The 142,127-nt window shown below is 45.4% G+C and overlaps 4 protein-coding genes and 1 long non-coding RNA gene across 5 annotated transcripts; 3 read left to right on the top strand and 2 right to left on the bottom strand.

Moving 5' to 3' along the window:
• EMP1 (epithelial membrane protein 1) lies at nucleotides 40,354-54,980 on the bottom strand. The gene is made up of 5 exons (XM_021377348.1): nucleotides 54,611-54,980; nucleotides 43,899-44,016; nucleotides 43,003-43,105; nucleotides 42,761-42,901; nucleotides 40,354-42,024 (listed from the first exon to the last, which is right to left on the bottom strand). Exons 2-5 carry the CDS (start codon nucleotides 43,974-43,976, stop codon nucleotides 41,849-41,851), a joined length of 498 nt encoding a protein of 165 aa, XP_021233023.1. The 5' UTR covers nucleotides 43,977-44,016; nucleotides 54,611-54,980; the 3' UTR covers nucleotides 40,354-41,848.
• On the top strand, nucleotides 72,470-93,325 carry GSG1 (germ cell associated 1). The gene is made up of 9 exons (XM_021377219.1): nucleotides 72,470-72,685; nucleotides 78,736-78,911; nucleotides 80,203-81,385; nucleotides 81,472-84,363; nucleotides 86,379-86,697; nucleotides 89,269-89,316; nucleotides 91,399-91,551; nucleotides 91,880-91,991; nucleotides 92,734-93,325. The coding sequence occupies exons 5-9, from the start codon at nucleotides 86,379-86,381 to the stop codon at nucleotides 93,047-93,049; spliced, it is 948 nt and encodes a 315-aa protein (XP_021232894.1). The 5' UTR covers nucleotides 72,470-72,685; nucleotides 78,736-78,911; nucleotides 80,203-81,385; nucleotides 81,472-84,363; the 3' UTR covers nucleotides 93,050-93,325.
• FAM234B (family with sequence similarity 234 member B) lies at nucleotides 95,686-115,753 on the bottom strand. The gene is made up of 13 exons (XM_021377083.1): nucleotides 115,665-115,753; nucleotides 108,920-109,312; nucleotides 107,911-108,009; nucleotides 106,051-106,239; nucleotides 104,451-104,581; nucleotides 103,647-103,794; nucleotides 103,145-103,286; nucleotides 102,573-102,716; nucleotides 98,847-98,928; nucleotides 98,460-98,615; nucleotides 97,737-97,854; nucleotides 96,398-96,624; nucleotides 95,686-95,981 (listed from the first exon to the last, which is right to left on the bottom strand). The coding sequence occupies exons 1-13, from the start codon at nucleotides 115,699-115,701 to the stop codon at nucleotides 95,976-95,978; spliced, it is 1,872 nt and encodes a 623-aa protein (XP_021232758.1). The 5' UTR covers nucleotides 115,702-115,753; the 3' UTR covers nucleotides 95,686-95,975.
• On the top strand, nucleotides 120,556-128,337 carry LOC110388102. The gene is made up of 5 exons (XR_002432805.1): nucleotides 120,556-121,031; nucleotides 123,391-123,557; nucleotides 125,693-125,830; nucleotides 126,233-126,362; nucleotides 126,885-128,337. It is a non-coding gene; the product is annotated as an uncharacterized LOC110388102 (long non-coding RNA).
• On the top strand, nucleotides 130,677-137,065 carry HEBP1 (heme binding protein 1). The gene is made up of 4 exons (XM_021376875.1): nucleotides 130,677-130,850; nucleotides 131,428-131,566; nucleotides 133,098-133,278; nucleotides 134,562-137,065. The coding sequence occupies exons 1-4, from the start codon at nucleotides 130,773-130,775 to the stop codon at nucleotides 134,731-134,733; spliced, it is 570 nt and encodes a 189-aa protein (XP_021232550.1). The 5' UTR covers nucleotides 130,677-130,772; the 3' UTR covers nucleotides 134,734-137,065.

Below are 142,127 nucleotides of genomic sequence, written 5' to 3'. Positions count from 1 at the left end.
TTCTTTGCAACAGCAGTTGGCTATCACTATATTCAAGATATTTTACCAGATGGTAATGGTCAAAGACCAGGGGAACAAACCCTGACAATCCGAAGTAGAGTCTGGCATTGCTGAGTGCTGCCCAAATATGGGAGAAACCAGCCTGGAGGCAGATGAGCCTCTTCTGTCCCAATCTCTACCCTCTTTAGATGCCCATATTTGAGCTGTTTAATTTTCAGCTTCAGGCTGAGTGAGAATGCAGTTAGCATAGCAGTCTACACATACATTTGATGAATACAATTATTCCTGGAATCACTGGTGCACTTGGTTTTCATTTTCAGGTTACATCCTGCAACCTTCAAGTGTAAAAGCAGAATTTCTGTTTGGTGTGAATATTGAGGAACCCAAGTAGCTGCAGTTTTCCAGGAAGAGTGTGCCTCCCTTCCAGTGTCTAATCTCTTTGTCCCACCCTGCACAACCCTTTACTGGCCTCTATAGTGTTGCTGTCATCTTAGGAGTTGCAGTAGCAGCTCTGAGGCACCATTTGCAGTGTGATTTCTGGGATGGGTTTCTGTGAACTCCATTAGAGTAGATGTCAAAAAAGTAACAGCTGTGTGCAACCATATGATGTTAAGTAACTGAGGTGGGGATGACTGAAAGCAGCTGCATCTCGGTGCACTATGCTGATTTTTCAAGTGTTTAAAACTGGTCTAGCTGTCTGGATCTCTAGGAAGGTATCTAGATCAGTTTGAGTGCCCAATTTAACTCTGATTTCTAACACTACTTTCACCACATAAGTGTTTGAGTCACACCTAGCAGTAAATTGTGTTGGGATCTTGATAAGTGTGTGTATAACTAAACAGAAAATTTCCTCTCTTCAGAAATCTCCTTTGAAATAGGAGTACCTAAGTATCTGTTGCATGGGCATATCAAATGGGTTTGGAAGGAAATTCAATCTCTGATTGTTTTCATTATGTTTATCTTATATTAGGCTTCTTGTTTAACGTTTCTGCAGTTATCAGGGCTTAAAAAAGCTTTACTCCCTCCTGTCTTCTGGATTTTGTTTCTTTTCCACCTTTCTCTACAGCATTGGAGACAGTTGTGGTTCAGGGCAGGGCCTCAGATGCCTTTGGGGCGTTCTGTTTGCATGCACAGGATGTTTGCTGAATTTTCCTAGGTGCTGGACTCTGGGCCCTTTGTGTCACTTCTCTGGAGAAGCATGAACGGAAAGGAAGGCATGATGGGCTGGTGGAGCAGTGCAGGCTCAGTGCCTCTGAAGTGGCTTCATTTTTATGTGAGCTGTTTCAGCCACCTCCTGTTATTCCTGTAATCACAGGCAAGTTCACTCATTCTCAACTCCCTTAAAATCTTCAAAACCAATTTATGTTCCTGGGTGGCACTGTTTTCTATATATTTTTCCTTGAAAATCCAAGCTCCTTTGTCTATCTGTGTTTCTACTATGTGTCTTCCCAGTTAATAGGTATTTTAAGTAACACCTTTAGAGGTTTCTTAGAGAATTCCACTGCGGTTAAAGTTATAGCCCAGTATTACAAGATTCTTCCAGAACTGAAAAGAATTACTATATTTTGAGGGTGAAATCATACCTTCCAGTTGAAGGAGACACAGGAGGTCACTCAGACCTTGCTCAAACAGGGTCAGTGTTCTGTCTTACCCCACTTTGCTGTCTCACACACACTGCAACCTTAACTCTGACCACAGCTATCAATTGCTGAAGGAAAATTGTCCACATAATTATTCTATCAGGAAACATATCCACAAACACTGACTTTTTTCCCCTCCCACAACATAAGAAAATCTCCTCTCCTAACAGCAAACTGCCAGTTCCCGCCTGACAGCACAATTCCTCAGAAATGTTACATGCAACTGCTGCTGGTTGCAGTCCAGACCTGCTGCTGTATTTGGAGCTGTTAGGGAGTGCTGGAGGCTGAACACTGTGAGCTCAGGGCTCTGGGAGAGGCTGTGTGCACCATGAGGCAGCTTTGGCTGAAACTGTGCAGACATGGTCTGAGACGCTGCTTAAAGGCTTCGGACCTTCGGTTCCACATGCAATGCAAGTAAATCTGGCCCTGGTGTCCTGACATTTTAGGCACCAACTCTAAGGAGTGGAGGAATGGAGTCGCCTTTTCTGAAGTGAGTGGTCTCATCTTTGCTTTGTCATTAGCTGCCCCAGGGGAGATCCTGGAGTGCAGCTCTATCTGTTGGAAGGGGTCTAGAGCAAGGAAGAGCCTCTGGTGATCTCAGACCTGTTCTCAGCTTCCCGTGGAAGTCCCACAGCAACCCTTGGCAGAATATTTCCAGCAGGATATAGGTGCCTGACAGGGGTCCTAGCAGGATCTTTGAAACTCCAGGGCGCTCAAGTACATCAGTAAATCTGCAACTCATTCACTGCCTCCTGGCAGGATCCTGTATTTATCCATAAGGAGATAATCCATGATTGAGGAGATTAGATCAACTGCTGAAAATGATCCTGTAAATTCCAAGAAGTTCACGCTGCAGCTGCAAGATGTGAGGCTGTACCCAGTGCCTGCTTGGCTTTTTTGATGTTGTTTAATCACAGAGGTGGCTGCACAGCAGTTGGTGCTTTTTTAATAAGGCAGCAGGTTTCAAGACGCACGTTTGCACTGAGAGGTGCAGGCAGCCTGGTGCTGGGACTGTGATCTTGTGATGTGTGAGCACGCTTCAATTTCATTGAAGCTGCTGGGTGCACGGTGGGATGGTGCTCTGGGGAACTGGACTCTGCCTGAGCTCTGGAGTGATGAGTGACAAATGGCAGAAATGATGCAGAACTGCGAAACTGAACTCACCAGAACCTTTACTGAGCCTTGTTAGCTGGATGTCTCCCTCTTCCAGGGCTCAACCCACCTTTCCAGCCAGACCATAACCTTCAGTTAAAAAGTAAGCAAGACATCAACTTATCAGACATTATTTTACTTGCCCAAATATGGATTTTTTTCCATCCTAAATACTGTGGCCTATAGTCCAGATTTGACAGCGATCAGCCAAGGGATAAGTTTTCTACACATCTGCTTGTCTCTTGGTGACCAAAATCCTCTTGTCAGACTCTGTATTGGGTTGCTGTGCAGCCAGAACATGCTTGTTGCAGACACAAGAATCACCAAGGAGTGAAACGGCTTTTCTTTAGCTAAATATGCTCTGCATTTTGAATGTCTGTCTTCTGTGATAGGATCTTCCAAGGATAGTGGTGGAAAGTGTGTGGGCTGGGACTGTGCCTTAGCCAGAGATATTGCAGACATCTAAGAGAAACACTGAGAGTGGTATGAATGGGCATGAAAGGTACAAGAGGATGTGGCAGCAGGATAGGAGTGGCAGGTGTTGGTGACAGCTAGGCTAGAAAGTTATCTAGATCACAGCACACCTTACAGCTTCCCAAAACACCCAGACTGGGAAAACAAAGGTCAGCTTCAAGCAAACGACAGACTGAAGCCATTGAGAGATGAAAAGATAAAGGAACAAGCCTGAAGTCATTGAAGACATCCAGGTAAGGAGACTAAAAATGAGTAAATCAGTGATGTTTCCTAATACTTCTGACAGGTAGAACAGGGTGGGGAGACAAAATGCCACATCCGCTGTGAACTCTTAAAGTGATCAAAAGGCAAATCCAAAAACAACTGGCCATGGCCAAAGGGGAACGCAAGAGATATGATGATGACCTTGTGTCCCTCATCCTCCTGTCTTGGCAAGCAGTCCTGGCTTGCACATGGCATGAATGTCTTGGTGCCTGAGAACTTGTGGGTATGAAAGCATGAGTATGGATGAGATCAGTGGTTTAGAATAAAATAATCTCTTCTGATAAGGGTTCTCACTGAACTTTGCTGCATAAGCTGAGATATGTGCAGCAGAGCACTCCTGTTCCTAGCCAAGGAGTCGCAGTGTGATAAACCTTAAAAGAGGATGTTCTGCATGAGGAATGTGGAATATTCACACCCCTGTGAAGGTAGGTGTGTGCTCCAGAGTCTGTGGTTAAATTAATTCTTAAAGCTCCTCAGTTTGACATGTCTTTGCTTTCTATATAGAATGTAACTGGAGGAGGGATGATTTTCTCTCCTCCTCTGCTTCTTTCTCTACCACCTGCTCACACATATGATGTCTTCTGTTACCAGAGACTATCCTGAATGAACCAGCTCTGATGCATGGCTGTGGTCTTCAGGCAAAGGTGTGTGAGGAATATTAAAAAGGCAGGCTGTGAATGAGGGGAGAGACACTCTGCAGACTACGTATATATTCCTCCTTCTTTCTCTATAAACTCTGGCTCGAGCTCATGTGTGAGCTGCAAGACAGCTGTCAGATTGAGCACTGCTTACTAAATACATATAGCAAGGCACTGAGGATTGGGCCAGTGCAATGAGGAGAAGCAAAGCCTTCACCCCAGCTGGCAGATAGGAAAGAGCCTGGGTCCTGGCTGGGCTTGATGCTCATCTCCCCAGGGAGACTGGAAGTGACTGCAACTTCCTCCTCCTCTCTAAGTGCCTGGCTGAACCTGAGGATGCTTTGATAACTCTCGTAGTTCCTATACATACTCCCCCCAATACTGTTTTCACTCAGAGGCTGTGGACACTCACTGCCTGAAGGCAAAATGGCTTATTTACTGCTTCTGCTCAGCCACAACCCTGTTGCCTTCAAGCACAAGGTCACAGCAGTGGTTGAGGCAGGATGAGTTTTGTGTCAGTATAAAGGACTCACTGCTTAGAGAAGTGCCTGACCCTGCCCATAGGTTGTATGCCCCTGGTGTGCATAGGGCTGTGGCTGGGTCAGAGCAGGGGGTGGCTGATGCTTGCTTGGATGGAATGGCTGCAGGTTTTCATGTGTGTAGTAAATCTCTATACAGGCTCCATACAAGCTGGGCTTGTGTGAAATCACACACAAGGTGACATAAAATGCCCGCTGGGACAGAGCAGTGGTTCCCATAGCTCAGTGTCCTGTGGTGTCAGTAGAAGATGTAATTTCAGGCAAGTGAGGAGCTTGGCTCCTGTCTGCAGTGCCTTCCCTGTGTACACAACAGCACCCACAGCCCTGGGCTGAGGGTGGCGGTGGTCTACTCCTGCCACCAACTGAACCTTCTTACCCATGAATGTATCCAGTGCCATATCAATTACAGGAGGCGGCAGTTCAAGGGTGCAACAATGAACTGGCTAATTAGGGAACTGCAGCAACATCTGGGTGGGATGCCTACCTCAGCAGAGTGGTTAGAAGTGTGATAGCCCAGAGAAGAGTGAAGATGGGATCTACTGCTGATACAAACAGCTTGTGGGGATTCTGAGACAGACTCCAGCTACCTGAGATAGGAGGAGTTCCCCACTAGATAACTGCTAAAGCACTCTTGAATAGTGTCTATCTTCTCGTAATATGGTTTCTGGCACAGTTAGTGCAGACTTTTGCCATTTCATTCAACATCTTTCACCAAGAACAGGTGGGAAAATAGGAGAAAGGGGGCTGCCTGTTTCTGCTATTACGTGAATGTGGCTTCTGGAAGCCTTGGGTCCTCATGGCATTGCATGTGCTTCTCAGTTGGTTGAGCACAGCACAGGCACTTTGGGAAGGGCTGTGGCATGGTAGGACCAAGCCTTTCTGTCCTCAGCTTCTGAGCTATGTATGTTGTATAAGAGGCCAGAATATCCCACAGGATGAGGAAATGTCCTGGAAAACATATTTGCACATTTGCATCCTGGTCCTTTTGCTTAACTTAGCTCAGTGGAAATAAGTAACTCGAGCCTTCTGAGTCTTAGTGTCATCGGCTAAAAAATGGGGCTAATATCAAGCCTACCTACCTTCCAGTGAGTTGCAGCTAATTAGAGTTAGCATTAGTTAATGTTTGCACAGCTCTGGGATGTGAAAATGGCAATATCATGCTAAGTATTACTCCTGGTGCCTAGACACCATGATTCTTCATAACCAGAGCAGTCAATTAAATTCTCTGAAAGAAGAGAGACATCCAAACATAATACTGTATGCATGCAGCTGCAGAGGACAGGGAAAACTCTGCTCCTGCTACTTAGGGAGCCACTGAGAGCAGTCTCTGTTTGTGTAGGAGAGCAGGTGTTCCCCAATGGCTTTGTTTTCTCAGTCCACTGAGAGAGGAAGGGAAGGACCAGTTCCTTACAGATTTCTGCGACTGAGGGCTCTGCTGAAATCTCACATGGGCCTTGCTCATGTTGTTTCCAAGGATGCTGATTCTCTGTGATTCCTTTCTGGTTAAAGCCCTTAGGAATGACACTGCCAAGCTGCTTGCTGGAGGTGCAGCAGTTTTTCTTCTAAGCTAAGCAGAAACTGTGTAGCAGGTTGGTTGAGTTACAAGAACAAGCTGAGCAGCACATCCGAGTGCTTACTGCCTCATGTCTGTCTAATGGCACCATCCTCAGCTGGAAACAAGGAAGTCTCTTTGCAGGGCTCCACACTTGGCAGCATTTTTACCAGCTGCTGAGCAGGAGAACTCTTGAGAATAGTGCAGCCCAAGGACGTATGCTGGCTCCACCAGGAGACCTGTGTCACCCAGGGCCTTCACACCATCCGTGGCCAAAGAGCAGACACCCTTGAGTTGCGTAGGAGAAGCAGGTTGAGAATGAAGCTGCCTCTGTTCCCAGCAAGGCACCATTCTGAACAGGAAAGAAAGGCAGTGGGACTTGGTTGAAACTCAATACTGGGATTTACAATTGTGTGATGCCATTTCCCAAAGCTGGATATTATCCAAGGTCGATAGCCTGGTTTTCGGCCGTTGATCCAGAATGATTGCCTGTATTAGAACTTAGGCTTGGGGCCTCTTTCAGGAGCTGTCTCCAGTTGCACAGAGGTCCTTCCTCCTGCACGGCTATGATTCACTAGGGAGGCCGAGGGAAGAGTGCCATGCACTGAATCACCAGAGCTGTTTCTTACAGTTCCTCAGTACTAACCTACGTATTAGCAGAGGAATTGGCCATGGTTCCTGGCTATGTTCCATCCTTTGCAATTGTATTGTTGCCTTGAACCCACCCCTCCCCCACCATCCTCACACACATGCACATGCTTCAGAGAGATACAGAAGCTGTATCTCACTGTGTAAGAAAACAGTGTATGTCACTGTTTTCTGTCCAAAACTCCTGCACAGTGATGGAGCTGGCTCATCCTTCACAGGAACAAGCTCCATTTCAGTGTCACAGGACATGAATTATGTGCCTGGAAAAACTCCTGGGGACCCTTTGGAAGAAAGATGCAATCTTGAGATGTAAAGTGGTATTAAAATGTCACCTGATTTGACTGCTGGCTGATCAGGGCCTATGGCTTTGACAGAGGAGGTGTCCTCATGGTGCTGAAAGGCAAAGATTGCTGACAGTAAGCATATTCCATTTATGAAGTCATAAAAGTGTCTGTACTGGGTAACTGATTTAGGATTTTGTTCTTCCTTCCTCCTCCTCTCCTTGTCCTGTGGTGGTTCTTCAGCTTTCTCCTACCAGATAAGCCAAGTATCTCCTGCCTTCAGCTGACTATTCTCCTCCATATTTCAGTGAATGAATGATTAGTCCCTGTCTAGTCGCCTCCACACTTAAGTGCTGCTTGAAAGGATATTCTTGTAAGTAACCAAGGAGGTTGCTCCCACTGCGGCTGTCAAAGCATGGTACAGCTCTCTACTGGCTTATGCACCAGGAGGTGGGTGTCGTATGTAAATACCCATTCACAGGCAGTACTTGATAGAGGCACCCAATGCCCAAGCTGCTCTGCCTGCAGATGCCCCGGGAGGGATGTGTGTTCATAATGAGTTCCTTTGCATTCATCTGTGGGCTGCTGTCCCAGCCAATGTATGTGTACACAGGGGCACATGCTCAGCCCTCCACTTAGGTTCCCCAGCTCAACCCAGGCTTGTGCACTCCTGATCAAGCATTATGCCTCCAGCTCACCCTTTTTTTTTTTCTGTTCCTGTTCTCATTTCCCTGACTCTTAAACAACAATTTAGTCCTGTCCTGTCTCCTGTAGCCCCTTGATAACTTCTCACAGTGAGGGAAGGTTCTCAGGGGAGGACTGAGATGAAGGGAGAGGTGGTAAGTGGAGAATTGATATTAGACAGCAATAAAGTGTAAATAACACCCCACCCTTTCTATAAATATCCTATCAGCTCCCCTGCTTCCTAGCAGCACTAATGAGGCTCAACACAAGTGATGGAGGGTGACAAAGGAATCACTGATGAACAATCAGAGATGGTGCTCAGCTGCAAATGGAACTAATGAGCTGTTTTGCATAAGTGAGAGGGAAGGAGAGAGGAAGAGAAGAGCTCCTAGAGGGAAGGCCAGCAGCACTGCAAGGAGTGTCCTGCAATGTGGCAGCAGCACTTGCTGCTGCCCTTCCGTCCCTTCCCTGTCAAGAGAAGTGGAATGCAGGAGAACCAGCACTGGGCAGCTCTTCCTGAGTAGCACAGGCACAGCCTGCTGTGAACCAAGACTTACCTCAACATGCTCTGGCCCACATGGCATGTCTTGTGTAATCCCTGTGGGCAGAAAGGTCAATCCAGTCATTTGCTCAGGAAGGTGGGCACATCTTCCATAAATCCAGAGGCCATGACATGGATATGTGGACCTCCAGAGAACAATTTACCCTACTTTTAGAGATACCCTAGTTAGAGATGTCAGACTCAAAGTGCATTTGCTATAGCAGGCTGGACTAATTCTCAACTTGTATATCTTCTGAGCTGGCACCAAGTGTGAGCAGGCAGATAGGAATTTGAAGAGGATCCTGTGACTTATTCCCAGCAGGAACTGGGGGCCTGCTGTAGATGAGAAACTGAAGTTTCACTGAGGGTTGGCACCTGTGATGCAGCTGAGGAAGGAGCATGCAGGAGAAGGAGCAAGAGGAAGAGGCACGTCCTGCGAAGGAGAGTTGCTCATTTGTGCCTCAGTCAAGCAGGCATAGGCAAGGGAAGAGAGTCTAACCCCATCTCACACCACTAAGGCTTGATATTGACTTTGTGACCTAAAAATCAGAGTGGCTTGGTGTACGCTTGTAATGCCTGGCAAATACACAAAGTGGATTCCCCAGCTTGAGAACGTGACATAGACAAACCATATTTGGGTCACTTTTTCTTGGCATGTTACTACTATTTCTGTGCTTGCTAATGATGTGAGACCAGAGTGAACTGTTCTGCCTTCTTTTCCTGGCTGCCTATCCTTCCAGCACTGCTGGCTGAAAGCAGGAATACTGCCTGTGTCACCCTGTCTCAGTCCTTGTCCCCTTTGCTGAGGCCATGGGTAACCAAACAAGCTACGATCTCTATTACAATCTGGACAAGGGTCTGCTAATAGCTGGCCTGTGCCCCATTAATGCATTTCCCTTTCACAGAGGCTCCCCAAACAAACTGAAGATGGTGACAACTGTGCGGCAAGAGCAGCAGGTTAGAAAGGCTGCAGTGTTGCTCTCGTTTGAATTCAGAAGCAGATGCTATAAATTATCTTGCAAATGGAGCTGTAGGAATGATTTTCTGCCTCGCCTCCATAATTTGTTGGCACTTTATCTAGGTACACAGCTGCGGGTGGGGTGTCCTCGCAGGAGGGAGAAGGCAGCGCGCTATCGGCCCACATACTAACTTGTGCTGGGAGAGATGATTATGGGCTGGGTGCAGCTCCACTAGCGGAGAGGAGCAGACAAAAAACACTTTTCCCCTAGGGCAGGGTGTGCGCAAGGCGGTACAAACTCCCACTCCTGATATAGAAATGTTCCCTAAACTGAGGACTAGGATGAGATGAACCAGTTCTGTATTCTAAACCAGTTCTGTATTCAGAGCAGCTTGTGGGCTACATAAAACCTCCCAAAATTCAGACGGACCCTGTGCTTCTTTCCCTTTTCAAGGAAAAGGGGGTATGGAAGGGGATAATTTAGTACTAGACAGATGAAAAATACAGTGCTAAGTTGACTTAAATCTATCTAATTGGGAAAGAGACTCCATGCCTTGGGGTGTTTGCAGGGAAATGGTAGCCTTATTCTTCACAGGTGTTTTGCAGATGCGACTTCTCCCCCTTGCAGTATCCTATATGTTGCACTTCAACGTGTCAACTCCATGAGCTGGACCCAGGAGCATGTGATATCTATACCTAAACGTAGAGATCTGAGGTGAGCTGTGAGGCAGATCATTTACAGAATCCTCACGTTGCTTATGGGATATTCAGTCCTGCGTCATCTGCTAATTCTGTGTCTTGAAGGTCTACAGAAAGTGTCTCTGCAGGATTACCTTCTGGCAGCTTCACTTAGTTGCAATGGAGCCCTACAGAAAATCTTTGCAAGTTTCCTTTGACTCTGTACGGAGAATACTGTAAGAAAAAGAGATAAGAAAAGATGCGGTTAGCTCAAAATCTACTCTCCCTCTCTTCAAATGGCCACCATACTGTTCTGATGCCTTATCAGAGAAAGAAATTTACCTTTTTGGTAATGTGATGTGTATCCTTTATGATGATAGAGAGACAAAGCTTTATCGGGCCAGTTTCCACACATACAGATGTAGATGTGTGGATTTTGTGTGTCTCAAGAGCTCACAAGATAAACCTGCGATAGGGAGTGGGGGCAGAACATGCAAACAGAATAGACAAAATGACACATGAGTTCTGTTGTTGCAATTTGTCACTGTCATTCTGGTGGTAGTGGTGAGATACTGGCACTTGTCTAGGTGGGATAAAAGAGGGACTGGAGCCCTAGCCTGTTGCACTGAGAAGGGAAAGCCTTGTGCCAGTAAACTGCAAAGAGAAATGGGAGGGCATTCTCTATGGCCATCAGTCTCTTCTTGGTCTGCTTTCTGTAATAGCCAGCTTCAGGCTGTGATTGGCACCACTGTCAGCTTCTGCTCCAGAGAAAAGAATGAATCCTGCTGTGTGCATCCTCACACTTCCATACATTTTCCCCTTCAGGATCCAAAGGTGCTAAGATTGTTCAGTTGGAGCACAGTCTTGCAGCATGTTTATGTGCTGATGGTCTTGGCATCGGCACCTGAGAGCACATGTACTTGTTTTCTCTAGCTATTGGCACGCTACAATCCCCACTTGCCTTCTCCCCATGGTTCCTTCCCTAAAGATTAGATATGCAGAGGCAAAAAGAGGTAGAAAGACACCAGACAGATACCTCCAGTAGAAGCTTTTCCCAGCAAGTCCTTTCAGGGTTTGGTCCTTAAAATATGGGAGAGAGAGGCTGTTGCACTTTCCCTACATAACTACACTGCAGCTGATCAGTGTAGAGATATCTTCCTTCCAACCAGTAAATGTCCTTCTGCTTCCTCTATGTAAAATACTCTTATGGCTGAAGGATGATGGTTTTTTGTTGTTGTTTTTGTGTATTTCTGTGTGTGTGTTTTGTTTGTTGATTTTGGTCTGTTTGCTTGTTTTTCTTCAATTATTTTGATTATTTTTTTTTTAATTCTTCTATTTTATTTTCTTGGTAATGTTTCTAGTTTGGGAAAAAAACGTCTTCACTGAAACCACAGTAGGCAGAGGAGTGTCAGTCAGGTTCTCATGGCCATAAAGTTGCTGTGCTGCCTTTATTCGCTTCATCAGTATGATTACGCTGGGTCTCAGCAGCTGAGCTATGTCTACTGCATTCTGCAACTGAACACCTGGAGATACTATTCTGGAGATATTTATATAGCTAAACATTTGGGTGGAGTTCAGGAGCAATACATTCAAACACTTCTATTAAAAGAAACAAGGTGTTTTAACCTCTTGTACCTTGTCCCTGTCTATCAGCTGCAAAATACAGTTATCTAAGTCGTTGTCTCATAATTGGATTGAAGTTCTTTGGACTAAAAGTTTTCTTTCACAACATGCACAGCAATCTTTTTTTGGCCTTTTGATTATCACAATGCTGTAGACAGATAGTTTTGGCTAATATTAAAGGTAATCACTTTTGGTAAGCAATGATCTTATGATGCTCTTTGCAAAAGGATGAAAACTATCCTTGCAGTCCTGTTCTGGTTCCAGTATCGGTATTCTCTGTCCTATTTCATGCTCTTTTTCTTGATTTTTTTTTCATGCTGTGCTACTGGTGCAAGAAAGCTGCCATAGACCACCTCAGACTTGACATACATATATGTGGGAAATTGGGAGTGACAGATAGCAATAAAGTCCTCTTATCTTGGAAGATAATGGCAACTTTGCAAACCAAAATCTGCAGTCAAGAAGGATTTTAACTATTCCGATTCTCTTGAAACCTCAGGCTATATTCAGTCACAGAACAAGAAAAGTGAAAGGACAAAAACACCACTACGTGCCCAAACCTACATAGAAATTTGACCTGTGGTACTCACCTACATTTGTCTAGGAGCTCATTCTCTTTCATCTGTGGAGACATCAAGTTCTGGGCACTATGTTAGATCTGAATGCTTAAATACATCAGATGAAATATTTACCAATGCACCTGGTTGAAGGAGAGGGTCTCTGTAATTATCTTTCATTTCAGTGGCATCTCTGATAGGAAAAGCCCTCTTTCTCTGGTAGATTGCTCAAGCAGAAGCACCATAGGCCCTGTTACTATGGAAACAAAACCTTTTCCTTCTTATATTCCAATAATATATTGAAGGTTTTTAGGGCCTTCCCCCTTTTTACTTTGCTTGGCCTTTCAGCATTTACTGTGCATCATATGCTGAAAGTGCAATGCTCTTATTCTTCCAAACCAAAACAAAAAAAGCAACCCATAAAATTGTTCCTCCATCTCAGATGACTCTCTCTGCCATCCTTCCATCTTATTCCTCGTCTGTCATTTGATGGCTTAGACTTTTTATGGCAGTCTAACTCAGTAGCTGCAATTTGCTTTGTATGATACAAAGCTCCTCTGCCCCTGCCCAAAATCTCTCCCCAGGGGTGATGAAGAAACCCTGCTGCTGTGAAGCTGCTGTGCAGATTAAGTTTTTGCCTGTTATATAATGTAGTTGAATGTCTTCTGGGGTTTTGGGGGTGAGGAGACAGGAGGGGTAAGGATTTCCACTCCTGGGAAGAAAGTGATGAAATGTGCTCTCACAACAATGATTTCCATCTCTTCAGTTTCACAATGCCTTACAGGCTCCACTGCGTTACCTACAACCTGCACCTGCTTGCTCTGCTGCATAGAGCTGGGTGTACCAGCTTATTAGCGTCTTGGTCGTTCAGTTGAATAACACAACAGATGAAATTAAGAAGAAATCTAGGAGCAATTAAGCACTGAGCTTTTGAGATAGTTCTCACTGTGCTATGCAGCTCCTTGCATAGCCTGTTCCTAACAAGCCGTGCAGTTCCCTTTCAACAGTGCAAGTCCCACTGCAGCAGGATCTCCTCCTGGGTGGTGCAGCGGCCACTCCCGGCTCATGAAACATTAGCAAAAAGCCTAGAAAAGGTCTGATACTTGTGGTCACTGTGGTACAGCACCTGAGCAGTCATGGGCTGCACTTTAGATAAGCATTATTATGAGCACATCCACTCATCACTTCTTCCCTCTACTCCTTATGAAGCCCTTCACAAGCATAATTTTAGATGCTTTTGCTCTTACCCACTAAGCTGACTATAAAGAATTCAGTGTATTTGGGTTTTGTTGTTTATAAGTGTATGGGAGTAGCTGTCAGGCCTAGAGGGCAAATAATGTTTTCTAGAAGATTAAAAAAAGAAAACGGCAATTTATTTGAATACAGCAGGGGTCTGACTGGATATCTTTTGCCTGGACAGCACTGAAGGCATTCTCTGACCCTTCAAAAGAATAATCTAGGACATTAAAAAGCACTAGAGACAGCAAATGGTTCATGTGTTTACCTGCCAAGAATAAGAGCATGAGCTATATTTTACTTTCATAGCTGAGATATTGAGATGGGATGACAGGAGAACAGATAAACAACAACCAGACTTGATGGGCTTGAGGCCTGCTGCAAAAAAAAAAAAAAAAAAAAAAAGAGAAAAATAAATGGAGGAAAACTTATGATTCATCTTGCTCCTCCTTAGTAGTACGGGAACACCTCCTAAACCAGTCATCCGTCATCATCACTAATTCCTGGTCATCTACAGCAATTCCTTCTTGGCCTACTCCAGCAGAGGGCTTAGAAGAAAAGTTACTGGGCCCTGAAGTGGGCTCTGCAAGGATTAAGACTGCAATAGCATGGCATACACATGTGATTGCCTCCCAGTGAGATTAGTCTCTGCTGTGCTCTTATCTGTGCTCTCAAACTGAGTCAGGCTGAGCTAAGTCATTACTTGGATAGGAGGGAGACTCGTAATTTAGGCAAGAAAATGGTTTTAATGGATATTCAGCATTGGTGACATTTCCACAGAGTCCGTGGAAAAGGCTGTTCACAAATCTAAGGTGTGCATTTGGCTGTGGGAGGTGCCCTCTTTCAGGGGAGCAGAACCACAACATTGAGCACTTGGAGTCATGAAGGACTTTCCTCCCTTCTTCCAAATGGCACAGGGAGGCAAAAGTGCTACACCCCACTCTGAGTTCACTGCTTAACAACAGGAATGTCTCCTGCCATGGAAAGTGCTTGAGACTACATGATTATGTAATTTCTCTATAATCTCATAATTGCTTATTGTGTTTCCTTCCAAAGATGCAGGGCTGAACAGAGTGTCTCTTATTTTGTAGCAATTTCTGATAACAAATGGTTTAGTTAAAGCTTAGTAAAGATACTTTTGGTCAAAGCCTCTCTTTTCCAGCATGGACCAAAACTTATTTTTGGCCACAGCCCAAGGAGGCAACATTTTAAAGTGTGAGTAAAACTAGCATCACAACCTGGAACCGTGTGAGGACAACTAAGATACACATTTCCTGTAATTCCTTATGTTGTCTGCTGATTTTTCTCATTATTTGGATCATCTCAGTTTGGTTAAACAGCCAAATAAAAAAAGCAAGACTCATCTTTCTGCTGCAGTTTTGCCTAATGCCTTGAAGAAGCAAGGGGACGCTGCTGGGAGCTGAGGTATGGGGCCACACCAGCAGATTAGACTACTGATGCCATGAGTGAGACTGAGCTGGATTGCAAAAAACTGGGGGAGTTCAGTGGGAAATGCAGTCCTCATGCTACTGCCATTTAGTGCAACTGGGGCTTAAATTCCCCTTGTCAGGGTTATCAGAGAGTGATCAGTGCTGGCAGGAAAAGGGGAGCGATTTAAACAGATGGGATATCTCTAATCTTCCTGTAGTTGTGTTTGTGCATTGGTGCCATGAGGGTGAATAATCTGGACATCTAAATCCCTTGTCTACACTTGGAGTGTATCCAAATGGATGTCAAGGTAAACAACCACAAATCCTGGCTTGGACTGTCTCCCCTTGAGGCCTCCAGTGATGTCACCAGGCTGGGTGACTGTCAGTGCCCTGTGGTCCCTGCCAAGTGTACACAAGGCTTAATCTCTCTTAGGGGAGAGCAGCCTTCCCACCATAGCTTTCAGGAGCTAGCTCATGCTCTGGCATCCAAGATAGGTGAAGTCCCACCTTCCTGTGCCAGTCTGTAGTCTTGTCTTGCAGTGGAGAAGGGCTCTGGTGCTGATAACAAACAGGAATTTGGGACAGCTGGCAGTGAGTGGGTGACATCCTCTCCCAGGAGATTTTGTGTGCACATCACTTTTCCTTGCTGAGGGTCTGTGCTCTTTAGACAGCAGCAATATCAAAGCTGTGGATGTCTAGCTGAGCTCCCTGTTACTCCTTTTTCTTCTGATGTGCCTTCAGGCTTTGCACTAGGGCTGCTTGGCTTCAAGGGCGCATGAAACGCAGAGGTGTGTGCCCCTGTGTGAGACGGGTAGGAAACCAGCCTGATTTCTGGAGAAGATGGAGGCTGCCTGTGAGTGCTGTCTGGTTGAGGTCGGAGCTCAGAGTAAATATGTCTCTGCCCACCAAACCAGAGCTCCAGCTAGAGGTGCCCAGGGGTATCCGCCAGCTGTCCACTCACCAACTTGGCACTAGTGGCCAAGAGAAATCAGCTACAATTCCGCTAGTTCCTTTTTTTTTTTTTTTCCTCCAAATGTGCCCCTCTTTTATTTGTTCTTGTCAGTAGCAGTTTCTACTGGTTAGCAGAACTGACTAACAGCTGATCCAGGGAACAACAGACCTAGAGCATTCTGCAAGCATGCAAAAAGACAAAGGAAGCACTTGCCGGAATTCCTCCTCTGTGATCAAAGATCACAGAAACACATGTCTGGGGAAGACTGGACCTACATTAGTAGTCCTGTTGTGGTCGATATCTGGTAGGAATTTGGTGATTTATTATTATTAGTTCTTAACTCTATTATGCATTTGTTTGAAAACTGTGGGGGCTGGGGTGGGCAGGACCAAACTACTTGAGCATTTGGGCAATATTTTTGAGATCTTCAAATTTTGTCACAGTGAGTTTTGGACACAAATATAAATTTGATATGGGTCATTTTGGAATAGGACTCAAAAAAAAAAAAAAAAACAAAACAACTGTCTTTTTCAACCTTGGTGAATCATAGAATCACCGTATTTGAGTGGAGATAGCCCTACTTTTACATGGTCTAAAAAGACAAGGGGCAGGCCCGGCAGAGAAGAATGTACAATCTCTAAAGAAAACAACAGATGGAAAAATAAATGCAGGGTGAAAAGAGCTATCCTGTCAGCAAAAATGAATGCCTTGATAAGTTGTATTTGTTTTATGGTGACATGTATTAATAATGATTTTTAACACTTTTTGGCCTGCTTAAACACAAGTTTTATACAGATTTAACTAAACTGGTTTACAAAAGAATTAAGTCAGGCAATCTCTTACAGTGCAGACACCTGTATCATTTTAAGTGTTTATATTGGCTTAGCTTGTGCCAGTAAATCATCCTTCCTTCGCTGCCCAGCTCCATCCCCCAGCAGCCTGTGTGCTTGCAGTGCAGGTGGCTCTGCCTTCCTCTCTCCCACTGGAACGTGACCCTGTCCTGCTGCAGAAGGAGAGCAGTGAGCTCGGAGAAGGACTGGGGGAAAGCAGACCTGTCTTCCTGGTGGGCTTTTTGCAAAGTTGATGCTGAGAAGCAAAAAAGAGGCAGAGGGGAGGGCTAGCAGCTCTGCAGATGCAATGCCTGCATCAGCTCAGAGATGTAGCCTGCAGCTGACTACAGCAGAGTGCTGGCTCTCCCAACAGCCATTTTAGTTGCAGAAACTGAGCTCCAAGCAGTTCTGAATTTTTTATTTTTTTAAGAAAACAAGCAGTGCACATGAAGACATCACTTCTGCATGTTTTGTCCCTGTGCTAGCTAATTCCTCCTGTCCCAAAATACTTAGTGAGAACACCTTGGTCACAGTGATGCCGTTGCTATTTGGTTGCCTTTGACTCACACTGATGAGGGATTGCTTGGTGGGTTCTGCAGTGTGAGCTCAGCGAGGAGCAAGGACAGCAGTGTGCTCTCCTCGCAGCCGAGAAAGCCAGCTGTATCCTGGGCTGCATGAAAAGGAATGTGGACAGCAGGGTGAGAGATGTGATCTTGCCCCACTGCTCTGCGCTGGTGAGACCTCACCTGGACTACAGTGTCCAGATGTGGAGTCCTCAGTACAGGAGAGACAAGGACCTGTTGGAGCACCACCAGAGGAGGGCAACAGAAATAATCTGAGAGATGGAACACCTCCCCCGTGAGGACAGGCAGAGAGAGCTGGGGCTGTTCAGCCTGGAGAAGGAAAGGCTCTGGGGAGACCTGAGAGCAGCCTTTCAGTATTTAAAGGGAGGCTATAAGAAAAAAGAGGACAGACTCTTGAGCAGGGTCTGTTGTGATAGGACAAGGGGAAATGGTTTCAAACTAAAAGAGGGGAGATTTAGATTGGATATAAGAAAAAAAGTTTTTTACAATCAGAGTGGTGAGGCACTGGAACAGATTGCCCAGAGAGGTGGTAGATGACCTGTCCTGGGAGACATTCAAGGTCAGCTTGGAGAGGCTCTGAGTGACCTAATCTAGTTGTAGGTGTCCCTCTTCACTGCAGGGGAGTTAGACTGGGTGACCTTCAAGGGCCCCTTCTAACGCAAATGATTCTATGATTCTGTGAAATGCCCCTCTCAAACCAAGCGCTGTCATTTCAGGACTGTTTTGTGCATCATGTTTTGCTGTTATCCACGTAGCAGGTGGATACCATCCAGATATGAAGAAAGGCTGGTGTGAATAAAAGCAGAAAGGCAGGTGGCCTTTCAGCCTCAACCTGTTGCTGGTACATAAAGAGGAAAAGATATGGTGGCCAGGGTACATGGTGGTGGAGCCATGTGAGTCCCAGGACCATTTGAGGGGATCAGCTGCCTCTTCTAGGGTGTGTACAGAGAGGGGCAACAAAGCTGGGAAGGGACTGGAGCATAAGTCTGATGGGGATCAGCTGAGAGACGTGGGATTGTTCAGTCTGGAGAAAAGGAGGCTCCGGGGAGACCTTATTGCTCTCTGTACAATGACCTGAAAGGAGGTTGTAGTGAGGTGGAGGTCAGCCTCTTCCAGGTAACATAATAATGAGAGGTTATGGCCTCAGGTTGTGCCAGAGGAGGTTCAAGTTGGATTTGAGGAAAAATCTCTTCTCAGAAAGAGCGATGCTGCACTGGCACAGGCTGCCCAGGGAGGTGGTGCAGTCACCGTCCCTGGAGGTGTTCCAGAACCGTGTGGATGTGGCACTGAGTGTCATGTTAGTGGGCATGGTGGAGATGGGCTGGCGGTTGGACTAGGTGATCTTAGGGTTTTTTCCCAATCTTAATGATTCTGTGATTGTATGATTAGTTGTATGATTTTGGTCCAGGAGGCATCTGCAGGTGGAGAAATGGGGAATGAATTATGAGGACCGGAGCTTTCCTACGGCATGGCAAGAGCAATTGCTATCATTGAAACCGTGCACGTAGCAGATCCTCCATCAAAAAGGAGAGCGCGTTCTGTTCCTAACCAGAGCGTAGGGCCGCCCCCACCGGCTCCCTGGGGCACGACGGGGCAGGCCCGCGGCCCTGGGGCCGGGCTGCGGTGCAGCCGCCGCGGCTGAGTGAAGCGCCGGGCCGGGGCGTCATCAGGGGGCGGCGGGCGCCATCTTGTGGAGAGAGCAGCGGGGTGGCGGGCACAGCTCGGCCGTGCCGCTGCATGGCCTGTCGCAGTCTGGTGATGCCCGCACCGTGGCCACTCCATCACCCGCCGCCACCCCAGAGGCTCGGGCGGGGCGGCTGAGCCCCGCGGCGCCCGGTGCCAGCAGCGAGACCCTCCTCGCGCTCCTTCCTCAGGCACCCTTCTCTTGGCTTGCATCCTTTTATTAATTTCTGCTTCACACTTCCTCTTACCTCGCCTCTCCGCTACAGCCATCCAAGATGTTCGTTCTCACCAGGGCATCTTTCCCAATCTGGTACATATCAAGCTAAATGAGGCATAATTAGGAATAATTATGACATGACATGGTCTGGAATGAGAAGCAGATGGGGCTTCCCCCAGGACGCTCCAGGTTTGATGTCAGGGAGGAGGGGACAGGGACAGAGGGGAGACGTGGCAGTCGGTAATGATTTCCTGCTTTTGTCACCTCCTCTGGCAGAGGGCAGGAAGGCGTTCTCACTCGTCCACTAAGTCATGCCCATCTTGCAGCACTCTCATCTGCTCTGTGTTGCATGACGAGCCGTGCATGAACAGCAATGCTGTCGAGGTGCTGGGCATCACTAGAAGTGGAATATTTGAGGGAAAACTCAGCCTTTGGCTTCTCTGTGAGTTACCCTTTGGAAGTGGGGTGAGGCCCTTGCTTGTGAAGTTTCTGGCCTGTTTGCTTGCTTTTGTGCCTGTACAGAGGCAGGAGGGAACATGGGGTTTGACTAGAGATGTGTGACACAGTGGATCCACACAGCTGTGTGTGGTGGACAAGTGCATGGGGTGGGTAAGAGTGTGAGTTGTCATGTGAGCATTAGTTTCACATTAAGAACCGATGTTATACAGAAGAAAATACAGGACTAATGGGACCTAGAACCACTTTCCTTGCCCGTTACAGTAATATGAGCTGTTAGAAGGTTTTATCTCTGGCATTTTGTCTTCTTACATAGAATCATAGAATGGCTTGGGTTGGAAAGGACCTTGAAGCCCACCCAGTTCCAAACCCTCTGCCATGGGCAGGGTTGCCAGCCACTAAATCAGGCTGCAGAGGGCTCCATCCAGCCTGGCCTTGAATACCTCCAAGGTGTTGCCCACAACTTCTCCAGGCAACCTGTGTAACTGGGTACATCCCCCTTGGGTGAGAGCCAAACTTTACCCCACAAGAGGTGTTGATAGTCTGAGATAGACTTCAGTACCAACCAGAACACTGCATTTGTGCATACCTATCTTCATGTCTGGAGGAACAGACAGGAGGCAAGAAGCTATACTAACCCAGGTCTCATATCATGTTGGTTGGGAGTCAGGATAGATGGCAATACAGGACCACTGTGCTGCTCTCACCTCCAACAGCCCTCTGCCCAGCCGTGTTTCCAAGGAAATATATGACATGCTGAACAACTAGCTTCTTTACAGTCATTGCTCTACAATCTTGGCTGCAGGAGAAGATCCAGAGGGATTAGTTTCTTCTATTTTCCTCATACCAGAATAAACCTTACTGGTTGTGGAGAGTTTAGCGCTTAGATTTTCAAGCTGCTCCTGCCTTCAGTTATATAGATTTGCTGTTCCCAGCAGACAGCCTTTTTACTAAAAAATGTAGGCAAGTGGGTCTTTCTCGAGAATGTTATTGGAGATGGATGGGAGCACATGGGAGTTGTCAGCAGCCACAGGCTAGTTATTCTTGGACACGTGCTCAATCTATACCTGCTTCTCTTCGTCCCACAGAGCACTGAGCAGGTGATGCTGCCCTATTCTTGTTTGTCTTGTGTTCACACTCACTGAGTTGCCTTCTGGATGTTCCTGTTAAACCCAAAGTATTAGTTTTGTCCAGATGCCTGGTTGTTAGGTAGCTAAAATTAAAATGACGATTCTTACCCCACAGGTCTAATTCAAATTTGAAAATGATAATTAGATATTTATGTCATTTGGACATTTTCAAAAAATGTCCTCACTGGTAAACGCAATCATCAGTACCCTTCGTGCCCCTCAAACTTGGCTTCTTCAAGAGATATTGCTCGGCTTCTCGGAGAGATATTGCTCATGAGCATAATGCTGTTGTTTGCTTATACACTGTGACACATGCTGTGTTCACACACACTGATTGTGCCCCCCTTGGGCATCCTAGATAGCGCTTTCCCAGTGATGGCATCTTTCATCATGTCCAGTTTTAAGAACTATTTTCATCAGTAAGACAAACTGGGGAACATTTTTTGCTAGAATCATTCTAAGAATAGAAATCTGCTGGATATCTATGCAAGATGCCTCCTGGGTTTATTGCCTTGTGGGCTTTTGAATCCGTTCTTGGAAGTACAGGTAGACGCTCTCTTTGAGGCAGATCACAGAGACTCCTCTGTGCTGGCTGTTTCATGTATCCCCGCAGGTTACAGACTTCTAGCAGTGCTTGACAGGGTGGGGACAATTCAAGTCAACGGTGGTTATGGAACGCAAATAATCTCACCTCACGTGGCCTGCTGGACACCTAAGGTTCAGCATCAGATACCAAATCAGATTTCAAAAAGATATATCTTCCTGAGTTTGACTTGTCATGAGATCTGTAGAAGCCCCCAGGTAACTTAGGAAACAAAGGATGAGGAGGAGATGACTACCTCTCTTAGAAACTCCTTTTAAATAAATAAATACTTATATCTGTATTTTTAGGTTTCTTGATACTTTTTTTTTTTTCATATGACCTGCTCTCATTTCTATCATTCCCTCTCAGTTTGAAAAACCCAGTTTGGCATAAGCAGGTATCCAGTCCAGTTTCTCTTGATTCTGACTGGGAGCTGCTTCTCATAAATAGAACTGATGGGGCAGCTCTGTCCAGGTGGAAATTCTTGTCTTTACTGTTGTCTCAGCACTGCAGGCTGACCCTGATAAACAACAGATAATGCAATTTACCTCCACTTTCTCTGTGTCTCGTCCAGATTTTTGGCACTTAGCTGATAGAGGGACATAGCTCTGCCTCAGAGAGTTGGGAGAAAGCATAGCATTAATTGTTTACTAATCAGATATTGTAGAGACTCCTGATTACTGATCATTCCCATGGTGTTTTTGTATTGTCTTCATCATCCTTAGTTGTAGCAGTGGGTAGAATGCACCAGTAAGGTTATTTGCTGCTCAGCATATGGCTGAGTTTCACCTTGAGACCTCAGTTCTGTCAGCAGTTTAAAGATTAAATGCCACCTCTCTAAGTGACTGTCAGAATCACCACAAAAATCACTGAGAGGTAAGAGAGATAATCCCTGAGGAGCTTCTCCATTGATCCTCCCATGGTTCCTAAGCAGTGTGTAGCCCTGAACGCATGACTGTCCATTTCTCCAGATTAGTTGATTTAGTTACACATCCCTTGGGCTTGTCGGGGGAAATTTGTATCCCTGAAAAGAAGTAAAAGTCAAATAAGAGGTACTCCAACCCATACTAAACAGCATTACTCACTGCAGAAAAATGCAGATATCTCCTAGAACTGGAAGGCTCTTTCTGTTGGTCCTGCTGACTCCAGCCCCATTTCACTCTCTCCAGTGCATGCTCTGCAGCTTGGTTTATTCCGCTGGCATCCAGCATGGCATCTAAGAGCTGCTGTGCTGGAGAAAGAGAATTCTTTATGTCTTCACCCAGGTTTAGAGACTGTTCTTCCCCTAGACAGCAGGCAAATGGTTGTGTATATGTGCAGCACCCTTGAGAATTGTAAGACATGCCCTAAATGATGCTCTCCCAAGGAAACATTGTTTTCTCTCTCTCTCTTTTTTTTTCCTTCCTCCATCTATTGTTTTCTAAAGTGTCTGCTGTTTTCTGATGTACAGCCTGTGAAGACACAAGGTGGTTTGTACTCCTGCGTGCCAAGGCATGTAGATAGCAGCCTCATTACTGGGACCACGTTCATGGACACTTTCTCCAGACAACCTGCTGGGAAAAATTTTGCCTCTCTTATTTAAATTTTTTATTTTCTTTTTAATTGCACAGGAGGAAATGAAATGAATGAGGAGACTTGATTGGCATTTTGCATACACAGGCATTTTTGTATGAATTAAGGAGTCAACTTCAGCTGATCATTTCTTACACAGGAGCAGAGCCCTCTGGTGGTCGTTGAAGATTTTTAATTTCTTTTTTATTATTATTATTATGCAAACATATAAGGCCTTTTGTAAGACTTAATTTGCATATCTGCTTTTTAAGATGAAAGTTTGCAAAAGTTAATGTAATTTTTTTTCATTATTTTCCCACACATTAAAAATTGTGTCGTTCTTTTGACCAGTAATGTCAACTTGGAAAACTGACATGGCCTGAGTGCCATATTTACTCTGCAGGCAAGGGAAACTGTTGATGTGCAGTTAAAGAAAATTCAGAGAATGTTCTGGAGTTGGAAATCATTTCAAATTAGCATGTACTGAAACTTTGACTTTGCCGTAACTTTTCCTTTTAACCCTCCAGCTCAGAAGCAGATTTTTAACTGCTCTTCGAAGATGGCTGATGTGGTGCTGAGCAGGGAAAGTGATGGAAAAAAGGGAGAGGAGGGACACATGAAAAGTCAATACAGAGTTCTGCTGAGTTTTCTAGGTGCATCCTTCCTTTATCCTTCTCAAGCAGTTCAGCTGAGGTAGCACAATTGTTTGGTTGGTTACTTCAGAATCTTGAAGGCAAGATTGGACATGCTTGTTTTGACCAGAGGACAGTCTCTTCTGGTGTCATGCTGCCAAGAGACGACATGATCAGAAGGTGATTCTCCCAGCTTAGATGTGCATCTTGCACTGTAGGTGTACTGATCTCTGTAGCAGCAAGCTATGGAGTAGCTTGGGATGTCTGTCATAGAGGGTCCTTCATTCCTGTGCCCCTGGGGCATCTCAGCACTGATCAATACGGAACCTTTTGAAGAAACTGCCGTATTCTGAATGAATCAGGCTGTGATCTCTGGGTTGGGCAGTGAAAGGCTATTAATGGGAGAAATGCAGCAGGAAATAATGAAGTATTTCCTCTTTTGCCAGCTGAGGAAAGAGGAAATGGCCCCTTTGGAGGAAGAGGGAAGGAAGGAAGGACAGATAGTCAGAAGGACGGAAGGATGGAAGGACAGCAGGAGGGAAGGAAACGGAAGGGAGGAAGGAAAAGCAAGGAAGGAAAAGGAAGAAGGGACAGAAGGAAGAGAGGGAGGGAGGGAGGAAAGAGGGAAAGAATGGGAGTATTCAACATGTAGTAAACTTATGTGTGTGTGTTCATGTGCATGCAGATGAAGGGGAGATTGAAAACTTATTCCTAGCTGGCTTGGATAAACTTACCCCTTTTACTTTGGAGGCAAGGCAGCTATGTAGTCCTTTTGGGATACTGACAGTCAGCAAAAGCTGTGGCAGCTACATGATGGCTCTGCAGGAAGGAGCAGTAATCGTACAACACCACGGTTCAAATGTGTTGCAAAGGCCCTCCCTACTGAGCTCATTGCTCAGTGGTTGCCGGGCAGAATTATGAATGATGCAATGTGTCCAAGGCCAGCCAAAGAGCAGCTGGAGTGGAGATCTATTGCAAAGCTGTGGCCAATCTGATGCTGTTGCTTCTGCCATCATGCTGAGAACTGTAGCACATTCGTATTGTTTGTTTTCTGAGTAGGCACCACCCCAGTATAATTCCTAAAACACTACTTATGTGCACTTAGTGTATAACAGAACATTTGCTGTCACTTACGAATATTTCTCTAGGTGTCTGAAGAAGTAGGGGTGGTGGAGGGGGGAGGTAGGCAGTTTGTATCAATTTTCTCATGACAGTTTGAGCCATAATTTTGTTGCTGATCTAGGTGAAAGCTGTAGAGGCCAGGAAGTGGCCTGGTAGCTTGGCTTATCTCAGGTCATTGTCCTGATTGTACACTGCATAATCTCAGTCACATTGCATTGAATAGTAATAATAGCCATTACCTGCCCTTACAGGCTGCTAATAAAATTGAATAGTTAATCAATTTGAAAATGTTATGATATTGCAAGTCAAGCACATCTGGACCTGGTCTACTTTTGGTGACAAGATTTGGGTGATATAGTAGATGACATTAGGATCCTGTCTGTGACATAATGCAGAGGTAATAGATTTGATGGCACTTCTGCTGTCCAATCATTTGTATCAGGCAATAGAATCATTGTTCTCTTGCTTGTTAGCATTTTCACAATGATGTAGCTTAGTTTGAACTGGTGACCTTACCTTTCTTTAGTCTTCTAAGCCAGCCTGGCTACATGCTAAAAAAAAAAAGATTATTTTCCAATCTCAGAGAGAATAAAAATCAAATCCCTACAGAACAAAGAGCCTTGAAGCGCTACAGAGCAGTAGGAAACCAAGTCAAGCCATTGGACAGCATGAGAGCTTTGAAAGCCTGTACTAAATTGCAAGCTTACTGAATGACCCTCTTGAAGAGAAGAGATGTCACCTTTCATTCAGAAGTGGAAACTCGTCCTCCTAACTGTGTGTGTGCATGTGTGAGAAAGGCAGGCAAGGAGGTAGAGGAACAAGGCTGGCTTGGTACCAGTCTCCTATCAGGAGCAGAATGCAACAGGTTATGCAATTTTCAGCAGCTGAGCCAGTCTTTGCTGGCATATGAGGTGCAGAAGACATCTGTCCAAGTCCTGTTGTACGTAACTAGCTTACCCAAATGTTCAGTCTCTTTTACATCCTTCCACACAATAGTTGGCTGTCTTTCTCCATTCTGGTTATCTTTTAGATTTCTGAGGTGATCAAGGACAAAGGAGGAAAGATAATTTATACTGCTTCAGAGAAATAATAACAATTGTATTTTTGCTTTTGAACATTGCAGAGAAGGCCATATCTGAACTTCTCAAATAGAAACAATCTTTGGTTCCTCTGTCTGGAATTAGAGGCTTGTGTGGCAGAGTTTTTCAGTTGAAGTCTACAGAAGTACTGTGATTTACATGCTGCAGGAAAACGGCTTTATATTTAGACATTGTAGCCTCATCTCCTGAACAGGAGGGATGTGAAGCTGTTGGAGCAGGTCCAGAGGAGGGCCACAAAGATGCTCAAAGGGCTGGAGCACCTCTCCTATGAAGAGAGGCTGAGGGAGCTGGGCTTGTTCAGCCCAGAGAAGGGATGGCTCCAGGGAGACCTCATTGTGCCCTTCCAGTACTTGAAGGGAGCTTACAAGCAGGAGGGGGACTGACTGTTTACACAGTCTGATAATGACTGGACAAGGGGGAATGTCTTTAAACTAAAAGAGGGCAGATTTCAGTTACATGTTAGGAAGAAATTCTTTTTTCAGAGGGTGATGAAGCGCTGGCACAGGCTGCCCAGAGAGCTGTGGGTGCCCCATCCCTGGAGGTTCAAGGCCGGGTTGGATGGGGCCCTGGGCAGCCTGAGCTGGTGGGTGGCAGCCCTGCCCACGGCACGGGGTGGGACTGGGTGGGCTTTGAGCTTCCCTCCATTCCAACCATTCTACGATTCTATGTTTGATAATTCTATGATGGTACAATTATGCGTTCCTTTTCATGAATCAAAATGTCAGAATCCAGCTAAAAAAAAAAAAAAGAGAGAGAAAAGACAGATGTCTCCATTTCCTCCCTCCCTTCCCCATAGGCAGGCATAGAGCCATTTTCTCATACAGCTGCTAATAAGAGGAGCTGGGCTACTTTTCTCCAAAGTGGCCTCTCTCCTCCTGAACTTTGCTTTCTTCTTCCAGCTGCAGTGGGGCCAAGGACTGCTTGAACCACTCTACTGTTGCCACCTTAGCTCCCACTGAGCAGATTTGGGGCAGACACAGGGGAAGGGCCCTCCTCCATCTGAGCAGTGACAGCATGAGAATTTGGTCTGTGTATCTTTTAGGGCTCTTGGTTTCCTGATTTTTTTTCTGACAAAGCTCTTAATTCCTTCTGTTGATGTAATAATTGATCTCCTGACAGTACAGCCTGAGATGCTGCTAAGCGTTTCCAATGGGCTCAGATTTAATAACATACAATTTCTCTGTTCAGCTGTGAAAACACCTCCCTGAAATTATCCTGCAGGTGAGATCAGGTTCCTCATCAGGCTACCTCTGAATTTTCTGTAGCACTTCAGAGGAAAGGGAAGCATCCCACAGGATGTTGTTTAGGGATAGCCTTCCTGGAGGGATACTTTCTGTTTAATCCTTGCCACTTAGAAGCTGGATTTTATGTAGTGTGGTACAGAAAAAGCATTTTAAAATCTCATCCACTGTAAGATGTATAAATCCTGTTCTACATTTTCCTAAATTCTTAGCCTGAATAACATCTTCCAACAATAAATTCCACACATTATTTAGATGCCATGTGGAAAACATTTCACTGTACCCACCTCCCTTGTAATTTAATGCTCTTCCATTTCCTGCACAAGGCAGTCATTTTGTCTTCTCCATCCTTTGATATTTTTATCTATTGCAGCCCTCACTTTTTTATTGCCTCTTGAAACCAAGCAACGCCAATCATTCTCATCTCTCTTTATGCCATAGTCTTTTTACTCCTCTGCTTTTTGCCTCTGTTTCTAGTTCATTTTCCTTTCTGTGATGTCATTCTTGACATCCTGATCCAGTGAAGCCAGAGGTAAAGTGAATGGGATGGCTTTGTTAGTGCCAGAGTTTCATTCAGGTGCATTATACTTTTGTCTTCTGTTATTTCCATCCTATTCTTATATGCATCTAAAACTGGTAGACCCATCTTTGCAAGGTACTGATGCTACCAGGTATTCAGGTTGTTCCACAATTTGGGTTATTGTTCTCTAGGAATAAGTACCTATGTGCTGTGATAAATTTGATTGTTTGTCAAGTCATTTGCAAAAATTTAACAGTAGCTTCTGTTTGCTATCCAAAGTGTGCACTCAGGTTCTCTAGCATTAATCTTACTGGAAGAAGTGAATTTGTTAGCCTTAGCAAAATAAAAATAGTGATTTCAACTCAGCTAAGTGATTTCTTTGTTTTTGTGCTGAAGTTCTGCTTAACCTCCAAAGAGTTAAATCCATCACAAGCTTGCTTTTTGCCTGAGAGATTTTACAAAGAGGCAAATAGGTATTTAGCGTTGGCTTTTTCTTAAAGAATAGCAGTCTTTTCTGTAGGAACCTAGGTCTGTATTTAAATGGGGGGGCAAATGCTTGAAAGGGTACTGTTGGCTTCAGCTCTCTGATGTCTGAAACACTGAAAAATGAATCACCAGGGTGGAAGAAGTGCTCAATTTTACTTTTCTTCTATTGCCCCAGCATGGAGTCAGGTTGGAACCTGAAAATTTATCACTTCAAATCAGCTCTGTGTATGTATCTGCCATGTGGATTCCCTGTTCCCCTCCAGGTTAGACTCCAGGCCTGGAGTGCTGCGTGTGGGCTGCTGCAGATACAGGGGCCCAGTCATTCATGGGTTCTGAGTTTGTTTTCTTCCCTCTCCTTTGGCTCACCTATGAACTTTATATCTCTTTCCTGGCCAGGAATTCCACCACTGTGAGACCCCAGACACTTAGTCTCTAACAGATTTTGAGTAAATAAACAGTAAAAGTGCTGATGAGGGCGAAGATTGTAAAAAAATTCTCCGGAAATAATGAAACTACAGTCAGAAGAACATAGATTGATGTGCCTGTGAGTGAATGTGGGCCGGCAGGAGACTGCTGAGCTCACGGTCTGTCAGACTGACCAGAATTGCCTCATTGTCTCTTCTTATTCATCTCCTGGTTGGTATCCATCTGTTGTCTCTTGTCTAAGCATATTAATTTAGGCTTGTAATTGCATTCCATCATCAAAGAGATAATAAAAAAAAAGCTTTTAAAATAAACTAATCCTGGAATTTAACCCCATCCATAAAATTCTCCAGTCTTTGTGCTCTCCCTCAGCTCTGTTCCCCAATCCCACTCTTGGCCCTTCTGGTTCTGCCAGTTATACCTCCCTGCATTTCCCATTTCACTAATCCATGACACTATTTCTCTGTTCCTGTCCCCGATTCCCGCATATATCCTGTTATTGTCACTACAGTGTCTGGAAGACTCCAGAGAAGAGCTGGGACTTCAGGGGTCTGTGATGGAGAGGCCCCTTCAGTTATCAGTGTGCTACTATTGAAGGGAAGTTGGCAGACAAGGGTTTGGTTTTTTTTTTTCTGCATAGTCAGTGGCTGGACATCTGCTGTTTTCCTGCCCTTCTGTTTTTCATTAGGCTTCTCTTCCTTCACCCTTGCGACCTCCCACACACATGCAATAGCCTCCCTCCTGGGAGCCTCCAGTAGTGCCTTCCCTCTGAGATAAGTGCCACTTGTGAAGATACTGTCCTTGGTCACTTGCACATTTCCTTGGGGGAGGGTGTGGGGGTGAGGAGTTGTTCATCTTTATCCATCTAGGCTCCATGGAGTTAACCTGTCCTGTCAGTGAATTCCTTGTCAGTGTGACTCTCCAGGGTGGCTTTCACAGTGCTAAGGAAGAGGAGCGCACAGGAAGGAGTCAACAGTTCTCCCTTTGCCAAGATGTCCCAAGGTCTTTGAGCCTGCCTTCCCTTGAGGCACCATGCTGCCATAGATGGGATGACTGGGTGACTTGCTTATACTGTGAGATCTTGAGGAGTCATGGTATCCAAAGAGGCTCTCAGGTTTTGTATGGAGGCATGAGGGGCTGGAGATGCTTGCTATGGTAGAGATGTTTATGGGTTGAGATGCTCCCAGGGATTGTCATGATGCTAGATCTCTGGGCCCACACTTGTCTGTAAGCTGATGAGCTGTCCCTAAAGTGATCCAATAACATCAACCTGATCCCACAGCATATCCTGTCCTGACTCCTTCCTTCCCTAATAGCCTTCAGTTTCATACTGATAAAATCAGGCTGCCATCTTCTTCATTAGGATCTTCAGATATATCAGGATTGTCAGCTTCCGAGCACTGTGTATGTGGCCCTTGGGATTAAAATGAGAGTAGAATTTGAAGGGATGCTTAAAGGAAACTTTTAGGTACCAATTTCAACAGAGATGAATAAGTACCAGCCTAGATTAACTATTAGTTAGAACAATTCAAAGTTGTTGCATCTGGAAGGAAATTAACCTGGAGCTGGAAAGGCAAGCTAATCCTAAAACAGCAGGAAAGCACCTTATCAGAGCCTGTGGTTCTATATGGTCATCAATCAACATCATTATTACGTCTTTATTATGAATTAACTTATCATCTGCAAGAATCGATTGTAACTTAAGAAACTGAGTTGAGGCATAAATAATTAAATTAATCTTAAGGGTGCACAAACTGCTTTAAAAATGCTGGATCTTTATTTCTCAGCATGTACAGAACACTTTACCTCACTTCCCTACTTCTCCTTCAATCAGTCTGTACTCACAATGGGACTGTTTTCAAAGAAAGCTGGAGGGGAAGCAAATGCTTTGGACAAGACACGTAGCCATAGTGCTGACAAACTGCAGGCAGGATGTGGTCTAAGATGCACACTCCTGTAGGAAGACCAGGGCAGCCAGTGTGTCTTCCAGGAATAGGTTTGATGGTATTTGGTCCTCATTTCTCCCTGGGTGGGGTTTGTCCCAGCTCCAGCTGTTGCTACCCTACCTCAGCATAGTGACAGATCCCTCATGGTTAGTGGCTGGGACTTGATGCTTTCACTGCTGTTGTCTGGCGTTGATAACCTGCAAGGGAGGAAAGGTGTTCTGTATAAATACAGTGTTTCTGAGGTCTTGTCACAGCTAATATACAGGGCTTTTTGTTCTGGATGTCAACACTGAACTTTGCCTGTGCACTGGGCTACCTTTGAGTGAGCTCTGAAACTGTCTTCACAGGCACACATGCATACTTGTACTTATGCAATGCCCATTAACAGGAAAGAACATTCAGTATAAACACATACACACACACAGCCATATGGACACATGCTCATTAATTGAAACCAAGCCTATGTACTGAATCTCTTTGATAGCATCCAAATCCTGGCCAATCTGCCAGTACTTATGAGATGCAAGACTGGATCACTTCCATTGTCTGTCACTTAAAAGCTGAAAATTATTTTGCTGGCCTCCGGCCCTTGCTCCCATATTCTTTGAGAAATAGCATTGACATTTTGTTTGAATGCACGTGTCGGTATATTTATATTTTGTGCACTATACTACATGTAAGCTATAGCTGATGCTTACTCCTGTGCAGATGGTTAGCTCAAGGCATACAAATCACTTAAGTTTATTGTCAGATCCTGCTTAAGTAGATTGAAATGCAGTGAACTCCACGGGAGGGAATTTCTCCTTATGAGTGTACTGCACACACTGAAAAACAGTCTTTTGATGTTAAATAGACTTAATTTGAAGAGCAACGTTGAATACCCAGGAATGTCACAATTAAGTATGGTGTGGACCTAAATTAATCGCCTTGGCATCCCAAACCGTTCACCATATCAGCACATGGCATTTCAACACAGGGCCATGCCTCACTGAGCAGGCACAGAGGGAACAGCTTTTGGGAGAGATCAGAGCTCTGAAGCAATAAAAACTGCAGAGTGCAAGCCTTTGACTTGTTCACTACAAGTATTGGAAAGCCTGAAAACAATGGGATGGATGTACCCAGGCTGGGCACAGAGGGATCTTCATGTTAAGGCTCCTAAATGTTGTCAGGACAGTTCAGAGTCAGTGCTTGTCCCTCCTACAACTTTCTGTGTGATACTGTGGATAGTCAGCTGAAGCAGCCAGTGCACAGACCTCTGCACCTATTTACTGAGACTAGGTTTGCACATGCTATTTATTCTCTTATCAAATGGCAAACCTACCTTATGTGGTCACCCATAAGGACATCTTAAAATCTGTCTCCATTGTCTGAGGTCTAGACTTGTGAGCTGACTCCCATATTCTGTGTCATGCTTTATGGGCAGAAGATGCATATCACAAACACATACATCTCCTGATCGTGACTTGGACATGTAAAATTCTGCCCTGGAATCCAGGGCTCCAACAATCTCTGTGGGCAACACCTGACCTTCAAATAGTCCAAACTCCAGTTTTAATTCTTGAATTTTTTCCATGATGTTTGGTCTGCATGTCTGTGATAAAAGCCTTTCTTTGGAGGAGGTAGGGAACTGATCAAGAGCAGAGCTAGCAAGCCAAGTCTGGCACCATCTTTGCCTAGCAAAGGCATCAGGTGAAGAAGACTGTCCCAGGCATGGGGACTTGGGAAGGGTAGTTGGCAGGGAATGCTGACTTGTGAGCATTTTAAAACATCCAATTGAATCCATTCTCTGCACCAGTGTTGCAGACCATAGTTTTCCCAAGGACTTGGTATTTTAAAACACACTACATGTATTTGATCTGTCTTCCCTCTAAAAGATCATCGTGAAGATTTGCCAATGATTTACTGTGCCCATACTGGGGGGAGGGAAAGCAGATCATTAAGTCTTGAATACAGCCTGCCATCTGGATGGGCTCAATGCGCAAGAAGGCGTAAAGTTGGGATGCAAATGTGCAGCACTTGGTTCTCAGCCAAGACAGAGCTCGTGCTCAATTGTTTAAAAGAAAATCTACACCAACATGAGTTATTGCAGGAGAGAAAAAGGATGATGGGAGCCCTTGGGATTTGCTTTGCAGAAAGCACCACTACAGCTCAAACCCATGGGAGCTGTGCTTTGAGTGCATGGAGCTTTCTATACGTGGGCTGCTGGTGTCTTGAAGCTGGCAACTAGGATTAGTTGAACCTTTTGACATTTATCTTTATGTGCTTGTGTTTCCCATCCAGAGGGTTCACATTGGTGAGAAGTTTCCCAGTGTTTCTCAGGTGAGGCATCCTGACCTGAGGTGACTGTTGGAATGTGTGCAGTCTTCCTTCTACCTTTGTGTGTGGGCAAGAGGATAGATAATGCCAACCACGTTGAGAACATTACAGTGGTTTGTAGCAACCCTTCCTTCTCTGTCTGCCTTTGCCATGGACTCTTTGTGATGCTGAGCAAACCACATAGACCCAACTGTTCTGCAGTGGCCGCAAGCTGTTTCTTTTTGTGTGCTGGGGTAGCCAGCCACTGTGGTGCCCAAAATTAAGGGTCAGCGTCACAGATTTTTGGCTGTGATCAGGCTATGACTCAGTTCTGTCTCTAAAAATGGCTGTGAAATGGTTTGGTTTTCTAGGGGTGACTTGCAGAAAAAAGTCCTTTTGAGTTTGGGAACTGCTTAGCGGTAATAATGAGGCAAATCAGAAATCCGAGGAGGGAACAGGATTCTGTATTCTGTGCAGCACACCGCTGGCATGCAGATAAGTATGGCCACAGAATGGAAGGAAGATAGCCTTATCCACAGAGCTCTTTTGTGAGATGAATGAGGCAGCAGGTCCAGTGGAAAGGAGTAAGGTAGAGGATCAAGCAATTAAAATGGTACCTCTATTATTTCTGTTTTGACAGTTTGATCCTTCTACACAAACCATGTGGTATCAAATCAAGAGCCGGTGGGAATAAACGGTTTATTTTTAGAGACTCTTGTAGGGTTGAAGCATACATTTGATATCCAAAGGTATTTCCTGCCATATTTGAAGCTGGTATCATGCTATTCTGCAGCAGTTGCTAGTGGAAACTGTTGATGTGTTTGGTACACTTCCATTACCCATCACTCTGCTCTGCAGTTTGGGAACTGGAAGGCATGCAGGTGGCTTCATTTTAATATCTATTTAAAGTGTAAATAGCTGTCTGCAGTGCCCTTTGAAAAGGCAAGGGTTGTTGGAAGCTTCAACACTGGTGGAATTAGGAGTGTACATGTGGTAGAAAAGAGTGGTAAGCGTGATGCAAGGCAATTGCTGGTGGCTTTAATGATTAAAGCTGAGACCTTTGTCCTTTGAGTTCCTGTGGGAGGTCTGGAAGGTGGTAGCACCAGGAAGAAAGGTAGTCCTGAAGAAAGCTGTGTGGCGCTTTGCCTGATGCAGGAGTAGTATGGTAAGAGTCAGCAAGCCCATCTCTGGCAGAGTTAGTGACTACAATGGGAGAGGGGTGCTCTTGGTTAAATAATGACAAGTGGCACCCACGCTGTGCCTATTAATCTGATGGTCTTGAAGTTGGTCATGCAGATAGTAGCCCTGTTCTGCACACTGGGAACAGTCAGGCATAAGGCTTTGGAAGTCTCAGAAGACAGAAGTAGCATAGCTTCTCTCATACTGGAAATCTGTCAAATTGCATGTTCTGTGGCTTCTCATCCATTGCACCTCCTCAAAGGAAGAGCATTTTGATGAAAGAAGAGCTCCATTTTTGTTGGAATCCATTAAGATCAGTGACCCTGGGGAACAGGGGAAGGTTGTAGGAACACGGATCTGTTCCGTTAACACTACCCAGTCTGAAGCATGCATGGCTATGCAGTCAGTGTTTACCACCTGAATTGCGTCTATAACTGACTCTGCTATTGCACAAAAGCTATACTGACATCGGGAGGCCTGTGTAACCAGGTGAAACGGTCAGAAAGTTAAGATGGGGTAACTTTCCTGACAGTGACTCCTCTGAGCAACTGGTGCTTTTATCTATAGCATATGTGTTGGCCTATGTGGCATTGATTTTCCCCTGTGCAATAAAGGTTTCTTGTATGACTTCCAGCTTGCTGTTCTGGCAAGTTGTGCTTCCTGCTCCACAATAGGGAGAGGGTAGAAGTCATTCTAGGGAAGAATGAAAAGAAAGAGTCATGGTAGAAAGCATCTGTTTTTCATTAAGCTTTTCCTTAGAAGCAGATATTGCAAAAATCTGTTTTTTCCCCTCTAAGTGGAAAAACAAAATGGGACAGAGAGAACCAGCATGGGAGAAGTTCAGCTTAGAATGTGTCAAAGCTGTTTACATATGAATGTTCATGGGCCAATGTACAGTAACTGCTCCTTTGGCACTGCAGACCAGACCAGACTTGCTCCCTGTATTTCACTGTTTCTGCTCCAAAGAACACTGGATCTGGATGTGGCTATGCTTGATTTTCCATGACCAGTATCTGCTTGATGTGAATCTTGATCCAAATGCCCTTGTTTGCTAGTCACTCTCTGAAAGTAATATGGAAAGGTTCACCTTGGAGGCCTTTCTCAGCGTTTGTTGCACAGCTGAAGCAGGCAGCTGCTCAGGACTGTAGCCAGGGAGGTGGTGAGGGGTGAAAAGACCACTAGCCTTACCTTTGCTGGCACACAGAAAGCCTGGCCTACACAGCTGATTCTTATGGCTATGGGATAGCTGGATCAGGTCTCTGCAGTTCTGCCCCCCCACAGATCTCTAAATCACCTGCTACACCTACAACCTTTCCCATTCTTGTGCCGTGCCCTGCCCAGCAGGCCCCCTCTGATTTCCCATACCTGCAGAAGCAGCTGGGGAGGTGACAGCTAAGAGAGCTGTGTGCAGAGGCTGGAAATGGCTGATGAGGAAAGGAGGTTTCTGGGTCCACCTGAGGGGTTAGGCTGAGGGGGCAGGAGACACTTGTCCAAAGCTTCACAATAACTCCCAGAACTCCACAAAGCCAGGGCTCTTTCCTGGACTTCTCTCACTCCTGCTAGAGCTTTGGTGACTGAATCAAACATAACGTTTATGTTTTGCAGAATCCTTTAAATTTAGGTGGAAAGATGTTTTTTTTCTTCTCCCATATTTAGCTTCTCCTATTCTCAGCTTCATCTGTCTCCTTGTTTTGGGGCTCTAACACACTTCTGCACCATGACTCCCCTTTCCTGAGAAAAGACAGCAGTCCAGTCTTACTACAGGCATGCAATTATACAGTAGGGACTCCTAGATTTACTGCATTGCAAATACAAGCTTTGCCTTATTGCAGCAAGTTCATTCCAAATTGGACTGTAGTCTTTCCCTTCCAGACCATTCCAGCACTCCCTCCATGCTCTGTTTCCAGCCAGTTTGCCCCAGCTCAAAGTAATTTCTCTGCCTCGGTGTACCAGCAGTACAGAGCGGAGGGAATGACATTAACTGCAGGACTGGGCAGCAAACTGATTTATCACCTTGAGCCCAAAACGTCTCTCAGCAGCCATAGAATTGAGCTGTGGTCATCTGTCCAGCCGTGAAGGCTGGAAGGGGTATGCTTGTTCCCCGACATCTATAAAGTAGGGTTTTTTCTTCCATTTCCACTTTCCCAGTGGGTTTCTCATTGGTGATAAATATTCCCATTGTGCTACTTCTTATGTGGTACAAGCTGCCCCAACATGCCTTCTTCTATGAGACGTGCCACAGGCCAGCAGGGGCCTGGATCAGGGCTGCCAAGTGAGCCTGGGGCATGCTCCCATTTCTGAATTATATCATTGCAAAGCAGCACCAGCCATGGCTGGGGATACCGGTATTTCAAATCATCCGATATAGTCAGCAGAGGGATCACTGGGCTTGCACTGACCTCTAGTGACAACGCAGGGGACTGGGGGCTTTGGCTAACGAGAGTCTGAAAGAGCATATGTAGGTCCTTGTCACTGAGATAGTTAAAACCATTTGTCCTAGTTTTCGTCAGGACTGCACACATGAGCACTGCCTTGGAGCAGAGATCCTACTGCCAAATCCTACTGTCTGTGTCAGCTGCTCTCTATACTTAGACAATAGCAGTGATATTTGTGTGTCCCAAACTCCAATCACCTCCCCACTGAACTGCTCCTCTTCCCTCAAGCCATCAGGGCTGTGATGGTCTTCATGTCTCCTGCAGTGTTTGTTCTTCCTGTCTGTCTCTTTCTCTCATTCATATATCTGATCACCTATTTCTTTGCTTTGTTCGTGACAGCATCTGATGACTGATTGCCAGGCCACCTTCTTGGTTTGATAGTGCTCTGGGTTCTGGGATGGGCCTGAGTACTTTACTCCTCTTTGTCACCTCTATCTCCCCTTCCTCACACTCTGGCTTTCTTGCAGATCCTACCAACTGTCTCTCCTTAAAGGATGCAAAGTGTAGGGCTACTGGATTCTTTACTAATGCTGTGCTGTGTGGTTGGACATCCTCTATGCAATGTACCTGAATGCTCTTCTGCTTCAAAATGCTGTTTAGAAACATAAAACCCTCCTTCAGTCTGTAAACCAAGTCTGTGGTTGGATTGCTTTGGACGTGGTTCTGGGAGCTGCTAGCCATCAGAAGGACTTGCAGGCTGCCAGCAACTCCCAGGGTGCTCTGCGTAAGACCAGTCATGGCTGTGATGTGAGGAGCTTGTGGGTTTTTTTAGAGCCCCTTCACATCTCTGCCTGCTGGCCCCTGATTGTCAGCTCTCAGAGGTCATGCCTGCTGCACCAGCTTTTCATTACTTGGCTAAGGGGGTGCAAAGTGGGAAGGCTGCCAGCTACAGCCTTCTGTACTAGGTTGAGCAGAAAAGCAATCAAGTTTCCTAAGCATTGCAACAGATGACAAGGTGTATATTTATCCCAGATACCCACATACTTTGAGTGAATTGTGCAACATGAGATTTGTCATCATGCATCAGATCACTGGTGTATCTAATCCAGAACCAAGGCTCTAACAAAATCTGGGAGCTGAGCTGCCTGCAGTGATGCACCTCGTCAACTGTGCAATGCAGGAACAGAGGGCTTGGGATTCAAATTCCTCCCCAGTTCCTCCGGCAATCAACTGGTACCTGGCTGTCATTATCTGAGAAGGCAGAGCTGCAAATGTAAATAATCCTAAGATTAGGCAGCCAACTAACACAACTACAGCATACGTTTCTGGGCTGCCCCGTGGGCTGGATATGTTTTGAATGGAATAATATTTCATCCTGATTTCTTCTAACTTTTCTCTGTTAAACAATTCTTAGGCTAACTGCACCCTGGATGTCAGCGGTAGAGAGTTACTGCATTGCTGGAAGTGACCCATAATCTTTTACCACCACTCCCAGCATCATGTCTTATGCCTCCCATTGTCTTCCCACTCCCTGCAGGCTTGTTTTTTGTGTTGTTGGTTTTAGTTTTTATTTTGTTGTCTTTGCTACAAGGGAGTCAAGCCATCCTCCTGTTCTGGCTGTGCTGGCAGACAGCTGCATTCAGTAATGGTGCTATTGCATCTGTGTTTCCAGTGCTGTCATCACCCCTTGATCAGCCCAGAAGTCAGTTATTTTGCTTGGCGAGTTTTGGCTTCTGACTTTCACAGAGCGGGAATCTCCCTCAAACTCTCTCCCACAGCTCTTACAACACACCTCTGAACACGTACAAATTATTTCAAACCTGCTAATGTGAGCACTTACTAGACAGCTCCTCCCCAGCCTCCATAGCCTGATCCTCTGGTCAGTGAGAGTGTCTTTTGTTCCTGCCCCCTTGGCTGTCACTTATTTTCAGCTCTTCCTGCAGCTCCCTGCTCTGCTTACAATGTGGTGAGTATGGAAATGGCTTTCACCTGTTCCTCCTGAGTATGACTAATAAAATGGTTGATGCTGGCAATGCCTTATTAAACCAGCCTCCCCTTGTTTAGAGAACTTCAGTTTAACCTCATTCTTTAAAGGGTTTCAGGAAAGTTGGGTCTAGCAGAGCCTTCCTCAGTGTATGGACTCTGCTAACTCCTGGTATGATTTTAATCAGACAGTTATTTGATCTGACCAATTTAATGTAGTCAAATGCCATCAAGTAATGCTTATAGAAAATCTCTTCCTCCTTGTATTGTGTTGTCTTTGTGACCTGCAGAAGGAGGACCAAGGAGGGAGAATCCTTCATTTGCTCTGCAGTGGAGCTGCAGGCATTTTGTTTCTCTGCCTCTTCTCTATCTTAGTCCTCTCTTCCCAGTGCAAGGGCTCTTTTGTGATTTGTCCCTGAAGTAATGGACTCCATTTTGGTCCAGGCCCTCCTGAGGCTTGTTTCCTGAAATCCCTACAATGGCTGTTCCTGGAGTACCATGACCTTGTGTCTCACATTCTGTGTGGTGCTCCAGGTTGTGTTGAAGATGCTTTCTGAGCAAGCACCAGTCATATGACACAACTGGTAGTGCTGTTTACTCCTATCCTTTTCAACTTCCTTCTGTTTAGTATTTGATTTATTTTTGTGGGACTTCTGCCTTTCTGTTTGGAGTGTTCCGTCCCACCAGTGCCAAATGTAATTCCCTGACCTGCCATCCCCTACAGTCAGCAGCTGGTGGTGAGACCTACTAGATGTGAAACAAAGGCTGTCTCATTTGTGATGTTTATACTTCAGGGACTGGATTCATAAGGTTTGCTAGATGCCAGAGAACCTGGTGATTTTCACTGACTGTAGATTAGGGCCCTGATCCTTTAAAAGCCCAAGTGAACTAAAACAAGCTGCCCATAGTGTCAAGTAGCCTTCATATCCTTGCTAAGCTGCCAGTGACAATAGTATGTGGTGAGGCAGAAGTAGACTATTGTACAAAATATCGAGACAGTTGTCTGTTACCTGTCTTGGGCATCCCAATAAAGTTGAGATTGCCTTGTCATCCTGTAAGGTGTCATATTATCAGGTGTGCCATGCTAGAAACAGGGTATGGATACCAGCTCCTTGACTACCATCCCCCTGCTCACTCCCCAGCTGCTAGTGTTGGCTTGTAGATAGAAGAACCTGACTGGTCTTTGGTTACCCTGCATTTCTTGGAGTGCCAAGAGGATGAGGCACAGCAGGATTCCTGGGACCTCCTAAGCCAAGATGAATGTCCCCTCATTGCACACCATGAGCTTTCCCACATCCTACTGTGTATGAGGTCCTTCTTTACTGAAACTGCACATACTACGGATTCATGTCATGGTTTTGCCATTGGTTAGCATGTCTCTTAGGTTTCCTTATGGTGACTAACTTGATTTAAAAAAATTAGCTCCTACCAAGCAGATTCCTGCTAGGTATCATCTCAGTGCTCCCAGGATTGTACCCCAAGTTTGGTGAGACCGGCCTGTGTCCTGGGCTTTGGTCTTCTTGCACAAGCTCTGGAGTTGCTGTTGTGTTTGGTCAGACAAATCTAAGGAGAACAGGGCTCTACCAATTCAAATGTCCTAGACAAACACCTTGGTGATTTTGCTTTAGGAATCACTTGTGCTTTGGATTGATCTATGACACAATAAATATTGCAGCATCTTAGGCAGCAGTGTTCACAGACATGAGATTCTGACAGATCATGGTGGATGTGTCATCCTCGGAGGCATTCAGGTTCAGGCCAGACCAGGCTCTGAGCAGCCTGATCTAGAGTAGATGACCCTGTTCAATGCAGGGGAGCTGAACTAGATGATTAAGGGGCTCTTCCAGCTTGAACAATTCTACGATTCTATGATCAAGAAAGTACATTTTCAGCTCTCTTGGGTGTGAAGTAAAGACTGGATGAGTGATGGTGGCTGAGCATTACCACTACCCATTTTATCACTTTGAGCTTGCAGAGAGCCTGAAAAGAGCTCGAAAAGTTGTTCTTCTCCCCACCAAAATGGGAAATCTTGGAGACTGACAGGCAAGAAAACATGGTAGTTTTGCATTGTTCTACAGGAGAGTATTTTGATTCAGATAATACAGCAAATACTTCTGTTAACAAGTATCTGAAATGCTAATGAAAAAATACCGAAGCAAAATTCTTTATAATAAAGGGAATCAGATTTTATTTTTATACCCTTAAAGTTAAAAATATGCATTTCAAAATATTTACAATGACTATATATGAAATAACCTTTGTTAATGAAACACCAACATACAGTACTAGAATAAATCCACCAAACATGATAAAGTATACATAAGAAGAAAATGTAACAGAAAGAGAGAGGGGGAGAGAGAGAGATAATTGTATCTGAGCACAATTTGCACCTGTATGTTTTTTGATCCTGTCTTTTTAGTTATGGATGGAGCCACAGGAAGTTTTGACCTCTTGTCCCTTATAAATTCCACTTGTGACTGAGGTTCTTCAAAGTGACAGAAACGCATTGGTTGCAGCACTAACAATGCCTGACTATCCTATGCCAGCCTTTCACATGGGAACCTTGAATCAGAGAGTGTTCTCAAAATCTCTCAGCAACCCTGGGAGGTACCTATAGGAGGATGGAAAAGCACCGGATTAAGTGACTGGCCTAAGGTTGTGCAGCAAGGAGCAGAACTCACAAGTCCTGTCTCATCTCTCCAAGTCTCTCATTAGGGAATACATTTCCTCGACTAATGTGTAGCATCTGTTATTGAGATGAGCTGTGTCACAAGGTGGGGCTCCCAATTAATACCATGTCCTGAGTGATTATGTGAAAAAAAAAAAAAATGCCTACAGTTGTTGCAGTGCTGTTGCTATGTACTAGAGCTGAACAAAAGATTTTAGTGTAGACACACACCCAAAGGATTCCCTCCCTGCACGTGCATCATTGAGCAACTGCACTTTCTATATTTAGGAACCCCTATGTACCTCCCCTGCCCTCTCTCTTTCTCTCTCTCTCTCTCCATCATCCTCGCTTGTATATTTGCCCTTCATACCTGTATTTGATTCAACCACGGGAATGTCAAATAGGAAACAGAACAGCAAAAAAAAAAAGTAGCTGCCTTGTTCCTGTAGTATTTTTAATACTAATTAAATCTCACTTCTATGGGTTGTTTCTCAATTTAATGTCTTTCATATATATGTGCGTACATATATATATATATCAATGTAACAAAAGTCCCATCCCATTTGTTTCAATAGACAAAAAAGGGAGCTGTAAGCCTCAATGCCCAACCCACAAGGCACACTGAAAGGCAAGTGGGAAGGGCTCTAGACAGATAAAAAGATGTAGCCCTCATTTTTTTTGTGCTCTTCAGTCATCACAGCTGGGCTTGAATGTTTGTGAATTTAGGACATAACTTTGCAGGAAAGGAGAACAGCTGTCCGGGTCACTTGCAGATGTCTGGTGCAGCAGCCCCAGGAGTGAGAGATCAGTCGGTGCTGTTCCTCCTTCTCTGTGGTGAATGAGTTTCTGAAGATTCTAGTTTTGTTGTTTTGCTGTGGTGGTGGTAGTGGCAATCATGGTGGCTGTTTGTTTTTTCTATTGATCCAAACGTTCTCTCAGCAGAGCAATTGTTCCCCATTCCCAGCAGCCAACCCTCTCCCCAGGACTACCATTGACCTTATTTTTTCCTAAGAACAAGGTAGAGGATGCCAATGATGAAACTGAAGCAGAAGCAGATCCAGGCCAATATGAAGCTGTAGCCATGGTGAGAACTTAACAACGCTGCCTGGTTCACAGTCTGCCAGTCTGTGAACCGAGCTGTGTAAATGGAGACTCCAATCAGAATGCACATCCCTGTAGGAAGGAAAGGAAAAGACAGAATTGGAAAATGCTTAGAAACCAGCATTGCTGTAGGACATCTGAAGTAATATTGTGGATTGAGATTGTAATGAATGTTTTGTGTCATCTAAGAGAGGGGGTGCAACCCACTAGCCTTATTTCAAAAGAATTCTTCTTGCAAACACGATGACGTAAGTCACTTGGGGCTTGTTTAGAGGATGCCATGGGGGAATAAACTTTTGTTAGGAGGAAATCAGTAATAAGATCTGCAGACAGTTTGGTGCTATGTGTTGAATCCCATGAGCAGTAGCTGTCTGTTTATTTCCTTGCTCTCTGAAATAATTGAATCCTTTCTGTTGCTTTACAAAGAGATTTTGCAGAACTCACTGGGATTGTCTAATGAAAATCTGGAAATATTTTCATTATTTAAATTATATTAAGAATATATAGAGGTCACTTTCCAGTTCCTCTATGAATCATAGAATCTTAGAATGACTTGGGTTGGAAGGAACCTTGAAGATCATCTAGTTCCAACGCCCCTGCTGTTGCCAGGGTTACCATCCACTAGATCAGGCTGCCCATAGCCCTCTATGTTTTTGTTTTTTTTTTCTTTAATTAAAAAAGTGGGCCACTGAAAACTTTTAGCTGGCTGACAACTTCCTTGATGGCCATTAGTGGCAGACATGTGGCTAGTTGTACTTGCAGAGGCACAGGGAAGCATGCAGAACCATTGCCCGGCACGAGTACTTACAGCAAACCAACATGATGGCTCCCGTGATGTAGAAACGTTTGCCTTTCTCCAGGGTGAACAGCTGGACAATGAATGTAACAAGAGCGATGACGGAGAAAATGATTGAGAGGATCATGAAGGCTTGCGCTGCTTTGAGGGAAGCTGTGGGCAGAGCAGATTTGAGAAGGTCAGGGCTTGGCTGTGACATTGCATACCAAAGTGGTGCAAGGCATCTCCACAACAAAAGTGGAGGTATTACTTACGCTCATTGTCGCCACTGACTGCCAGCGGCTCACAGGTGGTGTTGCAGTGTAGCCAGAGTCCCCATGAGACATTTCCGAAGTTATTGCTACCCACCATCCAAACCTGAAACACAATGACACTACTGTGTTATGAGAGGGAGGGCCCTGTGCCTCCGACTGGGACCCTTTGCCCTGTTGTGAGATTAGAATCATAGAATCAAGGTTGGAAAAGACCGCTAGGATCATGGAGTCCAATCATCAGGCCATCCCCACCATGCCCACTAATCACATCCCTCAGTGCCATATCCACACGGTTCTTAAATGCCTCCATGGACGACGACTCCACCACCTTAACCACAATTAAACTGTAAAGGGGAGCAGACACAGCTCAAGTGCCACCAGACTGAGAGCTGAATGAGTCAGAGCATGTCAGTGACAGCTGAACAGCCGGGTTGGGTGGGAGCTGACACAGGCTTTGAAAGCCAAGAGGCATTTAGTCCAGACAAAATACAGGAACAATCTGTTCCCATGATACAGCAGAAATCGCAGAGGTTATCTGTCCTCTGCCTTGCCTAGCGTGACAAGGCGGGAGAGCTGTAACCGCCCCGGGCGGGGCGTGCAGCCGGGTCCCGGCTTGGGCCGCGGAGCCGCCAGGGGTCACCATCGGTCCGGGCACGGCCTCGCCCAGCCCCGGCTCTCTGCTCCACGGCTGCGGGGCCCGGCGCGGGGTGCCCGGCGCCTTTCGTGCCGTTGGCGGCGCTGGCAAGGCCACTGCTCCCACCGTCAACGTGTGTTTGGGCCGCAGGCTTTCCGCCTCCAGACCCAAGCACCTGTCCCGGTGCCAGCCCTGTGATGGGTTACTAATGCAGAAGGTGACAACAGCGCTCAGTGACTCATCTAGGGTTGCCCCTACTTACATTGGCAATGGTGGAGACGAAGAGCATGATGACGGTGGCAATGTGAACCACAAAGATACCAGCCAGTAGCACCAACATCTTGGGTCCTTCCTAGGTGGTGTCACCAGTGCAGAGAGATCTGAAGGAGAACAAGAGCAGAAGGAGAAGGTGAAGGGCTGAATCAAGCAATAGAATCATAGAACCGTTCGAGTTGGAAGAGACCCGTAAAGGTCTTCTCTAGCCCAACTCTCCTACAATGAGCAGGGACGTCTTACTCAATTGTAAGCTTTATTTACATGTGACAAAACCAGCTGATTGTAAATCCACTCTTTAAGCATGTAGGCATTAAAAAAAAAAATAGCTAAAATCTTTTTCCAGATCTGTATGGGAGTTCCTCCAGCAGTTAAAAGAAAGCCTGGAGGTAAAGGAACCAGACTGGGAAGAGATGCAAAGCAGAGGTAGATAGCTTTGGAGCATTGTAAAAATAGCCTGGGTATATACATAGGTTGCTTAAATTGGTGCGTGGTTATGTAAAGTAAAAATGACATACTCCAGGCCTACACTCCAGGAAGTGGAGTTTTTGCCCATGGAGGTCAGGAAAGATTTTCTCTTCCTGTTGTCCCTTTCCCTTTTGCAGTACAGCCTCCTCCGACTGGTCTTGGACATGGGACACGTGGTGCAGAGTGGAGGAGGGGACATTCCTTCGGTACATCAGGTGCTGAGCAGTGGTGGAAAATGGTCTGGGGAGCTGCTCGTACTCAATGGCCTGATCCTTTATATAGAGGAGAACAATGAGAACAGAAACTGAGGTGTTCTGGGGTAGAGGAAGATACTTTGGTTTGCATAGAAAACTGCTTGTTTCCCATTTAAAACTTAAAACACTTTATTACTGCAGTAACTCTCTTGTAATGCAATTTTTTTTTCCTCTGTACCCTGCAAGCTTTTACTTTTTATAAGATTCATTATCATTGATGAACATGTCATTAGAAAGACAAGGTTTTTGGGAGGGGTATCTACTTTGGATAGCTCTCGTGACACTATTTATCAAGGCTGTTGCCTTCTCCCCTGAAATACAGGGAACAAATCTCAGCTCTGAGAGCGAGTGCAGGTAATTCACACAACGTGAGTGAGCATATTCCTGTCTTCCCAGAAATGAATTAGTAAGCAGGCAGTGCAGCCACAGAAATCAGACAGGAAGATTTGCTGGGCCCACCCTGTGAACTCTGGAAGACTGCTTCCTAGAAAGTTTCAGGGAGCTACGTTGCTCTATCTCTTGGTAATGATGATACTAAAGTGCTACTGAAGAGTAGTGTCAAGCACTTGATTAATGTTGGCTGTCAACTTATTTGGGTGCAGGTGACTCAGGTAATAAGGTTTGATGCTGTCACCATTTGTACCGGGTGTGGTAACACTGTCATGGAACAATACAATTATTTTTCATGATGTCTTTCACTCAAAGTATGACAAAAAGCTTTGTAAAGTCCCCTAAATGTTTTTGTTTTTTGTTTTTTTTTTTTGCTCACTGACTCTGCCTTTCCCAATCCTGTTTTTTGCTTTCATTGTGACTGTATGTGGGGGTGTATTCCTGTAAAGTACTGCAGCTGCTCATTGCACTGCTTTGGATATAGTTTTCCCAAACCACAGTGGGTGGGCAGACTTCTTATCCACCAGTGGCACTTTATCCAAAGCCGGTATTAGCCTTGAGTTCAAGAACTCAGAGAAGTACCTTTGCTAGGCACTCCTCCTACTCAAACAAGATCATTCCTTAGAAGGATAAATAAGGTTTAGTGACTGGTCTTGTTTCTCCTTAGCAAAATCTTCACCATCAGTGAGGTTTCTCTCACTTGGGAGAACTTAGGGAGTTTAGCCCTGGCTTGGTGAATGTGAGCCTGGCTTACTTGCCTGCTTTGGGGTGTCCTAGCAATATTCCCCTTGCTCTACAACTTGATGGACCTGGATGGCCTGGATACTGATGGTGACCTTTTTCATTGCAGTGCCTCCCTTGATGATCTGGGAGGAAGTACAGCCATAGGAGATCCTCTCTGACTCTAATGATGGACATTTGTGTATGTTCAGCATTGCTAGAAGCCAATTTCTCACTATATGCAGGCTACCTCATAAACATATCTGACCTGAGCGCTAAACCTCTTCTCTTCATTGACTGCAAAGGAAATGTGAGTTTCAAAGTGCTGGGTGGGAACTGATCTGGATAGCTCCATTTGAGCTGAGAAACTATTGCTCTTGCCATGACTAAGTTAGATATCTATCTACAGCAGGAGCCTTTAATAGAGCATCCGAATCAAATGCTCCCATCCCTTTGACTATTTGTCATCTTTGTTTCTAAGCACCTTGGTTCTTACACAGTGTAATGAATGCTGTTCCCACCATGACGGACTGATATATATACACCAAATCGTGGCAGATCTGCCTGCTGTGCCTTTGTGGAACAGTGGCTAAACTTTCTTTCTTTCCTAGATAGATGTACTTTTCCAAGTTTCTTTAAAAAGGAATTCAGCAATTTTTTTTTGCTGATTATTTTTGAGGACCTTCAGAAAAGACCTGTACTTGAAAGATTGATGACCTACTTTCATGACACTCTAAAGGACTAGAATAATGCTTTAAAATGCATTTTCTGCATGATGAAAATGATAGAAAATATGACTTTTCAATGCAAAGAAAAATCCACACACAGAACTTTGGTCAATATGCTAAGAGAAAACCAAATCCTTTATTCCCTTTGTGGTTTTTTTTCTGCCCAGTTCTCTCACTGCTTGAGAGCACTGTTCGTTGAGATGATTTCAATGTACCTACTTCCTGAGATCATCAGCACCTTTCCCTGAATATGCATGCTATCAAATGCAGCCACCCTGGGGTTATATGTTCACAGCTTAGTTTTGAATCTTTGTGAGTTAAAGCACAAGCCTCCCTCTCTATTCATTCACTTTCCCCTTCTTTCATCTTTCTCTTCCTTTTAAATAAAGCACTAGAGGACAATCCCAAAGGACCAGTGGTTGAATGGCATTGAAATAGAGTCATCTCTGCCTCTGACTGTACAGCATGGACTTTTCCTCCCATTAGACAGAGAAGTTGGCAGAGCATTGGGGACTGACAGGATACTCTTTCCATTTGTTAAGTGTGAGACATCTTTCTCCACTACAGGGTGGGGTCACATTGCTGGAGCAATAAAACACAATTGCATGCAAATGTCTTTTCTAACATTCCCCTTCCTAAACTGCAGCTGGATTTGGAGTTCCTTAGGCTCTTCTTTGATTATGAGTCAGTCTTATCCTTCCTAGAGCTGCCAGTTTTTTCCACTGACTCACCCCAAAGCTCTCAAAACCACAGTTATTTAACCCTGCAAGTGTTCAGGACACTGTTAGTTTTAGCACTGCTTCTCAGGAACCAATCAAACAGATTGTGAATCCCACAGTGAGCCTTCTGATGCGCCTTCTCAAGGTAAGATCCCAACTAACCCAAGAAAAATAGAGCTGAGGCATGAGAGTAAAATGACTACTGAGGTGGGACATGTTGTTTGGGAAGAAGTATGCACCTGCTGAACAGCATGGGTGAGTTAAGAGAGAAGATCTTGCACTGACGACAGCGAATTGTGCTGATGGATGAGGAGAAATAACAAGTTCCACCAACAGTAACTGTGAATAACAATCACTGTATCAGCCTTCAACACACGCAAAACAAACAAACAATAAAAACCCTCAACTCTAAGGATAATTATTACAGACTTTATCTACACAGACACTATTTACACACACATACAGGAGGACAACACATAGATCTGCTGCATCCTAGATCAAGTTGAGGCAGCCAAGCACTCCATAAAAAACTAAGCATTTTCTCATGCAGGCAAAGTATAGCCACCCCGGAATCCCCTCTGTCTAATTTTGTGTTTTGGATCCTTTTGTCTGGAGATCAGTCCAGACAGGAGAGTCCTTGCCCTCAGTTTACTGCTTAGCAAAGCATCAGAATGGAATCCCAAGTGCCACTTGGAGATATAACAAAGGCCCATGGTATAGTTCCTCAAATATGGAGAGTGGGTTACTTGAGAGGACAAGCCAGATTAGGTAGTGGTTCTGGCAGAGAGTACACTGCAGAGAAAAGGAGTAGAGGAGAAGTGTACAGAATATTTCCACAGGAATGAGGAAGTTGGGTTGTTTGGTTGAAGAATCAGAGTACTCTCAGTTATGTCTGAAATATTTCAGATCTGAAGGGTTCCTGAGGGATGGAGTGCATCTGACTTATGCTCCCATTCTCCTCTCTGAGAGGTTCTTGCTTGAGACTATACCTCTCTCTCCTGGGATAAGCTGACAAGGTACTGTGGGAGCTGCTGGCTGAGGGAAGAGCATACATTGTCCAGAGAGCATATGATATCTAAGCTGCACCTCCCATAAGCACTGTGGTGGTGACTTGCCCAAAATCGGATTTTCTGCTGAAATCCCTTGAGTTTGAGACATTCCATTTTTCAACATTCTAGGGGAAAGGCTGCACACTTCTGGTAAGAATACCAACAAAAATGTCCATAGATTGACTGCAAATGAGATGACAGAAATTCTGCCTCCTTTGGCTGCCACCACAGATTGTAAGAAATAAAGAAGTAAGTCAGATCACCTAGTACACTATCTCTAATGATGGCAGTAGGATATATTGTTCAATATTTAGAGAAAGCACATGAACCTAGCTGCTGTCTGTGATGGTACTGAGTCACTGTAGGTACACAAATACTGGTGGTAGGAGTGAGGGCCAAGGCCACTTGCAAAGGAAAGGCAAAACTGAAGATGGGATGGCAAAAACAAAGAGTATGATACTGTTTGAAACAGTTACAAACTACCACTTCTGTCACTGGTGCATTTCTCAGAGCAAAGCTGAACTGCAAACAGCAATGCTGCCCTGATGCCATCCGTAGAGGAAATCTCAGGGTAAAATAAAACCTCCTACAGAATTTGTGGATCTGCCTTTGACTGTGCTGAGGCCCCAGCTGGCTCTTATGGCCTCAGATGCTGTGATCACATGCTCTGTCATCACGTGTGATACAAGCATGAATTCTCATCGTGCCCAAGGCCACTTAGCTGACTGCAGACGTGAAGTTCTCTGTGATATTCTGGCGGCACGGTGACTTTGGACCCATTATACTGATACTAGAAAGCTCATGACAATTTTAAGCAAGCACCTGAAGTGATCTTTTTTGTTTTCAACCTCTGCTCCGCTTCTCACTTCAGATCCTACTGAATCTGCAGTCCTTGCTGACTCCAGACTTTTACAAACCACTTTATACCAGCATGGCTGTTGAGAACCTGGTTTTGACAGAGCAGCCTGACTCAATTTGCAAGTTAGATGCTTTTTATGGAGATGTAGATGAGTAGGCTGGTGCCTCTGGAAAGAAATTTCGCATGTGTGGGAAAAAGGTTGGGTAGGAGGTGTGCGTGGGTGCGTAGAGAACTTTGGAGCCTCTGGTTTGTGGCAATGAGAAGATTTTGTGTGTGCATGGGTGGTGCCTGTCTGTGGTGACCACATGGGGTACAGTGAGGGTGTAGAAGTAGATGAATGTCAACCAAAAGGAAAGCATAGAGCAGCCTGATGGGTCACAGCTGAAAATAAACTTAAGTAAATGGAATATTTTGCCTGGTTCTTGGGAAGCATTTCCTGGTGGTACGGTCTTCAAGGGATCAGGGGCAATTCTTTTCCCAAGGGAGTGGTAAGGCACGTGAATCACTTCTTGTGGGACCAGACCACATTCTTGAGAATTCACCCTTGGTAACAAACCTCTGCTTGCTGACAGATGCAAGGGGGAGACAGGAAAGATGACACACTAGAGTTTTACAGCTCTCATGCTCATGATTCATCTGAGAGTGGGGAAATGTCAGAGCTCCTAGGGCAGACACTGAGAAATTGGCATTTTCTCCTGAAGAAACCACCCTGGAGTGCTCAGCCATGTGACAACATCAACAGAAACTCCAAAGCTCACTTGGTAGTAGGAAGGGGAAGAGACAGCTGCCTGGGGCCTGGCAGGCAGCCAGCAGCTGCTGTGAGAGGAAAACATGTCACTTTGTACGCTAGACACACCATGGAAGGGCTGGGACTGACGGACAGAGAATAAAGGAGAGTGGGTAGGGGAGCACAAAGCTAACAGCAGCACAGAGGGGTTCCTCCGCACCCTGAGAAGTGCGCTGGGAAGCACACTCACCCACAATGCGTTGGATGGTCCTTGGGTGGGTAAATCAGATATCAGAAAGGCTGGGAGTTGCTGGGACTTGCATGCGTTTGGAGAAGATGCCAAGATAGGCGAGAAACACTTGTGGGAAGACTGACGGTCTGGGAGATGATGCAGCGCACGTAGAGGTGTGTGTCTGCTGCATGGCTCCGTGTATGAATGGGATGTGTGTGACTGTGGTTTCTCTAGGAGCGGAGCTGAACCGTGTGTGTCTGCATGCATGCTCATGCACAGATTCCTTACAAGTGTGTGTATTTATCTGTGTGAATTTGACAGCACCCACGTGGGAGAAACCATCTGACAGCTCTGACAGGAAAGTTCAGGTTACAGTGTGGTGTAAGCAAAAGTGCACATACCATTTCTGCTGCGACTGCCTGCTTATCTTTCTTGTGATAGCCTGTAGATAGAGGTGGAAGGTCCGTGGAACCCACACTGACTGTGCTTTTGGCTGCGTCTTTGAACTAAAACTGCAAATCTCTGATTTACATTGATGTTATAAAGATCCCTGCCCTTTTTTTTTTTTTTTTCAAGAGAGGGTAAAGAGATAGTTCCACACCAGATAGTGTTCACCTTCTTAAGATTGAAAAACCTCTGAACATGCCAGTACAGTCTATGAGACATCAAGGCTGGTGCGACATAGACATCTCAAGAGTCTGAGCTTTTGGGTCAGTCTGACTCCAAGGCACTCAGGTTCCTGCAAACCAGCTTGGAAAAGACTTTGCAGGATTAACTTGTAAAATTGTTCAGTGGGTCTTTCCTTCAATTCACAACGTAGATTGGGGTGCAGAGAGAGGGTAAGTAAAGTAATGGCTCCTGTGCACAAGGCAAAAGCAAGGGGATGCTGTGCAGCCTGGTGTTGTTCTGTGTTCTTTCTGGAGTGGAGTGAAGGTGATCATGAAGCTAAATCTCCTGCCTGGCTTGGAGAGGGCTGCTTCCAACTGCAATTAGTATGGGCTGACAGGACCATATAAGACAAGGGTCTTTTGAGCTTATGTTATGTGTGGAAATGGCTTTCCACCAGAGGAGAGAACTCCAGTTTCTGGGGCACACTATGCTGGCTGAGCTACTCTTGCTGGAGACAGCTATCAAGCAGTTGGCTCCAGGTTCCTGGAGCTGGTCTCCAGCAGACCCTGACCAGCCTGCTCCCAGCTCTGAGCATTTGCAGCTCACCCCTCTTGCTCCCATGTCTCTCACTGTCTTTTCCAGAGGCTTGTTGAGGCCCGTAGGGGAGATGTCACTCAGGAATGAGAAGAATGTGGATGCTGGACCCAGTCCTGGCAGTTGCTTTCACAACTCCCCACCTTAAGCAGACTCTGCCCTGTAAGGGCAAAAGGGCAGCAAAGACCTTCACCCTGGATTTCCTCAAATCCAAATGTGTACGCCACATTGCAAGAGCTAAGCCTTAGGCATTAGTCACTGCTCACCTGCCCTCAGCCGTGCCAGTGCTCAATCGTTCATCATGCTACTCTGCATAGCCTAGGACCTATCCCTGGGAGCTCACCATGGGTTACTCCCCATACCTGTGGTACAAGTTGATTCTTATGGTGGAAAGGGGTTAAATCTTAACTAAGAGCTTGGTGAACTGGTCACTCTTTTGGAAAAGGTGGGTTCAAAAGCAGTTGCCTTAACTTGTCCCTCCCTACCATGTCAGGGTACAGACTGTGTTTGGTCTTACTCAGAAAGAAGTTTCCATGTACGCTTTGCCCTGCTGCAAACAATTCAGAGTGAGGAGGATGTATAGAGCTGCAAATTTGGCCAGGGTTTCCTTTGTTCATTGGCCAGCTGTTCAAAATCAAGAGGTACTTTCTAAAACTCTTCCATGGGGGCCTGAAGAAATCCTGCTCCAGATTGCAGCCCCCAGATGTGCTGTTTTGCTGCCCTCTCTGGAGTGTAATAGCAGGAAGAGGTGTAAGAGAGTAGGCACTCTATCATTCCTGGGCCATTTATATGGGGAATTGCAGCTGTAATCTTTGTCATGCTATGGGATGACTGAGTGTAGACTGGTGCTGGCAAGGTTTAAGCTTGTGCTTAGGCACATTCATTCAGGGCTGATATTACTGCACTGTAGCTATCAGTTAGCTATCAGTCCACCAGCAAGGCCATGGAGAAGAGGCTCCTCTTCTGTGCATGGTGCTTTGCCTCAGCAGAAAAGACTCACGATATGTTAAGCATCTGTATTTAGTTGGGGAGATAGGAAACCTACTTCCTCACTCTCCCTTTTGGAGGTGTAAAAAGCACTTCTGGTGCCCTTACTTCTCCCTGGCTTGAAGGAAGGGTGAAGAAACCTCATCTTTTAGTCCTTTTTCATTATTTTGTTTGCATGAGAACAAGAGGACGGAAAAAAAATTGGGAATGCCACGCCCTGCAGGCTGCCCTGTGTTGTGCTGTATGGTGGTGCTGTCACATCGAAAAGTAAGAGCAGAGGAGGGACCACTGGGTCCAGTTGTGCTATTTCTTGCTCTCCAGCAAGCACAGGCTGAATGCCATGTGCCAGCTTTTGAGCTGGGAGGTGACTAACGGAGAGATGGATTCATGCTTGCAGCAAACCCCTGCTCTGTCACTGTAAGCAAGGCCTGAGGTGTGCCTTTCACCAAAACATGCCAGCTGCTATCAGCACATCTCCCGGAGCTGTTTCAAAACACAACCTCCGCTCCACCTCAGGGCACCACACAGCAATTCCTGCATGCGCTTGCATTGCTCACACAAGGCAAAACTCAAAGACCACCCGCTAGGCCAGCAGGGCCGGTTTGCCAGGCCTCTGTCCCCAGCAGAGCTATGGGCAGCGCTAGCTGTGGGATCCCAAATCCCACGCCTGTTAGTATCTCCTTGGGTGTGGCTCAGCTCCACCTCACTCAATATCCTCGAGATCCTAAGAGGATGCCCAGCTGCCACATCAGGGGAGCCTGGCCTGCGTGCCAAGTGTTAGCCATAGCCACAAGAGCCAGCTGCGGGGCCTGCCACGAGGAACTGCCTCAAACCAAGGAGCTGTCTTGCAAGCAGGCCCCACAGCGCTAGCAAGAATGAGGTGCTGCCATTCAGATGCTGGTCCCCAGGGGAGCGAGTGAAAGCAAGTTGTCCTTGAGCCCACACTCACTCTGTACGCAGTCCCCAAGTTTGGCAGTGGTGTGAGGCCTGCTAGGAGGGGGTATGAAGGCTTTTGGATGGCTTAGACCTCTGTTACCACAGATAGATAGATAGCAAGCTCTGTGCTTTCACACTGTTCGTGCCATGCTCCCTCCTCTATGTTTGCTCAGGAAAGAATCCCACTCCATCCAGCAATGTCAAGTGGGCAGTGCCTGCACAAGGCTGCTCTCAGAGGTGCCTTGAGGAATTCAGAGCCTTTGCTCACGAAACACTTGATGCTTCAGTCAGCTCCCCGACCTCTGAAACACAGCTATTTCTCTGTCAGGTGGCAGTGACCAAGCCACAATCAACAGGACCAGAGGGGACCTCAGCAAGTTACAAAATCAACCCTGCTGCCACCCTGCTGCCAGTCCACCTACATAGCCATTCCTATAGTAACTGCCAACAGCACCAACCCCAGCCCCAGCGATTTGCAGCTGGGCTGGGCTAAATACTTTTCAGTCTCTTTTTTGCAGCAGGACTGGTCTAAACTCTGCTTCAGTCTCTTTCAGCGCTGTGGAACTGCAGAGGCGGGCGGGGTTCCTGCTATTGGAACTGAAGCCTGGTGCCAGCAAACTGGCTGTGCTGAGCTCCCTTTCTCAGACCTCAAAAATAGTTCAGGCATTTGACCGCAGGACACAAACCGCAGCAGACAGATGAAGTGAGAGATGTGGTGAAGAAGGGGAGGGAGAGGGGGGGTGGTTGCGTGGAGGAAAGCAGGTGAGCATGGAAAACTGCCAGCCTGCAATCCTACACTTCCCCTCAGTGCTCTGTGCTCCTGTGCTGCCTGGGAAGGAACAGCATGCATTCCTACCCACCACATGGCTTTGGCTAATCTGGGGCTTGGCTGCAGGAGCTGGAACCCCCATAGCAAAAAGTGAGCTCCCCATTGCACCCCAAAGCCTCCCACGTTCCACTTGGAACGACTGCTGTTTTAAACTAGAGCTTGGAAGACTACTGACAGAGAGGAGAGAGAATAGAGACATGCAGAAAAATGTCAGTGAGAGTCAGAAGTGCTGAACCTGCAGTCCTAACTTCAAGCAGGGTTTTCCCATAAACAGTGCCAGTGCTGCTCCAAAAGAGTGCAGTAGTTCCATGCCACATCTAGTCCAGGTGGGGCTCCCTATGATAGTTCCCGGCTGCACATGCCCTGGAGGTGAGAATAACATTGCCGGAGCCAGCATTCTACTCAGTGCCTTTCTTTGCCCCGTTACACAGCTGGATTTCAAAGCAAACACTGAAAGGTTAAGGTGCGTCCCGTGCTGAGCTTGTACACCAAGTAGCAGTGGAAGAATGAGGGATAAAAGCAGGCTGGAGCTGTAGGGAAAGGGAATCAGGCTCCAGTGAGCAAGAGAAGTTGGTAACGCTGTTGGAGAGAAGCTCTTACCGTGTGGTGCTGGCACCTGTGGAAGCAGGAGCGCGCGGGGCTGCGGTGCTGCTGTGCCGGGGCGCGGAGCTGTAGTGAAGGGGAGTGACCTGGTGGTGGTTTAAGTTTCCTCCGGTGGTACGGAGGGTGGTGTCTCTTAGCTCTGTTTTAAAGAAGTTACTATGAATCAGTCTGCCTTTAAAGAGAGGGAGGAAAAAAAAAAAAAAATTTAGTAAGCTACGCCCTGCTTTGTTGGCAAGGTGTCAAGAGTCTCTGGGAGGAAACCAGCGATTCAAAGAAATGTTTGTAGGGTTGTGTCTGACTCAGAGCGCAGTACAGAGACCGCAGCCTGGAAAAAAAGACTGACGCTGATCCAGCTGAGTAATAGAGGCCCACAACAGCATCTGTTTATAAAACTGAACTTCTGGTTGTCATAAAAAATGTTGTGTAGTTACAAATGTGGCAACGTGACTACAACAATACAATTCACTCAAAGAAGCAAACAGCCGGTTGGCATGGGACGTAGTGAGGCTAGTGAATCACCACATCCCTCACCCCAGTGCTACGCAGAGAGACATTGCCATGGTCGGCTGTGCAAGGGAATGCAAATCTGACCTGCGGGATGGGCATGGACAAGACTTTTGGAAATGTAACAAAATGCAGCGCAGGCCTGGTGGTGACTCTGGAGCAAGCTGACCAGATGGTGGTGGTTTGCTTCCACAGGGACAGCAGGGGCAGGAAAGAAGAAACAGGGAGTTTGTGATTCACAGTTTTCTGAGGTCAGCATTTCTCGTCAACTTCAAGACCTTTAAAAATAGATTCTTTACAACTGCACAGAATTGACTGGTGTAGCTCTCATGGATGCTACAGGCAAGATGAGAGGGGATGTGCTTGAGATGCTTGCTGGTGAAGGATGAGGATGTTTGTCAGAAAGCATCTGGGTTAAAATGTGATCCATATTGTGATAAAGTTGGTGATCTGCTACCGTAAGGAATCAAGCCTTTTCTTTTCAGAGGCCCAGTAAGGGAAGAGTGGATAAAATACCTGCCAAAGGCCTTTCCCTCTTCAGCGAGGGAATACTTCCTTGCTTTTATTCAAAAAACAAATCATAGGATTATCAAATAATTAAGGCTGGAAAAGACTTCTAAGATCATCTAGTCCACCTCCCACCAACCTATTCCCACCATGCCAGCTAATCATGACCCTAAGTACAACATCCACACATTTTTTGAACACCTCCAGGGACAGTGATTCTCCCACCACTCTGGGCAGCCTGTTCCAATGCATCACCACTCTTTCAGAGAAGTTTTTTTTTTTTTAATAACCAGCCTGAACCTTCCTTGGTGCAACTTGATGGCATTCCCCCCCATCCTATCACTGTTACCTGGGAGAAGAGGCCAACCCCCACCATGCCACAACCTCCTTTCAGGTCATTGTAGAGAGCAATGAGGTCTCCTCTGAGCCTCCTCCAGACTGAACATTCCCAGTTCCCTCAGGTGCTCCTCGTAAGGCTTGTTCTCCAGACCCTTCACAGCTCCGCTGCCCTTCTCTGGACACTCTCCAGGGCCTCCATATATTTCTTATAGTGAGGGTCCCAAAAATGAACACAGTACTTGAGAAAGCTAGTGCCCTTTGAAGTCTACACAGATTAAAAAACCTTGCTGTTTTTCAGATTATTCCTTTTCTCTACTGTTATTGATATGTTTTGTCCCTGTCTAATTTTAGACTATAGCAACCAACTTAAAAACAGAGCTGTGGATGAAACAGCAGCAAATATGATATGCAAGGTAGGCAAAGATTCCATGACCACTCAAGCGCATGGGAAAATAAAGACAGAATTTTGTTCTGCAAGGCTAAAATAATCCTAGCTGTGCTTAATACATATGGGTCAGAACATGTTTTTTTTTTGTTATATACATGAATATGATATACAGGGAAAGGAAAATATAATTGCATACCTTGCAGAAGGAGCTGGTATTTGCATTGAGCTACACTGTCCACTTGCCCTTCCCTGTTCCCCCAGCAGAGTTTATTGGACTGAAAAATGCTCAGCTCTGCACAAAATGCTGGACTGTGCAGTCCTAAAGCAGTCACTGGACCAGAGTTCAGTGACGATGGATCATCCTCTTTGCCCCAGGCCTGCTCACAAGTGGCTGCCAGCTGTTACATTGCAGCTGGCTGCAGAAGGGTTCATCTGAGACCCTGAGACACGAACACCTGCATCTAAAACACATGCATATGGGGCAATGACAGTGGAGTCTGCTAAGAAGTGAAGTGTGAAGTGACCAAAGCCTGGCAAAGCCTTCTTTTCCAGAGTGAGCAAGCTCATTTTGTACAAGTTGCTTTAGCTCTGTCGGGCAATGGCCAACCACAGGCACTTTGCAGGGAGGCAGCAGGGTTCTGCGGCGTCAGCAGCAGCTTGCCCACAAGAGTGTTTCCTCCCTGCTCTCCATCTGGGAAAGTTGGTGCCCGGCCAGCAGAATAAAGAGAAGTAACCAGACAGGCCACATACACTGTGACTGTTGCCCCAGAGGAGCATTGCTATTCTGGCAGCAATTGGCTTAATTCCTGTTGCTGTAGCTGTCCAGCTGGGTGTGGGAGAGGGTAACAGCAATTGTCAAGCAAACAAAGGTGCTAACAAAGGTGCAAACAGCTGCTCCTTTTTGGAAGCATTGCACATGGGCAAGATGATTGACTGTTTAAGCAAGTAGAAGGAGTCCCCCTAATGTCAGGGAATAATGATGAACAACTGAAGTTTCACTGAGTCAGTTGGTAGCACTTTGGGATATTTCCACCCTCCTTGCATCTTCTTGTCTTTCTGTACGGGGAAACAGGGTAGAAGTGAGAAAACCTTCTTCCAATAAGCTAAGGTAGGAGAATGTTTACAGTTGATGAGATTTGTCATGTTTTCTGTAGCTGTTTGTCTATGGGTGAAGCATTAGCCCAATAAGCCTTCCTGTATGCGTGAGGGAGAACCAGCCCTACCCACCCAGCTAGAGTAGAGGCTGGTCTTTCTGTGTACTTCTGACAGCTTCTCTCTTTAGGGTGTGTGGTTTTCAGAAGGCAGGTTGCAATGTAAACCATGACATGAAAAGTCTCATCATGGAATCTAAAGTGTAGAGTATGCTTCCAGTTTGACATGCTAAGGTTGGATTGCCTAAGATGCACACACCATAATTCATGGTGTCCCTTGACTCATTTCACAGGCTTTTCAGAACACCAACAGCCAACTAATAGGTGTTCGGGTCACAGCCAGCAGAACTGAAGCTGTGGGAATCAGGGATGGCATTTCCACAGGCAATGAGAGGGTGAAGATTTCCCATGCATGCCTAGCTTTTGCTGAAGCTCTTCCCAAACAAGCAGCTTGCAGCTGCTTTATATCTACTTGGTTTGCCATGTCTTATACTTCTGCAAACATCACTACTGTGTATGACCAGAAGAGCATCTGCAGTGACATTAGATAAGAAAGACAAACATTAAGATTTGACAAGCTCAGATCAAAGGAGGAATGGGTGATAAGAACTGGGAGATGAAGTGTGGAGTTAGGGGTGGGGAAGGGATGGTCAGGCTCAGCTGAAAGCATCCAGAACATATTATTTCTATAGGGGGGTACCATGGCTTCTTGCAGTTTCTTTAGATGCCAGAATCTGTGCCTTGTATAGGCTTCTATCTGAGTTTTCATGCTCTCTGGGGTGTTTTCTAGTACAAATTCAAGAGGACATACATGTACTATTTGAGTGAGCTTTTTCTGGATAACTGTCTACAAATACACATTGTATATTATGTCACATGAATTTAAACATCATGTCTTTCAATCTGAAAGCACTTAACCCCTTTCTTCTCTCTTGTATGTGTTATTTATTCTGTGCCACATCCCACTGGCTTATTGTAGAGCAGGTAGAAGTTATATTCTCCATGCTGTTTGCTACTTCTCCACTTACTATATACACGGAGAAGGCAGGGCTGAGCCTGAGCTGATGTGTGGGTATAAAAAGATAGAAACCAGCAAGTTTCATACTGCTTTGTAGTGGTGTAACTGTGTGTGTGTATCCTGGGGTTATCCATGTGATACAGTAATTTGCAGAGACATATGATACATCTCAGAGCCATATGATAAACTGCATTTGTCACGCATGACCCTGCAGGGCTTCAAATAGGAACATTCATCCACTGGAGAGAGGGTGAGGTTCCCTTATTTATAGCTTGTCTCAGTTTTGAGGAAGCAGATATTGGAAGTCACACCTTTATGGGTTTGGTCATTTCCCTAATGTGTGTTGTCAAGTTCCTTTCCCCTTAAGAACTGCTAGACTTCCAGCACTTAGGGAAGCTGACTTCACAAGCTCAGTGGTACAATAAAGGAATGGATTGCAGTCAGCACAAAAAAGACGTAACCTGTGCTCAGCCTATTTTATGTGTTGTTTTTTGTTTTTTTTTTCATTTTGCTGGCAGGGTTGATCTCTGACTCAATTACTTTGGTGAACTGCATGAAGAACAAAACCTAGGGAGGTATCTACATCTAATTTTTCCAAAATCACTTAGGACTGCCAGCCTGACTGACCTTTTGAAATTGGCTGATAGGCACAGAGTTCAAAATGCCCTGGGTTTGCAGTGTTTGAGGAGTTTGGCATATAGCTTTGATGAATAGGACTTGCTGTAGTTCCCTCCAGGACTTGTGCCTTATGAATAGGTTCACTGCCGGAATGCATTGCCTGCATCCCACCTACTGCATCTGGGAAGCCCCAAAGCCTTCTTGTTTCTTAACAGTAAGAAAAAATGAATAAGGTCACGAGATAAGAGCATTCCTTCCATACTTTTCATGGTGATTAGAACTCAGTTTTGTCCCAGTGTGTGAGAAGGGCTAGATGCTTCATTCTCATGATGGAGAGGGAGATCAGGATGGATTACGATCCTTCTATACGATGAATCCACTGACATCTCACAATGTCTTACAGTACTAACATGCGCATTGTGGCCTCTGCAGCAGGTCTGTAGATTTTGCCAGACTGACTAAATGGTAATTAACTTGTAACTAGCTGAGGGGTTTGGACTAGCTCTCAGCAGGTCAGATAGCCTAGAAGTGCTCTGCCTTACCAGGAGCTGTTGGATGGGCTGAATGGGATCCTCAGGCTGAGGTTCTAAACACCTGGAAGGGGCAGCATGAGCTGGCTGGGACTGAAAACAGGAACTTGAATCTGGGAAAATGTAACTTTCTTCCCTGTTCTGGAGCAAAAGGTGAGGGTGTGGTAATACAAGGCCCATCTGAAATGAGGTCTTCATTGCTTTTGAGTGGGGGACCTACACTCCCCATCTCTTTTTCTCTAACTTCTACCTCAGTGTCTTCCCTTTTGTGTGTTGGAAACACCACAGCTGAAGACATCAGCTTGTAACATGCAAATGGTACCTCTTCCCCAGCATCCCTATTTGAGCTGTCACTTTCCCTAAGAACCTCTCCCATTCCACATCAAAGGGGTAGTGGCTGGTGGTATTTTCCACCTGCTCATGAAGGTCTCTGTCATCCATTCTGGCAGCCAAGGAGATTTTCTTTATTGCTTTTTCCTGCTCCTGGCTCATTTCTACTTCTCTCTTCTGTGGCCACTGTATTGCACAGTACACCCTACTGACTGCTTCACCAACAAGCTTTAATGTGTTATTGGAGAAGAAAATCCTGCAAGCACCAAAAAATAGCACAAGTTGAGAGTGCTTTGTTGTTTTCCTTTGATTCAATGCTGACAAAAGGAATTGGCTGCATGACCATCCTGGACTGCGGCTGCGTCATTGGCTTAGAAATGGACTTTAGCTAAGAGGCTAAAGAAAAGGCAAGTGCCATTTGTGCTGCCGTTGAGGTTTGATAATTGGTCATTAAGTGATGCTCCCATGGGATTTTTGTTGGTGTCATCTCTACACAATGTTTGATGGACTTCTTTGTGTAGATTTTGGTGTCTTGGGACATGATTTAGTGGGTGAGGGTGGTGATGGGTTGATGGTTGGACTAGATGATCTTAGTGGTCTTTTCCAACCTTAATGATTCTATGATTCTAGGAGTCTCCTGTGCAACCAGAGATAAGCTCTTGAAGCATGCATCAAGAGCAAGTGTACTTGCCTCTCACTCTCATGCACTTATTTATGTAGCATTGTAAAGTTACTGGCCCTATATGTATGCAAAAGGTGACAATGCTACACTAGAAAGGATAGAAACTGCAAAAAATGTGGCATATGTATAAGCCAGTATTGCTTACTCAACTAAACCAAAAGGAAAGCCTGTGGAAGGCTTGCTCCGGAGGGTTCCCTATGGGTCCCCGAGTGAAGAGAAGGGGAGGGGAGGGGAAAGACACAAAGCTGAATGCATGGTAAGGAGTGAGGAGAAGGGAAGAGGAAAGGCTGCGAAATAAAGGCAGGCTGGACATAGATCTGGTCAGGGCAGGGCAGAAAGGGCTGAACATAATGGGTAATTAAGCCAATGAGGAAAGTGCCTTCGAACTCCAAGCCCCTGAGCAAAGTGCAGAGTGCTGGTAGGAGGCTGGAGAGTCCTCTCGCTTCTTCTGAGGTTGCATGGCAGAAGAGAGGGGAGGATTTCTAAGTTAGCTTTTTCATTCCTCGATAAAGAGGGAAATGATTCCTGAGACTGCAGAGGCATGGTTCCCTTCTGAAAGAGGAAACATCCAAATGTGCCATGCTATGAGCCAATTACTGATCTTATTTGCAGCAGCACAGAACTGGAACAACTTGCATTGATCTCATGGCAGTCTTTCTGATTTTGAATCAGGGACTGAATCAGTGCCATTCTGTGAAGAAAGTGGTGTAAAGCAAGAATTTGTGAGGGAGGGAAAACTCTCACCTTTGTAAAGAGATTGAGCATCGAACTAAGGTCTTTCCCCTTCCTTGCTCCCTTTTCTCCTGCTTCTTGCCAGCTGTCCACTGGTCTTTTCAGAGGGAACATAAATTTTGCTTTCCTTTTCCTCATACACCTTCTGCTTTTCTGTATCCTATGTCTACACAAACAAAAATGTTCACTACTCCATTTCTTCTCCTTTTGTAATGTACAGTCACCACATTCGTGGCTCCCTTATGCTAGAGGCAGGATATGGGCAGGAAATAATAACACAAGATTCAAACTTGAAAAATGCAAACCTATTATCTGGGGAAAAATAAACCCAAACTTAGCTATTCAAAGGGCGGGAGCCTTTGGAACTTGCAAAAGAAAGAAAGCTGGAAGAAACTTAACAGTGACAGCAAAGCTGGAGAAGAGCTTGCAACGTGATATAGCACTTAGCGGGGGAGCAGGCAGCCAATGTCATTCAGATCTTTTCAGACGCTCATGTTCCACTTGCATCCACAAATTTCAGAGCCGTATCTCAACCAAAGAGGCCCGTGAAGTGATGATGACAGTGAAGACTGAAGGTTCTTATTGCTGAGAGGATTTGCCTCAAATCCTGTGGCAAGGGATTGCTCAAGTCCCAGTAGCACTGCAGAACTGCCTGGCTAGTCTGTGATACCTCCATAGTAGAAGTCACAGAATTACAGAGTCACAGAATGGATGAAGTTGGAAGGCACCTCTGAAGCTCATCTTGTCCATCTCCCAGCTCAAGCAGGGCCACCCAGAGCAGGCTGCCCAAGACCATGTCCAGGTGGCTTCTGGAGACCTCTGAAGAGGAGATTCCACAACCCCTCTGGGAAACCTGTGCCAGTGCTCCATCACTTGCACAGCACAGAATTGCTTGCTAATGTTCAGAAGGAACCACCTGCATTCACCATAGCCTCTTGTCCTGGCACCACCGAAAGGAACTTGGCTCCATCTTCTTTTCACCCTCCCTTCAGGTATTTAAAGACATTGAAGATGCCTCTGAACCTCTTCTTTTCCATGCTGAACAGTCACAGTTCTCTCAGCTTTTCCTCACAGGAGAGGAGCTGCAGTCCCTTCATTGTCTTGGTCGCCCTATGCTGGATTCTCTACAGTATGTCCATGTTTCTCTGATACTGGGGGACCCAGAACTGGACACAGTGCTCCAGGTTCAGCCTCACCAATGCTGAGTAGAAAAGGAGGATCACTTCTCTTGACCAGCTGATGATACTTTGCCTAATGCATCCAAAAATACTATTAGTATTCCCAAAGATATCATATCCCTGTGCAGCTGGAAGTGTGGGAAGACATGATCTAGACAGGGAGGAGGCAAAAGGGAACATTCACCACATTGCCTGTCTCTGAGGATGAATAGATAGCACAGAGAATTAAAAGCCTGGGCTTTTTGACTACAAGTGTTTTTATAAAAAGTGATACTTTGTGGGTGTGGAACGAAAATCAGCCAAGTATTTCAATGGCACAAAATGATTTCTTAAATTCTGGAAAACTAGAGAGGAGAATGAGTGAATTGAAGAAAAGGGCATTGCACACTGGTAAGGAGTGCTCCCAAATGAAGAAGAAGGACTCTTGGAGGTGGTGTAATGAATTGCTTAAGAGGATGTGGCCATTAGGGGGAATTTTTGAACCTTGGACTGAAGCTTGAGGGTATCTCCAAGGCTGCAGGTATTACTTTCCTGAGAATACGTGCTACATCTTCTGTGATATGCAAGAGTGTGGGTCACATTTATAACACTGCTTCAAACTGGACTAAAGGGTGAGGCAAAGAAAAATGATGCACAGGCTAAATAATCCCCAGTAATTACTTTGCAATAGCTAGATCTGAATAATGAGTGTACTGGAACAGGGTGAAAGACAAACGGATGAGAGGCACCATCATGTTCAGCACTTCCAGAGGAATAGGACCAAGGTCTTCTGAGCATACAGTGTGATCCTCTTCTGTGTGTATCAGGGTGAGCAGTGTGCAGGGAGGGTGATGAGGACTTTGACATCCTATTTCTGTTATTGTGGCTATGAAGACAGAAAGCCATGTGTTGGGAACCCCTATGTGGTACTTGAGCTGTACCTCACATACCCTATAGCTGGTTATACTCCTTAAGGTGAAGATGTTGTCCGCATGTGCTGGAGAAAGAGGTCTTTTGGCCTCATGGGCCACTTGCAGAGCAGATATTCCCAGCAGCATCACCAACAGCTCCATCTGGCTGCCTGTGGAGTCCTTCTCTCTGTAAGAAGAGTGGTCAGGGTAGAGGGGAAAGGAGGTCCCAATCTCCTTTGGCCTTTCCAAAGTTCGCAGCAAGGACAGGCTCTATGTAATGCAGTGGTGTGTTTGGGCAGACCAGCTCTGACCAGGCATTGAATTCTTGCAGGCTGCACTGCTGCTTTACGGAGGTTCCTTGTGCTGCTTCCCACCTAATTGTTCTAGTCCCATGCTGTCACCTTCACATCTCAGTGTAGAGATCACCTCCATGCCATGGGCCAAATACTAGTCTTAATGGAGCTCGGAATTAACAGAGACCTCTGTATGTCATGGCCTCTAAAACAGGTGATGACAGAGTGAAAACAGGATGGAAGCAGCAATGAAGAAAGAAGCTGCAAAGCCTTTGGTAGCTGACCTGCATCTCCCTCTCTCAGAGGGATTTTACTGCTGTCTCTGCTGTCTCCTTTTGAGAGAGCAGATTGTGTGGGTGCATTGAAGACACAAATTCCCCATCTCTTTCCTGGAAACAGATCCCACCCACTGCTCTCACAAGCAGCAGCTGTTGGATGTCTCACTCCCTGCATTGGCCAACACCAGCAGCTGATGCTGCTCACCAGAACAGGTCACTAGGTACATGTGTGTCCCTCCCAAAAGGCCTGGAGAGAGTGGTCAAGCTGGCAGTCACTGAGTCACAGGAGACTTCAGGGGTGCTCTCCTGCCAGCAAAGTAGTCTGAAGGCTGCTGGTCAGCTCATGCCTTGTTGGGTGCCACGTGCTATTTGTAAATCTGAGCCTTTAACACAGGAAAGGCCAGGTTGTCACTGTAATTTAAAATCCTTTTGTAGTGCAGGGAAATGTCAGCAGGCAGTTACAAATAACGGGAAGGTCTGACGTAGACACAAAGAATCTGTTGTTTTCTGCTTGTCCTGGCTGTCAGTGGTGTTGGGTTGCTCAGTGCTGCTCAGTAAAGCAGTTTTGGAATTTTTCTGCCTTCCATGAAAGCTGAAGACATGTGAAGTGCAATGCCTCTGTCAAAATAAACACTTCCTAGGCTGCTGGGTGAAGAGTGGGGAAGCTGACATGCATCAGGGTGAGGGCTGGCAATGGGCCCAGACTGGGAGCCAGGGAGAATCCTCTGGCAAAGCTGATGTCTTCGTTTTGATAACTTGGTTTCCACCTGCAGGTGTAATCGATACCCAGGTGGTGCTTTGACTCAACTTGCCTGCCCTTGATGCTGCTGGGTTTCAGCTCCATGGAGCAGAGTGGGGAGCAGAGGGGAGGGGAGGAGTGTGAGAGGAATTCCTGTCTCAAGAACCACAGAGACATTTTCATGCCTGGCATTCTTTCCCTAAGGTGGCCCCTCTCATCTTGGAGACAGTGTGGCACCTGAAACCATGGGCCGCGTGACCATGGGGGGTTATTTACAGCTGCAAAATCAGGAGCAGAAGATTGATTTTTCATGTGAGAAAGCCAGCTGAGCTGAGGGAGGTTGAGGGGCTAGATGTGGAGGAGCTGGGGTGTTTCGGAAGAGAATCTCAGCATGATGAACCTTGGAGTGATTCTGGCTCAGAGAGCTGTGGTTTGGCAGAGGAGGGTGGAGAGTGTGCTGTGCCCACATTTGGCTCATTGATCTGCTTTCTTCTCCATCCCACTCTTGATGGATGGCTCTAGGAGGATCCTTCTGTGTGCAGGCTTGTTCACAACGAGTAGAAACATGTCCAAGGCATCCTTGCCTGCCATCGCCAGCTGTCAAGAAGGGGAAGGGGCGCATCAGGAATGATCCAAGCCATGGGAGCAGAGGAAATGGGAAGGAATGGTGCAGATTTACAACGTGTCCCCCACATATGGGAAGAGTCCCAACTTTTCCTATGCGGTAACTTTTTTTTCCTATGTATCACAGAATCATAGAATCATAGATTTGTTTGAGTTGGAAGGGCCCTCTAAAGGCCATCCAGTCCAACTCCCCTGCAATGAATAGGGACACCTACAGCTCAATCAGGGTGCTCAGAGCCCCTCCAGCCTGACCTTGAATGTCTCCAAGGACAGGGCATCCACCACCTCTCTCTGGGCAACCTGTGCCAGTGCCTCACCAACCTTATGGTAAAAAACTTTTTCCTTATATCCAGTCTAAATCTCCCCTATTTTAGTTTGAAACAATATCCCCTTTTCTTATCAAAGCTGTAGTCCTCACATCCTCTGGAACAGCAACACAGAAACCAGAGTGTCTGGATCCAGTTTCAGCCACCCCTGGATTTGCTGGATTTAAGGTCTAGAACATTAAAAGAATGAGTCTTTTAATCTTTTATCACCAAAAATGCCCTCACATACCTGATGTGCCAATGCACTGCATCTATCAAAGGCTGGTGCCAGGCAGTCCTGTGCACTGGACCACTCTCAAAGATGAGTTCTGGCTGTGGGGAGCTCAGACAAAGGGGAGTACAAGTAAGAGAACAAGCATCAGCATGAGCACTTCAGATGGTCAGTCTTGACAAAGAGCTCATCAGAAGTACGTCCCAGGGCTCTGCTAACTCTGGTGCTATTCAACATACTTGTAACGATTGGAGAGGAATGTGAACAGCAAATTAACAGTTTACTTGTGGCCCACAGTTATTCCAGAGAGGCAATTTGAAGTTGACTGCAAAGGATTGCAGAAAATCTCTCATTGCAGAGGGGCTGGGCCCTCCTGGGACTGGGCCCTCCCTGACAGATTACATACAGTGGCAGCAAATGCAAGGGAATTCCATGAGGAGGAAAACAACCTGACTGTGCTGATACACTGAGCAAATCTAAGTCAGACATTGCCAGCAGAGAAAGAGATCTTGGAATCGTTGCAGACATTTTGCTGGAAGCTCTCTTGAGGCTCTGAGGAAGTCAAACAGAAGCATGAGGAGTGTGTACAGAAGAACGTGCCTCTTTGTACTACATGGCTTTCTGAAAGTTTGGAGGTTTTGAGTGGTTTCAAGACCTTAGAGAAACACTAGCATGCATAGAGAGAGAATGTTAACCATGATCAGAAATAGGAGAGAGATTCTGGACAGGAACAGATTGCTAATCTTGGAAAAGAGATGCCCAAAAGGAAGTCATGAATGGTATGGCAAATGTCAACAGAGAACGAACATTCACGCAGTCTCATATCACATAACCTAACGGCACCTGATAAAGTGATCAGGCAACAGGTTTAAAACAAACAAGCTACGTTCCTTTCCACGTAGGCATCAAGGAATGATGGAGCTCATTGCCACAGAACATTATAGAAGGTGATGCATGAGCAACATAGGCACATCTGTGCAGTGTAGCTCCTTCTGTCATTGCTGAATACAACAGCACAGATGCTATCTTTGCATCGGAAGTGCCCTAAGAAGCAGGCTGGCAGAAGATGAGCTGATGTACTGGGATGTAGTTCACTCTTCTTCTCATCCTTATACTTCTTTCCTTAATAATTGGTGGCAGCTAGAGAAGAGATACTGGATGTTTGATCTGGGGTAGTACAGATTCTACATTTTTAGTAAACCTCTCTCTTATTTTTCTTACAGTCATTCCCCAAATTATTACCTGTCAACTGACCACATATTGCAGGACAAGCAGAAAGTGACCAATGAGCTGAAGAAGACTGCAAATTTCCTGGTGGATAGCTGACATCTCTTATGGACGTTCCTTGCATTTGTTGTGCTGGTGTGCTAGGCCACATGATAAACAAGATACAGGGCCATGTGAGTGAAAGTGAGCATATAATTCTCCTTTTACTAATATTGTTTTTCCTATTAACTTTACCAGGGAGATAGATGTCCTTAGAGATACAGGAAATAGAAGAGAGACTTAGTGTTCTCCTGTTGAACAAACAGTAAATGGGCTCTGGCTGTCTGATCCAACAGCTACACCTGTCCAAGCAGGAAATGTCAAGTTCCATATCAGTAATGAAATCTGGATTCTGCGTATTTTCAACCATGAGTAGAATATTTGCAGAAATAACTGAGAGTAAAATTTGTCCGAGTATGCTGGTGTTCCCAGCTCTCACAGATTCATTGCTTGAGGCCAAATATCAATTGAGGAGTGTAATTTTGCATGCATCAGCTGGAAGGAGGTATAAACTGCCCGCAGACAATCTTTTCAGAGGAGAAGATAACCAACTACAAGCCCAGGACTGTGGGATGCCGGCAACAGAAACAAGTTGGTTGTGGCTTAGCACAGTTTCAACCAGCACACAGTCCTGGCCACAGCCTCTCCAGGGCTGTTTCACAACATAGAATCCTGTCAGAGCTCTGGGAGGGGGAAGAATACACTTTCTGAAAGAAGATTACCTTTTGGTATTTTAGGCCCTTTCCATGCCATTCGCTGATATCCACTATGGTTTTTTAATGACCAGTTTGGAGACTACTGCTTTTAGGACAATACGTGTGTGCCAAACTATTTAAGCTGTGGTTCTGCTTTTCTGTTCTGTGCTGCCCAGTTTCTGACTCCACCTTCTCTCCCTGCCCAGCCTACTCAGTAGACAATGTTTTTCCATTTAATTTCATGAGACAAATGCAAGGCGTTCTCATCCCTTCCCCCATGCCTGGAGAAGAACAGCCCACATCTGGAGGCCATTCACGGCTGGAAGATCTCTTCTGACATTCCTTGCTTTGAAATCTAACCCATGTAACCTTCTGTCTAAATACTCTGTGCATGGCAGAAAGGGGCTTTGTGAAGGGAATCAATGAAACAGACTGTGACCCTTACATCCTTCTGCAAGTGCCAGACCTCAAGACTGCAGAAAATTTTCCCCACAATGCATTTGTTATTTGGTTTAGGACTTCCTAGCTTTATATACTCCAAATGCCCGCTTTGAAAGCAATTTGAAAAGTAACCTAAAGCTCAGAGGACTTTATTTTTCTGCAATGTTAAACATGCACAGTAACAGTTAAATAAATATGTCTGAAGCACTTTGTAGGTTCCAAGATCCACAACCAGTTTTGTCCAAGCTCTCCAGCTGGTGGCCTTTTTGGCTGCATTTTGTCTGTAGAGAAGTTCGCCCAGTTTCCAACTGACTTTTCCACCACTGAAGAATAAAATGTTGGGTTTTTCACGTCACCCTACCCAGTCAGAGTAAGTCCCTGTAATATAATCTGACCCCTGCTCACCAGGAAGGTAGATAATTTGTAATTACATTTTAAATGCCTTGGAATGGAGACTTACTTGTTATCTCTGCATGTGCTTAGCCTGTCTATACCTTCGTCTTTGACTGCATTACTGAGTGCTTTACAGTGCTAGTAACCACACTCATCATTGTCATAAACGCCTTTGTCATGACTAATAGGACAAAGATCAGTGAGCTTCTGGCCAGGTCTTTAAGGGCTGGCACAGGTGTGCCTTTTGCAAAAAAAAAAAAGAAAGAAAGAAAGAAAGAAAGAGGAAGAGGTGTCCTGTTTGTTTCCCAACATTATTCTGTCTGCTTTTATGCTCTGATAATGTCAGTTGCTCCCTGCACCCAGTAACACAGCCCATTCCTGGGGGAACTCATTCTTCTGGCTGTGCAGTAGCCTCAGCTGATTCACAATACTGGCCCTCTGGGACCCAGGTTATGTCCAGCTACCTTAACTTCCAGTCTCACTGAAGCTTTGTTGTACTCCCATTGCACGCCTGCTTGCCTGGAAGCATCCTCCTCAATGTTGCTTCTTGTGCTGCAGACCTGAGCAGACTAGCTAGGCTATATTAATCTGGAAAATGTTCTTGGTTGGCTGGTGAACTTCTAAAGTAAGTGGGCCTTAAGAGATACATATGTAGGTGCATATGTATCCACTTGAGAGGTGGAGGAATGTATCATAAAAGAGTTGTACTAATTTTCCTGTTCTCAACCTCTGAGAAATTAAACGTATACCTTCACCTCTTTAAAAGTTAATTATTATAGTATACGATCTATGACGTCCTGTTTTACTTCACACTACTACAGGCAGTCTTCAGCTCACACGCCTTAACTGAGAGGATAGCAATAAAGTGCTGAACAGGAGTGGCTTAAGTCATGGCACATTTCGTATGGACTTGTCTGACTCAGTTTTTCTTTCAAGGCTGCCCCATATAATGTAATGTAATGGTCTGCACATATTTGGGCCATGTGCAGCCTATTGCTACCTGAGTTTGACTCACATGTGACTATTTAAGACTGCAGAGGGAACAAGAGGTTCTAGGGAAAAAGTGGTACTTTTTAAAATCATGCTGTAATTGTTCTTTTTGTGTTACAGTCACCAAAACATCTGGAATAGGCATTTACTTGGGGGGGATATAGCTGGCTGTGCCTTGAGCTGAAGTGTCCCTAAGGCTTCACATACATAAAAGAATACTTTTGTAACACTGGGATTAAAATTACTCTGATAGAAAAGGCATACACGGTGCTTAATTCTCCTACTAACTCCTTACTCAACCAGTATGAGGAAAAAAGACGGTATTATAACTAATTGTTAGTACTGTTACCAGCACTATGGCAACGCCCATAAACTAGGACCCCAACATGCTTAGTGCTGCTCAGAAATAGAACGAGACACTGCTATACTTAGAAGTAAGTGTGATGCTGAAATGCTGTAACAATCACCACCACAGAGATTTGGGTTCCTGTTTTGGAATGCAAAGCTCAGCCATTGTAAGGAGCCCTTTTCTTTTTGCATACTCTTTGGTTTGGGTATTTTGGGAAGTATTTCTAAACCTGAAATGCTGACCTCTTTACTTTGGCTATTCTGTTGCTGGTGACTATATGACTGACTTTGGAAGCAACCAGGCCAATCACTCCTGGATTGCAGGCTCTTCACTTGCTGTAAGCAGCTGGAGATGGTCACAGCTACTGCCAGAGATTGCAGTGGAATTGTGGTTCCCTATCACTCCTTAAAATCTGACTCTTGCTCCCAGCATCACAAGCAGCATGCTTCCTTTTGACAGGAGGGTGAACCAGGATAGAGCAGGGATGGGACAAGTAGTTCTGAAAAGCTGAGCTTTCGCACACCATGACGCAATTTCATCATGAGAGGATGGAGGCAAGCGGAATACGCTACTTAAGGGAGAAGTTCCAAAAGAAAATAGCTGGAGTAATGGAAAGAGTTTGAGTGAAAGGAAATTTTTAGTTGAATATCAGGAAATCTTTGCTAGCAACTGCCTTTTGTTAGTGTGTGGAATAGCTTCCCAAGGGAAGCCCAGTAATGGAAGCCTACCCTATCAATTCTGGTTTCCAGAAATGGCCTAGACACAGAAGAACACACTGCGGGCCAGGAAACAAACTTGCTTTGGTCAGGGCAAAGACCATGGGTGTAACTTTCTACCATATAAAGCCAATGTGAGTGTTGTTAGTGACCTCAGAGAACGCAGATTTCCAAATAGAAATCAACCCAGTACTGATTTTTCATCTCTCTTCTGTATCTGAAGGTGTTTCTTTTCAATGTACTGGTAGTGGCAGAGTCACCAGAATATCTGAAACCATGCTCTTCCACTCAATTCTGTTTCTCATTTCCTTTTACCAACTGTTAAGGAATGGTGCAAGAGTCTTGGAGATGCACAAAGCATTGGGAAGAGAGAGAGACCTCCTTCCCACCAGCAAGAGTAGGGGAGAGCACATCCATCCTGTGCACTGTGCATGAGGCCTTTAAAGCTGTATTTGTTCTATGAGCGGAAGCACTCTGGCCTCTTATCTAGCAGGGTCAGGGCTCAGGGAAGGAAGAGGTGCCTTTCAACAGGTTTGGCCTTCACCTGAGCCCTTCGCTCCCCTGGGACTCCTGTCAAACAGTCCTTACAGCAGAGGCAGGTTTGCTCCCTCACACTGATGACTAACCCAGTAGAAGCCTCTGTCTGCTGTTAGTTGTGTCCCCAAGGTGACACCCTCCTAGCTCTCTTTGTAGTCATTTCTGGTGTTCCCTAGCTATGCCGAAGTGTGTTAGTGCTCAGGTGCGCAGGGCAGCATGAGAAGGGTGGAGGCAAATTGCTGTGGGTTTAAAAGTAAACAATTTAAGCAACAGTAACCTCTCCACCCAGGTAATCACAGCGAGCAAACATTCTGCATGTCAAAGGTGTTTCTGGAGATAAGAGTTAGCACAATAAGTCTCTTGCTTTCTTGACTTTATCTAATGCTCAGGACTTAATGCTACTTAGCTCCTTGCTGAAAGGAAAGGGCTAAGGTCCCTCTAAGCAGCAGTGCCCCAGTAGGGGCTACCTGTCCATTCTCCAGGGCTGACAATGATCTCCCAAGGTGGTAGGCATGGTGCTTTCCAAAGGGTGTGGATTTAGCCCCTAAAACTTCACCTTTGGCTTAGAAAGTGCAATATTTGTCTGATGGAGGAAAAAAAAGGGGTGACAGATATAGAGGAAAAGTCATTCTGATGGCTTGGAAATTCAGCTTAATAGTTGCAAGCTGCACTTGTGCCTGCAGAGCGGGCTGAGGATTTTATATTTTCTCTCCTTCCTCCTCCTTATTTGTTTACTTTTTTAATTATCCACACAAATACTGCTTGCTGGAGAACATCTCAGTTACCTCAGCTACTCAGCCAAGGGGAGCTCTACAGAAGAAGTCTTGCTGAGGCTGCTACTGAAAATTTGACCTTGTGACCTTCCTGCTGTCTATTTGCAGGCCATTGCCGTGTTGCGATGGTTGCTTAGCAAGGTGGTGACAACTGTTTTGAGGCAGTGACAGCTCTGTCATACCAGAAGTCTGCTGAGACTGAAACTAGTAATATTTGCTTTGCAACATTGCAATGCTTGCATCAGTGTATCCTCAAGTCATGAAGACAGATGTAGCAATAAAGTGACACTGCCTACGTGTCCGTCAAACTTCCATTAATGTGTGCTCTGCTGGGGCTCTCTGGCTTGATTCTTCTAATGTTCCTGCAGGTAGAAACCAAGCTGGGAGGAAGTGTTGATCCGCCTGAGGGTAGGAATGGCCTACAGAGGGATTTGGACAGGTTGGATCGATGGGCTGAGGCCAAGGGGATGAAGTTCAACAAGGCCAAGTACTGGGTCCTGCCCTGCACTTTGGCCACAACAACCCCAGGCAACGTTACAGGGAGGTGGTGGAGTCATCCCCATTTAAGGAAAGGGTAAGTGTAGTACTTAGGGACATGGTTTAGTGGGCAATATTGGTGGTAGGTGGAAGATTAGACTAGATGATCTTAGAGGTCTTTTCCAACCTTTATGATTCTATGATTCTGTGATACTTGTAAAGATCAGAGGCAAAATGGTCAAGTGGCATTTCTGTAGATCTGTACAGCTGAGTTTGGAACTGTGCTCAGGTTCAATGCCTTACACACACACACACAAACAACAAAGAAAAAACACATCTTTTCATTTGTAGTAGTTATTTTTTCTTTATAACAGAATGGCCAAGACCATGGCAGGTGAGAGTCAGTGGGCTGTGACATAGAAGCTTCCATGTGGATTGCAGGGTTAGAGATTGATGATCAATACTACCTCTACTGTAGATGCTGAAAACTTATCAGTGGTTCAACTGCAGAAATTACCTGCCAGGGGAAATTAGCAAATGCATCCCAGTGGCATTCCTATGGAGGTAAAGTTTTAACCTGATGGTACTGAACTCATTTATCAGGAGAATTTCAGGTCATTGCTGACAATATTTGCACATTGCACAAATAATAGCAGGAAAAGGAACAACAGAAAAGTCAACTTAAATTGCACAGTCAGAGCTAGCTTTATACTAGAGGTATAAAGGTTATAGCAAGTGGGACACTTTCCTTCTTGTTTTTTTTTCAGTCGCAGTAACTTCTCTGTCTAACCTGAGCAGCAGAAGTGTGAACGTGGCATCCTGCAAACTCTTGTTTCCCTGAGAGTTCAGGAACTAGATTAATGTATTGTCCTGTAGGATTCCTAACCCTGGAAATGAACTATGCAAGAGGGCAGGGGGACTCTGTGTTTTGGTTCTGTGCTCCTAAAAGGGAAGGTGGAAGGACCAGGAGTATAGACATGGCGGGTGAGATCATGCTGCAGTAATGGAAGCCTGTCTTCTGTTTTCCTGCTTGTAGCTCTCAAAGGATGCTGAAGACTGGAAAGGACTCAAAAATAGTTTATACAAGAGAACTGACTTAATCACAGTCTACAAATACTTCACTTGGGAGAGAGATTTCTAATAGTAAACAACGCTGACAGAAAGGTCTAGTTGAATTCTAGGTTACACCTACACTAGTAAATAAATAGATCCAGGGTTAGTTCTCTGAACCTGAGGGCAAGTGGCACAACATCCCTCTGAATTAAAGTCTTTCTCCCCTAAAGTAGGCAGTCTTGCCCAAACCACTGCTGGGATTGGTGCCCCAATCTGTGGTATCACACTTTGCCTTGCCATTTTTAGGAGAGTACCAGCTGGCACAAGCCAAAACTTGCCAGGAAGTACACTAGCAGCTTAACTATGCAGAAAATTGCATGTCAGTGCTTGGTCCAAACTGCTCAGTTTACTAATGCTGAAGTCAGCTCAGTGGCTGGCAGAAAAAGGGTGTTCGCTCCAAGCTTCAAGGCTCATTAGCCAGGGAGACAGTTTAGAGAGGTAAGGTCCTCATCATTTGGAGTTCTTCAGTGCAGCTTGGATGTCATTCAAAAAAGACAGGGATGTAGCAGAAGCCATGGCCTTTGTCTGAGCGGGAGAGAGCCTGAAGGCAAATTCTGTGACAGGGTCAGCTCAGGTGTCTGCAGCATCCAGTAGATGCACCTGTGTCCCTGAAGGGTGTCATCACTACAGGGAAAGCCTCTATGAGAAAGTCTTTAGGATCAGAAAAAGGCTTATTGTTCACAGCCATTGCTGCTAGGAGCCCTAAGCTGTGTGGAAAGCACTTGATTAATTCTCTTCACCTCCAGGGTATGAGATGCACACTGTGCTCCTTGCACTCCCTGCTGCTTTCTTGCGTGGGAAGTTTCAGTGCCTACACATAACCTGAAAGATGAGGGAAGTTCTGGGGACCTAGAAGAAGAGAGAGAAGCTTTTTAGGGATGGAGGTAGATATCCCAAGCCATGACCATTTTCCAAGCAGAGATGGAATAAGCTGACTGAGATTCTGCAGGACTCACGTCACTTTCCATGAATGTACATTTTGACTGTGCACTAGTGGACTAGGTGTCTGAGTCAGGGCCCCTGGAAACCTGGGAGTGAGGAGGTGGAAAAGGAATAGTACAGGGATCTTCCCATTATGAAATATAGTGGGGAAGGCCAGCTTGGAGGTGTGGTTCTTCTGACATTCCTGCCTCAGTTTGCCAACATACAGCCCCAAGACATCAATTGGTGCTGTCTGGGACACATTGTGCCTCATCAGATTTGATCTGTGATCCTCAGATTTTTCTTTAGCAACAGCAAACAGACTTCAGTAGCTCTTCTATCCCCAAAGCTTCTAGAGGATTCTGTTTGAGCTTTTAATTTGAGGCTTCTGTGGAGAAGGACTTGGAGGTCTTGAAGGACGAAAAGTTGGACACAAGCCAGCATTGTGCACTTGCAGCCCGTAAAATCGACAGTATCCTGGGTTGCATCAGAAGAGGGGTGGCCAGCAGGAAAAGAGAGGGGATTGTCCCCCCCTACACTGCCTTTGTGAGGCCCCATCTGGAGTATTGTGTCCAAGCCTGGGGCTCCCAGTAAGGGGGGATCTGAAGCTGCTGGAGCAAGTCCGGAGGAGGGCCATGAAGATGATCGAAGAGCTGGAACACTTCTGGAACACTTGAGAATTGGGCTTGTTCAGCCTGAAGAAGACAAGGCTCTGGAGAGACCTCACTGCAGCATTCCAGTACTTGAGGGGAGCTTATAAACAGGAGGTGGACTGACTTTTTACATGGTTTGATAGCAATAGGGCAATGCGGAATGACTTTAAACAAAAAGAGGGTAGATTTAGGTTAGATGTTAGGAGGAAATTCTTTACTTTGAGAGTGGTGAGGCACAGGCATAGGCTGCCCAGAGAAGTTGTGGGTGCCCCATTGCTGGAGGTGTTCAAGGCCAGGTTGGATGCGTTCCTGGGCCACCTGATCTTGTGGATGGCAGCCCTGCCCACAGCAGGGGGTTGGAGCTTGATGATCTTTAAGGTCCCATCCAACCAAAGCCATTCTGTGATTTTAAAAGAACTCTCTCCCAATCTTCAGTGCTGAGGTTAAGCCAGCTATAAAAGTGCTCATGAAGGATTGTGGGAAATTGCAAACATTCTATAGTTTAATTTTCATTTAATAATTTTTAAGTGAATTTTAACCTTTGAAGAGAGGGAAAGAGCAGTTCTGCTCTGGCAAAGCTGTGAACCACATGTTTAGGGCTATAATAGACTGGAGTAGATGGAAACACCAGCAAATTCCAGAATGTGGGGTTTTTTTTGAGAATGTTAGGAAAATGTCTGCCCTCCTCACCATTCTCCTAACCTCTAGTCCTCACCCAGTGCAGCACGTCTGCACAGATATCAGCCCAGTGGGAGCAGCCCCTCTGAGATATTTATCCTCCCGTTCTCTGCAGCCTGTCTTTCTAGTTTCACAGCCTCTGCAAGGCTGCAGTCTTCTTTTTTGGTGTCATTCAACAAACACACCCACCTCTCTCTCTCCAGCCCAGTCTTCTGCTCCACTCAGAGATTCTGCGACTCCCATGAAGGAATTTCCAACAATGCCAATCACAGTAAAATTAAAAAAAAAAAAAAAATCATTGAAATTAGAGATGGGAAAATCTTGCTAGCTCATCCCATCCATCCTCTCACATTCTTGCCCAGCCCAGTTTTTGCAAAATTTTTTGCTTACAGAACATTTTCCAGTGTGTTATCCAGTCTGCTGGTGTATGATTTAAGCAATGGGCATCCACTGCTTCCCATGTGAGAGTGTTCCACAGACGACTACATTTCTCTGTTTGGAAGAGGTTTCTGAAGCTTTCTTTCCATTCTGTCTGACCTAATTTCTCTTAAGCTTTTCCCTTAGTAGCACACTAGCCTAATGCTCTCCTTCCTTTCTGCTTACCCTGTTCAGGTGTTGGCAAATAATTTGTGTTTTGTGACACTTAATACTTAGCTTTAAATCTCAGCAATTATGATCCTTGGCTACCTGGGAAAAAGTAATGGGGAAGTTAATGTGTTAATTTGAATGTAGAACATGGAAGACATTGCTAGTAGCACTGCCTCTTTATTATAGTCACTTGACACATTTCATCACAAGGTTTGGCTTTGTTTTGTTTTTTTTTTTTTTACTTTGCCAAACTTGAAGCCAGCATCTACCATCTCACATCTGTTTTGGCTATTTTAGTGGGTTCTTTTTGTTTTTGTTTTTAATTTCACTAAAAACCACTTAGCTGTTTCTGAGAAGGCGGCTGGTAGGGGAATATTATTAAAAAAAAAAAAAAAAAGATGACATTTTCATTTTAAAAGAGCCCCTCTCAATACTGTCTTCCTTTAGAAGAAATCACACCCTTTCTGTCAGGAAAGCATCCTTTTCCATCTGTCACAAAATCCCCACCCCATATCTGGCTAAATAACAAACCGCTGAGTAATTGCAGCTTGAGCCTGCTCAGAAGAAACACAGGGGAAGGACAATTATTAATTAGTTGGGTTTTTTAACAGCAGGCCCGATGGAAATAACAGCACTTGACAAAGGCCCCTGTTGCCCTACACTTGGGCCAAGGGCTGTGGCAGCCTCACCCTGGCCTGCCCTGGCCCAGATGGCAGCAACCATGCTCACAGTGCAGCCGGGCCTTTCAGGCAGGCTGGGGGTGCTCAGGCACCCAGAAATCTAGCTGTGAGGAGGGGACAAAAATACAGAAGGAAAGAGGGAGACGCCCAAGCTCTTCGTGTGCCATCTCCAAAGTACTTCTCGTTTCTGTTTCCTCAGAGCTGAGTACTCCCTTCCCCTCAGCTGTGTGGGGAAGCCTGGATGCCTGCAGCTGTGGCTGAGCCCAGAGGTCCACACCACAGCTAGGGAAGCACATGCAAAGGAGTGCTGGACACTGAGCCCTCCTTCTCCTCAGGGGCCTTCGAACGGCACCATCAACTGCCTCCAGGCCTGCCATGGTGTGGGGCTGGGGCCCCAAACTTGTAGCACCCTCGCCATTGTCCAGGCTTAGTTCCCACTGCAGTGCACAGGCAGCGTGGAATGGCCCTCACCACAGGACTGACTGTGAGGAGGCAGCTCCCAAGCACCATGGAGAGATGGAGGGGGATCTGACATTGTCCTTAAGTCTGGGAAAAAAGAGATGCCCTCAGGCTTGAATCTTGGATAATTTACCATGACGTCCAGCAAGATAAAATGTGGAATTGTAATATTTTGCACTGTTTATTTCAAAGCAACCTCTGTAACATAGTTTCTGCTCAGTGCTCTAAAGAAGGGTGGTTTTAAGATTCCCTTTAGACCAGCATCTCAGACCTCGGTTCCTGCAACTCATGCTCACTGCCAGCTCTGCTCTGTTGGGGAAGCTGGCCTGAGGAACTCCCTCGTGCCTCCTGGCCACCCAGGTGGCTGTGCCTCTTGTCATGCTGCCACCTTATTCATGAATCCTTCCTTTCCCAGTTCTCTCTCCTTTTTTTTTTTCCCTCTTTGAATGCCGAGGGAAGGAGTTTTTAATAGCTGAAGAACAAAAACACCTCCCACACCTTACCTCAAAAAAGCTAACTCTCTGTCTTACTCACTCATTTTGATTTCCAAACCTCTTCTGCTAGCTCAGAGTCTGCCTTTGAAGCTTCAGTTCCTCAATTACTAGCATGTGAGTATAACTTTAGTAAATCACGGAGCTTCAATGACCTCCAGGGGACAATCCGTGTGAGTAAATAATTCAGATGTGCAATGGAGACCTTAAGCATTTAGCAGAGATAGAATAGATTTCTGATGGATATTTTGAGTAGGTTGAAATCAAGATATTGCAAGGGAATAGAATGATTTAAATCCAGGATGTAGTACAAGGACCTCTCCAAAAGTATTTTATTATGTTGGTCCATGACATCAGAGGCAGATATTGGTGGTATGACAGTTGAGGTTGAATCTTCCCGCCAATATTCTGTTGTTTTTTTTTTCTGTGAGATAGATGGCAGCAGAGGGGCAGTCTGACAAAGTGACGTTTGACATGGAAATGCTTATGAACCGTATTTGAATTCCTCCATGCAGAAAAAAATGCATCTATTGACATTCTTCGACACTTGTTGAATGTTGACAGAGACCAAACAGTGAATGTGAGCACAGTGAGATGGTGGGTGATGCGTTTCAGCAATGGCAACACCAGTGTGAAAGACAAACAACATTCCAGATGTCCATGCACAGCTGTCACACCATGAAATGAAGAACATCTCGATGAGCTCATCTGCACAAATTGGATGGTGACTATGTTGAAAGGTAGTGTTTTGTAGCTGAGAATTTGCTCTATCAAATAGTGTTATTGTGTTCTTTGTACCTGTTATAGTTTCCATAGAAATAAATAGGAGACATTACTTTCAGAACAACCTTCCAAAAAAACTAAAGAGTAGGCTTGAAGGTCTTCAGGGTGTCTGGGTCATGCTGGTACAGGTGAATTGACTGGGTATCCTTTGGAGGCTTTCTCTAGCACTCTTTATTCTGATTCAGCATACTGCAATAAAGATTTACCAAAGCCAAAAAACACTGTTTTGATGTACTTATCTCCATACATGAAACCTAGATGCAATGCAGTTAAACTATCTTGTTTTAATTTTTTTGTTTGTTTGTTTTAAAACTGGTATTAAATGTTTCTTTGACAGTAAGATCACCTGTGTATGTGACATACTCTCTGAACACACTAATTTTATATCCTTTACTTTTGTCATTATCAAAACAGTGTCTCTTTCCCACCAGCTTTATGTTGATTCCAACATCAACAAGGGTCAGCTGTGCTGTAGATGTGTGTCCGTGGGAATGACTGTGAAGACCCAACTTTACGGTGGAGGGAAACAGGCTATTTTTGAACTATCAGTCGAGCTGTTGCAAAATGGAATTCGGTACAGCTTAATTTACCCCATTTCTGGACTGACGTTTATATCCTGCATTGCATTCCATTTTGCTGGAGCAAAATTGTTAGCAACACCCAGCTAAAACAAGCACCAAATGTTTACTCCCCATTGCTGCCACTGCTTTGACTGCAGTGTAAACGCACCACTAATGACTTGGCCAATAAGAGGGGAAAATCATGTGTCAGAGCCAAGTACAGAACCAGGAATTTCGGCTGCCAGCCAGCTCATTAGATCACACTGTGTGCCTCTAATGAAATGCATTGATTTGTGACTCCTACAATAGCATTTTTAGGAAATCATTTCACTGGCTATTTATTTGTGTGTTGGAACAGACTGATGAGGTGGGAAAATTGAAGCAGACACGCTCTGATTACAAATCAAGAACAAAGTTTTAAGAATGAGGCTAACTAACCATTGGAACAACTTTCCTGAGGACGTAATGGGTTTTCCATCATATCCTATTGCATAGTCAATACTACTTAGCTATATAAAATATGTGCTATAGCTCCAGCAGAAGCTCTGTTTCTCCCTAGAAATGACTGAATTCTTTGGTTTCTGTTACACAAGAGATCAGAATATGTTGTTGTAGCAGTTCCTCTTGATGTCAAAAAAACATGAGCCTGTGGCAGCCATTGAGTCGGGGTGTTTCTGATTCTGTGCAGGAGCGGACTGAAATCCCATAACCAGTAGATTTAAAACCAGCAAAAAAATTCATAGAGGGGATTACCAAATTGTAAAGCCATATTCTGCAGAAGTGGACACCAATTCTGACACTGAGATAAAGTGCTGTGATGAATTAGCAAGCTCAGAAGGCCAATGAAACTACAAACTCGCTACATTTCAAAGCATCTGGTAAGATCTCGCAGAACATCTTGACCGTCAAAAAGAAAGAAAGAAGTGAGGTGAGTCCGTGCTCATCTTGTATTTCACTGGGTGCCTCAGAAAAGCTGATGGAGATAGTGAGCAGTGGATTAGGTGAGCTGTTACCTACTTGGTGGGTTATATGTCTTATTTTCCTGGACTGTGTCTTATTTAATATCCGTATAGATATATATAAAATATTGTCTTCTGCTTGTCTTCTTCTAGTTTGTGATTGGCTAAATTTGATAAAAAGCATTTTTTTTTTCTGTGTGCTCAGCTAAATATATCATAGAGTTGTGCAAGTTTTAGCATTCTTTGAAGAGCAACCCTCCTTCAGGTAGTCTTATGCTGTGTATCTAGAAGTGGAGGCGTCTAGAATCTTTAAGTGAATCCTCAAAGTCCGTGTTGATGCATTTGACTTTTTGATTTGCTTCCTATGCGTTTTTGAATGTTTCAAACAATAAAGATTAAATAGAAAAAAAATTAACTCAGATTTGCTTGGGGAAAAAAAATGGATAGCTCTGTTCAAACTAATGGCAAGCTTATTTGTTCATTTTCATGAAGAACTTACTTGTTCCAGTTCAATCTTAATGTGTATTATGCCACAGACGTGCTGTCTAGCAATGTAAGCTGTTCATGTTTAAAAACAGAATTCACCTTTAAATGTGCTTTGACTAAAAAAATGCCTGGTGAGGTCATTCGCAGAGCAAGAGTTAATGCATCATGCAAACAGCTAAATAAAGGTTACAATCTGAGTGGAATTATTCAGAGCTCAGGCAGAAATCTGGCATTTGCAGTCTGTCACTGGCTTTAAGAAGTCTGGCTCGCTCGGTGTCACTGCCGCCCAGACACATCCTGCTGCCTGTGTGGCAGTGAGGGAGGGGACAGCAGCATTGGACGTCTTCCTGTAAAAACAGCAAAAACAGGAGCAGGGGGTGAATGGTACACGGAACTGTCATGTGTGAAGAATGTGCGGAATGAGGGGTGAGTATGAGCATGCCTTTGTCCAGGTGTCACAGAGTAACTTTATGGGTGTAAAAAGCCATTCTTTCTCCTCTCTTTCTCCTCAGGATGGCTGAAGAGCTGGTGTTAGGAGAGCGTATGGTCCCCGGTTACCCCAGGGATGCAAAGCAAAGTAGAGGGCTATGAAGAGCCGTGTGCCTCCTGAGATCTGCCAGTTAAGTATTGCAATTGCTGGGCCCTATCTGCTATGGGTTTCTTGCCCTTCTTTATCACCAACAGCCCTAGGGAATTAAGGGCGTCAATTTTGGGCAGGATACACACTAAGTATTTATGTGATACAGCTGGGATGAAAATGCATCACTTCTAAATCCCCAGGCTTTTGTAGATTTGGCAATCCCTATGGAGGTGTTCTACTGAGATTGTGTTGTGTATTTTGTTCCCTTGTTTTGTTTCTGTAAGCCAAATGCTTGGCTGATTGCACAGGAAACCAACTGCTGTGGGCATTCACTTCAATGGGCAAACTTTAAACGAGTCACAAGGGACTGGCTACTGCTGAGTTCAAAAAGAAAGAGACATCTCAAACCTGTAGCAAAGCCAAGCTGTGGTGGGAAACACCAGATACAAAGAGGAGAAAACTGGAAGGCACAGTAGGGGGAGAGAAAGATAGAATGATGTTTTCCTGTCCGTAATTGGTCAGATTTAGGCAAAGTTGGAATGGAGATTTTAAAAGAAAGAACATTTTACTAAGAGAAGTTTGTCAAATGTCAGGAAATGTGCTCTCGTGTTGATGTCCTGTGAGCTGTGCACAGTAATCTGCACATGGAAACACTCTGAAAAAGTTAATACGTTACTTGATAAAATGCTGCAAAATATATTAGGAAGAATAACTTTGTGCAGGACAGAAGGTGGAGCAAATGACCTGCTGGGCTTCTGCATTCATTTCACTTCTTTTCTTTCCCCATTGATCTCAAAAGTCTCTTGGGCTCAGATAATTCGAAGACAAGGATCCACTCCCCAACATCCCCAAGGGAAGGAAAGAGAATATGTTCATACCAATGAGGAGGAAAAAAAGAAGAGGAAAAAGAAGGGAAAAAGAAAAAAAACCCACAAAAACAGAAGGGATAGGAGTCTAAACTTGGGTGTTGCTTCCCCCAGGCTCACACAGGAATAGCAGACTACTGAAAAGAAGACTAGAGAAAGATTGCCATCTTCTGGAAGGATAAATATCTGCCATTATTCAGAATACTAAATTTGGTACATTCTTAAAATCATAGCATATATCTGACAAATTTATTTTTAAACCTGAGCCCATGTCCACATAAATCTAAATTCAGTCACATTTCATTAATATATATACCATGATGCTAGCTTTAGGAATTGACATAGCATCCTGGATTTTAATGAGACTCGTGCTTAAAATTCGAAACTTGTTAACATTAGGGATTATCAGTAGTGAGATGAATTTTATTTATTCTTGGGCTTGAAAACCAGTTGGGATTTTTGTTTTGTTTTTAATTGAGCATTAAGAAGCCAAATTGAAGGTGCTCAGATGCAGAGAAAGAACAATGAAAAAATACTCCTGCTCTCCTTTTAAACATCAGCTCCTTCAGCAAATTAAGGACATCTGTGCCAAACAGAGCCTTGCTTTTAATCAAAAAGCCTGCAGACAGCTTGTGAAGCAGAGAAACATTCAGCATTGCCTTCAGTTAGCCCATCTTAGCAATGATTATCTATATTAGAGGAGCTTAAGCAGTGGCTGGGATGAAAATAACTGTGCAGCCACCAACTGTACTGTTGGAAGGCAGGGAGGATCAGCACCCTGTAACGGCACTGCCTGTGTGCAGGCTGATGAACCCCTGGGCTGTGCAGTCCCCAGAGCCATTGGTACACCTGTGTCTGGTGTTGGAATCATTGGGTAGGAGCAGCACCTCTCTCACACACTTTTATTCCATGTGGAGCTGCTCCGAGCCCTCTAGCGACTGCTCCTTCTCATGAGAGGTGATGCCATTCTTGCTGTTCTGCTGCCAAACAAGCTGTAATGAAACCCTCAAGTATTATAGGGCCTTTAAGTTTTTCAGGACAGGAGCTCAGAGGGGACTTTGGGTGAGAGTGAATCTTTCTGTTTCTTTCTAGCTTCCCAAATTCGTCTGATGTGAAGCTGCTGGGAGCTGAGATTCTTGGTGAACTTCATGCCTTGGTAAAGCTGCCAATACAAGGGACGCCACCCTTTGAGTACTGCACTTGTTTGACTCATTACTGTTTCACAGAGCCTGTCACTCAGCACTTGTTGTATGAGGGGCTCCTTTTTTTCATTACAATTCCAGTGCCCATGGGGAGAGCTGGTCCAACATATATTTAGGGTCTGAAATCCACAGTCCTCAGAGCAAATTCAGTCACATAGGCTTTCCTCACCCCATTTTTTATTTCTTCCCTTTCTGTGATTGGAATCTGGCCAGGAAGACATCCCAGGGATGGGAACTTGGGGTCTTTGTCATCTACTGAGTCTGTGTGCATGGGAAGGGGCTAATTGGTGCCCAGAGTGTTGGTAGTTTCTGAGCTGAGGTCATTGTCCCCTGAAGCACCAGTCAGAGAGCTGCCATCTCATTCCATTCAAGTTCTCAAACAGCCACTGCCCAGAGATGGCTTGGGATCCTTCTGTGTTTCACTGAAACTTTTTACTTTGTGAATGTTGTGCTTAATCCCAGTGTGCAGCACCAAGCACTTCCCATATAATCTCCTAGAACAGCTGTGCTGTGATTGCATTGTGGATTATAAAATGACCATTTTCTACAAATCAGCTGCTGACTGGAGGGATAGCATTTAATAATCATGGGGAGGGAGTGGGCAAGGGAAGAGAGGAGGAGACGAAGGAGAAAGGAGGGTTGAAGCAGTTTGGTTTCTTGGGAAATTTAGAGACAAGTAAAACCAAAGACAAATTGTGAGTTCTATTTCTGCATTACTCCTCCAAATTAACAGGACTTCAAGGACTTGCTAGTAAGGTAAATTCAAATTTCTTTCCTTTGGGGGTTATCTAGGTTCTGTGGTCAGTTACTGTCAGTGTATGGCTTTTATGGAGGGAAACATTTCTGCAAATTCTCATGAAGATGTCATTCAGATTCACTTCTTACCCCCTACATCCTTGGCATCGTTGGTTGAGTTCCTGCTTCTGCATCATTTCATTTCTTTTTTTTTCCTTGTCACTGGTTCTGAGAAAATACCGCCTTTGACCGACTATAACAAATCGACAGGAGAGAATATTTTTCCCACTATTGAAGATTTAAATTAGAAAAAAAATGTTTAGGTGGTTTGTTTGTTTATTTGTTCATTTGTTGTTTTGTTTTTGGTCAATATTGTGGGTGGAAAGATTATTTTCAATAAAAGTGTGAACAAACTGAAACCTGGTGAAAGAAAATATAATCAAGAATAGGTGAACAATTGAAAAACAACTCTGAAGGTTGGTGGTATCCAGTATGCCTCCAGATCATGGAACTCTTTAGTTACCATTTCACTAAGATGGTACCATCTCTAGGGTACAGCATCTCAGTTGCTGAAGTAAGAAGTCTTCTGAAGGAGGCAAAAGAAGCCAGAACATAAGACGATACAGGATTTTCTCATGAGCTGGGTATTTTCTTGCCTTTGATGAAGGTGTTCTGGATCAGGCACTGTTTTCTAAGTGATGAGATGCTAATCAAATCCTGCCTTCCAAGCAGAGATTCAGCAGCATCTCTACTGGCCACATTTCTGAGCTTGCTGGTTAGCAGAAAAAACTGCTTCTAACTGCATCACTTTCGTCGGCATCCTGTAAGACTGTCATAAACAACGTGATTGTTTGTTTCTGATTTTTATAGTATTGTCCACAGTATGCTGGGCCTTTCATACGCATTCAATGTTGGGTGAGTCAACAGAAGTTGTGTGAAGAGGCCAGCAGCAGGCAATGTCTGTACAAATCGAATCTATTCATGGTCAAATAGATTTTGTGAGTCATAAATAGGAAAGGGTGGGAGTATCTGGATGAAGTTGTGCCAAACATAGGGTCTGCCATGTGGGAAGAGGTATGCGTTGATTACATGAAAGTTGATGTGTGGGTAGATGACATCTAATCAATCCATGGAGTGATAAGATGGGGTTCTCAGAAGTCAGTGCAGGGTTTTGCAGGAACCTTAAAATCTTTAGTTTCTCCCTGAGAGAGAAAGACCACAGGATCCTGGTACGCAAACTGCTTTCAGAATTACTTATTGTGATGAGATAAAACTGAGAATAGTGTTTATGACACCATTCATTCTTAAAAAAAAAAACCCTTTTGGCACTTTCTATGAGAACACAGACACTGTTATCCAACCACTCTACCAAATTTATGATGTGCAGAGCAGTGCTTGCTCAAGTGGGAGGTGCTGCTCTGAGCTTGAACTCAAGCTGCTGGGTGTGGGTAGCTGGGTGTACCCCTGGGGCAGGCCACTGCTTTGAGTGTGTTCTGAGAACATTTCCCTGTCTTTTCTCTGAAATCAGTATCCTACCTGCCTCCCTAGGTATAGTAATGAATGGTGCTTGAAGAAGTGTTTTGGGATGCGTAGCAGCAAGAATTCTCATTTAGTTGAACAAAGTATTCATCATGTTCCATGTGGTGGAAACACATGGCATCTGGGGAAAGTTGGTTAACAGCTCTTAGCTACTGTCTCTGAGGTAGAGCAAACATGATCACCCCTCTCATTTTGCACACACACACACACACACACACACACACACACAAACCCCAGTGCATTCAGACCCAGTAGTTCTATAGGGTCACCCTCTCTTACCCAGTAAACATACCCAGCGTATTTTGAAATGGTTGAAACTGAGCTATTGCTCCACTGCTCTGGCTTTTAGGAAAGGGTTTTTCTTTGTTGGGATGTTGTGAGGAGGGCAGACTGCTTCTCCTATTCATATCCTCTCCCCACAGGTGCTCCCCCAGGAAGAGCTAGGGTTTGTGACAGTAGGTGGCTGGTGTGACAGTCCCTCTGTTTCTGTGTTGTAGATGGAGCTGCTGAAGATGTTGCCGTGGCGCCGTGCTTTCCTGGCAGTCATCCTGAACCTGCTGGCGCTCAGCCTCTCCACCACCGCCTTGCTCAGCAGCTACTGGTGCACAGGGACCCAGAAAGTGCCCAAGCCTTTGTGTGGGAAAAGCAAAGACTCCAAGTGCATTGGTGTCCCCATGACGCCCGATGCAGCTGCTAGCAATGCTTCAGCCCAGGATGAGGTGCACTACAGCTGGGAGACCGGGGATGACCGCTTTTCCTTCAGATACTTCCACACGGGGATGTGGCTTTCCTGCGAAGAAAGCATGGAAGGGCCAGGTAGTGTCTTGCCCAGATGGCCACAGCTTTTTTCCTTGTTCTTACTCCACAGGAGTTCAGATTGAAAGGTAGAGGCTGACAACACTTGGGAGAAAGCCTTCTTCATTATCCTAAATGGCACCAGCCCTATATACTGTCTTTGTACTTCTGTCCTTCACAGAGATGTTTACAGATGGTGGCAAGGCAGAATGCCTGTCTCTGGTGTGCCCCTCTGTCTGGAACAGGGGCTGTGGAGATGATGGTGACAGCGACTTTGTGGCACCATTCATGCTAATGGGCACTGGAGTGGCCTTCCTTTCCTTCTCTGAGCTCTGTTCCTACACTCAGTTCACTTCATGCTCTACAGGGCACATCTGTACATACCCCTGTGAAACTGAGATGGGGATTTTATTCAGTGTTGTCAACTTGTAGTTAACAACTGTGAGGATTACATTTGTTGACATTCTCCTTAAATCACCAAACTGTGGAGATGTATGAAATGAATAGGGATTGGGCTTTTATCAAACAAACAAAAAGCAACAAAGAGAGAAATAGAGGTATTGCATTACAGATGCAGAGAAAACCTTGAGAATATGACCAGAGAGGAATCAAAGGTAGGAGGCAAACTGACCTGAGGATTAGAGCCACAGTATTTTAATTTTTAGTAATTTCTTTGATACTGTGACAGATTTGACTGGTGATTTTTGACCATGTGGGGCTGGCACTGTAAACTCTGGAATGCCAGGGTATGGTTGTACAGCCTATACTAGCTCCCATGTCTTCTTTTACCCTTACTTTGCTCTTGCCCAGCCCTGCTGAATTCCTTCTGCAGGAATTGGTGCCACATCAGTACAGGTGGATACTCTGCAGTGCACAAATGTGCTTTACAGCCTAGCGCATACATTGGGGATCAGAACTGACCCAGAAGCCAGCCATCAGAGGGATGTGTAACTAAAGATGCAGTGATGAAAGTTGCTTACATCAGGCCCTTTCCACAGAGCCCACTGCCCTGCCTTCAGGTCTACCCAACACAGACAGAATCCTAGAGCTGTTAGAGTTGGAAGGAACCCTTAAAGGTCATCTTGTCTATCTCCCCTTCTCTAACTGACTGACCATTCTAGTACAGCATTGCTCATTTTCTTATCTGTTGCTGTACAGATAAGACAGCAAGACTCTGAAAGACTCTGGAAATTAATTAAATGAATAAATACATGCATAGATACATGCATACATAAAGGTGAACAAAAGACAGAAGAGGGGTGGAAGCAGGAACATGCTTGAAAGTCTCATATCCTAATGAGAGGATTGCTTCATTATGAGCTTTTCCAGATATGCTGTGGAAAGAGATGTGTTTATTTGGGATGGGTTTGGGATGGAGCGTGTTTCCATGGTGCTTGTGGGAGTGGGAATACATAATTTGACAGCTTTCTCTGAAAGAATTGTCTGGCCACCAGGCAGTCCTGGAATAACCCCAGTGCCTGAAGGAATGCTGAGAGCATGTTACATCTGGATTGCAGCAGAGCACGGGGTAGGCATAGTCAGCCTCAGTCCCCTGCTTCCTATAAAGTGAGTACTATCTACCCACTGCCTAGGGTCTATGAAGCAAGCGTAGAGAGAACAACAACTTAAAAAAAAAAAGCAAGGCTCTGATCAGCAACAGGAGTTTGAATTGAATTGAGCTGGAGAAAGGATTTCATTATTCAGGCTAATCTCAGGATCAGCTTTAGATGAGCCATTACTGAATAACCTCATTAAAGTTCTAGGTGAAGTAGCAAACAGCAAGTTAATGAAGACTGCAGATGGCACTAAACTGGGTAGCATCCTGAGAGCCATGGATGATAGAAGTAATACAGGGGATTGGGAGAGATTAGAACTGGGGATAGAAATTAAGGAAATGAGATTCTTACATGAAAAACTGCGGGCTGGTATTTCTGGGAGAAAATACCATGACAAGTTGAGAACAGGACCCTCAAATGCAGTGATACGGTATACAGCAGTGCTATGAAAGACTTAAAGATAATGGTGGACCCTTCATTAATAGTTCGTATCTGGCCTCTTTAAAAAGCCAAAGAAAAAACAAACAGCAGTTGTCTACACAGTATGCCTAAACTGGGAGGACAGAAGGCTTGCTTTCTGTGTGATTCTTTGTCTCAGAAGGGGATCTCATATCTCTCATATACAATATATGGGAAGATAATTTTTTTTGCTTTCTTCTTGGGAAATCAACGTTGTAAACTGATTTTCCTGAGGTGAGTGGGAGTGCATGTCCTCAGAAGTGGTGGGTCTGTGGTCTGTTGTAAGCTACACTTAATTGCCCTGACCAGAAGCCCTCAGAGACTGGTAATAAAGTGGTGAAGAAGTAGCAGCAGAAATTTTTCTAGAAGGGCCACCTCTAGTTTTCCACAGAGACTGCCTTCTCCTACCATGCCCCAATGAGGGTATGGAAAGATGGTCAGAAAGAGATCGGAAGTGAGAAGATCTGGCAGGTAGATTCAAATGACCGGGGCTGTGCAATGAAGAGGGAGGGAGAGGTATTCTTTTACCTTACCCTACACTATTTTACAAACTAACATCCTTGTTTTTGTGTTTCAGAGGAGAAATGCCGTAGCTTTATTGAGCTTTCTCCACCAGCAGAGAGAGGTAAGAGCAAATCCCTGTATCTCACCATAGCTAACCAGTGCACCTCCTTGGGACAAGGGATTTGCAACACTTCTCCTGCATGAGGACAGTGAGGTGGGTCCCCAAAGGCTCAGGCCTCACGGATGCTAAAAATGTAAAGATTTCCTCCCAGAAGTTTGTCCAAACTCCTACCATCTGTGAGGTCAGCAACAGAAACCCCAGGCCCCCTCCCACATGAAGTGGGGTTTGTCTCTTCTACTAAGTCACCAAGTTCAAGCTTGTCATCTCATGTAGTCAGCAGGGAGGAGATGGACATCACCCAAGGGCATTCCTTCCCTTGTGCTGGATGCTCACTCAGAGCTGCAGTCTTGAAGTCTGAAGGATGCCTCTGGGAGCCCAGTCACTTCCTTGTACTAAGCAATCAGGACATCCAAAAGGCACACTTTGAGTGAAATTCTGCCTCATCAAATATCAAATTTGGGCTTGAGAGCTGCCTGTTCCTGTCACTGTCACATGGTTCAAATTATCCTGGGGACAACTTCAGTACACCTGGATGGACTGGAACACACACTGGGCAACCACAGCAGCCAGCAGGGAAATAAGTGCTTTGGGGGAGCTCACCTTCTTTCTGTCTTGCTTCCCCTGTCATGTGGCTAAGAACAATGACCTGTTTTTATAAAGCCCTGTGTATTCACAGGCACAGGGTGCAGTGCTAGTGATGCACCGTGGAGTACATATGCACATTAACCTCTCACGCTTATTCTTTTTGGAAAGAGCATTTACACAATTCAAATGATGCTGATGTTACAAGATCATGTTGAAATCATATGGATCTCCATTTTGTCATAAGAGAATAACTTCCCTGCAAAAGGAATTGCTCTTGCATTTACCACATGTTCCTTTCACAGGAAGCAGTGATTCATCTTTCAGACTCCTCACCTTCTTGTCCTCCATTCCCCACCCAGGAATTGGGCATTGGTTGGGGTTCCAGTGTCTTCCCCAAGCCTAAGAAAATAGGCTTATGCAACCAGAATACATCTTTGTAAATATGTCTGTCCCCCCTCACACTCCTCTCACTGTTTCTTGGTTAATTTCAACCCAGATTTGAGAGAAAGTCTCTGTTCTGTAAGACACTGAGGTCTTATATCACTATGAGCATGACATTCACAGTGTCACAGCTCCATCATCTGCTTTCAGTCCTTCCTGCACACAATACCATCTTAAGATGACCTGGGCCTCGAGAGCAGCCACCGGCATGGGCAGCAAGACTAGGTTGCTTTCCCTGTGTTGCTTTCCCTCAGGTCTCTGAGCACAGCTGGTGCCTGTGGCCTCCAAGACACTTTTGGCAGTCTGACTTCTGAGGAAACAGTCTCTGTGATGTTGTTGCAGCAAGCAAACCAGCTCCTCTGTGCAGGGAATACAACTCATCAATTCCTGCTAAAGAGCTGGGTGACTCAATGGGACTAATGATGTTTGAGGAGCCCAGTTAAGTGCCACAGTAATGAGGGCTTTCTTCTCATTCCTTTTCCCCAGCGGAATGACTCTTCTAGGGCCATTAGCAATTGCTAACAGTAGTGATCCCAGAGCTGCTTCATTTGTCAGATTAATATTTCTTCCTTAGTGAATCCTGTGCTCTTCTGGAGCCCAGCATTACCGAATGCCTTTTCTCATTCTCCTCTATCCCTGCCACACAGTGAGCTGAGCTGAGAGCTGTGATATGACTCAAGTCCCATCGATAAACCCTGCATGAATGTGCCCACTCTCCATTCAAGCAGCAGAGTGCGTGGTGAATGTAACTGCTCTAGCTAGATATCCCCCATGGCTTTACCTTGCTGTTTGTGAATATCACTGGCTTATACACAGACAGCTGTTTTAGGTCCTCTCAGCTTTTGCAGTGTTGGATCAGCCAAGCCATCTTCCATGACAGACTCTCTGTCCCCTTCAGCATCCTTCAAGCCCTTGCTGATAGGCAGGGGGCAGGTTGTTTTCTTCACCTCCCTTCTCTCCAGCAGACTTCCTTTCAGGATTAGGTTGGGAAGGGAGAATACTCTCCCTTGAAAAAGCCATATGGTACTGATATGAGGGCTTTCTGGTTCCTCGCAGGAATCCTGTGGCTCTCTCTGGGGTCAGAGATGCTGTACATCAGCCTCCTGCTCATCAGCTTCATCCTCCTGATGGTGGAAATGCTGCACACTGGCAATCCTGTCTGTGGACTGAAGCTCAATGCCTTTGCTGCTGTCTCCTCAGTGCTGTCAGGTAAGTGTGTTACTGCGGAACCTGGCAGCAAGACAATCACATGTGGCAGAAGAAAAAATACACTGACAGCCTCTCTCATTCACTCACCTCTGTTGATGAGAATCAGAATGAAAAGAGGCAGCAAAAAGCCCCTAAAAAGTGTCTAAAGAGAAACAGAGTTAATGGGAATTGCAAGGAGATGATAGTGTAGAAGCAACCCTGGAGAGGTGGTGTACCAGCTGCTGGCCCTGCACAGCAACAGGAAAGCCTCCTCTCCCAAACAAGGCTGAAGCATGCAGCTCTGGCTCCTGCCATAACTTTCTTGTATTTTTTTGTCTTCTTGTACTAGGTCTCCTTGGGATGGTGGCACACATGATGTACAGTCAAGTCTTCCAAGCCACGGTTAATCTGGGACCAGAGGACTGGAGACCACACACGTGGGACTACGGCTGGGCTTTCTAGTACGTGAGCTTTACATCCACCCTCACTTCCCTGGGCTCTAGATCTTCAGTCATGCTACACCTTGTCCAAACCCTCCTCCCTTCTACAGCCTTTGTGTTTCCAAAGACATGGTTCTCCTACTGCTAAATCTCCTGTCTTTGCCTCATCCCCTGCTTTAACAAATAGTTGCTGAGTTTCTTAAGTGAGTAGGTACCAAGAACTGGTAAAACAATGTAGTCACACCTAAACGAGTACCTTCTGCCCTGCTGACTAATCAGACTTGCCCCTACGTGGTTTGCCCTGTTTAGTCTCAGTTTTTCCCTGTGTGCAGAGGCCACTGCCACACCTGTGATGTTGCTCTGAAAAACACCTTATTTATCTGCAGTTTAAATAAAATTGCATGTTGGTTTGACATCTTTGCTGAGCAAAGTCCAAAAGGTCTGTTCTTGCAGCATCAAGACTAGACACATGGCTAAAGATCTGGACACTATAGCCAGGAAGAGCAGATGTAAAAAGCAAGTGGCTCAGGATTTCTTTCTCCAAAGGCTAAAGAGGCTAACCCCTGCTGATGTGCCATAGCTGACTTTAAAAACAGTTGAGTGAAGTTCTGTTAAGTTTGTTAGTCTGACACCTCTAGTCTTTCTAGTTCATGTTCACGCTCAGCAGCTTCTACCTGTCAAACTAGGGTGCACCACAGTGCATGCAGTTCAGTTCTTTGCCTGGCTTCTCATGGCATGTGTTGTTTTTGTTTCTCTCCTGCAGCATGGCATGGACCTCCTTCACCTCTTGCATGGCTTCTGCTGTCACCACTCTCAACACCTACACCAAGACAGTGCTGGAGTTCAAACGCAACCACATCAAGGGCTATGATGTGAGCTTCAAGGATCAGCCTCAGCACCACCAGTACTTCATACAGCAGCAAATAAGCAGCTACTATGAGCCCCGAGACAAACCCCTCCATTCAGTGTCCGAGGGAGTTGACTTCTACTCTGAGCTGCAGAAGAAAGTGCTGCAGCGAGAACCAGAGCTGGACCTCGATGAGGTCTTGGGACAGACAATTGGGGAAGATCAGTGTTAGGGATGAATGCACAGGGGTGGAACAGTGGGGTTTGGGAAGCCAAAAGCTCTGAACCAAACACAAACACCACTGTTAGCACGTTCTTGGAGATCTCTTCCTTCCTCTAATGTTCAGGGGGTGAGAAGAAAAAAAGTCAGGCACTGGAACAGGGCAGCAGCAGTGCCAAGAGGAGGCAGTGCAGGTCCTCACTGATCACAGCTTGAAGTGTGTCCTCAGCTGGGAAGGATGAAACTGGGGGTACATGATGTTGGTGCCATCTGTATCCAAGCATTGTCAGACAGAACTGAGGCAGGTGTACTAATCCCAACAGCACTGCACTAAGGAATAGATAAACTCAGCCCAACCCAGCTGCCAAATTGCACTGCTGGGCCTCTTTGGGTGGCGTCACATTGCCATTCCAGCAACCTCCTTGGGTCAGTGCTAAGGTGTAGGGCATAGGTGCTCACTCTGACTTGCTGTAGTCCTCTCTGAATACCCTATTTATTCTTCTTTTCTAGGCCCAGTCTCTTGTCCCTGCCCCCAGATTAAAAGTGCTGCTGGAGTAGAAATGGGAGGTTGCTTTCAAACATATCCTCTCTTTCTTATCTGTAATGACTCCTATATGCACCCTCCTTGCTTTGCCCCCTCCAGCTCCCATTCTGAGATACTTTCCTGTCTGACTCTATTGTGCTTCTCCACATCCTTTACGAATCCGTGGCTGAACTTCTGCTTTTTTGTTTCTCTTCACTCGTCCCCTTTTCCCATACTGTACAAATACCACCAACAGTCCCCAATCAAGCAAATTCATCATCCCTCAAAGGTGAAACGGTGGTTCACATGACACACACTGATGCTGTACACAGTATTTATTTGCTCCACTGCAGTTCACAGTTCAAATACATTTTCTCAACAATATACAGACAGACTCTTTATTCACAGTGTGGGGGGGTGTGTGCGGGTGGGGTGAATTCACATTATGGAGGAGCTAATGTCAATGCACTCAAATATTAGTTATCTCAGGAAGAATCTCAGGAGAATAACTACTTCAGGTAACAAACGCCTCACCTTTCCCAGCAAGGTGGTGGCTAGACAGGAGGAAAGGTGCACTCCTGTTTAATCTTCATATATTACTGGTCCTCACACTTTTGGTTCCTATTATACAGCTGTATTAACTAACTGAATATTATAAATACCAACCCATCTGGAGGAAAATCCCAGGCCTAGAGCTGATGCTACAGTTGTGCTAATATATACAAAGCTATTTACACAAAAATACCATTAAACATATACAAACTGTTCTCGGGTTCTGATATTAGGAGAGAAGGGCCCAAAGGCCAGCTTTGGGGCTTGCAGCTAATCCTGAAGAGCTATACTGAAAGCTGTCCTGGAAGCTTTATATAGAGATGCAGGGAGGGAGAAAAAGGGTGACATTGCAAGACAAAGTGTCAAGAGCCCAGGAGTGCAAACCAAGGTAGAAGTGCCCATCCTTGATGTAAGCATCAAAGTGCTGCCATCACCTTGCTACTCAGAAGGAAGTGCAGCAACACAGGTGGGGTACATGTCAGCAGGAGGACAGAAGAGCCATTTGCAATTCTCACCTCAGTCTGGCTCTGCCTAATGTCAAAGGTCAGATCTAGAAAGGCATATAGGGAAAACAGTAACATGTTGCTGCCCTGCATTGTGAGGAGTTGCCAGGCCAGCAAAGTTGTTGGTTTATATATAGTTATTTTTATTGCAGGCAACTTCATGTAGATGCTCTGCAAATACAACCCGGGAGTCTGACGGCACACTCAGAGGCACAGTTCAAAGAACTAAACATACTGAGAGCAAACGTGCCTTGGGGGCAGTCTGTTCTTCCCAGAACTGCACACAGAGCTGGGCTGGCAGGACAATGGTCAAGTTAAGCCCAGAACTGGGGTCACATGCACAGAAAAGCTTTCCATCTCTGCCTCTGTCTGAGCCTTTAAACCCTGAAGCAGTTGTGTGAGAATAAGCTTCTCTGCAACTGTATCTCTAGTCTAGTGATCTTTACAGTGCCAGCAGGGACCTGCTGAGAGCCTCTCCCAAAGGGGCTGCAATACTTCTGAAAGGGGAACTCAGTCCAGTGAACTGTAACGTGATGTTACAATGACACTTCAGGTTCATGAAGAGCTTAAGGGTGAATGAATAAGAGGTAGAAATGAGATGTGAACCTTTTGCTTCTATGTACATCAACCACAAGAACCTGTCTTGAACTTGGATCTGGGAAAAGAAACACGGAAGTGCAAATGCTGAGAAATGCTCTTTGCAGCCATCTTTCTACCAGGTAATTGAGCCAGAGAGCTAGTTTGTGAGTTTGGCAACAAGATGGAGAAAAGAGCTGAGAGCTTAAGAAAGGCTGCACACAAGACTTGCCCTGCAGGAGCCAGACAGAGGCTTCCTTCCAAAAATATGAAGATTAAAGCAGATGGTGTCCTTTACCCACATCATTCGCCTGGAGTCATCATAGCCCACCAGAGGCCTTGAGCTTATTTGTCTGCCTGGGAATAGTGTTTGGACATAAAAACAAGTGTCCTAAATCCGTTCATAAATTAAACATACAAAAAATATACATATATTGTATAAATTGATACATATATATATATATATAACTTAGTTATATATATATATATATATATGCACACGCATGTGTGTGTAAGCTCTAAATTCACATTTCCATGTTACCTGGAAGAAAGCATGCAAGAACAGCATATGGAGGGGGAGACGCTGAACAAGGTTCATCTGGTACAGGACAGGTCTGTCAAGGACAAACCAGCTTCCAGCAATATTCCCCAGATAGCTGAAGAAAGGGGAAGTGCTTTTAGCTCCCACACCCTCTACACAGCAGTTTTCCTGAAGGTCCCCTGAGCAGCTTCCTCTATTCCCCGTACAGGTCATAGATCCATTCAAAATCTCAGGAACCACTAGGCTAGAGCTGGAAAAGGAAAGGGAAACAAAAAACAAAGCGAGAATCCATTATCATTCAATCCAGTAGAGAAAAGTGCTAATTTACTGATCAGCAACACTAGGCACCACTAGGTAAAGGGTCCGTGGAGGACCCTTGTTTGGCCATGTCAAAACAAGTGACCACTGCCCTGCCTCTCCGTTCTATCTGTGAGTCTCTCAGTCCTTCATGATTGTCACTCTGGTTCTTTCTAAGATTCTCCTCCTTGTGAAACTGCTGTATAGCTGTACCTCACACAGTGTCCAGTGTATGCCCAAAGGGACAGCCTGTCATCTTGCAGTCAGTTTGAATCCCACCTCACAGAGAGCACCTAATTGTATCTGTATGGAAGCGATCATATATCCTGAACAATCTACATCTCACTAGAGACTCCTGCACAATCTCACCTTGTGAGGAAAGTCAACAAATTTCAGCCGAGCAAGAAATCGCCTCACTTCTCCACGGCTGATTTTGGGAGTGCCGCTGTCCTTTAGCCACACCATTCGACCCTGCGTCATCATGGCCCACTTCAAGCCCAGCTTGCTGACTGAGAGAAATCCTGGCTGTTTTTCAGAGGTTGCAGTTGTTGTCACAGTGATGTGAAATGCATCCTTCTGGAGATCATTAATTCCAACTGATCCGTCAAGAAAGAGAGAGAAAATATTGGTGAGGAATATTAACTGTGTTTCGCCCAAAAGAAATCTTACAGTCTTCACTCATTCCAAACAGCCACTGAACTGAGGGCATATTCAGTCTGATTTTTCAATGCACCTTAGTTCATTAGGGAAAACAATTTTAAGTAAAAATCTTTCCATGGAAATACACTGAAAAGTAGATCAACGGTGGAAATTTTTGGTTCCAATGTGCCTTTTTTTATGTTTGACATACGAGATGTACATATTTAATTAATGCAGTTCACTTGAATAGAGCATTCCTTTCCAATCCTGTTAGCATAAATTATTACCTCTACAGAAGGGTAAATTGTTGAAGTATGGGCAAATCAATTTACTCCAGTTACCACAGAATGATCTGTGATACCTCAGAAATCCCAGCTTCTAATAAATCCCTCTAAAAACAATATTCTATTTGTACTTGTCTGAGCTGTTTTTTGATACAAATCTGATTAGACGTATCACTACATAGCAGCTTCTCCCTGCTTCTTGGCCTACTGGATTCAGTGCTATACGCACTGATCTTTTATCCTGCATCCTGCCATGCTCAACAAGTAGGCTGTTGGTTGAACTGCTTTACAAAAAGCAAAGAAATCCAACAGGGACTGTGAGATCTTGCAAAAATGTTTCATCTAGATCCACTTTCCCTTGGAAACATGCAATGAAATGTTTTGGATTCTCCCTTTCAAAAAGAAAGAGGAAAGAGCAGCACATCTGCTATCTCAGAGGGCAGGAGAGGACAGCCAGCAAAGGCAGAAGTACATCTGAGGTGATGAGCTCCACAAAAAGCAAGGGAATGTGTCTGGTATTAAACATGCATGAAATCAAACTCAGATTTTTCCATGTTTAAACATGTTCAAGAATCTTGGTGGGTCTTTCATTTGTAAAGTAGGGGTTGGAGAGGATCTTCCTTCAGGAGGAAGAGCAATCTAATTTCCCACTGCTGGTCTGTGTGAGTGGTGGATCTCAAATGCTACCTGTAATTAAGCACAACTATACCACTTTGTTCCTCACAGCATCTTCATTCCTCCATATTTCTTTTAGCCTCGGTAGTCTCTCCACCATTTGAACTCACCTGCTGAAGCAAGGACTTTGTCTGTTGCATTGGTGAGGTCCAAAAGGACTGTAGGAAAAACAGGATGGAGGAGATAAAGGTGGTGCATGCCTGGGTGCTCAGATCTGGGACCAGGTTGCTGTTGGAATGAAAGGTGGACAAAAATGTTATAGATGACTATCACAAAGCAGTCTGGCTTTGCCAAAGAAAAAAAGACGTTTACTGACACATGCTACCTTTGCTTGGTACTGAGAATCAAAAACTTAATGTTTTCAGTGAGCTGAAAGACTGCAAAACTTTATTTCTTAAACAGAATTTGCTCTCCAGCCTTTGTTTGGTAAAGTTGAGATTTGGCTCTGTGAAAGCCAGCTTGATTGGCCAAGCTACAGTCTGGAAGTTTGGGACTCCATGCTGACTTTGTGTCAGCATGCTGAAAAGAATCTCTCAGAGTCTGGGAACAAAGTTGCAGTAAGAAAATCTCAGTCTTTCTGAAAAAAATAATTTTGTAACACAGAAAATGTTGGTTTTGTGGAAGTGAGCTTCCAGTCTATTAAGTTTTTTGGTGGAAAAATCATACATATACTCCTGCATACAGGCTCGAAGAAGTCCATCCAAGTCAAAGCAAGAGGAAAAGATGTCCCTGACAGTCTCAAATATCAGGTTTAAAGTTCAATTACATTAGGAATAAAAGACAGAGATTACATGTACCTCACAGAAAACTCAAAGTGAAGAAAGGTTGCTTACCAAAGCCTGTAGCACAGGCTGTGCTTCATCAGCCCAGAAGAGAAAAACAGATTTCTTGTCCAAAGTCATGACTGATAGTGCATCAAGCTGCTGTTTCTGCCATGGGAGTTCCTGCTTCCAAACAGGGAGGCCAGATTTGCCATCTACCACCACCACCTCAAGATAGGGAAAGAGATGTAGCATTAACGGGTGTTCAGGTGTGGGCATAAAGAGAATCCTCTTGCACTGGCACAGTGTGTGCTGCTTCCCGTCAGACCTGTGGCCACACAGGGACCAGTGTCAGCCACAGAAATGGGAGCTACCAGAAGCAGGGAATGACTGACCCATTCAACCCAGCGTCCTTCACTCCTAAGTTGCCACTGCCCTCTTTGCTTCCTCTTGTTTTACCTTTTTCTTCCCATGTCCGGTCTGTGCTTGCAGCATGAAGTCCAGAGTTTGATCAGCACTGAAGTATCCCAGCACAGGCTGGCTGCAAATTTGAACAAAGAAACACTCAGCTCTATGACAGAAAAAGAGGATTTGCTTTCATCCTCCATTCTGCCTCTTACAAAGGCAGCATTTGCCATGCTAAGGAAAATCTTTCATCCACTGTGAGTTATTCTTACTGGCAGAAACCATTTGTTGGTGGACAAGAAAAGTGAAAAACGATCAAGCAGCCCACAGTGCTTATTGGCGGTGCTTCAGAGTTGCCTGTGGGGGTGGGGCAATCCTTGCTGGGCTGTGTAGGCATTTATTTATCACCCTCCGGCATGGCTGCATCATCCTTTCCCTAGCATGAGAACCTGTGCAGTTTTGCTACAGTCAAAAAAAATTACCCAAGCCTTTCAAAATTAATCAAGAGATTTGACCTGCTGCTCGAAGCAGTTTGAAAGAAGTTCCTTCTTATCCTTTCCCTTCTGGGCAACTTAACACTACTACTTGAATATCTGTTGTTATAACTGTTTTCTAACCATCTTACTTGCCTTTGGCTTTCTGAGTCTCACCTCTGTTTTCCCTAAATTCAGCACAGCTGGATCTAAGAAGCATACATGATTCCTCTGAATTCACAGTATAATACGGCAAGGCGAGGTGACCAGACTATGTCCTTCCTCCTATTGTTTATGACACATTGCTGTATTTTATCCAATTAACCAAGTACCAGTAGGCTGAGTTTGGCTAAATATGCCCAGACATAAAGCTTGCTATGGAAATACAAAGACAAGATAAACCCATCACTTCTTGTGACAGTCAGTTCTAATGATTAATCTCATCCACAGAAACATGGCTGGATTTTCATATTCTGGAACATGAGCAGCTTCTGCTCCAAAGCACCTGTTCTTGCTATGGCAAGATTAAAATCCCTGTTAGCTCCTGTTACTTACACACACACATGAGCTCATCTCTCAGGCTTCATCATCTAAGCACACTAACTTAAACCTTCCCTGCTAAAGCATTTTCCCAGCCCTTTTGTTCAGATTTTCCAGCTTCCACTTTAAAATGTGCAGACCAGAATGGCTTTTGAACAGTAACGCTACAGTACAGTAGTGGCTTGACTATCTATACGTAATGTATCAAGGAGAGTTACAAAGATGACAAAAAGCCTACAGGGCAAGTTGTATGAAGAGTGGCTGAGGTCCCCTGGTTGGCTCAGCCCAGAGCAGAGGAGCTGAGGGGAGGCCTCATGGCAGCTGCAGCTCCTCACAGGGAGCAGAGGGGCAGCGCTGAGCTCTGCTCTCTGTGACTGCGACAGGGCCCGAGGGAACGGCATGGAGCTGTGTCGGGGAGGGGCAGCTGGGGGTTAGGGAAAGAAAGGTTCTGCTCCAGAGGGCAGTGGGCATGGAACAGGCTGCCCAGGGCAGTGATCACGGCCCCAAGCTGCTAAAGTTCAAGGAGTGTCTGGAAAACACTCTCAGACATACAGTCTGATTTTTGGGTGGTGCTGTGTGGAGACAGGAGTTGGATTTGATGATCCTTGGGTGTCCCTTACAACTCGGGATATTCTATGATTCTATTATTGATGTAATAAACTTCATAGATACCTTTGGCAACCACAGCTAATGATTTAGAGGCAGGATCATGGCACATTCCTATAGCTAAAATCTTCCTATACAAGATTTTTTATCTCCTGTACCAAAAAGTAGTAGTAGGTCATTCTATTCTATAGGCATTAATTTAAACTCTCTCCTGATGTGGCACTTCTCATACTTCTTGTGGGCTACAGTCACTGGCAGATTCCACACACCGAATGCAGACAGGCATATGTATTTTAGATGCTACCAATCAACTAGAAAATCCCCTGGGCACTTTCTTTTATGAACCAGAAGGCTAGTAATTATTCCTGCCCAACACTAATCCCCACAGCAACCAGCAATTAATCCTCTCTTATCTGAAACATCCATTTACAACACAATTTTCAAATGCTTACACAATTTCATGGTTTCTGAACTTCACTCTTGTTTTGTAACTACTGGTTGTCCTTTATGGTCTTCCAGGGATCTTGTCAAAAGCTATCTAGAAATGGAGCACACTTGCAGCAGCCAGGCTGTTATTGGATAATGTACCCAAAGGCATGGACTTAGTCTGCTTGGCTGGAGCAAGGTGGAGCTTGGAGCAGGGTTAATCAGGGAAAGGGGAGCTCTCAGCTGGCACTGCATACTCTGTCTGATGGTGACCTGGGTTTAAGCTTATTTGACTCTCTGGTGACACCTCTGAACTTGGACTAGAAGATCTCCAAAGGTGCCTTCCAATCTCAACTATTCTGTGATTCAGTGAATGGAACAAGAAGAGAGTCTTTCAGCCCTTCTTGATTTGAAACCCTACAAATTTTCCAATTAGTTGGTTCATTTAAAAATTTCTTGCATACTACTGATTTTATGGCACCCGTGAACTTAGTGAGCATACACTTACCCTTTAAACTCAACCCATATCCAGAAGTCTGCAGACTCTGGGATAAAAACTCTTTTAGTTCACCACCTTTCCCCACATTGAGATCATCTTGCCATAACCCATTCCTATAGCCACTGCTTATGTCACCCCCATCAGCCCTCTAGACTGAGGACAGCATAAGAACATCAAACCTAGCTGATTTTTTTTTCTTAATGAAGATTCTATGCCTTCCTCCTATAAATGCTGTTGATAGGTAACACTGAGGTGAGAGCTGCTTACTTTCCTCTAGATAGCAGAGCTAGCAATCTGTTTCCCACAATTTCCTTCAACTGTGCCCTGCTGCCCTTCGCAAACATTTAGCACTCAGAAAGCTGAAATTGCTGGTTATTATCAACCCATTAGGTCTAGCAAATTGCTTAACTTTTATGTGTGAAATCAGAGGATGTGCAATATTATTTTAAGGTTTACATTTAGTATAGATGGCAGACTGCCATCAGAGTGCTGATTTTCAGCTTTCAAGGAAGATTAAGATCCATGAGGCATATTCAGACACCTCTAACACTTAGCATCACTAATGCACCTGCTGCTCTCCACTGAGCTGGCAACTGGCAGCTGTGGACAGCAGACGGGCTGAATCACACACCAGAAGTCCCCTAAGCTCCAATTCCACAGTACTCATGACTTTAATGTTGGATATCTGTATCAAGCCCTTTATTTATTAGAACAAAGAAGGGGACAGACATTTTAGCAGGGTCTGTTGTGACAGGACAAGGGAAAATGGTTTCAAACTGAAAGAGGGGAGATTCAGACTGGATATGAGAAAAAGCTTTTTTTACAGTAAAGGTGGTGAAGCACTGGCACAGGTTACCTAGAGAGGTGGTGGATGCTCCATGCCCAGAGACATCCAAGGTCAGGCTAGAGGGGTCTGAATATCCTGATCTAGCTGTAGGTGTCCCTGCTCATTGCAGGGGAGTTGGACTAATGACTTTTAAAGGTCCCTTCCAACTCAAACAATGCCATGATTCTACGATTTGTCATCACTCATACATAGCTCAAAAGGTTTCAAGCCTTCTGCTGTTTGCTCCAATTGCCCTCCTTGTTTGTACATCAGTGTACCACCCACATGCCTCCAGTTCTTAGACTTCCTTGCAGACTTGGAGAGTTCTTGATTGCTTTCTAAGGAGCACTTACACTTAAAGATGAAAAGTAGGAAATGGTATAGAAACAAATAAGGAAGAAAAATGTAACCTGCTGATGTTCTGGATTTCCAAGGTCCAGCGGGGCTCCAGGTCCTGTCCCTGCAGTAGGATCAAGCCCTCTTTGGTGGTGATCAGCAGGTTGCTGCAGTTTGTGTCAGGTGCCTTTATCGTCTGCAGGAAGTCAACACCCCCACTGGGACAAATGGAAAGAAGAGAGGAGATTCCTAGGCTTGTATTTATGCACCTCAGCATTACCTGCCTGTCCACACAAGAACCTACCGAAGATTTGAACTATTTTTGGAGAGGTTCATCTTTTCCTCAGTGACTGAGGTTAATTTCGCATTGTTGTTTCTTAGTTAAGTGCACTAAGTTCAGGTCTATGCTCTTCTGAACATCTTGAATTACTACAAATAGCATGGGCTATAGGGTTTCACATTTTTTCCCTTTTTTTATTCCTATCAGGACTGACCCTGACAAGAATTTGGCAGTACTGAGTACAATACTCCACAGTATTGTTAACAACCAGGAATGAAAAGGACAGAACTGCGTCTAGGAGTGCAAGAAAGTGCACACCTTCCCTTCCCCTTCCAGCAGAAGCAAGATTATAAGTTTGTCTCCTACCTGTAAACGTCAATGAGCTCTGACAGGTTTACAGATCTGCGCTTTTCCCACTCCGGCTCCTCCTGATGCAGCATCATAGGAAAGCTGTCCCGGTTTCTGGCTTGGGTAAAGATATCCCTCAGGGCAACTGCTTGAACATTACCTGCCAGGAAGAGTAAAGATGAAAAGTCCTGCCTGCAAAGGTTGATTTCACAGTAGCTCAGAGGGTCCTTCGGACCTCTGCACTTGTGGCAGAAGGCAAAGGAAAGCCAAGAGTTGCATCTTCCTTGGTATGATATGCCACTGGCAGAGTTGGCTTTGGGAAACTTCAAGGTATTCCAGACTAGCAGACATGGATACTCTTCCACTGCACTGCAGTAAGACTCCTTCCCATGCCCTCTGCTCCCAGATTTTACAGTGCAAGGCATGGTAGAGACATCCCAGGAATACTCTAAGCCAATTTAGGTAAAAATAATGTTTTTTTCAGAAAGGTGAAGCACTTGAGAGGCAAGGTGCATCTTACCAAAACCAAACAGGATGTAGATGGCTCCCCGGCTGGTGATATGGACTTGAGGGCCAATTACTTTCCCTTCTCCAATGACGTTGTACTTCACAGGCCCGCCCAAAGCAGCCCCAGTCTTTCCTGACACCAAGATGAAAAACACATCAGGCTGCAAAGACAGAGATGCAGAGATTTCTGGCAGTGCTTTCACACAATCGTGCTCTCAGAATCTTGCCTGGTACCCACAGCATGAAGCTCTGTTGCTCTTTCTCCCTACAGCAAGGTCTAGCTAGTGGTCTCTCTGCTCAGCTTGGCTTCCTGGGACTCTTACATTCATGCTTTTCTCTTGTCTGCAGAAGCACCAAAGATGGAAGGGAATTCAAAAAACTGAACTCCTCTAAGAACAGTAACGCTAGAATCATGGGGAGGGATGAGCATTGAGGAAATCTGCACTTGATCACACAAGTATTTATTACCTAAGGTCAGCTGAGTGCTCCATTCTCCAGTGATCTATCTCAACATGGTTTCCTATACGGCTGCTAAACAGTCACTTCAAATCAGGCATTCACTGAGCAGAAACAATTCTCAAGTCTCAGCCAGGGATAAATAATAACCCTTTTGTTCATTCCCAGCTGATAAGAAATGCAGGTAGTGCCAGTATTGCTTGATGTCTACTGAAAGAAAGAAGGTGCTTTTCAAGCAAATATAAAGGAACAAACATTAGGGGCTCTTGCATCTCCTGTTATAACCTTTCCACATGGAGCTCCCCAGTCTTCCTCTTGATAGTCAAGGTCCCTTCTGACTTTGAGCACAGACATGATGTACCTGTGTCTCTTTGAGGGCCAGAACAACAATATCCCTAATCCCATCTCCATCTACATCTGGAAGAGTTGCAGCCGGTGCAGCCAGGATCCCATCTGAAAGGTGAATGGAGTTCAGTGTCCAGATGGTCTTGCCTGTGGAAAGAACAGGATGAAAGAGACCTGCAGCACTTGGGGAACCAGTGGGCGTTCCCAGACGGTTCCACAAAACCTTCCTGAAGGAGGGAGCAAGAGAGTTTGTTTTCTTTATTCCCTGAGAAAAGGAAAAACAAGCATACAGCCTGGGTCAAGCTTCAGCGGGAAGCAAAGTTCTTCCCTGCGCATTTCTTCAGACCGGCTTTCAGTTGTGTCTTTGTTCTTCTGTGCTTCCTTCTCTGCATCTCTCTAAACAGACCCAAGCCCAAAAATCTTCCAGAAATTACAGGGCATATTTGAGGTTCACTCCTGGAAGGAGAACCTAAATAGGAATGCTGCTCTGCAGGACTGCTTTCCACAGCCAGCAGTACAGCCTGTAGGTAGATGCCAGGAAAGAGAACAGATGGGCAGTTCTGATATTCAAAGTGCAAATCTGTGTCTCCGTTAAATTCCCAGCAGCAAATAGTCACTCCAGTATAGTGTGCTCACTCCACCTCAGGGTGAAAGCATGTTAGCAGACATGATGTGAAACGGTTCAACAGCCCAGCATGGACCCAGCTGGAAACTCAGTACAACCTGTTTTGCAGATTAGCTGATAAACACTCAAAAAAAGCTAAATGAAACGTGATGCTTTTACTTTTCCATAATTCTTTTGCCAGCACTTCTTCTTTTTCTACCAGTGTAAAAATTCTTTGCTGTGGAAACTGCTGTGTAGGATACTCATTTACTCCTGCACGATAAAGGAAACCAAAGGCCAAACCTGCAAACATTTGTGCACATTGTTAATGCTACTACTGCCTATGGTCATGACGATGCAAACACAGAGCTGTGCATATGATCTGTCCCTAAAAACATCTGAAAGAAATGTACTGCTGCTCATCGACTGGATCTGTCATTTAAACACAAAGTTTCTTGTATTTTTCCATTCCGTGATCTAATTTCAAAAACATTCTCCTATAGTACTCTATGGATACTTCTGCCAGTGAATGGATGTGGCAGAACAAACAGAAATCAGAGAATGAAGGTGCACATGACCAAGTGATTAAAAATGTAGCATTCGTTCATATCTAATTGATTCTTCTATGGGCCTAATTTCTTTGGGAAGTTTATCTAGCTGTAGCACGCATCCTTACATAACTTCTCTGAGACTGGTGTTCAGCTTTTCAGTGCTATTAGGTGCAGAGCTGTACTAACAGCTACATGTTGTGCCATGGAGATGTTACAGGACAAGATAAACACTTTGAATAGTTTTGAAATGGTAGGATAGAGATACTGCCAGAGAGCATCAAAGGTTTGAACGCTCTTTTACTTTTCATAACTTGAAAAACATCAGTGTTTTGACCCTTTCCTGTGTGTCACTAATAACGGCCACTACAAAGTGCCAGCACTGAATCATTCATACTTATTAGCCCTTCAAAGAAAAGGAAAAAGCAGCAGCATCTTTCTAACAAGCTAGTAGTTGACTCTACCTGTGGAGGCACTGAGAAGGCTGAGGAATTTAGCTGTTCCTGTCACAAGGCAGATGGGCTCTGCTGGTGACCCCAGTGACAGCCCTTTGCACTGCACGCTCCGAGTCTCTTCTGGAAGCTGGATGGACCACAGAGTGCTTCCATTCATACCAGAAAGGGCCATCACAGTCACAGAGGGCCTAGAGACACCTGGAAGAGACAGGAGGAAGAGTGTGAAATCCCTTGCCATCAAAGGCTATGTCCATACTGCCTTTGGTTCTTGTGCTTGAATTCCAGCTCTAGCTTCCAGAGCTGAGTGGCTCAGCTCAGCCCTATCCACGCTGCCTAAAAGCAAAGAAAGGTCAAATCCCACCCTATGGCACAGTCCTTCTGCCAGCAGAGCCTACTGGTGACCTCTGGATAAGTTAGGCTATGAGCCATCAGCACAGGTCAGTGCTGGTGGCTTGACCTCGGATAACAGCAAAAAACGTGGTCAGGTGTGCACATAGGAACCAAGCTCCTCCTGGGGACAGCCTGCTCAGCTGTGCTGAACTGTTCCGTTGTTAAACTAGATTGATCTTTCTGATGCCTTCTCCCTCAGGTCAATGGACATCACTGAGAAGATGCCTTAGCTAATTCCCAAGGCAGCTGCTGCCTCATGTGGAAGGCCTGGGCTGTCTGGGCAGCAGCAGGTGACTGCCAATCTGACAGCTTTTTCTGTTGTATTTTAAATGAGTTTTTGTCGTTGTTGTGAAAAACAGATGAATGCAACAAATTGGTGTGACTCAGGGTCTTCTCCTAATTCACCAGTTAGCACAAAATAACAGTGAGAAAAGGTGCCCCGTGCTGTTTCAATAGACTGTTGGCTCTGATTTCAAATGCCAGCAACTTTTAGCTCAGCTTGCCCTTATATAGAACTGTAATCTCCACCTTTCATACCATAAGTTAGGACAAACTTCCATACATTTCAAGATAACAGCAGTTCCTGTTGGCTGCTGTCTTACTGGCAAAACTCTGCATGACTTGACTACATGGAGGTTCTGAGTCCACTCTCTAAATCAAACTCAATCATTTGTCAAGGTAAAAATCATATGGCTTATGCTGAAGGGTTGCCTCAACATAAAATCTTTTTACTGAGTTGGCAGAGACCAAGAACTCATAATTCTTCAGTGCAGCTCACAGCTGTTGTGTGCACAAGCTGGATAAATAGCTAATAATGTCACAGCTTATTCCATCAGGTACCTACCCCAAGAGTATCTCTATCAGACACCGTGTGAAGACTTTGAGCACAAGCTATAGGAGGGCTGATGACCAGCTACCTGGGTACAGGATTGGGATGTGGTTACACCTGCTTTCCTGCCTGCTTTATGTCTCCTAGCAAAGCTTTAGCCCAGGATGCAGTTAGGTATGGATAGTTCCATTCAGAGCATGTTAAAAACTGCACATATGTCTGCGATGAAAGAGAAATAAGTACAGTGCAATGGCAAAACACAAAACACAATGACAACCTCTACAAACAGAATGCGGCTTTCACAACAACAGTTTCCCTCTTATGCACTTTTTTAAAAACTTACTCTGCACAATTTTCTCTCTGCTGATAGGTTTCTTTTTATAGGACTTCTACCTCCTTGCTTTTACAATGGTAGAGGTAGAGTGACTGAGTTTTTTAGTGAAGGGCTTTGAGAAGTAGCTGCAGGTAACTACAAACTGGTGTTGAAGTACAAACAGCATGATAAAGCACAGGCACAGAACAGCAGCCACTTTAGTGAAAAAAAAAAACAAAACAGTGAATTTGCAGTGGCAGCAACTTTTCCCAACCACTGTATGAATATCCAAAGCTCTGCACTGACAAGTACAGGAAAAAGAACGGAAGGCACTTACCCATGACACTAGCATTCATCAGGGCTGTGAAGACGATGAGGATGTCAGGGAGCCCATCGCCGTTCACATCACACAGCTCCAGTGGGGATAAAACACCACCTGCAACAGTCACAGAGAACCACCACGCTGTTGATAAAGCAGCCACCCAGCCAACTCTCTGCACTGGGAGCAGAAGGCTGGGACAAAAAAAAAAACTCATGGAGTCTGCTAGGGAATGATCAATGCCAGGCAGCTCCCATCATGGCTAGATCTTTCATTGCACGGTAAGGCAGAAATGTAGCATCTGGGTCAGAGGAAAGAAAGGGAAAAACAGAGGAACTAAAAGGAAGAAAAGATGTCTGCTTCCCACTTCACTTTCTGAGGTGATGTGGGAGTCACATATCTTATGAAAGGCTTAGATTTGGAAGCCGGGGCAGAAAGCAAGGAGGGAGAGACATATCTAGACCTGGCAGAAATTATTTCACAATACTGCAGAGGTCAGAATGGGAGATACTTTAGAAATGTTATCAGTGGCCTGTACAGGATGACAAAAGATTCCAAATGTTGATTTACAGATTCAAGCAGGGCAAGACAACAGAAATGAGGTTAGTTGAGCCAGTCAGGAGACACAAAGACTTCTATCCCTCTTTTCCCGAACTCCCCCACACTTCAGTGTGGAGGTGCTGGTGAAACCCAGGGTCTAGAGAGGGAGGCATTGCGTTTTAAAGTGAGCGTCTCCATCTGAACAGAGCACACCTTCTGGACAAAAAGGCAGGATGGGAGAAGAATCAAAATGCTTTTTGGTGTTGACAGAAACAAGATTTTGTGATCTACCGATGTCAGATTTCACAGGCCTCAGCTTGAAGAGCGAGCAGGACAGAGCCGCCTGTCTTTTACCTCGGAGCATCTGCAGTGGTGAGGAAGGGTCTCTGTTCTGAGCTGGCTCTCCCAGATAGGTCTCTCCCGCCGATGCCCAGCCTGGGAGCTGCCACCTCCCCCATGCCAGATGCTGTTCCTGGGGCTTTCTCACCTGCTCCCTGACCTAGGTTGTGGTTCCAGGTGTTATGTAAGTCCCTAGGGGGACAGGGAATTAGAAACGCGCACACCAACACAAGAATCATCGAGATCACCACGGTGAGCAAAAAGACTGCTGTGCGCAGGTATGGCATGAGGGAGGGAGCGGCCTTCTGCTCCAAGCTCCCAGCTGCCTCTGCAGGATAACCCTCGGGTGCACATTCTGACGTGTGCTGCTTTGTCTTCCCAACCTCCACGTCGGAGTCGGGATCCTGCATCTCCTCAGGGGGGCTCTTCCCATTCTTGACACCCCCATTTTTCTGTATGTTGAGTACGAGGTCATCTTCACTTTCATCACTATCAGCCTGAGTGAGAGGATCGTACTCTCCAAGATCCGGGCTCTTCTTTCCTGTGGAAAAAGATTGAGAGAGTCAACAAAGCACTCATTCCCTGCTTTTTCAGGACCTAAAAAGAGAAAAGGTTGCAGTGAGCCATGAGTTCTGAGTGAGAGTTGTGAAAAAAGACTCTGTACAGCTGATTATTATTATTATATATACATACACGTATGTATAAGTACGCACGTATACTTTCCTGCTTTGTAGCGAGTCACACCGACACAAGTCATGCTTAAAGCGCAGCACTCTCCTGACTTCAGGCTGAACTCCTTTAGCACTTGCCAAACTATAATCCCAACACAGCCTCTGTTCACTTGTAGGCTGTGTCCTCTAAGGGGGCCTTCTGAAACTCACTTTTCCCCTGCTCCTCCTGCCTGGACCAAGCAGCGCTGCTGCCTTCTAGGGTGCTATATTTACTGTCCTGCTTCATGAGGGATGAAAGGAAGGGTCATAGCAGGGATAGAGCACTGTGCAAGTTATCAGTGGATATCAACTCCCTGATGAAGGCAATGTGAGTGATTTCACTCTTCTGGACCAGTATGTATTCCGGCGTCTGAAGGGATGAAGGATGCCCTCGCAACAAGCTCTGCATGGCTCAGCACTGTAAGAGGGAGCACTCCAACTCCTACAGTATGAAACCAGTGCTCCCCCTCTGTTCCTGCTCCCACCCACCACAGCTGACAGCTTGTACCTGGCCTTGCTGAGATAGATAACACAGCACTGATGTCTGATACAGGTGGTGGTACAGCAAAGTACCTTAGCTCTAGGCATCTTCCCAGCTCCTGCCCCTGTGCCATGGATGTGTGACACACAGATGATTCTCCCCCTAGCTAGCCACAGGGAACATGACGAGGGCAGGTGCACAGCCCAGTCTTATATTATGGCATAAGGCCAGGGCCATCTGTTTGCAGGGGTAGGAGAGATCAGGCAGTCTCACTGCCCTGAGCTATGAGGGGAGGAGCACGTCTCAGGGAGCTGCCCCGAGCCACCAGCCTGGGCATGGAGCCATGGCCACTGCTCTGATGTTTACAAGGTTTTGGTCTATTTCTCTCTCTCCTATTCCAAGTTGGGATTTTGTTGTCCCAGATATGTGTCTCATTTCCCTTTGCCTAAAGCTGACCTGAGACAGGAGCTAACTTGTGTCTGAAGATGCTTGAAGTAATACATGCAAGGCATACATAACTAGCAAAAATATACAAGCAGTGACAGTTTTCAGACACTAAGATGACAGGAAAGTTTTACTGAAGAGAAATTAAAGGGCTCTCTTGGTTATTCTTACTGTCTAAGATAATATGTCTTACTTTGAATAAGACTATACCTTGAGGACTGTGTTCAGTTTCGAGCCACTGACTACAAGAAAGACATGGAGGCCTTGGAACATGTCCAGAGAAGGGCAATGAAGCTATGAAGTATCTGGAGCACAGATCTTATGGCAAGTGGCTGAGAGAACTAGGATTGTTCAGTCTGGAGAAGAGGGGGCACAGGGGAGACCTTATCACTCTCTACAATGACTTGAAAGGAGGTCGTTGCAAGGTGGGGGTCGGCCTCTTCTCCCAGGTAACAGCGATAGGATAAGAAGTGACGGCCTCAAGTTGCACCAGGGGAGGTTCAGGTTGGATATGAGGAAGAAAATGCTTCTCAGAAAGAGCGGTGCTGCACTGGCACAGGCTGCCCAGGGAGGTGGTGCAGTCACTGTCCCTGGAGGTGTTCCAGAACCGTGTGGATGTGGCACTGAGGGACATGGACAGTGGGCATGGTGGGGATGGGCTGATGGTTGGTCTTGGTGATCTTGGAGGTATTTTCCAACCTTAATGATTCTGTTTTTTTTCCATACAAGGCAGACTCACAGTTCCATATGTACTGTAACATCTAGTTAGTGCAACACACCAGAATCTATTTTGCAGCATGTGAATCCCATTTCTTTCTCATTTGCTGCCCCACTAAAGGACCTTCCCTTCTCCTTCCTGTACTACTTACAAGTGGTGGTCAGTACCTCCTTTAGCACCAAAGAAAAACTGTCAATGCCAGTAAAGGTCAAATGGAGCAGCCAGAGCAATTCAGCCACAGTGAGTAGAAGGAAATAAAGGTACCCAACCAGATCCCAAAGGGTCTAAATTGGACCCTTCCTTTCTGAACTACGTTCATCCACACAGGACTCACGTCAAAACAACCCAGTGCAAACGCTCACTCCAAAAAGTTGCTCCTTGCAGAGGCAGAGCGCCCAGCTAAAAGATACTGCATTCCTGTAGCACAGTGTATTCCTCTGAGATACTGTATCACATAGTCCTGCCCTAAAACAACACGCATTCAAAGGGTGTGCATTTCAGAGCTCTTGACCTTGGTCCTTGGACCTCTGCTCCATCCTGTGAGCGGCACAGATGCCTGACCTCAGCGGCACACAGCTGTCTGCTCAGAGACTGCCCTGAGAGAGCAGCATGAATTTCCCAGACATAGCTAAAAGAGAATTGAGTGAAACCAAGAAATTCTAGATAGGTCTCACTGGCAGGGTATTTACAGCACCTCAGTACTGAACCAGGTGTGCCAGTTCAAGCCTGCTCAGAATGCTGCTGATCCAAGAGTAAACAGTATTTCAAAAAACTAGCACGAGAAATCAAAAGTGGACTGCTCTGACGTTAACCATACTGCCCCCAGTTTTGGGAACTGGTGTGCTCTGAGTACAATAGCCCAACAGCCTGCTTACACTTCAGACAGACTGTGATTTGTTTAGTTATATTAATTCCAAACAATCAACCCAAATGACTGAACTCTGCTGCTCATCTCTAGGACAACCAGAAGTATTGACTTTTCAGAATGAGCTTTATTTGGTACAGTTTTGCTCTGGATCTCCAGGAAACAGAAAGAGCCTTCAAACTGTGGCTCACCCACTCCTTGAGCTGGCTGTAGTTGAGATGTTGGGAACATGAACAATCATGTCAGCCACCACTGACATTCTGTAACAGGAGCATCTTTTTGCTAAGAACCAGGTAAGAATTCCAAACCATTTGTTAGAGGCCAGAAAGCAGCTATGACACAAGCAATGGTTAAGTGGTACTCTCACAAGGCACAGTAAGGTAAGGCATAAAATTCCCAGTTGATTTAAGTACCTTAAGGGAAGACACTGTCTTAAAACAAGATCCTGGAGCACTCACTCAGCCCATGGGAAAGCCAACTGTCTATCTAACTTCAGAGGATTCAAATGCTCATCTCCCACTGCCAATACCCTAACAAATGACCTGTAGGTGCTTTAGAAACACATCTGGAGAACTGGTGTAGGCACACTCAACCCAGCCTCTCGAGGCTGCTCGGTGGTGCAGAGAGGGAGTCACTCACAGTTCACCTGGCTGGAGAGAGAGCAGAAGGAATGTGACTCTTCACCTAAATTTTAGGTCACTTGCTGTGACCTAAAACATAGAGATGTGAAGAACAGTAAAGGCTGTGTGAAAACAAGGACATCCTCAGACCATTCAGAGAATTAATATTTACTGAGAAATGCTCCTGAAATCAAATTCTTTCCTTTGTGGTCAAGTCCAAGGCTCAGGCAGGGGAAGGCAGTCTGTGCAACAAGAGATAGCTACAGCTGCCTCTATGCTAAGTCATCATCTGTCAGAAAATCCAATATTCACAGGCAGTTTTCAGATCTCCAGTGTGGAAGTTAAAATGCTAAGACCTGAGTGGGCCTCTTGATCAAAATCTCAACCCATCTCCTGAAATAACAATCACTTTGTAACCTTCATGATCTCCTGCTAAAGAAAACAGACCCTGGGCCATTCTGCAGTTCTGCGGCCTTCAGTATGTAACAGACTTATATAACTCATAACCTGTTATCTGCCTTTTGCATAAGGTCTCTAAGGATATACAAACCTCGCACTCTACTGGCACAGCATTCACATTAACAGTCAGTTTCTCTACTGCTCTGTGTTTTCTTCTGCAGCTGTCACAAATAAACAGCTTCTCTTCTGACCTGACATAACTTGTTCTATCCCCCTTTTTCCATGACACTAACGGTAAAACAGAAGTTCCTAGTCAGTGGCCTGTGGTTACCAACAATCAGAGGAACTGTTACTTGTGGTCTGCGGACAAGTTACTAGTCATGACATCCTGGATTGTTGTTGTTTTTTTAATCACTGGGAAGAGAAAAAAAAAAAAAAAAGGAAGATTTGCAAAGATTTGCAAAGACCAAAGAGAGAGAAAATGCTCCAGAGTTGTTAACTTTCGAGGGAAGTAGGCCTCCAAAGTGCACTCTGACTTTGAAAATACCCTGTGTGTTTGCTGGATAGTACTTTTCACTCCAGCAGTTCTTGTGACTCCTGCAGCAATAGACTGGGACCTCCTGCAGAAGAAAAGATCAATTGTGCTACAACTTGGAAAGGAGGCACCTGAGAGGTGAAATGTGTTGAAATCAAGACCTGCTTATAATGAAATACTCATTACTAGTGCCTTGAAAGATATTAAATTGCCGTCTTTCTTTCTTTTTGACTTTCTGGAAATGTGTCTATTTACACTCACTTTGGAATGAAAAGAGCAAATCTTAGACTTTACATAAGTGTAATTTCAGTGCATTATTCTAGTGATGACACACTAGTTCCAGGCCCCTTTGTACGCTGTCCAGGCTTCTGTTTATTCTTCTGCGTTTCCGTGGTTGGCAGGCACCCACCACTGGGTACTGCAGACATATCTCTAAGTCCGTGGGGAGACAGGTTGCCACATATTGATGTAATTAATTTAATGACATGAAGCAGGAAAAACAGCCATAGCAATAGGCTTTCTGCTTTCTTGTTGCTGCTGAAAGCTGCATTTTTCAGGAGTTCACCATGCAAACGAGGTGTGATACGTGCAGTTTCACCTGAAGACTTACACAAGGACTGTTTTCTCAACTGCAAGGTTTGTGCTCTTTCTCCAATCAGTGCCTCCCCATGGCACATCTCAAATAGATCACACTACTGATGAAGATCTCAAGAGAGATTTTGTCCATGTTGTTTTACAGTTCCCCTGTGGTCACACACCAGCACATACACTTACATCCACTGGTTTGCATTTTCCTACAGAAACTTCATGCACAATGTATTCCTTCTCACTGAGATCACAGAACCATAGAATCATTAAGGTTGGAAAACACCTCCAAGACCGCCAAGATCAACCATCAGCCCATACCCACCATGCCCACTATGTCTCTCAGTGCCACATTTTTTTGAACACCTGCAGGGACAGTGACTCCACCACCTCCCTGGGCAGTCTGTGCCAGTGCAGCACCACTCTTCTGGAGAATAATTTTTTTTTTCCTCATATCCAACCTGAACCTCCCCTGGTGCAACTTAAGGCCATCACCTGCTGTCCTATCGCTGTTACCCGGGAGAAGAGGCTGACTCCCACCTCGTTACAACCTCCTTTCAGGTTGTGTAGAGAGCAATATGGTCTCCCCCATGCTCACTCTTCTCCAGACTGAACAATTCCAGTTCCTTCAGCCTCTCCCCATCAGACTTGTGCTCCAGACACCTCACAGCCCTGCTGCCCTTCTCTGGACACGCTCCAGGGCCTCCATGTTTCTGGCAGTGAGGGGCTCAAAATTGAACACAGCACTCGAGGTGTGACCTCATGATCAGCTCCCTGCTCCTGCTGGCTGCACTATTTCAGATCTAATCCGGGACTCCGACGGCCTTCTTGGCCACCTGGGCACACTGCTGGCTCACCTTCAGCTGGCTGTCAGCTAACACCCCAAGATCCTTACTGAAGAGCAATGCCTCAGTCCCCTGGCTGTCCCAGAGGCAGGACGTGCTCAGGAGGCACCGGGTGAGGGGTGAATGCCACCAGCTGTGCTGGCACTGTCACCAGCCCCACGCCGCTCCATCCAACGGCAACCAGCAAACTCAAGTTCTGGTTTCGCAACGTGTTTTCAGAGCCTTTTAACACCCCAGCTGAAAAGAATGGTTGGACTGCTGCTCGCTGCCTTATCTTGGAAAGATCTGGTTCCCAGCACGGCAGTCCCTTATTGTTGAATATCCTTTCATCTTGCTTAAGATCTCTGGCTGGAAACCATGAAGACGTGGTAAGCGGCCTTCAAACACGGACCCAGATAATTACACCGCCACGTAATGAACTATCAGACTGCTTCTTCGGGGTAAAAAACGGCAATAATGTCCAGCACCCACCCCTGCCCCGCTGCCACGCACGGCAGCCCCGGCCCCACAGGCGCTGCCTGTCCTCATGTCCCCGCAGCCGCATCCCCACGGCAACTCACCCACCTCCCGGCAACGAAACCCCCGCGGGCCACGACGCCGTTAGAGCCAGGCTCGGCCGCGGTGCGCCCGCCTCAACCCGACGCGGCCCGGCGCTGCGCTCCCTCCCCGCCACGGGAACAAAACCCCTTACCCGGCAGCTTCAGCGCCCGGGACAGCACCGTAGCCATGCTGGAGTGGAGCAAGGCGCATGCGCGCCAGCTCTCTCTCCCCGCGCCTCGCCCGCGGCATGCTGGGAAATGGAGTTCGCCAGGCGCCGCCCGGAGTCCCTCGGCCCCCAGGCAACCCGGCGCGGGCCTTGTCTGCGGTGCTCAGGCCGCCCGCGTAGTGACCTACGACCGGCGCTCCCACCGAAAGCGGAGCTCTTGACGGGCTCAGTCGCCGTTCCTTCCCCCTGTTCTTTTACAAGGGCAGGAGTGATGGGAGGCCTGGTTCAGCCTGTGAGCTGTGACCAAGCACTGCCCAGATCTCCCCATCTTGTACAGTGTGCCCAGCACGGACAGATACAGCAGCATGCTTGTTGGCCTATGGTTCGCACAGAAAGAGCCACTCCTTTATTTTTTGTATAAATACGTGCCTTCATTTTTGGGAAGTTTTTGGTTGGAAGAAATCTTGATTTGGTTTTATTCTGCAACAGTTTATTATTACAGTACAAAAGACCACCAGGGCGTTTTCCAGTGCTCTCTTTGATCTTCACCACACTCTCCCTTTCCCACGATGGGGAAGTTGAGCAAGGAGAGTTCTGTGGTTTCCCCAAAGCCGTAAGGTCCCAGCTTCCTGATTCCCAGCCCCATGCATGTCCAACACCAGAGAGGAGAGTCTGACTAGCTAGGACCTCATCGTGTTCTCTCAGCATCTGCTGCTGCTGTTGTCTTCCCCTGATCCAGACACTGTTCTGCAACTACTATACTTGCCCTTTCCTTTTGTAATTCTTCGTATATTCATAGTAAGCAGGGAGTGGAAGAGAGACACCAAGTGGTCTAACTGTTGAAGAGAATTCCTTGATTTTTTTTTTTTTAATTTTTTTTTCGGATACGAACTGGAAAGAGAGAAGTAGCTCCTGATTCAAAATCTTTTAGTACTGCTGGGAGTGTTTCCATTGTCGTCATCAGGCCTCAGATGAGGACTTTCCTCAGAATGCAGCACATGGGGGAGAAATCTCAGGTGGCAAATTCTGGAGGAGCCACTGGAGTTGCCCTTTTTCCTTCCTTTTTAGGTCTTTCCGAGTACAAAGTCCTGTTTCATATTGCCATTTCTCCTCCTCCCCTTTTTGATTTAGGAGCAGTGGTGATCCCGTAACTATGTCAATATTTACAAGAGAGATCCTGGATGCTTTTCAAGTCTCACTTAGCAAATCTTGTGATACAGAGGGGCAAGAGCTATCCTGCAGAGTCCTTTCTAAGAAAAAAGCTTCTGGCATCAATTAGACCTAGGAGCAAGGACACAACAGGAAACAGCCAGAACTGGGAACTGGAAAATCTGATGTCCTCATTTGTGGTCTTCTAACACCAGGCGCACACACATGCATTGCAAAAGCCTGTAGTTTACAGTGCGCACGTGTTTATGGTACAGCATAACCCACTTTTAAATTCATGCATACCCACAAAAATGGCTCTTCTCCAATTCCTGAGATCTCTGAGAAGCTAAAGGATAGCAAGGGCAAGTGATCTATGGTGAAAACTAATGCTTTTGAGGTAATATGTGGCTGAGCAAAGTGTTCAGAGAGTTTAATAATATGCAAAGCATGAAAAATGAAGTTTTGCTTATTTACATTGCAAATGGAAGCTGATTTGCATTTAAATTGGACCTGTCAAGTGTACTAATATCAATCAAATAGCTGTGAAAATAAAACTGAAGTTACAAATAAATCATTCATTTATGTGAATGTTGCTTTTACATGATTTTTTATTTATTTATTTTGAATCAATTTGAAGACACAAGATGCTGAAAAAATGAAATATTGGGGTTTAAGCTTCTAAGTCTGAGAGCCCTGGGTTGCAATGTGGTTGTTTAGAAAAATGTTACAAGCCAAAAAGCATGGAAATACGTAGCCTCAATCCCCTCATCTATGTTATGCTTGTGCAAGACTTCATTTCAGCTTCAGCCACTGGACCAGCCTACAGTGAACATCCCACAAGTGAGAAAAACTGACCTTTTTGTACAGTGATTTCCCTTGTACAGCTGGAGCTCACTGAGGGAAGGATGGGAGTAATAAATGGTGAAAGAGGTTTGAGTTGGGTTGTAGCGCTGCCTTGCCCTGGATCTATGTACAGACATTCAGACACTCCTCTCAAACATAGTGTTTGGGTATGGGTGGCTGTGTGGAGCTTCCTGATTCAGAAAGGACCCCAGTAAAACTGCTGTTGAAAGTGCTTAAACTAAAGTGGGTCATTCTGACAGAGCCACATGATGAAGTGATTGTGCATGCAGTTCTGCTGTAAGATTTGAGGGGCATACACCTCCCAGTGAGCTGCTGGGACTCTGCTGTCATGTCTGCACCTGGCTGCAGGAAGACAGTGCTTAAAGCCACAGCATCACAAACTGCCAGGCCAGGTTGTTCTGGCTCATGACATGGGATCTGACACAGTTATGTGATCAGACTAAGTTCACAGTGGTTCTGTGTTTGCATAGCTCTGGTTCATTAGCTGGCCTTGGCGATAATTAATGTTTCTCTCTGTCAAGCTACCTTATGTGCGGGCTGCCAGATGCTGGCCTGGTGCATCCCTGCTGATCCTGCCTTCTGCTTCCAAGATGAGCTGCCTCTAGCATGGGTCCTCAGAGGTAACCATTTTTTTCCCTCTTTGCAGCTGGTGGCTGACCTTTTGATCATGCACACTGAAAAGTGATAAAGCCACAGGCGACTTGCAGCAATGTCAGCCTTCCTGCTGCTCTGCTGGGCCTCTCTCTTTCCTGCAGGATGGGTGTGGAGACTGCTGGGACTCACAGCAGAAAAATCATAAGTGGCATAAGGAGTCTATGCTGAGCTCACCTCTGGTCTGGTGACCCCACAGAACATGCTTGCAGGTTCCCATGTGAGGAAAAGTGGGGTTGTTGGCAGTCCCAGGTGCCAAGCTGTATCTTTGCACTCCTGTGTGTGCTAAGCTAATGCTTTTGCCTATCCTTCTTGTCCTGCCTTTCTCCTTTGCATGGGCAGGCCCAGGAGCACTGGCTTTTTTACTCCTGTGCCTGGCTGAGTCTCTCCAGGATGGAGAACTTACGTGTGAGCAGATACTGCAATAAATAGGAAATGTCTGTTCAAACAACAAAATAACATGCAATCAAGCAATAAGAGCTAGCAGAAAGAAACAATGAAAGCAAGTCAAAACAGCAAAAGTGACGTTACCATTCCTAGCAGGTACAAAGCACTTTGTGTTTTCTGCTACATATAGCAAGTGCATTTCAGGAAAGTTTTAGCAGCGTGCAGTTTTCAGTGAGCTCAGGCAGTCAAACCTGGGAAGGGAAGGGAAGGGAAGGGAAGGGAAGGGAAGGGAAAAAGGGAAAGGAACAGGAAAGAGAAAAAGCGAGTTTCTTGTTTGACTGTACTAATGAAATTCCTGATCTCTGCCTAGCTCAGCACACTGATGGCAAAAGGGTGCTGGTGTCCCTGTCAGAGCACAGCCTCAATGTGGTGTTTGGGCTGGCCAGCGCTCCTCATTCACATTGCTGGAAATGTGGATGGTAGCAAGCAAGAGGCAGAGAAGGGAAGTGCTGCAGCCCCCTCAAGTTCTTCACCCCAATAACCTCAGGAGCTGCACAGAGACAGTCCTCTGCCAGCACGAGTCTGGGATGTCGGGCACAACCCTTCACCAGCACAGGCTGGACTTGGGCTGCCTCAGGGTGCCCTGCTGTGTCCATCTGGATGTCCCAGCAGGTTCATTCAGGGCTCAGCTGGGTCCCGGTGTCCCAGCACAATGAGACTGCGTTTGCCCGGTGTTAAACAGGGAACAGCTGGAGACACATGATTGTTTGGGTTATTTGCTTGTTGCCTGGACATTTTGTTTGCTTGCTTGAAGCCTGACAAAACAGCCTTCCAGTTCTTCTGGAGGCTGGTTTGTGTTAAGCCTGCATATTGTGTGCTGCTTTTGAAAACGTGTTTTATAACTCTGCAACTGAGTGTCCCACTGCTTCCGTGGCATGGCTCTGTAATAGGGCAGCCTTCTCGGAAATTTCCCTGCCACTGAGCCAGTGGGACTGGGTGGGCAGGAGCAGCCTGAACTGTTCGTGCCCAGTGTCAGAGAAGCAGATAGCCCTGATGGTGAGTCTCTCCCGTGAGTGGGGCTGGCAAAGCACTGGCTGATGTTTATGGATGTGCTCAGGAGGAGCCCACTTGGTTTCCCTTCCCGTCACCTCCTCACCTTAGGTGAACCAGTGTTGTCCCGCTGCAACCACAATGCTGAATCCATTCCAGCTAGGGATCCGGCTCTTACTGTAACATTTGCACACAGCCTCTTGCTCCTTTATTTCTGGACTTGGGCTTTTATTCTGAGTGGCTGGATGATCCTTCGCCCTGTGGAAAAGGATCTTTTTTTCACTACTTAGCAGACATTCTGGCCATGGACAGCAGAGTTTTAAATAAGAATAGGCTGGTCAGGAAGCAGAGAGGGTGTTGTTGCCAGCTGATACTGGATAAGTAATATCAGTAAGAATGCAGATTTGGCCACTGCACTTGCAAGCAATGCCGTAGGTCTAGTCATGAGCCTAGATGTGCAGCAACTGTGTTGCTCAGGGCCACAGCGGCTGCACATCCTCAAATCACTGTAAAATGGCAGTGTGACACAGACGAGACCAGATCTGAGGCCTCACCTCCTGCTTCATAAAAGTCATCTCGTTAACACCTTCCATTTCTTTGGGAATCACTTTGTCTAGTGCTGACCAGACCTGAGCCTGTTTGCCTTGGCAGGCACAGACCTGGAAGAGGAGGAGCAGGGAAAAAAATAATAACCCTGCCGTCAATTCATCCCTCCTTGTTTATTCCACCAGAAATAGATTTGGCAGAGCACATCGGGAGTGAACTAATCAGCAGGGAATTAATTGGCATGCTTGCTAAGAGGCAGGAACAACATGGTGAACTAATTCGTGGCTGGATGGCTGGAGGGTTCAAGCAGCCAGAGAGGAGCGGCGCATAGTGGAAAGTGTGACTAGGAGGAGGATAGCTGTGCCGGAGGGGCTGAGCACTGCCTAAAAGAACCAGAGGCAAAGAGATATAGGGGTATCCTCGTGGGCAGGACTCCTTTCAAAGGGGCTCCATCGCTTCATCGCTTCCCACGAGGCTGCCATGTGTGGGGGGATGGCCAGCCTGCAAGAGTGGGAGGGAGGGGCAGGAGAGGTGCAGCTGGAGCAGGCTCCACAAAAAGGCTGTGGAAATGCAGAGAGCAGGGAAATGACGAGGGACACGTCACTCAGTGCAAGCTGAAATGCAGAGGGGGTGGTAAGGAGAAGAGGAGCAGGCAGACAGAGATTTGGAAGTCTCATCCCAGAAGGACTGTCCTCAAGAGTGCAGGTAATGCCTGTATGCCCTTCTCTGCCTTCTTTTCCAGGAATGCTTGCTTTCTTCCTCAGGAGGAGACACCTCCACGCACCTAGGGAAAAGCTTGGGTTGAGGGACTCCTGGAGAGGAGGGAATGTGTGCAGAGTGGTGTAGACTTGGAGGCTGGAGGATTGCTACCTACATTTCCAGTGAGCAGAGATGAGAGGAAGAGAGAGCTGATCCTTAGAGACAGACAGACAGACAGACATGGAGAGTGCCAGAACTGTGTTTGCCTGTCCAGGGAGAGAGGAAATTTCTTAGAAGCGAGCACCAACCTCTAAGTGGAAGAGATGGAGATGAGACATATCCTGAAAAAGCAGGTACACTTGGAGAAGAGGCACAAAATATGTATTATCTCCTCAAAATGTACTTGACTGATGTCATGATTTACAGTGGATGTGTGTTCTGCCCCTGGATTTGGGTGCTCTGCTCTCATAGTACATCCAGGCAGAAATGAACAGTGTAACTCTTAATTATATGCAAAAAGCACTACTGTTACTCTGGTGTTAACTCATACTTGTTGTCAAGCTTGAAAACAGAAAGGTATTGTTATGGCTGAGTAACCCAAAGATGTGTGTGTGTGTGTACCAACATACAGCATTTAACCCACATGCATCTAAACCGAGGGATTCTTCATAAGGGCTTTATAACAGGTGATATTCCAGATGTAGCAGAGCAGCTGGGTTAACATTGTTGGCTCCAACTTTTAAATCGCTTTAGGCATTTTTCTTGATCTTTCCACCATTACATAATACTGCAGCCATATGCTAATGTTGATATTACCCCTTTCTTTTGCTTGGAGAGCTAACAAATGCCATCCGTTTCATAGGGAGGGCTTGCGCCTTCTTTGTTCTGAACCCACAGACTTGGCAGCTCTCTCCTCTACAAAGCTCAGAGTCTTTTCAGAATCCCAGCTTGGGAGTTCTAGCAGAACTGGCATTAACTGAGAGACCGTGTGCAGCTAATAAATGTTTTTTTTTTATGTGTAACTGTTTTGTTTATAGCACCTAAAACTTCTTTGATTTTATACATGAAACAAAATTTTAGTGCTGTGTGTAAGTAACATAACCTTAAAATATCCTTAAAGTATTTTATATGGAAATAAAGACAGAAAAATTCCAGTAGCCTCCAAAACATCCTTGTTATATCTTGAGATCCTTTACAAAATTGAGAGTCTTAAACTTACTTTGTTGTTTAAATGTCCATTACCATTGGGATAGAAGTTATATTTTATGCATTTATGACTTACCTGAGAACAAACTCCCTGATTCATTTAAAAGTATATTTTATTTCTCTGCAAATAACTCCAAACCCAGTATCACTCTTCAGCTTTAGTTTGAAAGCAGCTTGAAAGGAACTTGGGAAAATTATGAGACTAGAACAGGTCTCAAATGCAAACCACAAAGCTAATTCACTAGCAACCCAATATTGCGGCAAAAAATCCTTCATTTTAGGTATTACCACAGTGACTGCTAGCTCTAACCAACAAAGCCCTCACCTCAAAGCAAGCATGTGCTCATCTAACACAATGGATGCTCACATATGGCATTAGGAGAGCGTATGTTCAGAGCATCTAGAAGTGCAGGCAGAGGTTTCAAGCCTCCTTGCTGCACAAGGGCAGGCAAGCTCTGAATCAACCTGCAACATCTCACATGTCTGAGGCAGAGATAGAATGTACTCCGAAAGGAAGCTGTGTTTGGCACCGGGAGAGCATCACCTGGACAATTCCCCAACACCCTAGCAGCCAGCACAGCCCATGGGCAGCAGGGAACTCAAGTCACCGCCTGCTTTCCCTCTATGTGCCGAAATCTGGGGTGGGTACCAATGAAATCTCAGTGCTCTGTCATTGTTCCCTGCTGAGTGCTAACTGGAAATGGATTATAGCAGCCAGAAACAGAAGGGGTGAATGACAGAGGGACACAGGGATGGGAGCTCAGATTGTGGCAGCGCTCCTTTGCTTTGGGGCAGGGATTTAGGCTTGGATAGCATGACAGCTACCCTGGATGTGCTGTGCTCAGGGTATTTGGCTTGTGGAGCTCTTCTATCATGTTGGAGTGAAAAACTGAGAGATGAAAAGAAGAAAAAAATATTGCGTGATAATGAGATGAATGTATCTGTCTTCATTCCTTTCACATGAAGGCAGTGAATCACTGCTCCTACCCCACTCCAAGGGCAGAACATGATGTAATTTTCTGTCAGAGAACATGCCATATTATTGTAATTAGTAGTAGCAGTAACAAGGCTACTACCTCATTGTTATTCACCAGACTTAGAAAAGAGCTTTCATCCAAAAATGTGCGAGTGTTTTTGAATCTGCTTTCTATCCTGACAGTATTTTCCAGTGCAACGCTGTGACTGTTTTGAAGACATACTTGGGCTTGGTATCTGGTTCCTATTACAGATGACCTTGCAGACTTCTTCTGCTAGAAACCTTCCTAGCAAATATCTAACTCCCTTCTACAATTCCACCTAAGAGAGAGAAGACAGCTTGATTTCCATGTGAGTATCTGAGATATGGGCATCTGTTTCAAAATGATTACAACCTGATGTTTACCCTGATATCAAATTACAGCAGGCACTCAGAAATGCAGGAACAAAGCTACAAAGAAATAGGTCCATGAGGGACACTGTGAACAGAGCATGTGGGTCTTGTGATCCATGTGGATGCCTGATGCTTTGAAAAGTTCGAGGTCAAGTTGGGTGGACTTTCAGTACCAGATGCAGATGGAACTTATCACAACCCTGCTTTTATTAAATAAAGAAAGATTAAAGTATTCCAGCCCTAGGGTGTTGAAACAGGTGGTATGTGGAAAGGGTAAGGAATGGCCAATCTCTTCAGGATGTCTTAAAATGAGCTGGAAAGCCACAGTCTCCTAGTTGTTGGCAGCATTTTGAAATCATTTGCAATTAGAGACATCGGCATCTAGTAAGTCCTTTCCCATAAGGGAAGATTTAAAAGGGATGTGCAGTGCATAGTCATCAAAAGAAAAAGAAAAAAAAAGTCGAAAGGCTTGAGTATTTATCTGGAAAACCGGAGAGGCAGAGGAGTTGAGGTGTCAGTGCAAATAGTTTCAAGAATGTCCGTAGAGACCATTACTTTATGTGCCTCAGAGACATCATCAAACTTTCTTAGAGATCTGCATTCTGGCAGCTCGCTCTGGGTGAGCTGGGGGAGGAGGAAGAGGTGTGTGTATGTGTGAGATAGGAAGAAGGCAATTTATTTTTTTTCCTTTAAATGAACACTGCAATTAGAAGAAGAATACTGAGTGCAAAATACATCCTGACAGGTGGAAAGTAATATTTTTAGAATAGCAAGACATTTTCCATCAGTATGGCTATATTCATACTACTGTTTTGAATATATGGAAAAATAAATGCAGTTTCAATTAAAATACACAAGTGATTAGATGTAAGAACAGCGCAAAGTAAAAGGATTTATTTATGTTCTGCTTTATTTGGTACAGCTCCCAACAGGTTTTGAGGTGCCTAAATTCTTCCCAGATGGTTAGAAGATGAGGGTTATATGATAGTAAAAAAGTAATTTAATGTTCTCATATTTTGCAGCGAGGTCTTAGACTTTTGATGCATGTGTACAAACAGGGGAATAATTTGGGTTTTCTGAAAGTGCCTGCTTCTTACATGAGCTTCTCCATCACTGTGACTACAGATGACTGAAATCATCACTAAAACCCATGAACTTGGCAATGCATATTTTCTGTTTGCTGTGTGCAATATGTGCATAATTGATATTTTCAGCCAGTTTCTACCAGAACAGCTGTCTGTGACATAAAAAAGGATATCGAGTTCAACACTGAAGGACTATGTAGTCAAGACAGAATAGCAAATTAGCATGATAATAAGCTGCGGAGAGACTAATCTATTGTCTTGCATTCAGAGATGGTACATGTCCAGAAGGGCCTGTAGGTTAGGGTTGATTTCCATGTGCTTTGAAATGATGATGAACTTGAAAGATAAGGAGCTTAAGTAAATGCTCACATCAGTTTATCTACTTTTCTTGCCTACTTTGCAGATTTGCTCAGGGGGAACAGACCCCCCCAGGCATGAGGGCTAAGTAAAGACAGCATGTGCCTTTGGTTTTTCAGGTTGTTCAGTTTGTTCGCTTGTATTTTGTCTCTGAGACCTCGTCATGGGGCAACATCTCAGTTATGCCACTGGGTTGTGGATAAGTTCAAAGAGAACAGCTTTCTATTCTTGCCCCTATTAAATCTCTGATGAATTGCTTTGCTAGTTTGTGCCTTGCTTTCTCTAACTGTAAAGTGGGGATGTAACTATTTCTGTGCCTCCTAGTGCCTCCCCTTGACATTCACATAACATTTATAGCTAATAAGTGCTAGGTGCTATCCTAGCATGGCTACATCCGAAGTGAAGCTACTTTCATAGATGCTGCCTGCTGAGGAAGTATCTCCATACTACTCTATAGCTTGAAAAAAAAGTAAGGTGCTTTGTGCCCATGAAAAAAAAGTCCCTCTGCTTCTGTAGAAGCCATGCTGAGCAGCTTGAAAATGTTTTAAAGAAATACATTACCAGAGAGAAATTTTGTGTTCGGGTCACGGGTGGGAGACAGAGAGGAAAGAGAGAAATAAAGCAGCTAGTGAGATTTTCTGTCTCCACAGAGCAGGGGAAAGTCAAGGTCCTACGAACCACCATCATGGTGACTCTTCCTCTCTTCCTCTTCTTCATCCTCTTGCCCTGCAGTAAATCCCAGGAGGACTTTCTGGACCAAAACCTGAAATGGGACTACAGAGAAGGCGGTAAGAAGTGGTGGTGGGTCAACGTGGGAGGTATTCGCTAACTCAGGGCTGAGGATTTGCCTGTTTTGTCCTTGGAGTGAGACACATACTGCTCATTCATGAGTGCTCTTTCTTGATTCCTGGGTAGCTGCTGAGATTTTTGGAGAAAAATCATTTTAGAAATAGTCAGCTGGGGCATCCAGTGACAGCAGAAAACTCTGGCAACAGAAGGCAGAGAAATATGTGGTGAGGGAGAGTTATCTGCTTTTTAATTTAGATCCTCCATATGTTTAATATTTGGCATTTCACTGCAACTCACAGTTGAGGTGAAGGGGAGGGGAATTAAACTTAGATTATTGGCTCATGTTTTCTTGTTCTGTCAAATTTCTTTTCCTCCCTTCCATGGCCATGCTGCTAACCTAGCTGACAAAGTCAACATAGGAGGCATTAACAGCATTACTCAAACACTTGAGAAATGGGGAAACAGCATCTTCTGGCAAATGAAACACATCCTGCTGAACAACCCAGAGTCTTTACTGCCGGAGATCTCCAGGTAATTCCCTTCATGTGGAGGCAAGATTTAGACTTCCCCTGGCTGTCCTGCCTCAACCAGGATTAATCTTCCTTAACTTTCAAGTTGTTCAAGTGTGGGGAGATGAATCCCGCTGTTGGTATCTGTTACGCTAGCAGCTCTGAGCAACCTAGTAAACTGACTAACCTGCTCACTCTTTATTGGGAAATATTCCCAATTGGCATGATGGTAAGAATGACCCTTAATAAAATTTATGCTGTCCTCAGCACCTCAATCTTGTGAGAACAGGCTGGAAAAATGAACTGGGTTACAAATCTACTAATGGACTTGGCCACTGCGCAGGGAGAAGAAGCTGGTCTATTAATAGACCAGCACCTTGGTTTTGGAAGTGCTGAAGTTTTGGAAGCATCTTTTAATTAATTGCTTGCGGCTCTTTCGGCATGAAGGGCCCTCCCTCCTTCAAGAAACACAAGGCCTGGTAATTTATTTTGCATGTTCAAGAACAGTCCTCAGAGTTACTCTCCTGTATTACTTTCTCTGCAGTCTCCGCCCTGTTTCTGCAGCCGTGGAGAATCTTGTGAGGGAAGTCCAGGCAATACGGAAAAGGCTAGAAGAACTGAATGAACGGCTCAATGTCATCAACACAGCTGTCCTTCCCATCCGAATTAACGCTCTGCAGAGCCAGAGGCGTGGAAATACTCAGCTGCGGAGACTCCCAGTGCACAGGAGAAGGTTGCCTGCTCGCAGGAGACTTCAGAGGAATTAATTCTCTACCAGAAAAAAAAGGAAAACCTTTAGTTTTTGCACCTGCTTAAGCCTTTCTCAATGGGACACTGCTAGACAGAATAAACCAAAGCACGTACAAGATGACTTTACTGAGGAGACCAGAACTTTCACGTTTTGTTGCTTTATTTCAAGCCTAGGTCAGTAGGCCAAATCTGACCCTGGTCTTCAGTGATGGTTGTTTTGTGTGCTATGCAAAATAAGTTGAGAAACTCGGTCTACTTGAGTGTGAATACCTTTAGGCTATGCTGTCATTCTTTCTGCTTCCCAGGGTAAGCTCTTTTTAGAAAGTTCAGCTGAATTTCTCTGTCCTATTTTCACAGCACTCTGTCAGAAACAGCTGGGGAATTCAATCTTCAAAAGTGCTGAATACCGGATGAATGCAGGAAGACAGATTAGGGCTTTGCACTTCCAGCTGGGTAAGGAAGGGAAGAGAAAGCTATGTTTTAAAATACAGCCTTAACCTATTCTCCACCAATGCAAATAATGCCCTGTTCACGTGTTCAGAGAGTGGGTAGGGTTGGATAACCTTGGACTATGCATATTGTTTGAAGAGTGATGATATGTCAGATTCACAGGACCAAAGCTGAACATCTGCCTTCTTCAGTGAGCTTTCTTTTGGCTACCTGGAGGCGGGCACTGAAAACATTATTCAACAGATATGTCCATAACTTCCAACACTGTGAACAACATCACAATGACTTCTGCCAAGACCCTTCGAAAACAGGTGATGTTTTTCCAAAACAAGTTAGGTACCTAGCAGTGTAAGTAGATGTCTAGAAGGATTTTCCAAAATAGTTTGGGAAACAGCTTAGGCCCCAAAATCACAGGTAATTCAATTGGTGCCTGGCTGGTAATTCAGCTGGTGTCTAATTCACAGAGTATCTTCTCCACATGCAAACACCAACCTCCATATCCTTCAGCACAAGTAAGATCTGTAAAAAAAGAACTACATACTCCCAAAGCTCAGGTGTACATAGAATACTCTGCCTTCAGCTTGTCTTTGCCTTCCTGGAAATAAAACTGGTAACAAAAAACAGTGCAGAAATCAAGTTATGCACTGAACAGAAGAAAGAGTGGGCTTACTCTTCAGATCTCTAAAGGTAAATTTAATACAGAGATTCCCATCCAGCACTGTAGCTAATGGCACACCTGAAATCTGTTGAAACATAAGTATGACAGTCGGAGAAAAAAATAAACTATTTTTAAAGCATTTTATTAGAAAAAAAATAAGGAATGGATTATGTCTAAATGGTTGTGGGGTAGTCTGGTACTATGGTTGTTTTGCAGACACATTCCAGTTATAGACAGTTAGGATGTAGACTAGGTTTTTAAGGTTTCCCAGTGCCTGAGTACATGGAAAGTAGTTCAGTGACACTACAATACCTTCAAGAGGGAAAGTGGAACATCTAGTTTTGTATGACATCCTTCAAGATGAACTAGAAGTAACACAGGGAACATTGCGGCTGGGACCTAGGAGTTGAGTGGGGAGCGGGAGAGAGGTATGAGATACATGAAACAATCTGGTAGATACTTCCCATGTATAAATTCTCCAGTTGCTGGAAACTCTATTGGACTGCTGCAGCTTCCCAGATATGATGGATAGTGGCTAGCAACTTCATCTTACTGTTCCCTCAGGACCCGTGGATGTATCTCATCAGGCCTTATGGACTTGTTCAACTGCAACTTCCTTATACAATCTTGAACCTGATCTTCTCATATAGTAGTGGTTCTCTGTTCTCCCAGTCCATGCCTTTGCCTTCTGTGACCTGAGCAGCATGGCTAGAGCACTTGCTGGTGAAGACTGAGGCAAAACAGTTATTGAGTAACTCAGACTTCTCCATATCCAAGGTAACAAGGTCTCTTGTTTCCTTCCAGAAAGAGACAACATTTTCCCTAATCTTCCTTTTCTCACCAACATACCCACAGAAGCTTTTCTTTTTGCCCTTGTTGTCCCTGCCCAGATCTAATTCTATGAGGGTTTTAGCTTTCCTAATCTGATCCCTCCCTGCTTGGATAATTTATCTGTATTCCTCCACAGGCTACTTCTTGTTGGTTCCACTCCCTGTAATTTTCCTTTTTGTGTTTGAGTTTGGCCAGGAGCTCTTTGTTCATCTATGTAGGTCTCCTGGTGTTTTTGCCGGACTTCCTCTTTGTTGGGATGCATGGCTTCTGAGCTTGGAAGAGGTGATTCTTGAATATCAACCAGTTTCCTTGGGCCCCTCTTCCCTGCAGGGCTTTATCCCAAAGTCCTCTACCAAGCAGATAACTCCCCAAAGAGGCCAAAGTCTGTTCTTCTGAAGTCCAGGGTAGTGAGCTTGCTGTACATCACCCTAGCAAGGAACCTCCTAAGGATCTTGAACTCCACCATTTCACGGTGACTGCAGTCAAAGCTTTCATCATAATTTCTGCAGGCAAAGCTTTCATGTTAATTTCTAAGGAAATGCAGACTACTTTGATTCCAGAATATATTTACCCAAATAACAGGGAATAAGAGGAGAGAAAGTCCCCATCAACCTCCTCCTCACTGTTCTGCATTCAGAGCCACGAGGCAGTGCTGTAGCATCAGCTGTACACTTGCACAGAGCGCTGTTCCCACCAGGAGCTGCTTTGTGCACTTTGCTCACGGCTGTAGGGACTACTAGCCACCTTGGCCTATCTGGAGGAAGAACACAACGTAAATGTCAGCTTCCATTACCTATTTGTATTTCAGACATGAGCATCTCATCAGGCAATCCAAACTTGTATAAGTTTATATTAAATCCATCCGGGACTGTCTGAAACAGCGAGACAGGATTTCTGGCCCAGAGAAGTCTCAGTCAGAGATGGCTGCAGCTGGAAGGCCAGACCCGATCACTGCATGCTTTTACTTTTTACATAGATGTCCACCTGTAGATTCTACCACAGGCAAAGGACTGGGCGAGATACATATCTGCTCTGACCCAGACCATCTCTTCCTACGCTGACAGGTGCACATTGGTGTTTTTGGCAAAACTCCCCATCTCAAGGGAGAAAATTACTTTTTTTTTTTTTCCAAAACAAACAAACAAAACAAGAACAACAAGCAAGTTGCAGCATGCAACATAGATTACAGATTTTGAACTTCTTGCATAATGGTGAGCAAACCCAATTACACAAATGGTAAATGACCAGATCCGTGGCCTTGTCGCCATGGATAGCAGCTCCTGTCACTCACAGCATGGCAGCCCTCGTCAGGCTGGATCAGATGGTCACGTCCAGCCGCTTGAACTGCTTTGTCTGCTCACAGGTCTCTCTCTCTAGAGAGAAATGCTTTAATGTCACATTTATCGTCTTATTTTCTGCTCTGTAAGGACACACGCTAAGCATTACACACTTCTGTCAGCGCTTCCCTTCCCTTGTACTTCCCTTCCCCAGCTTTCTCCTCTCCCCCACACGAACACCCGTGCCCGCCCAGCGTTGCACCCCGCTCGGCCACCCCCACCCCCTCACCCTCGGGGCCGCCGCCCCGGACCCGTCCCTCCCCGCCGTGGCCCGCGGGCGCACCCTGGCGGTCGTTCTGCGTGCTGCGTGCTGCGGGCGGCGGAGCGCCCGCGGGCCCTCCCACCTCGAGCGGGGTTTGACGGGCCGGGCTGGGCCGGGCCGGGCCGAGGCGGGCCAGACGGCAACATGCTGGGCATGATCAAGAACTCCCTGCTGAGCACTGTGGAGACGTGGCCCTACCGGGTGCTGAGCAAGGGGGAGAAGGTAGGCGGGGGGCGGGCGGGCGGGCGGGCGCTGGGGCCCAGCTCGGGGCCGCTGGGTGCTGCCGGGGCCGCCCCCTGCGCAGCCGGGTGGTTTTCGGCGGTGGCTGGGCGGCCCGGGCGAGGGTATGGGGCAATGCCTGCCTGGGGGCTCGGAAGGGTGGGGACAGCTGCTTCGTTTTCCCCTTCTCGTCCTTCGCCTTCACAGAATCACAGAATCATTAAGGTTGGAAAAGACCATTAGGATCACAAAGTCCAACCGCCAGCCCATCCCCACCATGCCCACTGACCATGTCCTCAGTGCCACATCCACACGGTTCTGGAACACCTCCAGGGACGGTGACTGCACCACCTCTCTGGGCAGCCCGTTCCAGTGCAGTACCTCTCTTTCCGAACTTTTTCCTCATATCCAACCTGAACCTCCCCTGGCCCAACTTGAAGCAATTGCCTCCCATCCTATCACTGTTACCTGGGAGAAGAGGCCAACCCCCACCTTGCTACAACCTCCTTTCAGGTCGTTGTAGAGAGCTAGAAAGTCTCCCCTGAGCCTCCTCCAGACTGAACAATCCCAATTCCCTCAGGAGCAGCTCAGCTACGAGGAGAGGGAGTGCGAAGGCGGGCAGTTTGCTGTGGTGGAGGTGACGGGGAAGCCCTTTGATGAGGCCTCAAAGGAAGCAGCGCTGAAACTCCTCAAGTATGTCGGAGGAAGCAATGACAAAGGTGAGATGCTCACTGGGCAGCTGTGGTGGCTCCTCAATGGGAGCCCCGTAGACAGAGCAGGTGGCACTGCAGTCCATGTGGCCACATCACTGGAGGTCTAGGGTGAGCACGGTCCCTCCTCGAGAACAATCGACTTACCACAGGTTAGGGTGCCCAGCCAGGTCTTGCTGTGAGTCCACAGCTCTCTCTTTCCTCTCTGAGGATAACATCACAAGAATTGCTTTTTTTAAGTAAATCTGTATTACTTTGCTGCTGGGATAATGCAAGGACAGGCACGTGTGTGCCTGTCACAACCCGCTGGTTGTATGGCAGCTGATGAAATCCAGGGTGACCGGAACGCTTTGGTTCTGTGATCACACCTAGGAAGCCTGCCCTTGCAGGCGGCTGGATAACTTTTATGACCTTGAGTTTTTATTGTATACTCTGGCTATTTTTATTCATGAAAGGGTAATGAACAGTGAGCTTGCTTTTTAATAGTGCTTTGCAATGTTTTATAATGGCGCTTCCAGGTGATTGCCTCTAATTCTCAGCTTACTAAAGTATGTGCATCGGTAATCATCCGTAACAGGATGATAAGACCACAGAGAAGATCTAAAGCATATACATTGACTTTCATACCTTTCTCAAGCATGTGGTAGAAGGAGTTACATAGTCTGTACAGGAATAGGAGCTGAGTGGAGAAGGAACAGGCATTTACAGCCCTACAGTTTTAGAAAGGTGATGATCACTGTTGCTGTAGAGGAAAGAGTACCTTCCATAACATGGTATGGAAAAAGGTATGGTATCGGAGTGTACAAATAAATGAGAAGGATGTCTTGATCTTGGCCATTTCAGTGCCTGATTCTGAAGGTTGTAGGTTCACTACTGCTGAAAGAAAAAGAGGGAAGAAAAATGTTCTTGAGTGCCATGTACCTCTTAGAAGTAATGAGTAGACAAGAGGTGTGCTGTTCCTACAGTACGGACTGGGGGAGAGCATGGGCAGTGCTGCTGAAAGCCAGGCTGGCTCTGAGTTTTGGGGTGCTGGAACTTGTTAGATCTCTGGAAGCATTTGGAGAGGTGTAGGAGAAAGCTTCTGTCACCCAGTATTGATTATATCCTAACCACTAAGTGCAGATGATAATGTTGTAAATACTCATATATTAAAATATTTCAGTTACAAATATGCCACTGCACCAGAACTGTAGGCCTTGTTGTGTTAGAGGTGATTTGTTAGAAGAGAGTGTCTCAGTAATGTGAGCCATATAGTGAGAGCCACGAAACCAGGACCATTAATGAAGAGCCATCCAGAGGTCACTGGTGACCCTTACCTCCCAGGATCCCTGTATAGAAAGCAAAGAGAGAGATCTGGTGCAAGGAAAAACCTAAAAGCTCTTCTGCCTACCTCAGAGAACCCCACTCTCTCAACTGGACTGTACAAAGAGATCACGGTGAGGAGCCTTCCTAAACCAAAATTATCTTTTCTGAGCTCTGTTAAGGCTTTGAGCTCCCAAGAACCTAGCCTTCTGTAGTGATTTCTGTGCCTCTCTTTCAGGCGCTGGAATGGGCATGACTGCTCCTGTCTCCATCACTGCTTTTCCTGCTGAAGATGGCTCCTTACAGCAGAAAGTGAAGGTCTATCTGCGAATCCCGAACCAGTTTCAAGCCAGTCCTCCTTGTCCTACTGATGAAAGCATTAAGATTGAAGAGAGACAAGGGATGACCATTTATTCCACGTAAGGAACGCATCCTGGGATTTTCAGTCCCAAGTGCTGAGGTCTTTAGGGTGCTGTGAGGGACAGTGTTGCTTTTACCAGTGACTTGCTGGACAAGGGGTTCATGTGGTAGGAAGTAGAGAGATCTTTCTAGACTGTGAAGGCAGGTGGTTTATGTCATTTCTTGTCCTGATTCGTGCTGCACAGATTTGGAATATGGATCTTTTTTTTTTTTTTTTTTATTAAGAAAACAAATGTAGGGGTTAGCCCTGAAAGGCTTTTTGTTTCTCTAGAGGAGGTGAAGAGCTGGGGAGGGTGAATATGAAGGGACTGAGTCATTTATAATCTCTGAAAACCATCTTTTTCCCCATTTTCTGGGATCAAGATGGTTCTTAGTCATCAAGGATGTCCCCTTAGTGTGGTTCCCATCAGATTACAGGAGTCAGTGAAGCCTAAGTGCCAGAGTCCATCATGGCTACAAGCAGCCATTGCATTGCTTCAAATCACTTTAGAATGTCTTTGGCTGTTGACCAACTTAAGCTGAACTTGAGTTAGCATCACAGTAGCAAGAAGCTCTTTACCATGGGATGTACCTCTGACTCTTTGCTCCGACTATTTTGGCTGACTGAACTGTCCGAGACTGCTGGCTCCTCCCATGCCTGTGACTGCTACTGGCCTTTTGCTGGGGGTGTGGGCTCCTGCTGCAGTAACAGGCTATTTTGTCTCAAACCGTGACTGTAAGGCAGGGCTATGAGGGGTAGGCTGATGTGGAAACAGTTTCTGTTGGTGGGAGATAAGCATAAAGCAGACCAGTTCCAGCTCACCCCTTTTAAATAACATGCTAATATCTCTGTGCCCTGCCTCCCTTTTTCCTTGTCTTAACTAGAGTTTGGTTCCCTTCTCAATCTTGCTTCCAGAAGGTGGTTGTTCACACCCCAGTGGATGTGGTTGTTGACAGTATTGGTGAAAGTGCCATAGACTGAGCAGACACAGAGATAACTTTGTGCTCTGAGAAACTTCCTCTGATACGGCACTCATTCAAAGGGCAGGCCCGTTCCAGTGACTGATACACATGGGTCTGTTTGGGATCTATCAACTCTACCCTGGCTGTGTAACCTTTGAGACTATTGATCTACGGCAGACAAAGTGATCTGGTTCCCAAAGAACAGTGCCTGCACCAGTGCGTGCTGGCAGGACCTGGATCAAAATGAGTTCCTAAATACATTGTATCTATACATTGTTCCCTTCCTTTCCCTGCTCTTCCAGGACTGCTCAGCACTTCTCCATGTTTGGTTTCTTTGCAGGCAGTTTGGTGGCTATGCCAAAGAGGTGGACTATGTGAACTACGCTGCCAAGCTGAAGACTGCTCTGGGAAGCGAAGCTGCGTACCGCAAGGATTTCTACTTCTGCAATGGTTACGACCCACCTATGAAGCCTTACGGGCGACGCAATGAGGTCTGGTTTGTAAAAGAGTGAGCATCTGGATCCCAGTAATGCTGCCTTGCACTGAAGGCTCCCCACACTCTGCCTCTATTCTCTTCAAAATAAACTAACAATTTGGCAGAGGCAGAAAGCCATTATCCTCTCCCTTCACACCCATGCCTTGGTCTTTTATGGACTAACCGTTTTAGAAGAAAGAACACTGCACACTCTCCTGATGATCCTGCTCCTTTGTTGCAGACCAAGTTCTCAATCACAGACTCTCATGATCTCACAGTGGCTTGCTTTTATCTTCCTCATGCTCCCAAAGTTCAATGCTGAGACAGCTGAAGTAATCAATTACCAGGACTGGTTCCTGACAGGAGTCACGTCCAAGTGCTGGCAGGCTATTAGTCTTACCTGAGGCAGGCAGGGGAATATGATGAGAGTGCATACAGGTATTTTTTTTTTTATCATCTTGATCTTGATGCAGCAGTAAGATGCTGCTTTTATCTGTGCCATGTGAAAAGCACTGTAAAGGGACATGAGCATTGCTACTAAAACAATGCAGTGAAAATAAGCATCCTTTATGTTTTCTTATAGTGTGCAGGAAGGCAACATTTTTGTCATCTGACTGAAAAAAGTTATTTGGAGGAAGATTTCTGTTCGCAGCTGTCCCTTCTGTTTAAAGTAGGGCATTCTAGATTACGTTCTGTTCTCAGCTAGCAGCTGGACAGTTTGACGAGTAAGACACCAAGATCATTTCATCACCTTCCTGTTACTTGTGTGTAATGCTGCTCTAAAACTAGCCTACGCAAGGACCAAAGTTGAAATGCATGTGGTATTCTAATTGAATTAGAAAAATACAGACTGTGAAAAAAGCAGGTACCTATTAGTTGTCCTCTGAGGGTGCATTTGATGAATGATGAGCATCTAGTGGAACGTCCGTAAGTGCAGATCCCTCACCTTAAATGAAGTGAGTTTCAAAAGGGCTACTCTGAGCAGCTGTCTTTAAAGAAGGAGGAAAGCCTGGTTGTTCTTGAAAACATGGGTTTACATCAAATACTGAGCAGCCTTTTGGAAACTTCAGGTAGAATAGTAAGGATGGGTCTTGTTTTAGGATTTCTGTCAGTCTTTCATTGGTAAGCATCAAGTCAGCATTTTAGCTGTCAGCTCTGTGCCAGGCAGACAGCAGAATGCCTGTAGTGGTGACACACATGCTGTACCACTATGGATACTTGTACAATTCCTTGCTCTGCTAAAAGGTGCACTCCTCTGATGCTAAAGTGCCTCAGGGTTGAGGTGCTCTCCAAAAGACATTTTCCCTCTGGAGCTGAAAGGAATTGTTCAGATGATGTCCTGGGTTCTGGCCAGCTGAGCTGTGTGATCTGTGCCTTCTTTTTGAGAACAAATCTTCTCAGTAACAGGAGAAAACCTGAAGTTCTGGTGTTTTTTTTCTTTTCCCTTTTGCTGAGCCATGTAAGAACTTCACCGTGGACCTCACAAGAGAGTTTCAGTTCCCTGTGTGCAAGAGCAGCTGGTCAGGACTTGCAAAAGTAGATGAGTAGTTAGTTTTCAAAAAATAAAAGCAAGGGAAAAGCTGTTTGCCGTGGCTAATGATTACAGCATGAGGAAAAAGAGGAAATCAAGGAATCAGGAAGCATGGTAGGCTGTGAAGGACTTATTTAAGAAGCAAAGGCTTTTCTAAGGCCATCCCCAAAGCCAAAGGGTCTTGTTCTCACCACAAACTATTTTTACCTGCATGGGTGTGGAATGGAGGGGTGTAGTTCTGCCCTGTTTATGCATTCCAGAATTGCTTTTGGAAGTCACGTGGATATAGTCCTTTCTGGCTACTGACAATGATTGTAATCCTGAAATTACTCAAAATTTATGCTGTGAAATCTCAGATGTTGGAAAGATCAGTCATAAACCTGATATGCACAGAGCTGCACATCTCAGCAGCGAGGTACAGAAGGAAGCTGGTTTTGTTGTTATTTTTTCATAACATGCATATGTTTTCTGAACAGAAAGCAAGGACATCTGACCCAAAAGCAAGCAGGTCTGGAAGCTCTGCCTCTGCAGCCCCGCTGCTGGCCTTTAGCACTGAGCAGACAGGGTAAAGTTTCATTAACAGTGTTACGGATATCAAAAGCTTATGTGAACTAAACTGCCTTTCCTATACAAGCAGAGATGCCTGTGTTCTGTGTGCATTTTCTAGAATTTTAAATAAATACAATAATGTGAGTTACCGGTTTTGCTGATCATTGATTTTGTGAGCTTAGTGGGAGCTGTTGATTTGGAAGTCTTTAAATTGCCAGTTTGGGGTATTAATCACCTCACATCTGTAAGAAGTTGTAATGCTTTTTCCAATAAATTGCTATTTTAGGTACCCTGGTGTGGCCTTGCCTTATCTGATTGTATGAGATGGGATGATATAATCTTTTTTTTGTGGCTTTCAGCCATTGGAAAACTTCTACTAATTTTTTGTGCTAGTGTGGAAAACCAGGGGGCTCACATGAGGAACACTCTGTTCACTTGTGTGTTCTTAGGGCTGGGATTCAGGCAGATGTTCATGACTATGATTTTCAACATGCCCTTCTGTCCAGAACTGTTGTATGTGCTGTCATGCGAAAGTCCATGTATTTTCCAGTGATGGGCAGTAGAGGAAACCTGAGACAGAATACAGGATCGATGCAACTCTGTGCTGATACCTCCTCTAAATACTCTTCCAGTCTCTAGTATGTTGTGGCTCAGGGATTTTTGCTACCGTGTGTGTTTTAGACCTAGATAACTTTTTATCCCATGTGTTGTCCGTTTAATTTTGTGTAAGCTTACTATATGTGGGATCCTTTCATCCTTTGGGAAGGAGTTCCTTGCAAGTGGAAGGGCAGAAATACTCTTTGGCCAAGGGTTTCCAGCAGGCTGACACTCTGTTCAGTGGGCAGCAGGGTCACCAGCTCTTGGGTATGGCTCTGTCACTGGGTGAGTGTTTGTTTGGACAGCCAGATGCTACACTGCCATCAGAGGCACTCTGACAAACTCATTTTGCTGGGGCCAGCAGCATTACCAAGTCAGAGGTGCTGTCTGGATTTTTGACCCAAGACCAGCGTGGATGCAATAAGATAGGGCAGGGGAAATGGAAAGGCAGCACTGATGCTTCTGTGCCTTGGGGAACTGCCTGGTGGGATCTGAGTGCAGGGGGTGAGCACAGTGAGCGTCATTCATCTGCCTGTGCCCCTCTCCTGCAACCCTTGGTGCTCTGCAGCAGCTGGCACTGCCTCCTGGGCAGCTGAGGTCAGGCTGGGGGTTATCTCTGCGTGCCAGGTAGGGAGCAGCCATGCTGCTAATGAGCTGATAGCTGCAATGCTTTTCGTCTTCAGCGGTGCCTGCACTCAGAAGTGTTCCTTCCCTCCCAACTTAGCGGTGATAAATGGGGCTAGCGGTGTGGTGAGCCCCATGCAGTGTGGACCGGTACTGTGATGGCAATGGGGACAGCCACAGGGATGGCCATGTTTCAACAGAGCCAAGTTTAAAAGCATCAGCTTCATGCATTTGGGGCAGGAGAGCTCTGAGACAGAGCAGTCTCCATCTGCCCTGAACCTCCAAACCCTATATATTTTTACATATATGTATGTGTGTGTGTTTATATGTGCATATGTGCATGTATATGTATCTAGGTCATATATATGTAGTGGACCCAATGCTTTGATCTATTAGTCAGCTTCTTCTGTCACAGAAAAACTTGTTAATATAAACACAGCGACAGGGCAAACATGTGCAGACCAAGGTTTTTAGTCTGCTATGATCATCGCTTTGTTAGCTGTGGAAATAAATACTTTTGCAGATACATGCCTAAATATATCCAACACTGCATTAAGAAGATGACAGCCCTGATAAAAGAGCTAATTGGTTAAGTTTGTCCCTATAAATGTGGGCAGGTTTACAATGCTCTAGTCCCTTTGAAGGGATGGTTGATTTATGTTGAATGGAGAAGTAACATCATTATTTCACCATTTTCATCAATCACCATGGCAAATGGTGCATGAGCAGCTATTGTGCTTCTGGTAGCAAGTTTTTAGCTTTGCAAGGCTGCTCAAAGGCAATGGGACAAGGGAAGGAGATGGTGGCTCCTAGCTCGCATCGTCCCTTTTTGCTGTAATTACAATGATACCTCTCTTAGAGTAGCTTTCTGAACAGTGACTCTCTTCTGTGACAGCACTTCAGCTAAAAAAGAAATGCATCTTTTTTAACAGGACCTTAAGTGTCTTTGGATGTATAACGCCTCCATAAAACTGCTTGGCAGCTTGATTTATTGGAGCAGGATCAGTGACAAAAGTCACTTCTCTGACAGTAATGGATGAAACACTTCCAGTCTAGCTGCTCCGTCTCTGCTCAGTGCCGATGCCAGCAGCAGGCTGGTTTTGTCATCTCATTCATAATCTTTCTGCTTTGCTCTCAGTTGAATCTGTAGCACGGGACAGATTTTGGGCATGGGAGATGCCTTTTTCCTCATCTTCTGTGGGAGCTGCTGCAGAAGATGGGTCAGTGCAAATGCCACTTGGTTTCTAACGTGGTGTCTAATTCTACATCCTGAGTCCATGCCCAGGCGAGAGTTGGGTGCGTGCAGCTCTCCTGGCACTAGTTCCTGCCCACCCCCCAGTTTCCATGCGAAGAAACATGGGTGAATGAGTTGGAAGGAGCCTCACTCTTCTTTATGAATACAGCTCTGGGTCTGGCTGATTGGCGGCTCTATATCCTGGGGCAGCCTCAGACATATCTTTTATGCAATCCAGATGAGAAGATGGGTTCAGGAACCGAATTTTAGGTGGAGATTTTTCAAAGGTAAACGTGGAAGTGAAACATCACAAAAGACACAGCTGGGATTTAGGTGCCTCAGGATCTTTGAGCACTTAGATCCTCCGGCATGTGGATTGACTCAGAGCCACGCGCTGAGCACGGGATTTGGATCAGTGTCTATTTTATATCCCCTGCTGTGGCCCTTCGAGCCAGTGCAGCTGGACACTTCAAGCTGAACTCTCCCCACCAATCCCACTTGCTCTCCAGGCCAAGAACCAAGGGAGGTGCCCTTGGTCGGCAACTACACCATCCAGCTGGACCTGGAAGCTCAGTGGGTTTGTGCCTGGTCTGTGCTTGAGCACTGGGGTCTGTGTGAGGTGTGCGGTGGGTGGGGAGCTGTCTGCAACATGTATTTCTGTCATCCCAAGGGAAAAATGGAGAAGCATTGCCATGGCAACTGTTCTCCTTCGAGTATTTTTCCAGAGCTTTCCAAGCCAGTCCAGGCTTTTATTTTATTTTTTTTTTAAATATCCCTAAAGTTTAAATTAAGATCTTTCCTAACTGAAGTCTGAAGAAGCAATTGAAGCATCTTCTTCTATGAGACAAAGAGTTCAGCCACCTTCCCACGCAGCTGGTGAAGAACAAGAGTAACAGAATTAAACACTGCTGCTAGTAAGAGAGGAGAGGATTTGAAATCTGACGTGCATCATATTCAGACAAATGAGACAATTGAAACTCTTACCCAAAGCAAAGTACAGAAATAAAAAGCAGCGTACAGCTTGACAATTTTAGACATGCTTTTTTCTGCTGGAAGATCTTTCTAGCTGTTTAATCACTGAGTTTCTCAGTGTTCTTTATGAGTCAGCTCTGCAAGGGAGCATCTTTCCAAATCATCATGTGCTGTTCCATTGAAATGTCTCCCATGAACTGTAGTATTATTTAGCCAGGGTGCTCGGGAAGGGATGGTAGCTGGGAGTAGTTACTGAAATGAGGTGATACATGGGAAAACACCAGAATGACTCTGCTCCTGCTGTGTTGCCAATTGCATTGCACAAGACTTCAGTGTACGCCTTTGTGGAGAGCGGTGCTCTTCCTCTGAGGATATCCTCAGAGCTGCTCCCCAGGAGGGCTGATCCTGAGCTCTGAGACTGCTCTGAGCACTGCTCTCTGCCCCAGGGAGGGGAAAACAGAAACCCTGATTTTACCAGATACTGTGTCTTGGGAACCTGGCCTGAAGCACCCTCCTGCAGGGAACCTGCCCAGCTCATTTCAAAATGATGAAGGCCATCCTGCGGATTTAGTGTTTGACATGAATGGGGGAACAGGGCATGGAGCCCACATAACTGGAAAAAGCAGTTATGGTTTCAGGCACATGGAGTGCCCCAGGGGCAGTTTTGTTCCTCTCAGACATATCTGTTGGTCTGATGATACGTGCTTCTCCACCTCCAAACCTCACCTTCAGGGCAAGAAGTGCCTTGTTCGCCCCACACTCCTCAGATGCCCACTCCAAGTGTTACCACCCGAGGGTTTCCTTGAGGCCTCAGCCCCCTGGCCTGGCCAATGCAGCAAGGGGGAGGGATGGGGGCTCTCCAGACAGTTCTGATGTGGAGGTAAACACAATTGTTTTCCAAAATCCCACAATCAACAAGCTCATTTATCATAAATAGCCATTGCTCAGCCTGCTGTTATGACAAACTCTTCTGGAACAAATCCAGCCCCAGAATTATGACATGCTAAAAATGATGCCTATTCCCATGGCTATAGACAGAGAACTGCTACTCAGCAACAAATGTAACGACGAGTGCCATAAAAATAGCCTCTCTGAGATTATTCAGTGTTTGGGAGTTGTCATTTCATAAGGGTAAAAATGGATCCATTTTGTCACAAAATATGCATAATATGTATTCAGTCTTATAAATAGCATTTATAAAATTACATGCATAATTTTATCTTAAATTGGTGCTGAGCAAACAGACAAAACAATCAACAAGAACTTAGCCCACAAGTTTTGTTCTAAGGAGAAATCTTGGTTGCTTGTAGCATCTTAGATAACTGCATCTTAGGTAACTTAGATAACACTTTTGTCTAAGAAATGTAGATGTCAGAGCAGACCTTTCTTCTCCCTGTTCCTCCTTTCTTTCTTTAAGACAGTTTTAGGGGAAAAATAAAAAGAGATTTCAAGTGGAGACATGAATGTGATGAAAATCTAGTGGCTGAAATGTAGCTCTGGGCCAGTTAGGGGCAGTGGTTGGTCATGACTTGAACTGGCTCTCACAGGAGCAGGTGGGGATGGAGCTCTTTGGCTTCCCCTCTTGCAACTCTGCTTCCTGACCCAGGTCATCCATCTCACTTGCCACTGCAGCACTGATGTGGAGACAAAGCTTCTGCATCAGTGGGTGAAAAGGTGAGGAGAGGAGCAAGCCTGTGTCCTTGGAAGCTCCTGAGCATCTCTTCCTTCTCTTGCATTTGTTGGCTTTGCTAAAAGGGAGCAGATGCTAGCAGAAAGGATTTCTCACTGTCCTGCTCAGTACCTTTTTTGTCTCTGGAGGTGCCCGGTCACATTACACAGCAGCCAAAGTGCTAGGAAAGGGTAGGAGTTGGGGGTGGGGGAGGAGGCATCCAGGGAAAAAATATTGCAACACTGGGGCCATAGT

The sequence above is a fragment of the Numida meleagris genome, chromosome 1 (genome assembly GCF_002078875.1).
Source record: "Numida meleagris isolate 19003 breed g44 Domestic line chromosome 1, NumMel1.0, whole genome shotgun sequence".
Classification (NCBI taxonomy): domain Eukaryota; kingdom Metazoa; phylum Chordata; class Aves; order Galliformes; family Numididae; genus Numida; species Numida meleagris.
The sequence above is the reverse complement of the archived record's forward strand: the minus strand, read 5'-3'. Positions and strand labels throughout refer to the sequence as shown.

What these genes read in the sequence shown, in the direction of transcription:
- HEBP1 (XM_021376875.1), top strand. Translation starts at nt 130,773, where the DNA reads ATGCTGGGCATGATCAAGAACTCCCTGCTGAGCACTGTGGAGACGTGG. An exon ending in CGGAGGAAGCAATGACAAAG is followed by an intron (nt 131,567 to 133,097) that starts GTGAGATGCTCA and finishes CCTCTCTTTCAG; the next exon opens with GCGCTGGAATGGGCATGACT. An exon ending in GGGATGACCATTTATTCCAC is followed by an intron (nt 133,279 to 134,561) that starts GTAAGGAACGCA and finishes GTTTCTTTGCAG; the next exon opens with GCAGTTTGGTGGCTATGCCA.
- GSG1 (XM_021377219.1), top strand. Translation starts at nt 86,379, where the DNA reads ATGGAGCTGCTGAAGATGTTGCCGTGGCGCCGTGCTTTCCTGGCAGTC. An exon ending in TTCTCCACCAGCAGAGAGAG is followed by an intron (nt 89,317 to 91,398) that starts GTAAGAGCAAAT and finishes GGTTCCTCGCAG; the next exon opens with GAATCCTGTGGCTCTCTCTG. An exon ending in GACTACGGCTGGGCTTTCTA is followed by an intron (nt 91,992 to 92,733) that starts GTACGTGAGCTT and finishes TCTCTCCTGCAG; the next exon opens with CATGGCATGGACCTCCTTCA.
- EMP1 (XM_021377348.1), bottom strand. Translation starts at nt 43,976, where the DNA reads ATGTTGGTGCTACTGGCTGGTATCTTTGTGGTTCACATTGCCACCGTC. An exon ending in TCGTCTCCACCATTGCCAAT is followed by an intron (nt 43,106 to 43,898) that starts GTAAGTAGGGGC and finishes ATTGTGTTTCAG; the next exon opens with GTTTGGATGGTGGGTAGCAA. An exon ending in AGCCATCATGTTGGTTTGCT is followed by an intron (nt 42,025 to 42,760) that starts GTAAGTACTCGT and finishes TCCTTCCTACAG; the next exon opens with GGATGTGCATTCTGATTGGA.
- FAM234B (XM_021377083.1), bottom strand. Translation starts at nt 115,701, where the DNA reads ATGGCTACGGTGCTGTCCCGGGCGCTGAAGCTGCCGG. An exon ending in CCTTCTCAGTGCCTCCACAG is followed by an intron (nt 104,582 to 106,050) that starts GTAGAGTCAACT and finishes TTCTTTCCACAG; the next exon opens with GCAAGACCATCTGGACACTG. An exon ending in GAAATCCAGAACATCAGCAG is followed by an intron (nt 98,929 to 102,572) that starts GTTACATTTTTC and finishes TCAAATTTGCAG; the next exon opens with CCAGCCTGTGCTGGGATACT.